Here is a 144,179-nt window from a genome sequence, read left to right as displayed (position 1 = left end):
TTCCCTGGTGGGGTGATCCTGAGATCTGCGACCTGGTATTAACACGCAACCCAATCCATCTCCACCATTAGGAGCTCTGGTGAATACCGGTTAATACTTAGACCCCGCACCTCAGGTGAGCCTGCGTCATTCCCAGGGGGATCCGCTGGTGTACCTATACTGCTGGTTTCAGGTAAGCCTTTTACTGCTATAGCAACTGGTCTCTGAACTTGACCTTATATCGTGACAGAATAATCTGGCCCAAACATGGAGGCCGCTGTAGCAAGTGTTGTGAATCCTCTTAGGCAGCAAATTGCTGAGCTGCAGGAATTTGGGGTTACCCATCAGGAAAAAGTTGCCAAACTGGAAAGCATTGTGGATAGGCAACAGGGAGAGATTCAGGCTCTGCAGAGGCAACTGCTGAACCGTGATGATCCTAGCTCACATATGCCCCAGCCCCAACCATCTAAGTTTAATGGAGACCGCTGCCAATACAGGGGTTTCCTTAATCAATGTCGCATATATTTTCAAATGTACCCTGCTGCGTTTCCTTCAGAGAAAAAGAAGGTAGTGTTTATTATTGGGCTTCTTACTGGGGAAGCTTTAGCTTGGGCCTCCCCTTATATAGAGCAAAACCATGGCATTCTAAATAATTTTGATACCTTTTTGACCGCGATGAATCAGGTTTTTGATGATCCCAACCGTTGTGCTTCTGCCGAAGCAAAATTACATAGTCTAAGGCAGGGTAGACGCTCGGTCGCTGAATACACAGCCGAGTTCAGAAGTTGGGTTGCAGATACCACTTGGAACCCTGCAGCACAAAAGAGCCAGTTCCGCCAAGAGCTTTCTGAACAGGTAAAGGATGAGCTTGCCAGAGTAGATATTCCTAATGATCTTGAGGAATTCATCCAATTGTGTATCCGAATCGATCAAAGACTTACAGAAAGGAGAAGCTGGGAATACTTGGAAGTAATAGAGGCATGCATCTCTCTGCTAGTCCGTTTGTTCAGCAGGATTCAAGAGTCTCTCTGGGTTCTAACACTCCTGAGCCTATACAGGTTGATGCAATCAAGAGATCCATCTCCATTCAGGAGAAAGAGAGAAGACGTTCAGAGAATTTATGTCTATATTGTAGGGATTCTGGTCATTATGCAATTAATTGTCCTAACAAGGTTAAAAGAACTATTGCTGTGACTGATATGATTGAGCCTGAACACATAAACTCCATAAGCCAGTCGATCTCCCCGCTGGTTCCTGAAGAGAATAAGGTGAGCTCCCTGCTTTCTCATTTTGTTATCCCCATTAAATTGGTATCTGAGGGCCGTGAAATTTCCTGCTCTGCTATGCTGGATTCCGGGCTGGGGGGAACTTTATGGATATGGAGTTTGCTCACAACCATGGTATTCAAGCCAGAAACACATTTACCCCTATTGATATGGAGACAGTAGATGGGTCACCTTTATCTTCAGGACCTGTTACCCATAAAACGGTTCCCCTGGTACTGCTGTTTGAGGCTGACCATAGTGAGACTATCAGCTTGCAGCTGATTACGTCACCCAAGTTTCCCATCATCCTAGGCATTCCTTGGTTCTCCACTCACAATCCTTCCATCAATTGGGGAGCTCGGACTATAGATTTTACATCCCCCCACTGTGAAAAACATTGCAAAGAACCTTGCCTACCAAGTTCATCACCAACCAAGGAAGCGCAAGGTGACATAGTGGCTACCCAGTCATATGACAACTTGCCCACACATTACCATGAGTTCCGGGATGTCTGTGACAAGAAGAATGCAGATCAATTACCCCCTCATCGCCCATATGATTGCCCCATTGAGCTGATCCCAGGGGCAGAAATACCTTTCGGTCGCCTTTTCAATCTGTCGGAACCCGAATTAAAAGTACTCAGGGTGTGGATTAATGAGAACTTGGAGAAGGGCTTTATTAGACACTCAACTTCTCCTGCGGGGGCAGCCCTGTTCTTCGTTGAAAAGAAGGACTCCACCTTGCGTCCATGCATTGACTACAGAGACATGAATAAGATCACTATTAAAAACCGCTATCCATTACCCTTGATCTCTGAAATGTTGGAAATACTTTGTTCTGCCAAGATCTTTACCAAGCTTGACCTACGAGGGGCATATAACCTGCTCCGCATTCGTCAAGGAGACGAATGGAAGACTGCCTTCAGAACCAGGTATGGGCATTTCGAATCCTTGGTGATGCCGTTTGGACTTTGCAACGCCCCTGCAACGTTTCAGCATTTTATCAACGATGTTTTTCATGATCTGTTGGACCAATTTGTAATTGCCTATCTGGATGACATTCTTATTTTTTCTGATAATTGGGAGGAGCACCGCAAACATGTTTGCATGGTCTTTGAAAGATTTAAGGCAAAATAGACTTTACATCAAATTGGAGAAATGTGAGTTTGAACAAACCCAGATCCAGTTCTTAGGCTATATCATTTCTCCAGAAGGAGTGAGCATGGATCCCGAGAAAATCAAAGGAGTGGTAGATTGGTCAGCACCAGGAAATGTTAAGGAGATTCAACGTTTCGTCGGGTTTGCCAACTTCTACAGAAAATTCATAAGAAACTTTTCTAAAGTGATAGCTCCAATCACACAGCTGACAAAAAAAGGGGTACCCTTTGTATGGACTTCTGAGGAACAGGCTGCGTTTGAAAAGCTGAAGACTCTGTTCACTTCTGCACCAATTTTGGTACATCCCAACCCTGAACTACCCTTTATAGTGGAAGTGGATGCTTCCAATTCTGCCGTGGGATTCGATCCTGTCTCAGCGAAGTGGCGAAAAGATGCAGCTTCATCCTTGTGCCTACTTTTCCCGTCTGATGTCCTCAGCCGAAAGAAATTATGACATTGGGAATAAAGAGTTACTGACAATTAAGGAAGCCTTTTCTGAATGGAGGCATCTGCTAGAAGGGGCCAATCATCCTGTAACTGTTCTCACTGACCATAGAATTCTGGAATTCATTCGCTCGGCCAAGAGATTGTCTTCCAGACAAGCACGCTGGTCTTTATTCTTCTCAAGATTCAATTTTGTTATATCATATCGACCTGGATCGAGGAATGGTAAGGCCGATGCCTTATCAAGGATGCTGTCTGAGCCTCCCCAGGAGGGCGATTCCGAATGTTCAATCCTAACGCAAAAGAACTTCCTGGGGGCCACAAGTGCAAAGACATTCTTGAGCCTCCTCAAAGAGGGGTATGAGAATGATCCACTTCTCAGGGATCCTCCTAGGGACATAAACCTTGAGTACAAGAACGGCTTTTGGACTCTAGCACATCGTCTCTATGTACCTGAGTCTGCTCGGGTGGAAGTCCTCAAATTAGTTCATGACTCCAAACTGGCAGGACACTTTGGGATTTCAAAGACTGATGACCTTCTGTCACGTTCCTTCTGGTGGCCCAGTTACAAGAAGGATATCAAACGCTACATTGCCTCTTGTCTGACGTGCGCACGTCATAAGACACCCCGAGCTTCTCCTTTGGGGTTACTCCAGCCACTTCCTGTTCCATCGAGACCTTGGGGGTCAATTTCTATGGACTTTGTGGTCGAATTGCCTCCCTCAAAGGAAATGACTACTATCTTGGTAGTCGTCGACCGCCTTACCAAAATGGCTCATTTTATACCTGTCAAGGGGGTACCTTCTGCCGAACAAACTGCAGAGTTGATTATTCTAGATGTTTTTAAATTACATGGAATTCCTGATGATGTGGTATCTGATAGAGGAGTACAGTTTACATCAAACTTTTGGAAAAGCTTTTGTTCAGCCTTAAGGGTAACTGTTAACCTATCCTCTGCTTTAGATCCACAGTCTAATGGTCAGACAGAGAGGACCAATCAAACTTTGGAACAGTACCTTCGGTGTTTTGTCAGCTATCTTCAGGATGACTGGGTGGACTATTTACCTACGGCAGAGTTTGCCTATAACAATGCTAAACATAGCTCCACCTCCCAAAGCCCTTTTTTCCTCAATATGGGGTATCATCCAGTTTTTATTCCGGAGCTCCCTATCACAATTCAAATTCCTGCTGTTGCCAACAGATTAACTACCTCGCAGGAGACTCAAGCGAAGTTGATCGAGACCTTGGGGGAGGCTCAGGAATGTTATAAAAGGGCTGCCGACAGTCATCGCAGATCACTTCCTACCTTTCATGTGGGTGACAAGGTTTGGCTATTTACTAAAAATCTGAAGGTTCATGTTCCATCTGCAAAGTTGGGCCAAAAGTTTGTGGGACCTTTCCAGATTTCTGCTCAGATTAACCCAGTCGCCTTTCACTTAAAACTTCCTGACAGTATGAGGATTCACCCTGTGTTTCATGTATCACTTTTCAAACCATTTCATGAAAATCCTTTCTCTGGAAGAATTCTTCCTCCTCCTCCTCCTGTTGAGGTACAGGGTGAAGAAGAATATGTGGTAGAGAATATTCTTGACTCTAGGATGTTTAGAGGAAAATTGCAGTATCTTGTCCAATGGGAAGGATATGGGCAAGAGGAAAATTCTTGGGAGCCTGAGGAAAATGTCCATGCTCCTAGATTGACAAGAGAATTTCACCAGAGGTTTCCTCACAAGCCTGGTCCTAAGATGTCCAGGGGACGTCCTGTGAGGAGGGGAGTACTGTCAGAGCCTGGAAACGAACCTGGTCCTTCTGCAGTGAGAGGCAATGTCTCTTCTCACTGAGCTATCTGGAATGCTGGACAGCTCTCTTGACAATTCTTGGATAATCCTGCCTTGTGCCTTGATTACTCTTGAACCTTGAACTCCTTGCTCCTCCCATGAACTTCCTTATAAAAGCCATGTCCATGCACTTCCTCCTTGCCAGATTATTGTGCCTTTCCAGCCAATAGCCCGCTACTGTTCCTGCTGCTGTCTACACCTCCGCTACTGACCTTTGGCTTGTTCCTGACCACGATTTCGTCTCATCCTAACGTACTACGATTGATCTGCTACCATTTGTGACCGACCCTTGGCTTGTGACTGACTCTGCTTTCATCTGATCCCTAACCTGTTGATCCGCTATTGGTTCCCAGTCTGCTCATTCCCTGGTGGGGTGATCCTGAGATCTGCGACCTGGTATTAACACGCAGCCCAATCCATCTCCACCATTAGGAGCTCTGGTGAATACCGGTTAATACTTAGACCCCGCACCTCAGGTGAGCCTGCGTCATTCCCAGGGGGATCCGCTGGTGTACCTATACTGCTGGTTTCAGGTAAGCCTTTTACTGCTATAGCAACTGGTCTCTGAACCTGACCTTATATCGTGACACCCCTGCTCTAGAGCTTTGGAGGAAGGCCTAGAGTCAGTGGGTGGATCTGTGGATTGGCTGTTTTGCACTCTTGAGGAATCCTAACCAATCCCCAACAGAAGACATGGCAAGGGGCTGGGACACCCTTAAAGTGTTGGAGCCTGCTCTGTTGCAGGAGAGTTCACCCAAAATCAGAAATCAGTCCTTGAGCTTTGGTTTTGTTTTAATTGAGGGGATTTGAACTGGGATAGGGCTAAGGGTGTACAGGATGCCCAAGGGTACTGATGGACTGAGGACAACTTCCGGGAACTATTTACAAGCCTTCAATGCAGCACAGTCTCTGTTGGAGCGCTAGCCAGCGTCTTCTTAATGTACCATCCCAGACCCTACTTCTGCTCTTCACCCAGCAATCTGGAGGTGTCCCTGAACAGGGGATCCAGTTTCTGTCACTTTAAGAGATGAACAGTCACTGGTAGGTGGCTAATCTGGTTTCCCAAGACAGTGGTCCTTCTCCTATCCACCAGGGGGTGCAGGGGTACTCAGATCCTCTCCTGTACCACTGGTGGGATGGTGGCTGCTACTAGGCCTATCAGCTGGGCTGCCCCTTCCCTGCCATAAAGATGGGCTTCGCTCTGGGGGGGCCAGTGAGCTCTGAGCTTTCCTCCTTTCCAGCTCCAGGCCTGTAGGTAGGCACTGGGCCTCCTCGCAGCCTCCTGCCTTCAGCCTCAAATCTTCCTCACTATCTTTCACAGGTGCCAACACTTTGAGGGTGTCCCAGCCCCTTGCCATGCCTTCTGTTGGGGATTGGTTAGGATCCCTCAAGCATGAAAGACAGCCACTCCACATATCCACCCACTGACTCTAGGCCTTTCTCCAAAGCTCTAGAGCAGGGGGAAATTCCAGAGGGACTGGCCTGCAGAGCCTCTCAGCTCCTGACCACAATTTGACCCTGTGACTATTATACCCTGTCTGTTACTCAGCCCTATTATTGAACACTAGCTTCCCCTAGCTAACTAGGAGGGCCTTTCAGATACATACCTTTTATCAGTTGTCTTCAGGCCAGTCACATGACATGCCGGTCCTCTTCATTTTCTCTGAAGCAGGGTGGTCCTCAGTGATGCAGAGTGTTGCTGACATGATGACGTCAGTGCTGTCCTCCTATTTATTGTACTGTGAGTTCAGGGTGCTGAGGTGGCCCCAGGGGTGTATTTACCATAAGGCAATCAAGGCATTTGCCTAGGGTGGCATTTTTCAGGGGGGCAGCACTGCTCCTCGGAAGAAGGGAGATCCAAGAGAGGCTGCAGGCTTTTTGATGGTGTAAGCAGAGCCCGACTCTTGCTCCCAGGGATGTCCGAAGTTGTGAAAGTGATTGTCTCTCTTTCTCGCTGGGGGGGAGATGTGTATTAATGGAAGACCCTTTTGAGGGGAGGGCAGGGGTGTTGTTGGTCAATGTCAGGCTTTCTCCGTAGGGGAGGGGGGCGTCCAATTTTTGTGTTGCCTAGGGCAGCACCAAACCTAAATACACCATTGGGTGGCCCCCCAGGGGGCAGGCTCATGACACCCTTTACACATAGGAGTTATGCTGGGTATCATCAAATCAGGAAGACCTCTAAGGGTAGATCACAGAGCAGTGAGTCTGAGGAGATGAGAGAAGAGATGAGAATTGCAGACAAGAGGAAACTTATGTCTTCCCTTCCTGTTTAGTGCTAGTTAGTTCAGTCCTACCAAGACCTTCCCTGTTGCTTCCATATTCCTGTTGTCCTTGTTAGTTCTTTGCACAGACAGGGCTTAGAGAAGTCAGTGTCCTCTTGGAAAAAATTCTCTGTACTGCACTTGCAAGAAATATAACTGTGTCTGTGTTTCGTATTGCGGAGTTAAAGTGGAGCTCCACCCAAAAGGGGAAGTTCCGCTTTAAGGACTGCTCCCCCACTCCCCATTAAGGATTGGCACCTTTGGAGAGCGGGTACCCGAAATTGACAGGTACCCGCTCCCACTTCCGGTCCGGAAACAGAAGGTGTCCTCCCTCCCTGTAGTCTTTTGGGACACGTGACAGGTCCCAGAAGACTACAGGACCATTCATGAAGCGCAGTGCTACCCGTGCATGTGCAGTGGGTACCCGGCTGTGAAGCCGCAAGCTGTCACAGCCCGGTGCCCGCACTGAAGATGCCGGCCTCCTGGAATCCAGGACGGCCGGTGAAACGAGCTGCACGGGACACACTGCAGAACCGAGGGACAGGGAAGTGGCTGTTTTTTAAAAGTCAGCAGCTACAGTTTTTGTAGCTGCTGACTTTTTTTTTTTTTTTTTTATAGGTCGAGTGGAACTTCGCTTTAAGCTGCTTGTGGATGATGCAAAGTCAGCAGATGTTACTGTCCAGACAGTCTAGGTCTGTGGAGGTACAGTTGTGTTCAAAATAATAGCAGTGTGTTGAAGAAAAGTGAATAAAGCTGAAAATCCTTCTAATACTTTTATTTCCATCCACACAAATGCATTGGGAACACGACACATTCTATTCCAAATCAAACATGAAGAAAAATACATCAAATTTGTGTTGTTCCTCTAAAAAAATTGAAGAAAAGTGAATATTAGACGGTTCAAAAAAAATCTCAGTGTTTATATTCTTCTTTACAAACTCAAACATTCACTATATAAACTGAGAAATGTTTGAAGATTTTGCTTTCCTTTGAATGACTTCATGAATATTTGGTTGTAGTCGCACTGTTTCTGAGAACTGCTGTACATCTGTGTTGCATGGAGTCCCCCAACTTCTGGCCCCTGTGATCAGGTATTCCAGCCCAGGATGATTGGACCACATTCCACAGTTCTTCTCTATTTCTTGGTTTTGCCTCAGAAACGGCATTTTTGATGTCACCCCACAAGTTTTCTATTGGATGAAGATCCGGGGATTGGGCTGGCCACTCCATAACGTCAATCTTGTTGGTCTGGAACCAAGATGTTGCACGTTTACTGGTGTGTTTGGGGTGGTTGTCTTGTTGGAACACCCATTTCAAGGGCATTTCCTCTTCAGCATAAGGCAGCATGACCTCTTCAAGTATTCTGATGTATTCAAACTGATCCATGATCCCTGGTATGCGATAAATAGGCCCAACACCATAGTATGAGAAACATCCCCATATCATGATGCTTGCACCACCATGCTTCACTGTCTTCACAGTGTACTGTGGCTTGAATTCAGTGTTTGGGGTCATCTGACAAACTGTCTCCGCCCACTAGACCCAAAAAGAACAATCTTACTTTCATCAGTCCACAAAATGTTGCGCCATTTCCCTTTAGGCCAGTCAATGTGCTCTTTGGCAGATTGTAACCTCTTCAGCACGTCTTTTTTCCAACAGTGGGACTTTGCGGGGACTTCTTGCAGATAGCTTGGCTTCACATAGGCGTCTTCTAATTGTAACAGTCCTCACAGGGAACGTCACACCTTCTTTCATCTTCCCGGAGCTGATTGTTGGCTGAGTCCGCGCCATTTTGGCTATTCTTCTATCCATTCCAATGGTAGTTTTTCGCTTTCTTCCACGTCGTTCAGGTTTTGGTTGCCATTTTAAAGCATTTGCCATCATTTTAGCTGAGCAGCCGATCATTTTCTGCACTTCTTTATATGTTTTCCCCTCCAATCAACTTTTTAATCAAGGTACGCTATTCTTCTGAACAATGTCTGGAACGACCCATTTTCCTCAGAATTTCAGAGAGAAATGCACTGTAACCAGCATGTCCAACATTTGCTGCCTTCCTTCCTTAAATAAGGGCAATAATTGCCACCTGTTTTTTAAAGAATGAATGACCTCACTAATAGAACTCCACACTGCTATTATTTTGAACACGCCCCTTTCAATGAGTGATTCAATGACACAGAATCAGCAGCATGCATGTCATGACTGTTGGGTCTGTTGGATTTCTATTACTCTACTACACCTGCTAGGAAATTATTTGCCATGTAGAAATATCATTTCTACCAAAAACAGTGATTGATCCGGTTAGTGATGTCTGACTGCTATTATTTTGAACACAACTGTATACCAAGGCATAAAGAGGCATTTAAAAACAGAATTTTCACTTCTTTGGCTTAATGTGTATCTAAACCAAAACCTTTTAATTCATTTTTACTAGAAAAAAAAAAAGGTTATGGGAAAATTAAAATATTTGAGTTGTCACCAGAACAGGAATAGAGGGGACATCTTCTTATGGGGACACTTGTTCCAGTGACAGCTGATTAAAAGGGAAGTTCCCTCACTTTGGTGACAATTTCACCCACTTGCTGTTGTCTGCTAGACATGGAAATCTCCCCAATGGAACAAGACGGCAAAACAAAAAGCGAGGTTTTAAAACACTGCCTACTCTACACAAAACTTGAAGAAAAGGCAAAAAAAAACACTTTGTTGTTTAGATATTGCAAGCTGGCGGGCGATCCTACGTTCTTCCTACGCGAGGGTTCGGTTATTTCTTGACATGTGTCATCTCGGTAGTGTAGCCTATCACGTTCGACATCTGGGGGTTTGTGGCTTCTGTAGGTTATCTGCAAGTTTCTCACGCAAGGGCTTTGACAGGACATGCTTCTTTTTTTTTTTTTTTTTTTTTAACAATGGAACCACAAAGAGCAACCGCTGAACGTTCTTTATGACACGGTGGAGCTTTATGTCTTAAAATGTTTCCTTGCAGAATTATACCGTATTAACCACTTGAGCTCCAGAGGATTTACCCCCCTTAATGACCAGGCCTCTTTTTGCTACTCGGCGCTGCACTAATTCAACAATTGCGCGGTCATGCAACGCTGCACCCAAACGAAATTTCCGTCCTTTTTTTCACACAAATAGAGATTTCTTTCGGTGGTATTTGATCACCTGTGCACTTTTTATTTTTCACGCTATAAACAAAAAAAGGCCAAAAATTTTGAAGAAAAACAATATTTTTTACTTTCAGCTATAAAAAATATATAGTAAACTCAAAGTTGGTTATACATTTAGGCCAAAATGTATTCTGCTCCATGTTTTTGGTAAAAAAAAATCCCAATAAGTGTATATTGATTGCTTTGTGTGAAGTTATAGCGTCTACAAACTATGGTATAGATACTGCAATTTATGCCATTTTTCTGCTATACAGCGCTGCGCTAGTTTAATGGACAATTGCGCGGTCATGCAATATGGTACATAAATGAAATTTACATCCTTTTTATCCCCACAAATTGAGCTTTCTTTCGGGGGTATTTGATCACCTGTGCGGTTTTTATTTTTTGCGCTATAAAAAAAAAGGCTGACAATTTTGAGGAAAAAAAAACAATATTTTGGACTTTTTGCTATAAAACATGTCCAGTAAAAAAAAATGCAAAAATCAAATTTAGTCATAAATTTCTGCCAAAATGCATTCTGCGACATGTCTTTGCTAAAAAAAAATCCCAATACGTGTAAATTAATTGGTTTACGTGAAAGTTATAGCGTTTACAAATAGCGGGAAAGATACTGGAATTTTTAGTTTTTTTTTTATACTAATAATGGCGGCGATCAGCGAATTATGGTGGCGATCAGTGACTTATGGCAGGACTGCGGGACAGCGGCGGACATTCTGACACTGGGGGGTACTGACTTGAGGTCACTGACATCCCCAAAAACACTAATACAGTGATCAGTGCAAAAAAAAAAACCACTGACACTGTACTAATGGCACTGGGGAGGAAGGGGTTAACTTTATTTTACAGGGGAAGGGTTAACTGTGTGAGGGGGAGTGTTTTACTAGGGGGCGGGGGTGTGTACTGCACGGGACACCGCTGATTGAGAGAGAGAAACTCTTCTTTCTCGATCAGCTCGTCCTCGAGCAGTCAGGGAAGTGACAGACAGCACAGCTACTGCAGCAGTGCTGTCTGTCACTGTTTGCCGCCGATCGCCGGGAAACAGCCGCTAAGGACCGGCTGTGACCCGGCGACTGACATCCGCGGCGGTGATCGGCGGGACAGATAGGGCGGCGGCGCGCCTCGCGCGTGCCCCCTATCTGTTTACAAAACACACGTTTTAAAACGTGGTTTTGCCTGCCCATGCCGCCCTGCTGCCGTATTTCTACAGTGGCAGGGCAAGCCCAAAAAAGTTTTCAGTTTTGGCTAGATGGGGGGGATGGTTGAAGCTGAACTCCAGGCACATATCCTTCTTATTCAAATATATTCCTCAGCAATGACTGGTCTTTACGACACAAGCTCCTGCACTGAGACAAAGCACAAGAGTTTGTAGGCAGGTGCAGTCTCTACTCCCCCACTGCAGGTGGCGCTCAACTGAAGTGGCAATGCAGAAGGGGAAGGAAGTTGTGAGGAACTCTAGAGCTTCCTGTGGTCACATGCCACTCCAATGGCCATCTTGGATCAGGCAGAGTCTATTTAAAAAGAATAAAGCAACCAAATTATTATTATTATACAGGATTTATATAGTGCCAACAGTTTGCTCAGCGCTGTACATTATAATGGGAGACAGTACACGAGACAGTACAGTAACAACAAAATTCAATACACGAGGGGTTCGAGGGCCCTGCTCCTTGGAGCTTACAATCTAGGAGGGAGGGGATAGTGGTACAGGAGGAAAAGGCTGTGAGGGAAGAAGTGGTAGGAAGAGTGGAGGAGATCGGTAATTAGCTGAGGGTGGGGTAGGCTTCCCTGAAGAGATGGGTTTTCAGAGTGCGCCTAAAGCTGAGGAGAGTAGGTGATAGTCTGATGGATTGGGGTAGGGAGTTCCAGAGGATGGGGGAAGCCCTGGAGAAGTCCTGGAGATGGGCATGGGAGGAGGAGAACAGGGAACTAGAGAGTAGGAGGTCTTGTGAGGAGCGGAGAGTACGTTTTGGGTGGTATTTGGATACCAGATCAGTGATGTAGTTTGGGGCAGTATTATGAACAGCTTTGTACGTCAATGTTAGCATTTTGAATTTTATCCGTTGGGAAATCGGAAGCCAGTAGAGGGAGAATAAAGAATAAAGCAACAGAATGCATGTACTCCTGCGCTGGACAGTGGACTCCACAATGTCGATATCCCCACATGAGTAAGAAAGGAATGCAAACCTTGCTGCCGTCAATGGACCAGGGAAATCCAAAGAGAACTGTATATAAGAAGCAAAGAGAGGGCGCACGAGTCTACTTATAAAGAATAAAGCAACCGAATGCATGTACTCCTGCGCTGGACAGTGGACTCCACAATGTCAATATCCCCACATGAGTAAGAAAGGAATGCAAGCCTTGCTGCCCTCAACAGACCAGGGAAATCCAAAGAGAACTGTATATAAGAAGCATACAGGACAGACGAGTCTATTTCAAAAGAATAAAGCAACAGAATGCATGTACTCCTGCGCTGGACAGTGGACTCCACAATGTCAATATCCCCACATCAGTAAAAAAGGAATGCAAGCCTTGCTGCCCTCAATGGACCAGGGAAATCCAAAGAGAACTGTATGTAAGAAGCAAAGAGAGGGCGCACGAGTCCTTTTAAAAAGAATAAAGCAACCGAATGCATGTACTCCTGCGCTAGAGAGTGGACTCCACAATGTCAATATCCCCACATCAGTAAAAAAGGAATGCAAACCTTGCTGCCCTCAACGGACCAGGGAAATCCAAAGAGAACTGTATATAAGAAGCAAAGAGAGGGCGCACGAGTCTATTTATAAAGAATAAAGCAACCAATTGCATGTACTCCTGCGCTGGACAGTGGACTCCACAAATGTCAATATCCCCACATGAGTAAGAAAGGAATGCAAGCCTTGCTGCCCTCAACGGACCAGGGAAATCCAAAGAGAACTGTATATAAGAAGCAAAGAGAGGGCGCACGAGTCTATTTATAAAGAATAAAGCAACCAATTGCATGTACTCCTGCGCTGGACAGTGGACTCCACAAATGTCAATATCCCCACATGAGTAAGAAAGGAATGCAGGCCTTGCTGCCCTCAACGGACCAGGGAAATCCAAAGAGAACTGTATATAAGAAGCAAAGAGAGGGCGCACGAGTCTATTTATAAAGAATAAAGCAACCAATTGCATGTACTCCTGCGCTGGACAGTGGACTCCACAAATGTCAATATCCCCACATGAGTATGAAAGGAATGCAAGCCTTGCTGCCCTCAATGGACCAGGGAAATCCAAAGAGAACTGTATATAAGAAGCAAACAGAAAAAAAAGCATGTCACAAAGGATGCAATGTGGTCCTAAACCCCTGAAGGTGGTCTGGTGGGGGACTGTAGACCTCTGGATAGCTGGTGGCTGATGCGTTTCGAGGTTGTACCTATTCCTCAGAGCACCAGCTATCCAGAGGTCTACAGTCCCCCACCAGACCACCTTCAGGGGTTTTTGGACCACATTGCATCCTTTGTGACATGCTTTCCATTCGATTTTATTTCTCTTGTGAGTATTTTACTATTGATAATAAATTTCATTCTTAAAGGTATTGCACTAGGCCCGTGCGCTCTCTCTTTGCTTCTTATATACAGAGTCGATCTAAGACGCTGGCTCCCAGGTTTGGTGCACTTTATGTGACTGGCTAGCATATGGACAAGATCTCCGTCTGGCAGGGACAGTGCTTAGTGGTAGGAAAAGGTTCCAGAGGAGTAGGGATAGTGCAGGAGCTATGTCTACCTCTCTTTTCAGGGAGCCTCTCGTTTGGGTGTGGACCGGCCTTGCTGCATTACACTCCTCGTCACAGACACTGTCGGCATCTTCAAGTCTTAAGACCGATGTCACAGTTCTGGCTCCGGATGGGTGTGGCTGCCTGCCAGGCCTGAAATAGTTGTGTTGAACCTTTGTACAATATAACTTGGTTGACTGACTTGGACTCTGTAGGTTTACTGTGAGCACCTTTCTCACAAGTTGTTTCATGGTGGATGTCAGGGTTGGGTCTTTTCCCAGGGCAGAATCAACTTAGAACAATTTTATTTTGTAGACTGCATAGAGGAAAGGAAGGATGGTAGAGGAATGAAAAGTCACTTGGAGGTTTCTTGCCAGAATACATGCTCTGGTCTTCTGCATGTCTTTCTAGACTCATGGCCATTGTACCCTCTTTGACTACGCTGGCTGAAATATACACAGGAAGGACTTGGTTCCTTGGAGATTAGGGTTCTAGTGGTATCTTCTTCTCAGTGTGTTCTAAGGTAGGAGAGCAAAGAAGGTTCATATGGGGACTTTCTAAGCAGCCAGTTCCTTACCATGTTTCTTGTGGTGGACAGCTGCATTTTCTTGATCCCAGGAGGCCTTGGGAACTTCCAACTCTGTAGGCAAGACTTTCTCCTCGTTCCAGACACTGTCGGCATCTTCAAGTCTTCAGACCGATGTCACGATTCGTAAGTGGCTCCGGATGGGGGTGCCTGCCTGTCAGGCCTGAAATAGTTGTGTTGAACCTTTGTACAATATAACTTGGTTGCCTGACTTGGACTCTGTAGGTATACTGGCTACCACACCATACAGCACCTTGCTCACAAGTTGTTTCATGCTGGATCTCAGGGTTGGGTCTTTTCCCAGGGCAGAATAAACAATGGGCACCAGCTGAACTTAGAACAATTTTATTTTGTAGACTGCATAGAGGAAAGGAAGGATGGTAGAGGAATGCAAATACACTTGGAGGTTTCTTGCCAAAACACAGGCTCTGGTCTTCTGCATGTCTTTCTAGACTCATGGCCATTGTACCCTCTTGGACTACGTTAGCTGAAATATACACAGGAAGGACTTGGTTCTTTGGAGATTAGGGTTCTAGTGGTATCTTCTTCTCAGTGTGTTCCAAGGTAGGAGAGCAAAGAAAGTTCATATGTGGACTTCCTAAGCAGCCAGTTCCTTACCATATTTCTTGTGGTGGACAGCTGCATTTTCTTCCTCTCAGGAGGCCTTGGGAACTTCCAACTCTGTAGGCAAGTCTTTCTCAGCTAGGGTTTCTCCAGAGGTTCCTTGAGAAATGGGGTTCCACGAACAATTAACAATTTATACCTGTCAGCTAAGGAACCACTGACACCAATTAAAATTTGTATCTATTTGCAAGGGGCATATCCACCATTGTAATGGAGCTTTTCTCTCAGAGAACCACCAAATTACCATCAATGTAAGACAGTCCTTTTCTCCCTGATCACCTATCTTAGAGGGTCATTCCCTACAACATATTTATGGGAGCATATTACTGATCAGCCAAGGAAGGTTATGGTTTACTGACAACTAACATGTGGGGCCATTTCATTGATTACCAGTAGGGACTCCCACCAAATGACCACCAATGTAATGCAATGGTCTTACCACTTATCACCAACATAAGAAATTCCTTTTCCACTGACAATCAATGTCCAGGAGTATTTCACTGACCATAAAAAGAAGGTTACAGTTTACTAATGTAAGGGGCCACTTCACTAATAGCCAGTGGGGACTTTTTCCCAGTGGGGACTTTGGCCATAATAGCAAGAGGGTATTTATCCACTGACCACCAATGTAAGGAGATGTTATTCACCTGACCACGAGTGTGATGGGGACTTATGAAATGACCACCCAGGTAAGGGAATTTTCCATTTACTGTTCACCATTCTAAGAGGGTTTTTTTTCCCACTGACAACCAATGTAAGAGAGCATTTCATTGACCACCAAAGGAGGTTACATTTTACTGAACACTAACGCAAAACTGTCATTTCACTGATCGCTAGTGGGGGCTTTTTCCCCTTCACCAACATAGGAAGAGGGCACCAATGTAGGGAGAAATCATTCAACTGACAACCAGTACAATGGAACCTTTCTCTCAGAGATTCACCAAATGAGCACCAATGTAAGGTGGTCCTTTTCCTACTGGTCACCAATCTAAGATGGTCCTTTTCTACTTACAATCAATGTAAGGGAGCATTTCACTGACCACCAAGGGAAGGTGAAGTTTTACTGAACACTACTGTAAGGGGTCACTTTACTGATAACTAGTTGGGGCTTTTCCCCTTTGACTATCATAGGAAGATTCCCTTTGACTATCATAGGAAGAGGTTCACTGACCATCATAGGAGGTTCACTGACCATCATAGGAGGTTCACTGACCATAGGAAGAGGTTCACTGACCATCAAAAGAAGGTTACAGTTTACTGAGCAGTAACATAAGAAAGAAATCATTCAACTGACCACCAGGGTAATGGGGCCTTTCTCTCAGTGGCTCACCAAATGTCCGCCAGTGTAATGCAATCCTTCTACCACTGATAACAAATATAAGTGAGAACTTTTCTACTGACAGTCAACGTCAAGGAGTACTTCACTGACCATCAAAAGAAGGTTACAGTTTACTGAGCAGTAACATAAGAAAGAAATCATTCAACTGACCACCAGTGTAACGGGGCCTTTCTCTCAGTGGCTCACCGAATGACCGCCAATGTAATGTAATCCTCCTACTACTGATAACAAATATAAGTGAGAACTTTTCTAATGACAATCAACGTCAAGGAGTACTTCACTGACCATCAAAAGAAGGTTACAGTTTACTGAGCAGCAGGGGCGGACTGACAACTCATGGGGCCCCCGGGCAATAGGGGATCATGGGGCCCCTGTGTCCTTGCCCAAACTCAAAAAAGCTTATGAAAAAGGTACCAGGGGCATCTCATGGGGCCCCCTACTGACAGTGCCCGAGTTTCCAAATGGTCAGTCCGCCCCTGCTGAGCAGTAACATAAGAAAGAAATCATTCAATTGACCACCAATATAATGGGGTCTTTCTCTCAATAATCTACCAAATGACCACCAATGTAGGCCCTAAGGCATAGGGAAAGGGACAGCTCACAGAACCATCCCCTCAGAACCTTAGCTCAGGAGAACTGAACCAAAAGGCATGGAGAGGTCTAAATATTTAAAACCTCCGAGCCTCCTAATCCCAGAAAGTTGTTAACACCAGGCCTCCTAATCCCGGAGAGTTGTTAATTATTCATAACACTGACTATTTATTTCCTATGATCGTTAGTTCCATCTAGTGGCCATAATTCAGCTTTCTTGAAATACCTCAATTAGGAAAATACTGCATTATGGCCACTAGATGGAGCAGACTAAAATACCTCAATCTGGAAAATGCCACATTATGACCACTAGATGGAGCTGACAATCAGACGAATAAACATGTTAGGCACATAATGGTGATTGTTTGTTAAGGCTGTGCGGACGCTTCCATATTCCTTATAAATAAACCCCTAATTATTCATTTTTAATGTCCACTCATTGCGATGACAAAGAGGGCCAATCAGAGACTGGTGGTCTAAAGTAGAAGTACCCTCATGGGGGTTCCAGAGTGCCAGCAGCCACTGTATGCTCAGCACCCAGCCAGCCTGGAGTGCCTCTCAGGGAATTTGTGGCCTGAGATGATTTATTTTCAACAATCTTTATTAGTCCCATATTTCTTACAAGGTCTACTTCATACCAGCGGATGTGCTGGGTTCAAGCTCACTTCGGAACTGTCAGTTCATAAACCACAGCCGACTTTGAGAAAAAAAGAGTTAAAGCGACTCACATTTATTCTTAGACATGTCAGCCATCGCACAGGAAGCATGACAAGCCTTTGAAGGTGTTGCTGTACGTGTGATGAGCTGCAAACAGAAGAGCAGAAAGTACAATTTTGCACTAAACAGCTCGTCATGGGTAACATTTACCTTTGGGGAGTGTACAGTGGTTTTGTATATATTTATTATACTATTTTATTAAATATTTTTTAAAAAGCCAATCTTTCTACATCCAATAGGTGGAGCTCTTGGCTCCTTTTCACATGTATTACAAGCTCTCCTCTGTTGAAAAAAGTTGTATATAAACCTCAATAGCTCAAACTGAGAGTTATATAAAAGTGACTTACTTGCCTTCAGATGGTTCAGCTCAAAGGTTTCAATCGTATGCAGTGTTTGTCTTCTCTTATTAGTATACCCATAGGGCTCTGGGAATCCTTTGTCATGTTGTTTATTTGCAGCTGTTTATTAGCAAGAGAATTTATATATAAAAATCTATCTTTTCATCTCTCTGTACTAATGTGCAGTATAAAGTTTTATAAATAAATATATATATATATATATACTGTATATGCACTCTATATTGTATATAAACAGATAAATGAGTATATATATATATATATATATATATATATATACTGTATATATAAATAAATATAAATATATATATATATATATATATATATATATATATATATATATACTCTATATTGTATATATAAATAGATAAATGTGTGTGTGTGTGTGTGTGTGTGTGTGTGTATATATATATATATATACACAGAATATATATATATATATATATATATATATACACACAGAATATATATATACACAGAATATATATATATATATATATATATATATATATATATATATATATATATATATATATACAGTTGTGTTCAAAATACTAGCAGTCAGACATCACTAACCGGATCAATCATTGTTTTTGGTGGAAATTATATTTCTACATGGCAAATAATTTCCTAGCAGGTGTAGTAGAGTAATAGAAATCCAACAGACCCAACAGTCATGACATGCATGCTGCTGATTCTGTGTCATTGAATCACTCATTGAAAGGGGCGTGTTCAAAATAATAGCAGCGTGGAGTTCTATTAGTGAGGTCATTCATTCTTTGAAAAACAGGTGGCAATTATTGCCCTTATTTAAGGAAGGAAGGCAGCAAATGTTGGACAAGCTGGTTACAGTGCATTTCTCTCTGAAATTCTGAGGAAAATGGGTCGTTCCAGACATTGTTCAGAAGAATAGCGTACCTTGATTAAAAAGTTGATTGGAGAGGGGAAAACATATAAAGAAGTGCAGAAAATGATCGGCTGCTCAGCTAAAATGATCGCAAATGCTTTAAAATGGCAACCAAAACCTGAAAGACGTGGAAGAAAGCGAAAAACTACCATTGGAATGGATAGAAGAATAGCCAAAATGGGGCGGACTCAGCCAACAATCAGCTCCAGGAAGATGAAAGAAGGTGTGACGTTCCCTGTGAGGACTGTTACAATTAGAAGACGCCTATGTGAAGCCAAGCTATCTGCAAGAAGTCCCCGCAAAGTCCCACTGTTGGAGAAAAAGACATGTGCTGAAGAGGTTACAATCTGCCAAAGAGCACATTGACCGGCCTAAAGAGAAATGGCGCAACATTTTGTGGACTGATGGAAGTAAGATTGTTCTTTTTGGGTCTAGTGGGTGGAGACAGTTTGTCAGACGACCCCCAAACACTGAATTCAAGCCACAGTACACTGTGAAGACAGTGAAGCATGGCGGTGCAAGCATCGTGATATGGGGATGTTTCTCATACTACGGTGTTGGGCCTATTTATCGCATACCAGGGATCATGGATCAGTTTGAATCCATCAGAATACTTGAAGAGGTCATGCTGCCTTATGCTGAAGAGGAAATGCCCTTGAAATGGGTGTTCCAACAAGACAACCACCCCAAACACACCAGTAAACGTGCAACATCTTGGTTCCAGACCAACAAGATGGACGTTATGGAGTGGCCAGCCCAATCCCCGGATCTTAATCCAATAGAAAACCTGTGGGGTGACATCAAAAATGCCGTTTCTGAGGCAAAACCAAGAAATAGAGAAGAACTGTGGAATGCGGTCCAATCATCCTGGGCTGGAATACCTGATCACAGGGGCCAGAAGTTGGGTGACTCCATGCAACACAGATGTACAGCAGTTCTCAGAAACAGTGCGACTACAACCAAATATTCATGAAGTCATTCAAAGGAAAGCAAAATCTTCAAACATTTCTCAGTTTATATAGTGAATGTTTGAGTTTGTAAAGAAGAATACAAACACGGCCATTTTTTTGAACCGTCTAATATTCACTTTTCTTCCATTTTTTTTAGAGGAACAACACAAATTTGATGTATTTTTCTTCATGTTGTGATTTGGAATAGAATGTGTCGTGTTCCCAATGCATTTGTGTGGATGGAAATAAAAGCTATTAGAAGGATTTTCAGCTTTATTCACTTTTTTCAACACACTGCTATTATTTTGAACATAACTGTATATGTCTATATATATATATATATATATATATACTGTATATACTGTATATTGTATATATAAATAGATAAATGTGTGTGTGTGTGTATATATACAGTGGGGATCGAAAGTTTGGGCACCGCAGCTAAAAATTTGTATTAATGTGCATAAAGAAGCCAAGGAAAGATGGAAAAATCTCCAAAAGGCATCAAATTACAGATTAGACATTCCTATAATATGTCAACAAAAGTTAGATTTTATTTCCATCATTTACACTTTCAAAATAACAGAAAACAAAAAAATGGCGTCTGCAAAAGTTTGGGCACCCTGCAGAATGTATAGCATGCACTGCCCCCTTTGCAAAGCTGAGACCTGCCAGTGTCATGGATTGTTCTCAATCATCGTCTGGGAAGACCAGGTGATGTCAATCTCAAAGGTTTTAAATGCCCAGACTCATCTGACCTTGCCCCAACAATCAGCACCATGGGTTCTTCTAAGCAGTTGTCTAGAAAACTGAAACTGAAAATAGTTGACGCTCACAAAGCTGGAGAAGGCTATAAGAAGATAGCAAAGCATTTTCAGATGTCAATATCCTCTGTTCGGAATGTAATTAAGAAATGGCAGTCATCAGGAACAGTGGAAGTTAAAGCAAGATCTGGAAGACCAAGAAAAATATCAGACAGAACAGCTCGCAGGATTGTGAGAAAAACAATTCAAAACCCACGTTTGACTGCACGATCCCTCCACAAAGATCTGGCAGACACTGGAGTTGTGGTACACTATTCCACTATAAAGAGATACTTGTACAAATATGGTCTTCATGGAGGAGTCATCAGAAGAAAACCTCTTCTATGTCCTCACCACAAAAATCATCGTTTGAACTTTGCAAATGAACATATAGACAAGCCTGATGCATTTTGGAAACAAGTTCTGTGGACCGATGAGGTTAAAATTGAACTTTTTGTCTGGAATGAGCAAAGGTACGTTTGGAGAAGAAGGGGCACAGAATTTAATGAAAAGAACCTCTGTCCAACTGTTAAGCATGGGGTTGGATCAATCATGCTTTGGGGTTGTGTTGCAGCCAGTGGCACAGGGAACATCTCACGAGTAGAAGGAAAAATGGATTCAATAAAATTTCAGCAAATTTTGGATGGTAACTTGATGCCATCTGTGAAAAAGCTGAAGTTAAAGAGAGGATGGCTTCTACAAATGGATAATGATCCTAAACACACCTCAAAATCCACGGGGGATTACATCAAGAGGCGTAAACTGAAGGTTTTGCCATGGCCTTCACAATCTCCTGACCTCAACATAATTGAAAATCTATGGATAGACCTTAAAAGAGCCGTGCGTGACAGACAGCCCAGAAATCTCAAAGAACTGGAAGACTTTTGTAAGGAAGAATGGGCAAAGATACCTCAAACAAGAATTGAAAGACTCTTGGCTGGCTACAAAAAGCGTTTACAAGCTGTGATACTTGCCAAAGGGGGCAGTACAAGATATTAACTCTGCAGGGGGCCCAAACTTTTGCAGACGCCATTTTTTTGTTTTCTGTTATTTTGAAAGTGTAAATGATGGAAATCAAATCTAACTTTTGTTGACATATTATAAGAATGTCTAATCTGTAATTTGATGCCTTTTGGAGATTTTTCCATCTTTCCTTGGCTTCTTTATACACATTAATACACATTTTTAGCTGGGGTGCCCAAACTTTCGATCCCCACTGTATATATATATATACACACACACTGCTCAAGACAATTAAAGGGAGACTTTGAAAACCCATCAGAGACCTCAGTGGGGAAGAATCTAAGTCCCCGGTCGCACTGGGTGTGACTTGGCGTGCGATTTGCATGCCACACGACTTGCAAATTGCATGCCAAGTCGCACTCTATTATTCGCCAATAGAGCGGTCCCATTTCTAAAGCGCTACTTTTATTGCGATTTGCAAAGCGCACCTCAAATTGCAATGACATCCCCACTTTGAAATCGTGCGACTTACAGTGAAGTCGCACGATTGCAAAGTCAGGATCGATATGACCGGGGTGTAAATATTACATGTGATGCAGCAAGAGGAGTGAGACTTCCGTGGCCGAAATTGTAACGGCAGGACGGTAACTCTGTAAGCTGTATTTTCATCGGTTTTACAGCTCAGTACGCCATAAAGTTACTCACCAAACCCCCCCCCCCCCCACACTCTCCAAACCACAGGAAACACACGACCACGATGGCAGAAAGAGGAGTCATACATGTGGGGGCCACTCAACAAAAGTGAAAAGTCCTAACAGAACTTTCTATAGAATATAGGAACAAAAAACATTTTGGATGGAAAGTGTTGAGTATTTCCTACACTCAGCTGACTGCAGTAACCTCAGAGAAGTGTCACTATTAGCAGAGGAGAATACTAGGAAATTATTAGTGACCAATGACTACACAGAGCAGACGACTCCTGGGAGGGGGGGGGGTGTCACCCATAATCCCGTAATTTGTATAATAGGTTTAATTCTTATAATCGTCAGCACCACCTAGTGGCCACAATGCCGTATTTTCCTGATTGGTGCATTTTAGGAAAGTACCACCTTATGGTCACTAGATGGCACTAACAATCGAAGGAAGTAAATATATTATTCAGGAATGTTTGAGACATTCGCTCAGCGAATCTTTTATCAATAGATCCTTTAATGGCTTGAGGAATGCAGGCGATCAGATGCATTTAAAGCTGAAGTTTAGGTAAAAAAAATGACCATTACACTCCATCTACGGCCTTCTGGGTCACAATAGACCTCATCCTTTAGGAACGCCCACTGGTCGCCATGCCACGGTGCCCACCCATCCATGGCCCACCATCGTGGCACTCTGTGGCTGCTGCAATTTCTTTCTTTTACAAAATTTTGTTCCAGTAGGCGGATCCACAATGCTGACATGCTGCCACAGCTCAATTCACAAAGCCAACACAGGGGGCGATAAGGAGCCTCATCTTCAGAAAAAAAAGTGGCAGTTATTTTTAGTGGAGTCCAGCGCCTTAGGATGCAGGTAAAGCTTTGTGAACTGAGCCCATAGACTTCCATTTTATTTCCCTGTAAGCATTTATGTGGACAGGTCCTCTTTTCCTGGTACATCAGTACACCTTCCAGCAGCTGCTAGCTGACAGTTAAAATGTTCTTGGATCAGTTTCAGACATTTGGCCTGTTTCTGTCCGGATCCGGTCCCGTAATAGACAGCAAAAGACGAAGAAGTCCCAACTGGATATTGGATATGGACTGCTTACGTGTTTCGGGGGACACACCCCCTTCCTCAGAGCTCACTCAATAGGCATGCTTACGTGTTTCGGGGGACGCACCCTCTTCCTCAGAGCTCACTCAATAGGCATGCTTACGTGTTGCGGGGGACACCCCCCCTTCCTCAGAGCTCACTCAGTAGGCATGCTGATGTGTTTCGGGGGACGCACCCTCTTCCTCAGAGCTCACTATTTAGGCATGCTTACGTGTTTTTGGGGATGCACCCCCTTCCTCAGCGCTCACTCAATAGGCATGCTGATGTGTTTCGGGGGATGCACCCCCTTCCTCAGAGCTCACTCAATAGGCATGCTTACGTGTTTCAGGGGATGCACCCCCTTCCTCAGAGCTACTTAATAGGCATGCTTACGTGTTTCAGGGGAAACACCCCCTTCCTCAGAGCTCACTCAATAGGCATGCTTACGTGTTTCAGGGGATGCACCCCCTTCCTCAGAGCTACTTAATAGGCATGCTTACGTGTTTCAGGGGATGCACCCCCTTTCTCAGCGCTCACTCAATAGGCATGCTGACGTGTTTCGGGGGACGCACCCCCTTCCTCAGAGCTACTTAATAGGCATGCTTACGTGTTTCAGGGGATGCACCCCCTTTCTCAGCGCTCATTCAATAGGCATGCTGACGTGTTTCGGGGGACGCACCCCCTTCCTCAGCACTCACTCAATAGGCATGCTTACGTGTTTCAGGGGATGCACCCCCTTCCTCAGAGCTCACTCAATAGGCATGCTTACGTGTTTCAGGGGATGCACCCTCTTCCTCAGAGCTACTTAATAGGCATGCTTACGTGTTTCAGGGGATGCACCCCCTTCCTCAGAGCTACTTAATAGGCATGCTTATGCATTTCGAGCAATGCACACCCTTCCTCAGAGCTCACTCAATAGGCATGCTTACGTATTTGGAGGGACGCACCCCGTTCTTCAGAGCTACTCAGTAGGCATGCTTACACATTTCAGGGGACACACCTCCTTAGAGCTCACTCAATAGGCATGCTTATGTGTTTTGGGGGACGCACCCCCTTCCTCAAAGCTCACTCAATAGGCATGCTTACTTGTTTTGGAAGATGCACCCCCTTCTTCAGAGCTACTTAATAGGCATGCTTATGCATTTCGAGCGATGGACACCCTTCCTCAGAGCTCACTCAATAGGCATGCTTACGTGTTTCAGGGGAAACACCCCCTTCCTCAGAGCTCACTCAATAGGCATGCTTACGTGTTTCAGGGGATGCACCCCCTTCCTTAGAGCTCACTCAATAGGCATGCTTAGGTGTTTTGGGGACGCACCCCTTCCTTAGACTTCACTTGGCATGCCTACGTGTTTGGGTGGTTGCACCCCATTCCTCAAGGCTACTCAATAGGAATTCTTATGGATTTCGGGGGACACACCCCCTTCCTCAGAGCTACTCAATAGGCATGCCTATACATTTTTTGGGGGTTCACACCTCTCTTCAAGGCTACTCAATAGTCATGCTTACAGATTTCAGGGGACGCACCCCCTTTCTCAGAGCTACTCAATAGGTATGCTTCCAGATTTCAGGGGACGCACCCCCTTCCTCAGAGCTACTCAATAGGCATGCCTATGCATTTGTTTGGGGGTGCACCCCTTTCTTCAAGGCTACTAAATAGTCATGCTTACAGATTTCAGGGGACGCACCCCCTTCCTCGGAGCTACTCGATAGTCATGCTTACAGATTTCAGGGGACGCACCCCCTTCCTCAGAGCTACTCGATAGTCATGCTTACAGATTTCAGGGGACGCACCCCCTTCCTCAGAGCTACTCGATAGTCATGCTTACAGATTTCAGGGGACGCACCCCCTTCCTCAGAGCTACTTGATAGTCATGCTTACGCGTTTCGGGTGAAGCACCCACTTCCTTGTTCTTTCTTTAAAATAGATGGATGGATGGATGGATGGATGGATGGATGGATAGATAGATAGATGGACAGATAGACAGATGATAGAAAGATAAATAAAAATACTTTAAAATTGACAACTAATATAACAGCGAGTATAGAACGTTCCGGAAGTATGAGATATTTCTTTCTCAGTAGTTTTTCACCGACACACATGAATGTGAATTTTCTTCATAGCATTTTTTTTCCTTTTGGTGTTAGTTCAATGTGTGCGATTGGTTTACTAACCATCTGACGTCTGACACAGTCTGTACACATCTCACATCAACAAAATGACAGGATTTCTCAAGCCACAAAGTTTCACATTGTATAGTCACAATGTAGTTCCCCGATCGCTGAGGCTGTACATGATATATATTTACTCTCCCCCAGGGATTGCTGAGACTGTACATTGTAACTTTGTAGCATGTTTCCTCAGTCTTCTCTCCCCCAGGGATCGCTGATAATGTACATTGTACCTTTGTTGCATATTTCCTCTTTCACAGGGATCACTGAGACTGTACATTGTACCTTTGTAGCCTGCTTCCTCAGTCTCCTCTTTCACGGGGATCGCTGAGACTGTACATTGTAACTTTGTTGCATGTTTCCTCGGTCTCCCCTTTCATGGGGATCGCTGAGACTGTACATTGTACCTTTGTTGCATGTTTCCTCGGTCTCCCCTTTCATGGGGATCGCTGAGACTGTACATTGTACCTTTGTTGCATGTTTCCTCGGTCTCCTCTTTCACGGGGATCGCTGAGACTGTACATTGTACCTTTGTTGCATGTTTCCTCTTTCACAGGGATCACTGAGACTGTACATTGTACCTTTGTTGCATGTTTCCTCGGTCTCCTCTTTCACAGGGATCACTGAGACTGTACATTGTACCTTTGTTGCATGTTTCCTTGGTCTCCCCTTTCACGGGGATCGCTGAGACTGTACATTGTACCTTTGTTGCATGTTTCCTTGGTCTCCTCTTTCATGGAGATTGCTGAGACTGTACATTGTACCTTTGTTGCATGTTTCCTTGATCTCCCCTTTTACGGGGATCGCTGAGACTGTACATTGTACCTTTGTTGCATGTTTCCTTAGTCTCCTCTTTCACGGGGATCGCTGAGACTGTACATTGTACCTTTGTTGCATGTTTCCTCTTTCACAGGGATCACTGAGACTGTACATTGTACCTTTTTTGCATGTTTCCTTGGTCTCCCCTTTCACGGGGATCGCTGAGACTGTACATTGTACCTTTGTTGCATGTTTCCTCTTTCACAGGGATCACTGAGACTGTATATTGTACCTTTGTTGCATATATCTTTATTTGGTTCTCTCCTAATATCTGTTCTGAATATTTGTATCTCCTCCAACCACCCAGCAGGAGGCTTATTACCACTGGTGCATGCTGGGAGAAGGTATATATATATATATTATACATAATTGAGCCAACCATGTGCGCTCACTCTTCCCTCTGGGCTGTGGCCTGGGGAGGTGCTGCTGGAGTGATCTGGTCTGCTAGGCCCGTAACCTGTGTGGGGGTCTATCCCGGCACCCCATGTTTTCTCAGTTCCTCATTTTACCCACATAGAAGAAAAATATATTTGAAATCTATTTTAAAAATATTCTTCCCAAATATATTGACATATGTTTGAAATGCTACAATTTTGGCCGTATTCAGTATATTTCAATAAATATATATATATATTATTATTATACAGGATTTATGGCGCCAACAGTTTACTCAGCTCTTCCCAATATAACGGGAGACAATACAGCAACAATACAGTTCAATGGGCCTGATCCTGGGAGCTTACAATCTAAGATATATATATATATATATATATATATAGTAATCATTTTTCTTTCAGTTCTCCTTTAAGCCTGGATGACAAATAGATTTGTGCACCAGATAACAATTTGCCTTGGGGGGGGTGAATTTAAAAATAAAAGTTTGGTGATCTCCACCCAACGTGTCATCAGCTCATCGCTATGTCAAGTATCGACTCTGCCCATCTTTGTTACAGAGCGGAGAATATTTTGTAATAAAAACGCATTTCAACATTCAATACATATATATATATATATATATATATATATATATATGTATATAAAATCTGAAGAATATATTTGAAAAAAGTATATTTTTAAAAATATTTTTTTTTGTTAAATGTATTCTTCAGATTTTTTTTAACATATAAAAAAGTCATTTTTACATATATTTGTAAATGCAATCCAGAAATGTAGATTTGTATTTTTAAAGACAAACAGTATATTTGAAATGTTTTTTAAAGAATATTATTTATATGTTTTGTAACAAAAACGCATTTCAACATGCAATAATATATATATATATACATACACTGTATATATATATATATTTTTATTTAAAAGAATCTGAATAATATATTTTAAAAATATATATTTTTTAAATATATTCTTCAGATTTTTTTTTAACATATAAAAAAGTAATTGTAACATATATTTTTACATATATTTGAATTGTAGATTTGTATTTTTAACCACCTCCAGTCTGGCCTTTGTATATAAACAGCCGGACGGTGGCAGTGCAGGGTCGGGTGGCTGTTTATAAACGGCCTCCCGCACCCTGCTTGCGCACGCTCCCTGGGAGCGCGCAGCACCGCGATCCGGTGCCCGCTGTGTCTTCCGGACACAGTGAAACACCGATCGTCGGATGGGACCTCTGTACGAGGTCCCGATCATGTGATCACTGATTGGCCAATCAGTGATCACATGCAAAGTAGTAAGCAAGATGTCACTTGTGACATCATTGCTTATTACGTGTGAAATCTGTGAATGATCACAGAGGTCACATGGTACAAGGCTATTCACAACAGCCTTGTACCATGTGACAAGCTGAGACCAATCACAGCTCACACAGTAATTCTCAATGACTGCAAGAATGCAGACAGAGAGAAGGAGAAATGATTGCTTTTACATCCTATATGGATGTAAAAGCAATCAGTGTAAAAAAAAAAATAAAAAATCTTCATCACCCCCCACAAGTAGTACAGTGTCACCATGGTGACACTGTACTGACAGGGTGACAGTATGTAAAAAAATAAAATAAAAAATAATATAAACAAAATAACATAAAAATGTAAACAAAATGTTTAAAAATTATAATTTTTAGTTATAAACTAATTTGGATTTTTTTTTTTTACTAAAAAGATAACGGAATACATTTTGGCCAAGATTTATGATGAAATATTATTTATTTGCAAAATTTAAAAAAAAAAAAAATCACTTTTTTTACATAGCAAAAAAAATAAAAATCCCAGCGGTGAATAAATACCACCAAAATAAAGCTTTATCTGTCTCAAAAAAATGGTAAAAAATTAATTTGGGTACAGTGTTGCATGACCGCGCAATTGTCATTCAAAGTGTGATAGCGCTGAAAGCTGAAAATTGCCCTGGACTGGAAGGGGGGGAAAGTGTCCGGTCTTGAAGGGGGTGAAAGTGTCCGGTCTGGAAGGGGGTGAAAGTGTCTGGACTGGAAGGGGGTGAAAGTGTCCGGTCTGGAAGGGGGTGAAAGTGTCCGGACTGGAAGGGGGTGAAAGTGTCCGGTCTGGAAGGGGGGGAAAGTGTCCGGACTGGAAGGGGGTGAAAGTGTCCGGACTGGAAGGGGGGGAAAGTGTCCGGTCTGGAAGGGGGGAAAGTGTCCGGTCTGGAAGGGGGGAAAGTGTCCGGTCTGGAAGGGGGTGAAAGTGTCCGGACTGGAAGGGGGTGAAAGTGTCCGGACTGGAAGGGGGTGAAAGTGTCCGGACATGAAGTGGTTAAAGAAGTGATTGTAGCCGTATTAGTGCATTTGCGACAGAAACAATTGAGAACTGACATGATACTGATTTAATTCGCACTAACATACAATGTTGAGGACAAGCTTTTGGGGAGTGTCCCCTTCTTCAAGGTCTAAGCAGTACTACACAAAGTTTTAGCAGAATGTTAGAAGAGATGTGGGGGATGAAGAAAAAAAAAAAACCCAGAAAGAAACACACAAACAGATGTACACAGCAATGGTTAAAAGACTAGGATTCGACTAGAGATAAGACACAGCAAAAGCAAAGACTGGGGGGGGACAACACTCACAGAGGGAGTCATAAAACTGTTGGATAATGATTGAGGAATCCCATGTCCAAATTCAGGCCGTTATCTCTTGTGTCAAATACAATTATCATTCTTAGTTCAAAAGTTTTTCTTTCCTGAATGTTTTTGAAATTTCCTTTACTTGAGGGGATTGTAGCCATTTTAGTGCATTTGCAACAGAAACAATTGATACTTTTTTTATTTGCACTAACATGCAATTTTGAGGACAAGCTTTCGAGGAATGTCCCCTTCTTGAAGGTCCAGGCAGTACTACTCACAAAGTTTTAGCAGAATGTTAGAAGAGATATGGGGGCTGAAAAAAAAAAAAAAGAGACTAGAGATAAGACACAGCAAAAGCAAAGACAGGGGGGGACAACACTCACAGAGGGGGTCATAAAACTGTTGGATAATGATTGAGGAATCCCATGTCCAAATTCAGGCCGTTATCTCTTGTGTCAAATACAATTATCATTCTTAGTTCAAAAGTTTTTCTTTCCTGAATGTTTTTGAAATTTCCTTTACTTGAGGTGATTGTAGCCGTATCAGTGCACTTGCGACAGAAACAACTGAGAACTGTCCGTGATACTTTTTTTATTCGCACTAACATACAATTTTGAGGACAGGCTTTCGGGGAGTGTCCCCTTCTTCAAGGTCCAGGCAGTACTACTCACAAAGCTTTAGGAGAATGTTAGAAGAGATATGGGGGATGAAAAAGAAAAAAAAAAAAAAAGAGACTAGAGATAAGACACAGCAAAAGCAAAGACTGGGGGGGGAACAACACTCACAGAGGGGGTCATAAAACTGTTGGATAATGAGTGAGGAATCCCATGTCCAAATTCAGGCCCTTATCTCTTGTGTCAAATAGAGATTCTATTTACAAGCATGAAGGCAGAGGCATGATGGGACTTGTAGTTTCGCCACCCTGCTGTAGGGTGTCTCTGCTTTCGGAAAATATATCATTTTTTTTTTGGGGGGGGGGTTATGAAATCTCCAGGCCTAAAATGATTCGTATAAATGTGTGCAAACGCCATCCTCACCCCCCGGGTAAAAAACAGCTTTTTTAGGGCTTCTCAGCCCACCCATGTTAGCCATGAATACAGCCCTGTGGTGAAATGCTGCCCCCTCCCTGTCTCTGGAGGTACTCCACCTGCCTCCAGTGGCTGAGGAAGGGGAAGGGTGGAGGGCGGGGTGCTACAACCAGAAGTTCAGGGAAGCATTGCTGAGGGAGCAGGAGAGAACCATAGTGGCCTTCATCGGATGGACCTCGGTCTTCTTTTTTTACGGTTCATTTAGTAAATCTCATGGCATGGCTGAGGTCAGAGTTACAATGAGGAAACAGAAGAGACGTTTTCTTTCAGAGTCATTTTCTTTTTTATTAAAACAGAAAACATACAAAAGCTGAAGCCCCGCCCACAATGTAAACAATTGTAACTTATAGAATAAAATACAATGTTTTCTTTTAAAAAAAAAATAAAAAAATACAATTGCTAAAAAAATATATTATTATTATTATTTGAATTTTTTGGGGGGGATGAAAAGTGCAACTGTCCATATCATCCTATAACCTGCACAGCCTCTGTCCTTGTTAGAGTCATCATTAGAGTCCCTCCTTACATCAGGGCCCCCATCAGAGTCCCCCTTTCATCACAGTCACCATTAGAGTCTCTCCTTAAATCAAAGTTCCCTCTTAAATCAAAGTCACAATCAGAACCAATTTCAAACCTCCCCTCCCCCCCATCAAATTTCCCAACAGACTCCCTCCTTGCATCATAGTTCCCCCATTGCATTAGAGTCTCCCGTTACATTAAGGTCCCCACCAGAGTCTTCTCTAACATCAGAGTCCTCCCTTTTGTCAGAGTCCCCGATTACATTGGAATCTCCATCAGAGCCCCCCCCTTACTTCCATTAGATCACAGTCACAATTGGAGTCTCCCCTTACATCAGAACCCCCATTACATAAGAGTCACTGTCAGTTCCCCTTTACGTCAGAGTCCCCACTTATGTCAGAGTCCCTCTTACATCAGAGTTCCCTCTTAAATCAAAGTCACAATCGGAGCCCATTTCAACCGTCCCCACATCAAATATCCCAACAGAGTCTCTCCTTGCATCAGATTCTCCCCCTTACATCAGAGTCCCCTTCAAGGAATCCACCCTCGCATCAGAATACCCTCTTACATCAGATTCCTCCAGTACATCAGGTTCCCCATCAAAGTCCCCCTTTACATCAGAGTCCCCCCTCACTTCAGAATCTCCTCTTACATCAGGGTCCCCATCAGAGTTCCCCCTTACACCAGAATCATCATCAGAGTCCCTGCTTACATCAGAATCCCCCTTACCGCTGTAAGATGGACACCATAGGCTGCCTCAGTTGCCATTGACAGAACATCTTGTAATTTTTCAAAATGAAAACAAGGTATTCGCTGATTGGACAAGGTGGAGATTGTGACATCATTGCCCTGCCTCTAAACCTCATCCAATCGGTGAACTCCTTGCATTCTGTGAAAGGCAGCAGTGCTGAGTGAGCACAGGGGATTTTAGGAAGCTGAAATAAAAATAAGACTCAGGTATCTATACAAGCTGTCACTGTCCCCGTCCCTTTCATTCATTGGACTTCAGTTCTTTCAATCAGGGAGGCTCAGCATCGCATGTGGGCGTTGCCTGGGGTGGTCTGTATGCAAATGCACCTGCCTTCGAATGCCCAGGCTTTCAAGGTAATTAGGAATTTGCATAACTCCTCCCACATCTTGTATCAGGGCTCTGGAGAGGAACACTGAGGCACCCTGATGGACCCTCCCACTAGCTATACCATACATAGAGAAGCACTGAGACCCAGTGGTGATGTTTCTGGATCCAAAATGAGATATGAAACAGAAAGGTTTTATTTAAAAAAATGATGAGGAGGAGGAGGAGAGGAGGAGCCAGGGAACAGGGCCGGGGCAAGGGGTGGGCAAGAGGAGCAGTTGCCCTGGGCACTGTAGTATCATATGGGGTTGAAGGGCCCCACAAGGAGACTGGGGGGGACTTTTTTTAGGGGGTGGGATTTGTGCTAGTAGGGCTGATTGGGGCATATTTGTGCTAGAGGGGAAATGTTTTTTTCTGGGGGGTGGGATTTGTACTAGGATGGGGGATTTGTGCTGGGAGGAAGGGGTGGGGTGGGGTTTGAAGTGGGGGGAGGGGAACTTGTGCTGGGAGGAGGAGGGGGGAGGATTTATGCTGGGAGGAGAAATTTGAGGGGTAGAGGATTTGTGCTAGGAGAAGAGTATTTTTTTGGGTGGAAATATTTGGACTGGGAGGGGGGATTTGTTTGGGTGGGTGGGATTTGTGCTAGGATGGAGAATTGGGGGAGGGGGATTTGTGCTAGGAGGAAGGGGCGGGGTGTGGTTTAAAGTGGGGGGAGGATTTATGCTGGGAGGAGAAATTTGAGGGGTAGAGGATTTGTGCTAGGAGAAGAGTATTTTTTTGGGTGGAGATATTTGGACTGGGAGGGGGGATTTGTTTGGGTGGGTGCAGGGGCGGACTGACAACTCATGGGGCCCCCGGGCAATAGGGGATCATGGGGCCCCTGTGTCCTTGACCAAACTCAAAAAAGCCTATGAAAAAAGTACCAGGGGCATCTCATGGGGCCCCTACTGACCCCAGGCACTCAGGAAGTGCCCGAGTTTCCAAATGGTCAGTCTGCCCCTGGGTGGGTGGGATTTGTGCTAGGATGTGCTGGGATGGGGGATTTGTGCTGGGAGAAATGGGAGGGGTGTGGTTTGAAGTGGGGGGAGGGGGAGGATTTATGCTGGGAGGAAAATTTTGAGGAATTGAGGATTTGTGCTTAGGGGGTAAGCGTGCAGATTAGTGCTCAATTCTTTTGGGGGAGGGGATTTTTGGTGACACATAATGCTCATACATCATGGGGGGGGGGGATTTGGCATGTTTGCCCTGGGCTCTAGATGACCTTGTCCTGGCACTGCCAGGGAAGGCAAGCATGCAGAATAAACCTGACCTTGAATTTGTGGAACTGCTGAACCTGAATCTGTTGAAGATGTTGATGTATATCATAGTGTGCGGCAGCCATGATCTGCCCACACTTCAGAGAGAAGCACAGATACCCAGTGATGACATCACTGGGTCTAAAATAAGGTGCGTAATGAAAACATCCAGCCACCCGGTATCCTGGATAATCAAAAGTGTTCCCTATTTCTACATGAGCCATTTTTCAGTGAAGGGTCTACAGCAAACCTTCATCAGAATCAGAACTTCATATCTTTATATTCAGATTTGTGAAAATAAAATGATTTCTTTGTATTTATTCCATTTCAGGGATCTTCCATTCAGAGCATTTTCCTGGTCTGTACTTCAGGCCGTCGGCTCAATGAATCCTCGACTTGGCCCTCCCGTACCTTAAACGTAGCTGTACTGATTATCGCAATTCTTCGCTGGTTCCTGGGGCTACAATATCAAAAGATACATTGTAAGATATCCAAAGCAGAATTCAAATCATACGAGATTTATCGGTTCTGGCGCCATTCATTTCACAAAGTAAAAATCCAAGCATACCGGGTAAGTATAGACAAAAATGTATTTTTTTTTGGGGGGGATTTGCCTTAATTTCCTGTCCAGGTGATACAACAGGAAGTGGTAGGAAATGTCTACAAGGTAAGGGAAAGTCCCTTCTCTGGCAGTTGTCTTCAGAACAGGCGACTCCAATGGAAGATTTTCCCTCACTTCTTGTTCTGGGGATAACTATGTAATGTTGGATTTCCCTTTACTTTCTGCTCAGGTGACAATGATTATTAGGTCACATGGAAAAGGTAAAGTGTTGGGGTTACAGGGAGGGTTAGTGTCGGGGTTACAGGGAAGGTTAGTGTTGGGGTTACAGGGAGGGTTAGTGTTGGGGTTACAGGGAGGGTTAGTGATGTTGTGACAGGGTGGGTAAGTGTTGGGGTTACAGGGAGGGTTAGTGTTGGGGGTTACAGGGAGGGTTAGTGTTGGGGTTACAGGGAGGGTTAGTGATGTTGTGACAGGGTGGGTAAGTGTTGGGGTTACAGGGAGGGTTAATGCTGGGGGTTACAGGGAGGGTTAGTGTTGGGGTTACAGGGAGGGTCAGTGTTGGGGTTACAGGGAGGGTTAGTGTTGGGGTTACAGGGAGGGTTAGTGTTGGGGTTACAGGGAGGGTGAGTTTTTGGGTTACAGGGAGGGTTAGTGTTGGGGTTAAAGGGAGGGTTAGTGTTGGGGTTACAGGGAGGGTTAGAGTTGGGGTTACAGGGAGGGTTAATGCTGGGGGTTACAGGGAGGGTGAGTTTTTGGGTTACAGGGAGGGTTAGTGTTAGGGTTACAGGGAGGGTCAGTGTTGGGGTTACAGGGAGGGTCAGTGTTGGGGTTACAGGGAGGGTCAGTGTTGGGGTTACAGGGAAGGTTAGTGTTGGGGTTACAGGGAGGGTTAGTGTTGGGGTTACAGGGAGGGTTAGTGATGTTGTGACAGGGTGGGTAAGTGTTGGGGTTACAGGGAAAGTTAGTGTTGGGGTTACAGGGAGGGTTAGTGTCGGGGTTACAGGGAAGGTTAGTGTTGGGGTTACAGGGAGGGTTAGTGTTGGGGTTACAGGGAAGGTTAGTGTTGGGGTTACAGGGAGGGTTAGTGATGTTGTGACAGGGTGGGTAAGTGTTGGGGTTACAGGGAGGGTTAATGCTGGGGGTTACAGGGAGGGTTAGTGTTGGGGTTACAGGGAGGGTTAGTGTTGGGGTTACAGGGAGGGTGAGTTTTTGGGTTACAGGGAGGGTTAGTGTTGGGGTTAAAGGGAGGGTTAGTGTTGGGGTTACAGGGAGGGTTAGAGTTGGGGTTACAGGGAGGGTTAATGCTGGGGGTTACAGGGAGGGTGAGTTTTTGGGTTACAGGGAGGGTTAGTGTTAGGGTTACAGGGAGGGTCAGTGTTGGGGTTACAGGGAGGGTTAGTGTTGGGGTTACAGGGAGGGTTAGTGTTGGGGTTACAGGGAAGGTTAGTGTTGGGGTTACAGGGAGGGTTAGTGTTGGGGTTACAGGGAGGGTTAGTGATGTTGTGACAGGGTGGGTAAGTGTTGGGGTTACAGGGAAAGTTAGTGTTGGGGTTACAGGGAGGGTTAGTGTTGGGGTTACAGGGAAGGTTAGTGTTGGGGTTACAGGGAGGGTTAGTGATGCTGTGACAGGGTGGGTAAGTGTTGGGGTTACAGGGAGGGTTAATGCTGGGGGTTACAGGGAGGGTTAGTGTTGGGGTTACAGGGAGGGTCAGTGTTGGGGTTACAGGGAGGGTTAGTGTTGGGGTTACAGGGAGGGTGAGTTTTTGGGTTACAGGGAGGGTTAGTGTTGGGGTTAAAGGGAGGGTTAGTGTTGGGGTTACAGGGAGGGTTAGAGTTGGGGTTACAGGGAGGGTTAATGCTGGGGGTTACAGGGAGGGTGAGTTTTAGGGTTACAGGGAGGGTTAGTGTTAGGGTTACAGGGAGGGTTAGTGTTGGGGTTACAGGGAAGGTTAGTGTTGAGGTTAAAGGGAGGGTTAGTGTTGGGGTTACAGGGAGGGTTAGAGTTGGGGTTACAGGGAGGGTTAATGCTGGGGGTTACAGGGAGGGTGAGTTTTTGGGTTACAGGGAGGGTTAGTGTTAGGGTTACAGGGAGGGTCAGTGTTGGGGTTACAGGGAGGGTTAGTGTTGGGGTTACAGGGAGGGTTAGTGTTGGGGTTACAGGGAAGGTTAGTGTTGGGGTTACAGGGAGGGTGAGTTTTTGGGTTACAGGGAGGGTTAGTGTTGGGGTTACAGGGAGGATTAATGCTGGGGGTTACAGGGAGGGTGAGTTTTTGGGTTACAGGGAGGGGTGTTACAGGGAGGGTTAGTGTTGGGATTACAGGGAGGGTTAGTGTTGGGGTTACAGGGAGGGTCAGTGTTGGGGTTACAGGGAAGGTTAATGTTGGTGTTACATGGAGGTTTAGTGTTGACATTATGGGGCAGGTTAGTGTTGGGGTTACAGGGAGGGCTAGTGATGTTGTGACAGGGAGGGTTAATGCTGAGGGTTACAGGGAGGGTGAGTTTTTGATGTTGCAGGGAGGGTTAGTGTTGGGGTTGCAGGAAAGGTTAGTGTTGGGGTTACAGGGAGGGCTAGTGATGTTTTGACACGGAGGGCTAGTGTTGGGGTTACAGGGAGGGTTAGTGTTAGGGTTACAGAGTGGGTTAGCGTTAGGGTTACAGAGAGGGTTCATGTTGGTGTTACATGGAGGTTTAGTGTTGACGTTATGGGGCAGGTTAGTGTTGGGGTTACAGGGTGGGTTAGTGATGTTGTGACAGAGAGGGTAAGTGTTGGGGTTACAGTGTGTTAGTGTTGGTGTTATAGGGTGGGTTAGTGATAGGGTGACATAGAAGGTTATAGGTAGGGTTACGGGGGGGTTAGTGTTGGGGTTACATGGAAGTTTAATGTTGGGGTTACAGGAAGGGTTAAGATTAGGGCCAGGCGTTAGGGAATCCATGCACCTTAATCTTCCCTTCTGATTTTGTTTTTGCTCAATGACCACCTACCTTTAAAATGTTCGTTCACGCCGTATGTTATTCTCATAACTATACATATATGGCTGTGTCAACTCTTACCTTTGGTGGTTGAACCTTTTCATAAAGCGATTCCGCCGGAGACGTTGAACAATCCCCTTTGGGTCCTCCAGATGGAGACTTTTGGTCATTTTTGCCCTGCAATACACAAAGAAATACTTAAATGAGACTATAGTTTCATATTTGAAGTACCATAGGCCTTGTGTGGTTTTCTTGGTAGCAGGGAGTCTGGGTGCCCCAGTTTAGTTCCATGATCACCTACCCGTGAAATATTACATCATGCAGTATATAAATCTCATATCAATATGTATAGGCTGCGTTGACTCTTACCGTCGGATGTCGAACCTCTTCATAAAACGTTTCCATTGGAGAATTTGAACAATTCCCTTTGGGTCCTCCCGTTGGGGACTTTTGATCTTTTTTGTCCTGCAAAGCACAAAGAATTTTTTAAGTGTGACTACAGTGTCATGTATGTTATTGGCTTTATCAAGCTCTCATGACCATGCATACTATATATGCTACATAGCTTCTTACCTTGGATGGCTCCGACACTTTGCGAGGTGATTTTCGTGCAGCTTTTGATGGATTCCCATTGGCTGGGATAGGTGGGATCTTTTGGTCCTTTTCATCCTGCAATGAACAGAAAATTTCAGAGGTCTTATAGGTTCGTCAGCCTCCTACTGTTAACTGTTGAGGTTCAGGGGCAGCATGGAGGCAGGTTGCCTACATTAGTTAGTTAGGTAATGGCTGGCCCAGGTAGTGGAAGAGGTTAATCATTTTGTGCCGTTTTCCCAGGCGTTTTGGACCCAGCCTACCTGCCCTGTGATGCATATATAAAGAGGGAAGGCTGGGTACTGGGGCTCTCTGGGACATCGCTCCTGTTCTTCTTGGAGAGGGACTGCTGCGCTCTGCAGTCTGCCCAAAGATACCAATCTCTAGAGAACCACCACCCAGGGGCGGACTGAAAACTCATGGGGCTCCCGGGCAATAGGGTATCATGGGACCCCTGTGTCCTTGCCCACACTCAAAGCACACCCAAAAAAAGCCTATAAAAGGTACCAGGGGCATTTCATGGGGCCTCCTACTGACCCCGGGCTCTCAGGCATTGCCCGAGTGCTCGAATGGTCAGTCCGCCCCTGCCACCACCTGATGGACTCTTTTCCAGTTATGGACTTACAGCTTCGTAATGTATGCCTGGGCAGCCACAAGAGTAGTTAGCTAGGCATGTAATGCACAGTGCACTGGACTTGTACTTATGTTGTTGAAAGTTTTCCATTGAAGTTCGTTGAACTGTTTCCAGAACCTGGTTTGAAGTTACTTTACAGGGGTGCATGAAGGTTCCTAGAGTATGAAAGGACTCGGGCCAGTAAAAGCACATATGGGGTATGAAGCAGGTCCATTACAAAGAGTGAACTCAAGGGAGTAGCAGTTGCTACCAGTAACCAAGGACTGGTGTAAAGTGAATAGCAGCCTGTCGTGAAGTGTGGTACCTGGGTAGGTTGAGGTGTTCTCTGAAAACTAGGGGGTCGGTGCTTTTATTGCCTCCCCAGAGGTCAGTTTCCTGTAGCCACCTGAACCATACTGAGACATCAACCTCACCATCTGATACGGGAGAAGGAGTTAACTAAGTACACGTATGAGGTCCACGCAGGTGCACAACAGGACCCCCTCACTTCTGTCATTGGGAGTGAGGTGACAGAGGTACGCTGGAATGGGTGGAGAGGGCATAGGCTCAGCAGTGTCCCTTCTAAATGCAGTAGTTCACAGTCAAGGTGTGTGGTGACATGGGACAGCATGTTCTACGGGAACTCAGCAGATAATCATGCACAATGCATAACTCATCTCTATGCTAGGGTGCTGCCTTAACGTTGATTTCATCTGAATGCTGCTTCCATCTGGTCCCAGGCATGGATAAGCTCATGCATGGAAAAGGTACACCATGTGCAGGGTGTGTGACTCTGCCCATGACCTGGTGTAGTCCAGGCCCCCTTGAACTTACAACTTGGCATAGTCAACAAGGATATGTGGCCCCATCCCACAATCATGGCAAGCAACAAAAGGCCACAACTTGGGCCTCAATAGAGCCCAAATGTACTGGCTAGGTAGCAAGGTTTGGCCACAACTTGGGCCTCAATAGAGCCCAAATGTACTGGCTAGGTAGCAAGGTTTGGCCACAACTTGGGCCTCAATAGAGCCCAAATGTACTGGCTAGGTAGCAAGGTTTGGCCACAACTTGGGCCTCAGTAGAGCCCAAATGTACTGGCTAGGTAGCAAGGAGACTGGGTGCCCTACTTTTCCCATGAAAAGATGTTCGGCCACAACTGTAATAATAGGCTGTGTTGATTCCTCCTGTGCATTGTTGCAGTGTTCTCCAACACTGTTGAGATGAAGAAGATACATCCTGGTCAGGCAGTAGGGAATCTGTGCACCCTAACTGTCCCCTCTGTAGGTTTTTTGTTAGTCCAACAGCCATCCACCTTTAAAATGCTGGATATAATTCCAATCACTGTAAGAATAGGCTGTTCCTACCTTGGGTGGTTGAACCTGTGCATAAAACGATTCCACTGGAGACTTCGAACAAATCTCATTGGGTCCTTCCGATGGAGACGTTTGGTGATTTTTGTCCTGCAGTACACAAAGATAATTAAATGACCGCAGTGTAATATTTGAAGCATTGTAACCCATGTGTTGTTCTCTTGTCCTGGCCAGACAGCAGGGAGTTTGGGTGCCCTAATTTGCCCTTGAAAACTCTTTTGAGTTTGATGGCCATTTATGCGTCAGTTCCTACCATGTTTGGTTGCACCTGTGCATAACACGATTCCACTGGATGACTTGGAAGATCCCCATTGGCTCCTTGAGACGAAGTCCTTTGGTCATTTCTGCCCTGAAATACACATACTGTACATTTTCAAGTGTGTCATATTTTAAAGAGTTGTAGGCTTTATGAAGCTTTTATGACCATGCAAATGGTACAGTATATGCTACGTAGCTTCCTACTTTGGATTGCTCCAACATTTTGTGAGATGGTTTCTGTGTAGCTTTTAATGGCTTCCCATTGGCTGGGATAGGTGGGATCTTTTGGCTGTTCTCATCCTGCAATGCACAGAAAATTTCAGAGGTCTTATGGGTACATCAGCCTCCCACTGTTAACTGCTGAGGTTCAGGGGCAGCATGAAGAGCACCAAAAGGTCACAGGTTTGGCACCAGGGGCCTCAATAAGGCACAAATGTACTGGCTAGGTAGCAAGTAGGCTGGGTGCTCTACTCTTCCTTTGAAAACTCATTTGAGGGTGATGGCCATTGTAAAATGTTCAGCCACAACAGTGTTGATTCCTACCATGCATGGTTGCACTTGTCCATAGCACATTTCCACTGAAGCTCATTGGCTTTACAAAACGCTTAAAACCATGCATATGTGTTGAATAGCTTCCTACCTTGGATGGCTCCAACACTTTTTGAGAGGGTTTTGGTGAAACTTTTGAAGGTTTTACATTGGCTAGATGAAGTGGTATCTAGGTTGTAATGGAACCAGACCCCGACTGCACTAGGGTATTTCCGTTAGACTCCCGCTTCCCTGTCCGAACACAGATCCATGGATACCACCGCTGACCATACAAGACGAAACAGCACCAGACTTGTATTACAACAGGAAATAGACTGCTTTATTTTAACACAGACACAAGATATAAACATTCAAGGGAACAACCCACCTCCCTGCATAAGGAAACAGGGTGGGGCAAACCAAATCTAGTAACAAGAGACACACAGCAGACACCCCCCACCAAGCCAATACACAAACACATATAGTTTGCTCCCAAGCAAGACACACAATAGAACAATAGGACAACAACATGGCATTAAACAATGAACAACCCCCCACCTATACATGTCTACACAATATCAAGACATTTCAACCTGTACCCCTAACAGGCACAGGGTGACTTACACATAATAGGGATATGGGGAGCTGAGAAAGGGGTCTCCCCGCCTCTCCAAATGGGGCTTTGTTCCATTGGCCCCCCACCCAAAGTCACTTTCGTCACATAGGTGGTATCCTGCCACTGTGGACTGCTGGGGCTCAGTGGCATCAAAAGGTAGCATGTTAGGCACCACGATCCTAGTTAAGCATTCTGGCCAGGCAGCAAGGAGGCTGAGTGCCCTAATTATCTCTTGAAAACTCATTTGAGTTTGATAGCCATTTACTTGCAATATGCTTGACCATATGTATCCCTCTTAAATATAATAGGCTGTGTTGATTCCTACTGTTTGTAGCTGTCACTGCACACGATGGGATTCTACTAAATGTTTTGAAAGATCTCCATTGACTTTATGAAACTTTCATGACCATGCATAATTACTATGTAGTGCCCTACCTTAGGTGGCTCCGACACTTTGTGGGGGGGTTTCGGTGAAGCTTTCAAAGGATTTCCATTGCCTCGACTAGGTTGTATCACTTGGTTGTTCTTTTGCTGCAATACACAGAAATTGCCACAGGTATTAGAGGGTCATCAGCACTGCAAAATGCTGGGGTACAAGACCAGTGTCAGGGCTCTGTCCTCGGCAGAGGTGTTAGGAGACCTGGCATCCCTGCCAGTACCTTGCATGGCCGCAGAAGTTCACATCAGCTCAAATTTGGCTCCAAACAGCCTTTATAAGGAAGCCCTGCCCTACTCTCAGGTGCTGGTTGATCTCTGGCTTCCCAGTACCTTGTTCCTGTGCTATTGTGATCTGTGATTTCCTGATACCGACTCGGCTTGCTCTTGAGACCTGTCTTCTCTGCTTAACCCCTGATATGACCTCAGCTTGGCTAACGGATATTCCCTCTTGCTCCTCTGTGTATGCGTCGGCTTGGCTAACGGATATTCCCTCTTGCTTCTCTGTGTATGACTTTGGCTTGGCTAACGGATATTCCCTCTTGCTCCTCTGTGTATGACTTTGGCTTGGCTAACGGATATTCCCTCTTGCTCCTCTGTGTATGACTTTGGCTTGGCTAACGGATATTCCCTCTTGCTCCTCTGTGTATGACTTTGGCTTGGCTAATGGATATTCCCTCTTGCTCCTCTGTGTATGACCTCGGCTTGGCCAACAGATGTTCCCTCTTGCTCCTCTGTGTATGACTTTGGCTTGCCTAACGGATATTCCCTTTTGCTCCTCTGTGTATGACTTTGGCTTGGCTAACGGATATTCCCTCTTGCTCCTCTGTGTATGACTTTGGCTTGGCTAACAGATATTCCCTCTCGTTCCTCTGTGTATGACCTTGGCTATCCCATCTGACTACGCCTGTTCTGATTTCCACCTGGTACCTGACCTCGGCTTGAACTGGCTATCCTGTGATCCTCTGTTTCCCGGAAGGCTTGCATACCTCGCACAGGCACCACCTGTCTGCAGATTCCATCTCAATGCATCAGCTGTGCTCCTGGGTGGACCACCAACGAGCACTCCTACAGGTGACCTGTGCCACTTTGGGCCTGACTCCTGCTGTCCCACTCTCAGGGGAGTCTGGAAGTTAGCCGCAAGGGAAGCCCTCTCTCCATTGGCCTCTAACACCAGGTACGTGATAACCAGCAAGGCAAGCACCAGATGGCAGCAGGTTGGGCACCATGGGCCTAAATAAAGCACGAACTTCCTGGCCAGGTAGCAAGAAGGCCGGGTGCTCCAATTTTCCTGGTAAAAACTCCTTTGAGTTTGATGGCCATTCACTTGAAAAATGTTCAGTCATATGAATCCCTTTTAACTGTAATAATAGGCTGTGACAATTCCTATCATGTGTGGTTGTACCTGTGCAGGACACAATTCTACTGAAAGTCTTGAAAGATCTCCATTGGCTTTACAAACCTCTGATGATCATGTATATTTGCTAGGTAGCTTCCTACCTTGGATGGATCCAACACTTTAAGGGGGGGTTTCGGTGAAGCTTTTGAAGGATTCCCATTGCCTCGAGTATCTTGTAGCGTTTGGCTGTTCTTATGCTGCAATACACAGAAAATTTCAAGTTCAAGGGCAGCATGTGAAGCACCAAATGGCAGCAGATTGGGCACCATGGGCCAAGATAAAGCAAAAAATGTACTATTCAGGTAGCAGGGAGCCTGGTGCTCCATTTTGAATTTGATGGCCATTTATATGTAGAATGATCAGCCGCATGTAACCCTCCTAACTGTAATGTTGGGTTGTATTGATTCCTACGTGCAATGGAAAAACAGAATGGTTGGCCGCACAAACAGCAATGTGGTGGATGAAATCCTTTACATGCAATATGATAAGAACATGACAACTCCAAGACAGGACAGGAGAAGTATTGATTCCTACCACATGTGGTCGCACTTGTCTGCAGATTTTTGAAACTACCTTACAGGGGTGGACTGACATCTCATGGGGCCGCCGGGATATAGGGGATCATGGGGCCCCTGTGTCCTTGCCCAAACTCAAAAAAGCCCATGAAAAAGGTACCAAGGGCATCTCATGGGGCCCCCTACTGACCCCAGGCCCTCGGGCAGTGCCCGAGTTTCCAAATGTTCAGTCCACCCCTGCTACCTTATTGGCTCCATGAGGCTCTCATGACCATGCATATACAGCATGCTCCCAACTTTCCACTTTGTGAGGGGGATTCTATGTAACGTTTAAAGGTTACCCATTGGCTAGGATAGGTAGGATCTTTTGGTTGTTATCCTGCAACGTACAGAATATTTCAGAGGCATTGGTATAATCACTAATGGGAAGATGTTACATTTTTTGCCAATTGAACATTCAAGGGAACACCCTCAGCCGGAGTTGATGGAGATGATGACCAACCTTTAAACCTCCAAGCAATGCATTGTGAGGAAGCAGATGTAGCGTCATGGACTTCCCTTTTTTTTTTTTTAAAGAGCACCTGTCATTTGCATGCAGAAAGATGTCATGCCTTGGCAGCAATCCCAACAATTTCCCAACATTGTTTTTGGGTCATAGAACTGCTGTGTAGGGGTTTGGTAGCAGGGGCTAACTATGAAGACTTCGAATCCACTTTAAGTGACATATGCAGTTCAGTTTTGGGCACCAATTCACAAAAAGAACATTGGGGAACTGGAGAAAGTACAGAGAAGGGCAACCAAACTGATAAGAGGCATGGAGGAGATCAGCTATGAGGAAAGATTAGAGGAACTGAATGTATTCTCTACTGAGAAGAGGAGATAAAAGGGGGATATGATCTCCATGTATAATACATAAGGGGGGATATGATCCCCATGTATAATACATAAGGGGGATATGATCTCCATGTATAATACATAAGGGGGGATATGATCCCCATGTATAATACATAAGGGGGATATGATCTCCATGTATAATACATAAGGGGGGATATGATCTCCATGTATAATACATAAGGGGGGGATATGATCTCCATGTATAATACATAAGGGGGATATGATCTCCATGTATAATACATAAGAGGGGATATGATCTCCATGTATAATACATAAGGGGGGATATGATCTCCATGTATAATACATAAGGGGGGATATGATCTCCATGTATAATACATAAGGGGGGGATATGATCTCCATGTATAATACATAAGGGGGGGATATGATCTCCATGTATAATACATAAGAGGGGATATGATCTCCATGTATAATACATAAGGGGGGATATGATCACCATGTATAATACATAAGGGGGGGGGTATGATCTCCATGTATAATACATAAGGGGGGGGGTATGATCTCCATGTATAATACATAAGGGGGGATATGATCACTATGTATAATACATAAGGGGGGATATGATCTCCATGTATAATACATAAGGGGGGATATGATCTCCATGTATAATACATAAGGGGGGATATGATCTCCATGTATAATACATAAGGGGGGATATGATCTCCATGTATAATACATAAGGGGGGATATGATCTCCATGTGTAATACATAAGGGGGGATATGATCTCCATGTGTAATACATAAGGGGGGATATGATCACCATGTGTAATACATAAGGGGGGATATGATCACCATGTATAATACATAAGGGGGATATGATCTCCATGTATAATACATAAGGGGGATATGATCTCCATGTATAATACATAAGGGGGGATATGATCTCCATGTATAATACATAAGGGGGATATGATCTCCATGTATAATACATAAGGGGGGGATATGATCACCATGTATAATACATAAGGGGGGATATGATCTCCATGTATAATACATAAGGGGGATATGATCTCCATGTATAATACATAAGGGGGGGATATGATCTCCATGTATAATACATAAGGGGGATATGATCACCATGTATAATACATAAGGGGGGATATGATCTCCATGTATAATACATAAGGGGGGATATGATCTCCATGTATAATACATAAGGGGGGATATGATCTCCATGTATAATACATAAGGGGGGATATGATCTTCATGTATAATACATAAGGGGGGATATGATCTCCATGTATAATACATAAGGGGGAATATGATCTCCATGTATAATACATAAGGGGGGATATGATCTCCATGTATAATACATAAGGGGGGATATGATCTCCATGTATAATACATAAGGGGGGATATGATCACCATGTATAATACATAAGGGGGGATATGATCTCCATGTATAATACATAAGGGGGGATATGATCTCCATGTATAATACATAAGGGGGGATATGATCTCCATGTATAATACATAAGGGGGGGATATGATCTCCATGTATAATACATAAGGGGGGATATGATCTCCATGTATAATACATAAGGGGGGATATGATCACCATGTATAATACATAAGGGGGATATGATCTCCATGTATAATACATAAGGGGGATATGATCTCCATGTATAATACATAAGGGGGGATATGATCTCCATGTATAAATACATCAGTGGTTCATATAGTGAACTCGGTGTAGAGTTATTCACCCTGAGATCATCACAGAGGACAAGGAGGAGCTCTTTACGTCTGGAGGAAAAGAAATGTAATCTCCAAACACGGAAAGGTTTCTTCACAGTGAGAGCTGTGAAAATGTGGAAAAGACTCCCTCAAGAGTTGGTTCTGGCCAGCTCAGTGGATTGCTGTAGGAAAGTCCTGGATTCTTTCTTGGATACACAGAATATAACTGGATATAACATTTATAGGTAAAGTTGATCCAGGGAATATCCGATTGCCTGTCGAGGGATCAGGAAGGATTTTTTTCCCCTGCAGGAGCAAATTGGATCATGCTTTGCTGTTTTTTTTTGCCTTCCTCTGGATCAACTGTGGGCAAGGGTGGACTGACAACTCATGGGGCCCCCGGGCAATAGGGGATCATGGGGCCCCTGTGTCCTTGCCCAAACTCCAAAAAGCCTATGAAAAAGGTACCAGGGGCATCTCATCTGGTCCCCTACTGGCCCCGGGCCCTCGGGCAGTGCCTGAGTTTCCAAATGATCAGTCCGCCCCTGACTGAGGGTGTAGGATTATAACTTTTTTTTTTTTTTAATGGTTGAACTGGATGGACTTTTGTCCTTTTTCAGCCAGACTAACTATGTAACTATGACTGTGCTTACTAAAGTCACAAGATGCTGAGGGTTTGGTTTTAGATACAGAAACTATTTATTTCTGGCAGCAACAGTTTGCGCAACAAAGGAACTTATGCAAATAGAGTGTAAAAGTTAAATTCATCAAAACTGTACACAATGTGACATGGGGGATGTTCAGCTCCATGGTAGATGCATTTTCAAGTGAGTTCATGCTAGTCAGGAACTATATTTTCAGGGCTTGGTAGCCGACATTTATTAAAAGGAGAGGCAAAAACAAAAGTCCAACATAAAGTTTCCCACGCAGGGGTTCTTCTCCAGTAACATATACACAATTCAAATGAAAATGCTAGTCCACCTGGCTACTCTCCAGCAGCACTGCTGCTATAGATACTGGTCCTTCCGACCACCAACTCTTCCAGGCACACAGCTTAGAGGTTCTTAGACACGCACAGCTCCTCTGGCCAAGTCCTCAGGCCGATAACTCGGACACACAAAGCTCCTCTGGCCAAGTCCTCAGGCCATTAACTCGGACGCACAAAGCTCCTCTGGCCAAGTCCTCAGGCCGTTAACTCGGACGCACAAAGCTCCATTGGCCAAGTCCTCAGGCCGTTAACTCGGACGCACAAAGCTCCTCTGGCCTAGTCATCAGGCCGTTAACTCGGACGCACAAAGCTCCTCTGGCCAAGTCCTCAGGCCGTTAACTCGGACGCACAAAGCTCCTCTGACCAAGTCCTCAGGTCGTTAACTCGGACGCACAAAGCTCCTCTGGCCAAGTCCCCAGGCCATTAACTGGGACGCACAAAGCTCCTCTGGCCAAGTCCTCAGGCCGTTAACTCGGACGCACAAAGCTCCTCTGGCCAAGTCCTCAGGCCGTTAACTCGGACGCACAAAGCTCCTCTGGCCAAGTCCTCAGGCCGTTATCTCGGACGCACAAAGCTCCTCTGGCCAAGTCCTCAGGCCGTTAGCTGGGACGCACAAAGCTCCTCTGGCCAAGTCCTCAGGCCGTTAACTGGGACGCACAAAGCTCCTCTGGCCAAGTCCTCAGGCCGTTAACTGGGACGCACAAAGCTCCTCTGGCCAAGTCCTCAGGCCATTAACTGGGACGCACAAAGCTCCTCTGGCCAAGTCCTCAGGCCGTTAACTCGGACGCACAAAGCTCCTCTGGCCAAATCCTCAGGCCAGTAACTCGGACGCACAAAGCTCCTCTGGCCAAGTCCCCAGGCCGTTATCTCAGACGCACAAAGCTCCTCTGGCCAAGTCCTCAGGCCGTTAACTGGGACGCACAAAGCTCCTCTGGCCAAGTCCTCAGGCCGTTATCTCGGACGCACAAAGCTCCTCTGGCCAAGTCCTCAGGCCGTTAGCTGGGACGCACAAAGCTCCTCTGGCCAAGTCCTCAGGCCATTAACTGGGACGCACAAAGCTCCTCTGGCCAAGTCCTCAGGCCGTTAACTCGGACGCACAAAGCTCCTCTGGCCAAGTCCTCAGGCCATTAACTGGGACGCACAAAGCTCCTCTGGCCAAGTCCTCAGGCCGTTAACTCGGACGCACAAAGCTCCTCTGGCCAAATCCTCAGGCCAGTAACTCGGACGCACAAAGCTCCTCTGGCCAAGTCCTCAGGCCGTTATCTCGGACGCACAAAGCTCCTCTGGCCAAGTCCTCAGGCCGTTAACTGGGACGCACAAAGCTCCTCTGGCCAAGTCCTCAGGCCGTTAACTTGGACGCACAAAGCTCCTCTGGCCAAGTCCTCAGGCCGTTAACTCAGACGCACAAAGCTCCTCTGGCCAAGTCCTCAGGCCGTTAGTTGGGACGCACAAAGCTCCTCTGGCCAAGTCCTCAGGCCATTAACTGGGACGCACAAAGCTCCTCTGGCCAAGTCCTCAGGCCGTTAACTCGGACGCACAAAGCTCCTCTGGCCAAGTCCTCAGGCCATTAACTGGGACGCACAAAGCTCCTCTGGCCAAGTCCTCAGGCCGTTAACTCGGATGCACAAAGCTCCTCTGGCCAAATCCTCAGGCCAGTAACTCGGACGCACAAAGCTCCTCTGGCCAAGTCCTCAGGCAGTTATCTCGGACGCACAAAGCTCCTCTGGCCAAGTCCTCAGGCCGTTAACTGGGACGCACAAAGCTCCTCTGGCCAAGTCCTCAGGCCGTTAACTCGGACGCACAAAGCTCCTCTGGCCAAGTCCTCAGGCCGTTATCTCGGACGCACAAAGCTCCTCTGGCCAAGTCCTCAGGCCGTTAGCTGGGACGCACAAAGCTCCTCTGGCCAAGTCCTCAGGCCATTAACTGGGACGCACAAAGCTCCTCTGGCCAAGTCCTCAGGCCGTTAACTCGGACGCACAAAGCTCCTCTGGCCAAGTCCTCAGGCCATTAACTGGGACACACAAAGCTCCTCTGGCCAAGTCCTCAGGCCGTTAACTCGGACGCACAAAGCTCCTCTGGCCAAATCCTCAGGCCAGTAACTCGGACGCACAAAGCTCCTCTGGCCAAGTCCTGAGGCCGTTATCTCAGACGCACAAAGCTCCTCTGGCCAAGTCCTCAGGCCGTTAACTGGGACGCACAAAGCTCCTCTGGCCAAGTCCTCAGGCCGTTAACTTGGACGCACAAAGCTCCTCTGGCCAAGTCCTCAGGCCGTTAACTCGGACGCACAAAGCTCCTCTGGCCAAGTCCTCAGGCCGTTAACTCGGACGCACAAAGCTCCTCTGGCCAAATCCTCAGGCCAGTAACTCGGACGCACAAAGCTCCTCTGGCCAAGTCCTCAGGCCGTTATCTCGGACGCACAAAGCTCCTCTGGCCAAGTCCTCAGGCCGTTAACTGGGACGCACAAAGCTCTTCTGGCCAAGTCCTCAGGCCATTAACTCGGACGCACAAAGCTCCTCTGGCCAAGTCCTCAGGCCGTTAACTCGGACGCACAAAGCTCCTCTGGCCAAATCCTCAGGCCAGTAACTCGGACGCACAAAGCTCCTCTGGCCAAGTCCTCAGGCCATTAACTGGGACGCACAAAGCTCCTCTGGCCAAGTCCTCAGGCCGTTAACTCGGACGCACAAAGCTCCTCTGGCCAAGTCCTCAGGCCATTAACTGGGACGCACAAAGCTCCTCTGGCCAAGTCCTCAGGCCGTTAACTCGGACGCACAAAGCTCCTCTGGCCAAATCCTCAGGCCAGTAACTCGGACGCACAAAGCTCCTCTGGCCAAGTCCTCAGGCCGTTAACTGGGACGCACAAAGCTCTTCTGGCCAAGTCCTCAGGCCATTAACTCGGACGCACAAAGCTCCTCTGGCCAAGTCCTCAGGCCGTTAACTCGGACGCACAAAGCTCCTCTGGCCAAATCCTCAGGCCAGTAACTCGGACGCACAAAGCTCCTCTGGCCAAGTCCTCGGGCCGTTAACTCGGATGCACAAAGCTCCTCTGGCCAAGTCCTCAGGCCGTTATCTCGGACGCACAAAGCTCCTCTGGCCAAGTCCTCAGGCCGTTAACTCGGACGCACAAAAATCCTCTGGCCAAATCCTCAGGCCAGTAACTCGGACGCACAAAGCTCCTCTGGCCAAATCCTCAGGCCAGTAACTCGGACGCACAAAGCTCCTCTGGCCAAGTCCTCAGGCCATTAACTCGGACGCACAAAGCTCCTCTGGCCAAGTCCTCGGGCTGTTAACTCGGACGCACAAAGCTCCTCTGGCCTAGTCATCAGGCCGTTAACTGTCTCCCGCAGACATTCATACTCCGGCTGCCACCTGCAGCCTCTCTGACTCCTGTAGGAGACCTTCTGTCTCTCTTGGGTAAAGCCCTGAGGTATTCCTAAACCACCTTTATAAGGGCTGTGTCTAGCTGGGCACATACCCTGCTGTTCCTCCACAAATCCTGGACACTGGGTTGGAGATTCCATCCCGCCCAAGACACTATGAAATCTCCCAACTACGGAGCCCCTTCCAAGGACGCCAATATCTAGAAAATGTTGCAAAAGCAGTTATCTCCACTGAACAGCTTTACTCCATATTCCTGCACTCAGCCTATGTGCACACCCTGTGTCCTTCAACTGACACATTTCACAATGACGAGTTTTGTCCTGTCACAACATGCATTTCATGAAACATTCCACTGAACTTTTTAGCTAAAGAATTACAGCACAACATATTTCTTCAATGGACGCATGACATAAACCACCAACATTTTAGACGTTTACCCCATTATAATAGCAAAAATAAGTGTGATGTCCCAATGTCTCCAAACGCCGGCTACATAGGAAGAGATAAGGATGTTAGCTGCTGTGTGGGTGGCTTATCATCCATAGAACATCATAGCTGAATAGTTTTAAACCAGTTTCAGCAATAGGAACTGTCTGCTCTGCTCGCAACTAATGTGTTTATAATGACCATGATGTTCCAGAAGGAGAAAACACAGGCACAATACCCTATGGTAGTAAAACATATGTCTTGTTGTATTTGGGTCCTGCTGATGGGTAAACATTTTTTTATAAGCATAGGTATTAAAAGGGTGTTGAGTAAGCTTGCTATCATGTACATTGGCTGGGACCCCTTGGTGAAGATTGCTATAGCTTGGCCCCATCCCTGTGTCTCCTTGACTGCCTTCATTATCTCCTAAAAAAACCCTCAAAAATACTCTACACCTACTCTTACAATCCCTTTACACAATATGTGCCCCCCTTAGCGTCAACTTAACGTCCCCAAGGTGATGGTAATGGAGACACCATTGAATATGGCATGGTCCCCCACCCCCCACCCAGGAGCATGGCCTCATCCCTGTGCCACCTTGACCCACTTCATTATCTCCTACCAAAAAGTCTTCTTAAACACTCTACACCTAACTCCTGAAATCTCATTACACAGTATGCCCCCCCTTTTACAGGAGAAAAAAATTTAGCTTGCCCAAGGTGATTGCATTGGAGACCCCATTAGATATGGCATGCCTGAGCCCCCCAGGAGTTTGGCCCTATACCTGTTCCCCCTTGACCTCCTTCATTATCTCGTACAAAAAATACCTCAAAAACACTTTACACCTAACTCTTAGAATCCCTTTATACATCCTCCCTTTATATGTCCTCCCTCCTACAAGAGAAACAATTTAGCTTCTCCAAGGTGATGGTAATGGAGACACCATTGGATATGGCATGGCAGGGCTCCCCAGGAGCGTGGTCTTATCCCCGTATCCCTTTGACCCACTTCATTATCTCCTACCAAAAATACCTCATAAATACTCTACACCTACTCTTACAATCCTCTTACACAGTATGTCCCCTATCCTACAGGAGAAACAATTTAGCTTCCCCAAGGTGAGGGCAATGGAGAAGCCATTGGATATGGCATGCTAGGGCCCCCCATGAGTTTGGCCTCATCCCTGTGCCCCTTTGACCTTTTTCATTATCTCCTACAAAAAAGACCTCAAAAACACTCAACACCTAACTCTTACAATCCCTTTCACACAGTATGTCCCCCCTCCTGCAGAAGAAACAGTTTATCTTTCCCAAGGTGATGGCAATAGAGATGCCAGTGGATATGGCATGGCAGGGTCCCCCCAGCCCCAGTATGTCCCCCCTCCTGCAGTAGAACAATTTAGCTTTTCCAAGGTGATGGTAATGGAGACACCATTGAAAATGGCATGTTAGGGCTCCCTAGGAGCGTGGCCTCATCCCTGTGTCCCCTTTACCCCCCTCTTTATCTCCTACCATCCTACCATAAAGACCTCATAAACAGTCTACACCTACTCTTACAATTCCCGTACACAGTATGTCCCATATCCTACAGGAGAAACAATTTAGCTCCCCCAAGGTGATGGAAATGGAGACGCCATTGGATATGGCATGGCAGGGTCCCCCCAGCCCCAGTATGTTCCCCCTCCTGCAGAAGAACAATTTAACTTTCCCAAGGTGATAGTAATTGAGACACCATTGGATATGGCATGTTAGGGCTCCCCAGGAGCGTGGCCTCATCCCTGTGTCACCTTGACCCCCTTCATTATCTCCTACCATCCTACCATACAGACCTCATAAACTGTCTACACCTACTCTTACAATCCCCTTACACAGTATGTCCCATATCCTACAGGAGAAACCATTTAGCTTCCCCAAGGTGATGGCAATGGAGACACCATTGGATATGGCATGGCAGGGTCCCCCCAGCCCCATTATGTCCCCCCTCCTGCAGAAGAACAATTTAGCTTTCCCAAGGTGATAGTAATGGAGACACCCATTGGATATGGCATGTTAGGGCTCCCCCAGGAGCATGGCCTCATCCCTGTGTCCCCTTGACCCCCCTCATTATCTACTACCATAAAGACCTCATAAACAGTGTACACCTATTCTTACAATCCCCTTACACAGTATGTCCCATATCCTACAGGAGAAACAATTTAGCTTCCCCAAGGTGATGGCAATGGAGACACCATTGGATATGGCATGGCACGGTCCCCCCAGCCCCAGTATGTCCCCCCTCCTGCAGAAGAACAATTTAGCTTTCCCAAGGTGATGGTAATGGAGACACCATTGGATATGGCATGTTAGGGCTCCTCAGGAGCGTTGCCTCATCCCTGTGTCCCCTTGACCCCCCCTCATTATCTCCTACCATCCTACCATAAAGACCTCATAAACAGTGTACACCTACTCTTACAATCCCCTTACACAGTATGTCCCATATCCTACAGGAGAAACAATTTAGCTTCCCCAAGGTGATGGCAATGGAGACACCATTGGATATGGCATGGCACGGTCCCCCCAGCCCCAGTATGTCCCCCCTCCTGCAGAAGAACAATTTAGCTTTCCCAAGGTGATGGTAATGGAGACACCATTGGATATGGCATGTTAGGGCTCCCCAGGAGCGTGGCCTCATCCCTGTGTCCCCTTGACCCCCCTCATTATCTCCTACCATAAAGACCTCATAAACAGTGTACACCTACTCTTACAATCCCTTACACAGTATGTCCCATATCCTACAGGAGAAACAATTTAGCTTCCCCAAGGTGATGGCAATGGAGACACCATTGGATATGGCGTGGCAGGGTCCCCCCAGCCCCAGTATGTCCCCCCTCCTGCAGAAGAACAATTTAGCTTTCCCAAGGTGATGGTAATGGAGACACCATTGGATATGGCATGTTAGGGCTCTCCAGGAGCATGGCCTCATCCCTGTGTCCCCTTGACCCCCCTCATTATCTCCTACCATCCTACCGCAAAGACCTCATAAACAGTGTACACCTACTCTTACAATCCCCTTACACAGTATGTCCCATATCCTACAGGAGAAACAATTTAGCTTTCCCGAGGTGATGGCAATGGAGACACCATTGGATATGGCATGGCAGGACCCCCCAGCCCCAGTACAGGAGCCCTTCTTATAACCTTTGCTGTTCTTCCTCCACTACACTCAAAAGCTTGTTAGACATGTAAAAAATATGGGGATTAACACTTTTTTTACTCAGAGACTGCAAAAAAAAAATGTTTTGGATGAAGTTTCTTGTCTCTACTCAATACATTTGGTTTAGGATAGAGTAGAGAATCTTTAAAATCCCTATCAGTTTTCTTTTCCAATCCCTCTCAGGGAGATTTCCTTTCACTTCCAATCCCAGGGATGCAACCGAAAGTATAGAGGAAATCTCTCTAACGTGAGACAGGTGTCCCCATTGGAAGATTTCCCCTCTACTTGCATTCTGGTGGTACCTCGAAAATGTTGACTTCGCCATCAGTTTCTATGCTTATGATAATGGTCACCAGCAGGGGTGGACTGACAACTCATGGGGCCCCCGGGCAATAGGGGATCATGGGGCCCCTGTGTCCTTGCCCAAACTCAAAAAAGCCTATGAAAAAGGTACCAGGAGCATCTCATGGGGCCCCCTACTGACTCCAGGCACTCGGGCAGTGCCCGAGTTTCCAAATGATCAGTCCGCCCCTGGTCACCAGGACAAGTAAAGATATTGAATCTCCCCATTGGCAACACCGAGAGCTGAAAAACAAAAAACAAAAAACATATAAGTCATGAATTGGGGCATGTGATTCTCTATTTCCTCTTCCATGGTGAATCACTGGGGTGCCTCAGAAGCAAATCGCCAGGCTCGAGCATTGTCATATGAATACATGGGAGAGCCCCTAGCCCTGGTGGGGAAAATGAGGGGGGGTAACAAAGAATTTATATGAGCAATGGTCGGTTAAGGGAACCTTCTTCTTTGAGCACTGGCTTATTAGATATTTAATTAATGGAGAAGTAACTGATCAACAAGCCTCTTGGCAACCTGCCATACATTCTACAACAATCTGGTATGGTTTGATGACTGAGAAGTTGGAAAAAAAAAAGAAATGTAATTTTCATACTAGTGAGAAAAAAGGATGTGAAAGGGGAAATTTCTGCATTCTTCTATGTAAATGTAATGTGAAAGAAGGGGTGGGGAACTCTAGGGAGCTGTTATGGCATCCATCGTGGCAAACTAAATTTTATGTGCTGCTTGTGGTTTGCAGCCTATATCACCTAAAATGGATGGAAACCCTAACAATGAACTTCTCTTATTTGCTCCTTTTTGTGGTGCCATTGAAAGCGTTTCCTTAAATCTGTTTAAAAAAATACCTGTTGATCCTGCCATAAATCCTAGTTACATTGTTCCTCGCTGTCTCTGTGGACCACGGAATGTCTCCCCTCTATGGTATGGACACGAGGAGACAAGGTGACAACACTTCTCCTCCATAGATACAATGCAGTAGTTGAGCGTTGTCACCCTAGGATAGGAAGTGTGTTACTGGCAGAATCGTCAGGTGAGAAAAAAACAAAAAAAACGAATGCAGCCACCACAGCTTAGGACTGATACGCTGCACTTCATTAAATTTGTGTTCTTGGGTTTAATTTTTCTGCACTCCATAGCATTTTATTTTTATCTTTTTTTTTTTTTTTTTTTATTTCAACTTGCCTTCACATGCTGAACTGTGCTGTATAAAGTATTGCTGAGGGTTTCATTGGATTGGGACTCTTGAGGTTCTGTTGCCTGAAACAGAAAAACATTTTTTTCTCAGTTTTTTTTTTTTGGTTGCATTTATTTTCTTTAGGGAGAAGAGATGAGATGGTTAGGCCACCATGAAAGCTGTCACACTGTTGATGTTTCTTCCCTTGTTGGCCAAACCAGCGAAGTGTTGGCCCACCACTGTTCCTTCGCTGGTGAGCCAGATTCTACGGCATATCAACTAGCGAGGGAGGGGCACTGAAGGAGCAACTGAGTGTTCTCTTTTACAATCCTGTTGATACCAGCAACAGAATAGCCATACCTTCCAACCAGGGGCGGACTGACCATTTGGAAAGTCGGGCACTGCCCGAGGGCCCGGGGTCAGTAGGGGGTATCATGAGATGCCCCTGGTACCTTTTTCATAGGCTTTTTTGAGTTTGGGCAAAGACACAGGGGCCCCACGTCTGTGCTGGGTTTTCTGGGGTTCCTTAGTTTGTATCACCATGTTGGGTCATCACTAAAGCGGGCTCTGCAAATGATGGCGCGCTCACAAGGAGAGCCCGAACATAGGTAAACCCGCACCCTATGACTAAGTGCTTTGCACGAAACGCGTCAGGGGGGCTACAGCATCCCAGACGTCACACCACCGCTGGTGGCCATCCTGATTACTATTGGTCAGTGTTTTTTACTATAACTTGCTTTCTGTGAAAATAAATATTACCCCTTTATACAGTATCACACTATGTGGTGTCCTTCATTGGGCTCTCCTTGTGAGCGCCGTCATTTGCAGAGCCCACTTTAGTGACGACCCAACGTGGTGATACAAACTAAGGGACCCCAGAAAACCCAGCATAGACGTGACCAGACGCTGTGATACTTGCCTAAGGACCCTAAGGGTGTTTTGGAGCCTGACCAAATCCAGGAGCAGTTGACCTGATTACACCTGATGAGACAAGATAATATCTCAAATGTGTGTTTTAGCGTACTTCTGGTGAGTGCGCATTTTACTTATTCAATCACCTCATCTAGCACCCTTGGATCAGTCACCCATACACGTGGATTGTGATCATGAAAGGATCCTCACGCATTTTTCCTTTGGGACAATTTATCACCATATATTATCACCTGACGGTGATATACCCCACACAGTTTTATTATTTTAAGATGAAGCCAACATGTTTTGGGGAAAAAGTCTCCCCCTTCTTCAGGGCTTGTACAATGGTTTGTGAAAGGAGTTTCTTTTCCTACAATGGGGCTAAGAACCTTCCAACTTCCTGAGATGATCGTTGCTTGGGTGTGTGATTGGGAGCACTAAAGTACAAATGTTCACTGGGAATTTGTTTAAAACGTTTATTGATCAAGAACATCAGATGTAGCCAACACGTTTCGGGATAAGGACTCCCCCTTCTCCACGGCTTGAACAATGGTTTGTGAAAGAATCAAGGAGTCTCCTAAAAAGCCTGGATTAGGGCTCAAGTGGGGCAAAGAATGTTGGAAGTAGCCAACACTTTTCGGGAAAATGTCCCCCTCTTCTTCAGGGCTTGAGCAATAAAACGTAAACCTTGAATAAAAAACAGTAGGTCTATGTGTGTATATATATACAGGGGCGGACTGACAACTCATGGGGCCCCCGGGCAATAGGGGATCATGGGGCCCCTGTGTCCTTGCTTAAACTCAAAAAAGCCTATGAAAAAGGTACCAGGGGCATCTCATGGGGCCCCCTACTGACCCCAGGCCCTCGGGCAGTGCCCGAGTTTCCAAATGGTCAGTCCACCCCTGTATATATATACACACACAGTATATAGTCATATTTTTATCAGTTGACTTACTTGAGGATCCTTGCTCATTCCTGTAGTCCCTTTCTTTCTCCTTGGTGTAGGCTGCTTAACATTTGGAATTTCCGATCCAGCATTTAAAAAAAAAAACAAAAAAAAACTTTGTTATAATGTATCTAAACCCAATAATATCATATACCGTTTTTTTCGCTCCATAAGGCGCAATTTTTTTCCTCCCCAAAAAAGGAGGGAAAATGTCAGTGCGTCTTATGGAGCGAATATAAAGCGGCCGGTCCGGTATTTCCACCACCACCATGTCAGAATATCGAGCCGGCCGCTCAGCTGTTCTCTGATGCAGGACCTTACCTGTTCCTCGGTCCAGCGCTGTGCAGTCTTTCCGCGCCGGCATCTGTGACAGACGGGGGCCCACTGCGCATGCGCGAGAAGCACTGCGCTTTGTGAATGGCCCGGCGTCTTCTGGGACCTGTCGTGTGTACTGTGTCCGCAGTCTCTGGTCATCCCCTGTACTGTGTCCGCAGTCTCTGGTCATCTCCTGTACTGTGTCTGCAGTCTCTGGTCATCTCCTGTACTATGTCCGCAGTCTCTGGTCATCCCCTGTACTATGTCCGCAGTCTCTGGTCATCTCCTGTACTGTGTCCGCAGTCTCTGGTCATCCCCTGTACTATGTCCGCAGTCTCTGGTCATCTCCTGTACTATGTCCGCAGTCTCTGGTCATCTCCTGTACTGTGTCCGCAGTCTCTGGTCATCCCCTGTACTATGTCCGCAGTCTCTGGTCATCTCCTGTACTGTGTCCGCAGTCTCTGGTCATCCCCTGTACTATGTCCGCAGTCTCTGGTCAACTCTGTACTATGTCTGCAGTCTCTGATCATCTCTTGTACTATGTCCGCAGTCTCTGGTCATCCCCTGTACTATGTCCGCAGTCTCTGGTCATCTCATGTACCGTGTCCGCAGTCTCTGGTCATCCCCATGTACTGTCCACAGTTTCTGGTCATCTCCTGTACCGTGTCCGCAGTCTCTGGTCATCTCCTGTACCGTGTCCGCAGTCTCTGGTCATCTCCTGTACTATGTCCGCAGTCTCTGGTCATCTCCTGTACCGTGTCCGCAGTCTCTGGTCATCCCCATGTACTGTCCGCAGTCTCTGGTCATCTCCTGTACCGTGTCCGCAGTCTCTGGTCATCCCCATGTACTGTCCACAGTTTCTGGTCATCTCCAGTAGTGTGTCTGCAGTCTCTGGTCATCTCCTGTACTGTGTCTGCAGTCTCTGGTCATCTCCTGTACTGTGTCTGCAGTCTCTGGTCATCTCCTGTACTGTGTCCGCAGTCTCTGGTCATCTCCTGTACTGTGTCCGCAGTCTCTGGTCATCTCCTGTACTATGTCCACAGTCTCTGGTCATCTCCTGTACTGTGTCCGCAGTCTCTGGTCATCTCCTGTACTATGTCTGCAGTCTCTGGTCATCTCCTGTACTATGTCCGCAGTCTCTGGTCATCTCCTGTACCGTGTCCGCAGTCTCTGGTCATCTCCTGTACTATGTCCGCAGTCTCTGGTCATCTCCTGTACTATGTCCGCAGTCTCTGGTCATCTCCTGTACTGTTTCAGCAGTCTCTGGTCATCTCCTGTACCGTGTCCGCAGTCTCTGGTCATCTCCTGTACCATGTCCGCAGTCTCTGGTCATCTCCTGTACCGTGTCCACAGTCTCTGGTCATCTCCTGTACTGGCCGCAGTCTCTGGTCATCTCCTGTACTATGTCTGCAGTCTCTGGTCATCTCCTGTACTGTGTCTGCAGTCTCTGGTCATCCCCATGTACTGTCCGCAGTCTCTGGTCATCTCCAGTACTATGTCCGCAGTCTCTGGTCATCTCCTGTACTATGTCCGCAGTCTCTGGTCATCTCCTGTACTGTGACCGCAGTCTCTGGTCATCTCCTGTGCTATGTCCGCAGTCTCTGGTCATCTCCTGTACTATGTCTGCAATCCATTGGTTCATAATATTTTTTTTCTTGTTTTTCTCCTCTAAAACCTAGGTGTGTCTTATGGAGTGAAAAATACAGTATTTAACTTTACCATTCCTAAACTATGGTGGCTGCATTACTTTGATCCTAAAATTGGGCTTTAAAAGGAAGAAACTATAATGGATTTTGGGTTCATTTTATTTATTTTTGCATGTATCAATATTTAAACTGATTTCTATCTGCTTTTTTAAAAGGATTCACAGAGCACTGTGGGTTACAGCAGAGGTTGTTTCCTTTTAGACACCCTGTCTCTGATTGAAGATGCTGCTGTGTGCAGGGAGGTGGGGGGAGTCACTGCTCTGACTCATTTATTTGTGTGTATATTTTGGCTTTAGCTATTGAGCTTTGCATTTATCTTTATTTTTCAGCTCTGATAAAAGCAGTATATACAAAACTGCTACACACTTCTTTCATTTTTACATTTGAAACGGACTGAATGTTAAGAGGGTAGCAACTCATTCAGTTTGAATGTGTAAATTTCAGCTTGAGCTATTGAGCTCTGAAAATATTCTCTTTTGTCTGTCCTGACTAACAAAAATGGACACTATATGCTGCAAAAACAGAAGAGAAAAGTGTTGTTGGAGGGGAAGTTCTGAATTGTTGCTGGCTGCTGGGAGATCTGTTGTTGCTGCTCGGTGTCTACAGTTGCTGGGATGGTGTTTTGTTGTGGGGGTCCATAGTTGCTGGGGGGTCTATTGTTGCTGATGGATGCAGGGGCCCTATTTTACTGTATTTCTTGTTATCAATATAAAATTTCATACAAATTACTTAGTGCCACAAAATAATAATTATTTTACAGGATTTATAGAACGCCAACAGTTTGCACAGCGCTTTACAACATAAAGGGGGAAGGGGGGCAGTACAATTACAATACAGTTTAATATAGAAGGAATAGGGCCCTGCTCATGGAGCTTACAAACTAAAAAAAACGAGTGGAGTAGGGGGTGGAACCAAAAGATGGTGCTTAGAGGTGGGTAGGGGGTGGAACCAAGAGACTATGCTTGGAGATGGGTAGGGGGTGGAACTAAGAGACGGTGCTTAGAGGTGGGTAGGGGGTGGAACCAAGAGACGGTGCTTGGAGGTAGGTAGTGGGTGCAACCAAAAGACAGTGCTTGGAGGTGGGTAGGGGGTGGAACTAAGAGACGGTGCTTGGAGGTGGGTAGGGGGGGGAACTAAGAGACGGTGCTTGGAGGTGGGTAGGGGGTGGAACTAAGAGACGGTGCTTGGAGGTGGGTAGGGGTGGAACCAAGAGACGGTTCTTGGAGGTGGCTAGTGGGTGGAACCAAGAGATGGTGCTTGGAGGTGGGTAGGATGTGGATCCAAAAGATGGTGCTTGGAGGTGGGTAGGGGGTGGAACCAAGAGACGGTGCTTGGAGGTGGTTAGGGGGTAGAACTAAGAGACGGTGCTTAGAGGTAGGTAGTGGGTGCAACCAAACGACAGTGCTTGGAGGTGGGTAGGGGGTGGAACTAAGAGACGGTGCTTGGAGGTGGGTAGGGGGTGGAACTAAGAGATGGTGCTTGGAGGTAGGTAGTGGGTGGAACCAAAAGACAGTGCTTGGAGGTGGGTAGGGGGTGGAACTAAGAGACAGTACTTAGAGGTGGGTAGGGGTGGAACCAAGAGACGGTTCTTGGAGGTGGCTAGTGGGTGGAACCAAGAGATGGTGCTTGGAGGTGGGTAGGGTGTGGATCCAAAAGATGGTGCTTGGAGGTGGGTAGGGGGTGGAACCAAGAGACGGTGCTTGGAGGATGGTAGGGGGTGGAACTAAGAGACGGTGCTTGGAGGTAGGTAGTGGGTGGATCCAAAAGATGGTGCTTGGAGGTGGGTAGGGGGTGGAACCTAGAGACGGTGCTTGGAGGTGGGTAGTGGGTGGAACCAAGAGATGGTGCTTGGAGGTGGGTAGGGGGGTGGAACTAAGAGACGGTGCTTGGAGGTGGGTAGGGGGTAGAACCAAGAGACGGTGCTTGGAGGTGGGTAGGGGGTGGAACCAAGAGACGGTGCTTGGAGGTAGGTAGTGGGTGGAACCAAAAGACAGTGCTTTTAGGTGGGTAGGGGGTGGAACTAAGAGACAGTGCTTGGAGGTGGGTAGGGGTGGAACCAAGAGATGGTTCTTGGAGGTGGGTAGTGGGTGGAACCAAGAGACGGTGTTTGGAGGTGGGTAAGGTGTGGATCCAAAAGATGGTGCTTGGAGGTGGGTAGGGGTTGGAACCAAGAGACGGTGCTTGGAGGTGGGTAGTGGGTGGAACCAAGAGATGGTGCTTGGAGGTGGGTAGTGGGTGGAACTAAGAGACGGTGCTTGGAGGTGGGTAGGGGGTAGAACCCAGAGACAGTGCTTAGATAGAAACCAATCAACTTCTAACTTCAGTTTGTTCAATGAAGCTTTGGCAATAAAACCTGGAAGCTGACTGGTTTCTATGCAGACATGAGCCTAATGTTTGCACTCCCCAGTTTTAGTAATTACACCCCTATGAGACTATGATCAAATCTATGATGGGTAATAAACTGTCCCCAGTATGTGTATGTATGAATGTAAGTTAGGGACCTTAGATTGTACACCCCTTGAGGATTAGGGACTGATGTGAATGTACAATATATATGTAAAGTGCTGCGTAAATTGATGGCGCTTTATAAGTACCTGAAATAAATCAATAAATAAAGGACACATCAGATACCCACATGGAAGAGAAATATATTTTAAAAATATTCTTCCCAAATAAATTGACATATATTTGAAATACTACAATTCTGGTCGTAGTTTTATATATATATACACACACACACAATGTTGAAATGCGTTTTTTATATATTACAAAAGATATAATTTAAAAAAAAATTCAGATATTTTTAAAATGTATTCTTCAGATTTTTTTTAACATATAAAAAATTAATTTTAACATATATTTGTAAATGCATTCCAAAAATGTAGATTAAATGTATTTTTAAAGACAAACAGTATATTTGAAAATGTATTTTTACAAAATGTTTTGTAATATATAAAAAACGCATTTCAACATACAAATATATATATATATATTGAATATGGCCAAAATTGTAGTATTTCAAATATATGTCAATATATTTCGGATGAATATTTAAAAAATATATTTAAAATATATTTTTCTTCCACCATGTGGGTACCTCTTATATAGATTGCAGTGCTTTAACTTTTGGATATATCTACACACCTGAGGATGTTGAACTTGACTGTAGACCGTGGGAGACAAACACATTGGATCAAATTCCTCTTTGCCTTTCACATTGTTCTTTTTTCTTCCTTTTTCCAGATTCTGCACCTGCAGGATTTTGATACATGTTTTTCCGTTTTTTTTGTTTTTTTTAAGTTTGCCCCATTCTCTGCCCATCTGTCTTGTTGATAAGGGCAAGGGTTCTACTGAGACAACCGGCAAGGGTTTCCAGCTAGGCCCAAGGTGTGGGATTTGTTAAGTTTGTGAACTGCAATTATTTGGTTGAAAAAAAATCCCCCCCCCCAAAAAAAGGAGCTACCTACAGTGAAGGAAATGTGTATTTGCTCCCCGGCTGATGTTGAATGTTCGCCCCTCACAAAGAAAAGATCGGTCTAACAATCGAATGTTCGGTGTAACACTGAGAGACAGAATACAACAACAAATTCAGCAGAAATGCGTCTAACAAATGATGACGGATCTGCATGTTCAGGAGGGAAAGAAGGATTTGATCCCCTATCATTCAGCAAGATTTCTGGCTCCCAGGTGTCTTTCATACAGGTAACAAGCTGAGATTAGAAGCAGTCTCTTAAAGGGAGTGCTGCTAATCTCATTGTGTTACCTGTATAAAAGACACCTGTCCACAGGAGCAATCAAACCATCAGATTCCAAACTCTCCACCATGGCAAAGACCAAAGAGCTGTCCAAGGATGTCAGGGACAAGACTGTAGACCTACACAAGGCTGGACTGGGCTACCAAACTATGGCCAAGCAGCTTGGTGAGAAGGTGACAACAGTTGGTGCAATCATTCGCAAATGGAAGAAACACAAAACAAGTGTCAGTCTCCCTAGGTCTGGTGCACCATGCAAGATCTCACCTCGTGGAGTGTCAGTGATCATGAGAACAGTGAGGAATCATCCCAGAACTACACGTGAGGATCTTGTCAATGATCTCCAGGCAGCTGGGACCACAGTCACCAAGAAAACAATTGGTAACACACTACGCCGACAAGGACTGAAATCCTGCAGTGCCCGCAAGGTCCCTCTGCTCAAGAAAGCACATGTCCAGGCCCATCTGAAGTCTGCCACTGAACATCTGAATGATGCAGAGGAGGACTGGTGGGAAGTGTTGTGGTCAGAGGAGACCAAAATCCAGCTCTTTGGCATCAACTCAACTTGCCATGTTTGGTGGACGAGGAATGCTGCCTATGACCCCAAGAACACCATCCCAACTGTGAAACATGGTGGTGGAAACATTCTGCTTTGGGGGTGTTTTTCTGCTAAGGGGACAGGACATCTGCATCGCATCAAAGGGACGATGGATGGGGCAATGTACCATCAAATCTTGGGTGAGAACCTTCTTCCCTCAGCCAGGGCAATGAAAATGGGTGGTGGATGGGTGTTCCAGCATGACAATGACCCAAAACACACGGCCAAGGCAACAAAGGAATGGCTCAAGAAGAAGCACATTAAGGTCCTGGAGTGGCCTAGCCAGTCACCAGACCTTAATCTGATTGAAAATCTGTGGAGGGAGCTGAAAGTTCGAGTTGCCAAATGTCAGCCACCAAACCTTAATGACTTGGAGAGGATCTGCCAAGAGGAGTGGCCAAAATCCCTCCTGAGATGTGTGCGAACCTGGGGGCCAACTCCAGGAAACATCTGACCTCTGTGATGGCCAACAAGGGATTTGCCACCAAGTACTAAGTCATGTTTTGTGAAGGGGATCAAATACTTATTTCCCTCATGAACATGCAGATCAGTCATCATTTGTTAGACACCTTTCTGCTGAATTTGTTGCTATCCTGTCCCTCAGTGGTACAATACACCGAACATTCCATTGTTAGACCGATCATTTCTTTGTGAGCGGGCAAACACTCAAAATCAGCCGGGGAGCAAATACACATTTCCTTTACTGTATAATGGAGTGCATAGCCTTTGTCCCTGGTTAGCTGAATCCTAAGAGCCAAAAATTGGAAGGAATCCAATGGGTGTGTGTGACAGTCCTGGACTAATGTGCAGCGGCATATTTACAGAGAGGCAAACAAGGTGTTTGCCTAGGGCAGCAGTTTTCAGGGAGCCGGCGTCACCCACCGAAACAAGAGAAACACGTGGCAGGGATGAGGACCTGGTGAGGTTCCACTATGGAATCAGAGGAGGCTGCACGCTGCTGAGGTTAAAGTGTTACTAAACCCAGGACCCTGCATTCACTATATCCGGTCTCCCCGGACCCCGCATTCACTATATCCGGTCTCCCCGGACCCTGCATTCACTATATCCGGTCTCCCCGGACCCCGCATTCACTATATCCGCTCTCCCCGGACCCCGCATTCACTATATCTGGTCTCCCCGGACCCCGCATTCACTATATCTGGTCTCCCCGGACCCCGCATTCACTATATCTGGTCTCCCCAGACCCCGCATTCACTATATCCGCTCTCCCTGGACCCCGCATTCACTATATCCGCTCTCCCTGGACCCCGCATTCACTATATCCGCTCTCCCTGGACCCCGCATTCACTATATCGGCTCTCCCCGGACCCTGCATTCACTATATCCGCTCTCCCCGGACCCCGCATTCACTATATCTGGTCTCCCCCGGACCCTGCATTCACTATATCCGCTCTCCCCGGACCCCGCATTCACTATATCTGGTCTCCCCCGGACCCCGCATTCACTATATCTGGTCTCCCACAGTACACACAACATGGAAATGCAATTATTTTAGTAAATATAAACTGCTAAATACTTTTTCTCATCAGCAGTATATAGCAGTCTTGTGACTTCTAATAAGCTTTCATTTTTCAATTTGCTCTAGGAGGATGCAAAACCCCTGACCTCTGTCTGGACAGTGCTGATTGACCCTGTGCTGATCACGTGCACTCTCCCAAGAAAGAAAAAAAAAACCTCTAGCAATACACACCAAACTTAGCATGTGCAGTGTCTCCACTCGATATGTCTTATCAGAAAATAAGAGAGGGACACTGGAGGAAGGGGAGGATCAGAGAAGACAGGGCCAAATATAATTTTTACACAATGCAGAGGATTAACCCCTTAGGTTCCACAGTGAGTATAACAAGCATGCTTTACTGCATCTACAGACTGATTGTACTGTTGTGGGCTTAGTAGTGCTTGGTGACCGCAAGGAGGCGGGGAGAGGTGGTTAGTAGAGAGTGGCAGTGGCAGGACCAAGGGGGGCAGGGTTGGTTGTCGTAGAGTGGTGGAGGTGGGCCCGGGAGGCAGGGGTGGTTGGAGTAGAGTAGTGGAGGCAGGCCCAAGGGGGCAGGGGTGGTTGGTGTAGAGCGGCAGAGGCGGATCCAGACGGGCAGAGGTGGTTGGCATAGAGTGGTGGAGGCAGGCCCAGGGGGGCAGGGGTGGTTGGCATAGAGTGGTGGAGGCGTGCCTGGGGTGGTTGGAGTAAAGTGGCGAAGGTGGGCCTGGGGGGTCAGGTGTGGTTGGTGTAGAGTGGCAGAGGCAGGCCCAGAGGGGCAGGGGTGGTTGGCATAGACTGGCGGAGGGGGGGGGTAGTTGGTGTACAGTGGCAGAGGCGGCCCTGGGGGGTTGCAGTGGTGGTTGGCGCAGAGTGGCTGAGGCTGGCCCGGGGGGCATTGGTGGTTGGCATAGAGTGGCAGCGGTGGGACCCAGGGGGGCAGGGGTGGTTGGCGTAGAGTGGCAGAGGCAAGGCCCAGGTGGGTATGGTTGGCGGAGAGTGGTAGAGCCGGATGGGGGTGCTGGTGGGAAGAGGGCGCCCAATTTTAGTGTTGCCTAGAACTAAATACACCACTGCTAGTGTGCAGTCTGGTATCCCTGGAGGTGATTTGGGATGTGTAATCCTTCATGAAGGTATGTGGCCGATGAAGGCAAATCGTGGGTGAGCCTTGTCAAGGTCTTGGATGCTGCCCCTCTGGGAGAGATGAAAAAGTGTCTGCAGTCCCTGACCATCTCCTGTATCATATCTGCAGTCCCTGACCATCTACTGTATCATGTCTGCAGTCTCTGACCATCTACTGTATCAGGTCTGCAGTCTCTGACCATCTACTGTATCAGGTCTGCAGTCTATGACCATCTACTGTATCATGTCTGCAGTGTCTGACCATCTCCTGTATCATGTCTGCAGTCTCTGACCATCACCTGTATCAAGTCTGCAGTCTCTGACCATCTCCTGTATCATGACAGCAGTCTCTGACCATCTACTGTATCATGTCTGCAGTCTCTGACCATCTACTGTATCATGTCTGCAGTGTCTGACCATCTCCTGTATCATGTCTGCAGTCTCTGACCATCTCCTGTATCAAGTCTGCAGTCTCTGACCATCTCTTGTATCATGACTGCAGTCTCTGACCATCTCCTGTATCATGTCTGCAGTCTCTGACCATCTCTTGTATCATGACTACAGTCTCTGACCATCTCCTGTATCATGTCTGCAGTCTCGGGCCATCTCCTGTATCATGTCTGCAGTCTCTGGCCATCTCCTGTATCATGTCTGCAGTCTCTGACCATCTCCTGTATCAGGTCTGCAGTCTCTGACCATTCCCTGTATCAGGTCTGCAGTCCCTGACCATCTCCTGTAGTAGGCATGCAGTCTCTGACCATCCCCTGTATCAGTTATGCAGTCTCTGGCCATCTCCTGTAATATGTCTGCAGTCTCTGACCATCCCCTGTATCAGTTCTGCAGTCTCTGACCATCTCCTGTATCATATCTGCAGTCCCTGACCATCTACTGTATCATGTCTGCAGTCTCTGACCATCTACTGTATCAGGTCTGCAGTCTCTGACCATCTACTGTATCAGGTCTGCAGTCTATGACCATCTACTGTATCAGGTCTGCAGTCTATGACCATCTACTGTATCATGTCTGCAGTGTCTGACCATCTACTGTATCATGTCTGCAGTGTCTAACCATCTCCTGTATCATGTCTGCAGTCTCTGACCATCACCTGTATCAAGTCTGCAGTCTCTGACCATCTCCTGTATCATGACTGCAGTCTCTGACCATCTCCTGTATCATGTCTGCAGTCTCTGACCATCTCCTGTATCATGACTGCAGTCTCTGACCATCTCCTGTATCATGTCTGCAGTCTCTGACCATCTCCTGTATCATGTCTGCAGTCTCTGACCATCACCTGTATCAAGTCTGCAGTCTCTGACCATCTCCTGTATCATGACTGCAGTCTCTGACCATCTACTGTATCATGTCTGCAGTCTCTGACCATCTACTGTATCATGTCTGCAGTGTCTGACCATCTCCTGTATCATGTCTGCAGTCTCTGACCATCTCCTGTATCAAGTCTGCAGTCTCTGACCATCTCTTGTATCATGACTGCAGTCTCTGACCATCTCCTGTATCATGTCTGCAGTCTCTGACCATCTCTTGTATCATGACTGCAGTCTCTGACCATCTCCTGTATCATGTCTGCAGTCTCTGACCATCTCCTGTATCAGGTCTGCAGTCTCTGACCATCTCCTGTATCAGGTCTGCAGTCTCTGACCATCCCCTGTATCAGGTCTGCAGTCTCTGACCATTCCCTGTATCAGGTCTGCAGTCCCTTACCATCTCCTGTAGTAGGCATGCAGTCTCTGGCCATCTCCTGTAGTATGTCTGCAGTCTCTGACCATCCCCTGTATCAGTTATGCAGTCTCTGGCCATCTCCTGTAATATGTCTGCAGTCTCTGACCATCCCCTGTATCAGTTCTGCAGTCTCTGACCATCTCCTGTATCATATCTGCAGTCCCTGACCATCTACTGTATCATGTCTGCAGTCTCTGACCATCTACTGTATCAGGTCTGCAGTCTCTGACCATCTACTGTATCAGGTCTGCAGTCTATGACCATCTACTGTATCAGGTCTGCAGTCTATGACCATCTACTGTATCATGTCTGCAGTGTCTGACCATCTCCTGTATCATGTCTGCAGTCTCTGACCATCACCTGTATCAAGTCTGCAGTCTCTGACCATCTCCTGTATCATGACTGCAGTCTCTGACCATCTACTGTATCAGGTCTGCAGTCTCTGACCATCTACTGTATCAGGTCTGCAGTCTATGACCATCTACTGTATCAGGTCTGCAGTCTATGACCATCTACTGTATCATGTCTGCAGTGTCTGACCATCTACTGTATCATGTCTGCAGTGTCTAACCATCTCCTGTATCATGTCTGCAGTCTCTGACCATCACCTGTATCAAGTCTGCAGTCTCTGACCATCTCCTGTATCATGTCTGCAGTCTCTGACCATCACCTGTATCAAGTCTGCAGTCTCTGACCATCTCCTGTATCATGACTGCAGTCTCTGACCATCTCCTGTATCATGTCTGCAGTCTCTGACCATCTCCTGTATCATGACTGCAGTCTCTGACCATCTCCTGTATCATGTCTGCAGTCTCTGACCATCTCCTGTATCATGTCTGCAGTCTCTGACCATCACCTGTATCAAGTCTGCAGTCTCTGACCATCTCCTGTATCATGACTGCAGTCTCTGACCATCTACTGTATCATGTCTGCAGTCTCTGACCATCTACTGTATCATGTCTGCAGTGTCTGACCATCTCCTGTATCATGTCTGCAGTCTCTGACCATCTCCTGTATCAAGTCTGCAGTCTCTGACCATCTCTTGTATCATGACTGCAGTCTCTGACCATCTCCTGTATCATGTCTGCAGTCTCTGACCATCTCTTGTATCATGACTGCAGTCTCTGACCATCTCCTGTATCATGTCTGCAGTCTCTGACCATCTCCTGTATCAGGTCTGCAGTCTCTGACCATCTCCTGTATCAGGTCTGCAGTCTCTGACCATCCCCTGTATCAGGTCTGCAGTCTCTGACCATTCCCTGTATCAGGTCTGCAGTCCCTTACCATCTCCTGTAGTAGGCATGCAGTCTCTGGCCATCTCCTGTAGTATGTCTGCAGTCTCTGACCATCCCCTGTATCAGTTATGCAGTCTCTGGCCATCTCCTGTAATATGTCTGCAGTCTCTGACCATCCCCTGTATCAGTTCTGCAGTCTCTGACCATCTCCTGTATCATATCTGCAGTCCCTGACCATCTACTGTATCATGTCTGCAGTCTCTGACCATCTACTGTATCAGGTCTGCAGTCTCTGACCATCTACTGTATCAGGTCTGCAGTCTATGACCATCTACTGTATCAGGTCTGCAGTCTATGACCATCTACTGTATCATGTCTGCAGTGTCTGACCATCTACTGTATCATGTCTGCAGTGTCTAACCATCTCCTGTATCATGTCTGCAGTCTCTGACCATCACCTGTATCAAGTCTGCAGTCTCTGACCATCTCCTGTATCATGACTGCAGTCTCTGACCATCTCCTGTATCATGTCTGCAGTCTCTGACCATCTCCTGTATCATGACTGCAGTCTCTGACCATCTCCTGTATCATGTCTGCAGTCTCTGACCATCTCCTGTATCATGTCTGCAGTCTCTGACCATCACCTGTATCAAGTCTGCAGTCTCTGACCATCTCCTGTATCATGACTGCAGTCTCTGACCATCTACTGTATCATGTCTGCAGTCTCTGACCATCTACTGTATCATGTCTGCAGTGTCTGACCATCTCCTGTATCATGTCTGCAGTCTCTGACCATCTCCTGTATCAAGTCTGCAGTCTCTGACCATCTCTTGTATCATGACTGCAGTCTCTGACCATCTCCTGTATCATGTCTGCAGTCTCTGACCATCTCTTGTATCATGACTGCAGTCTCTGACCATCTCCTGTATCATGTCTGCAGTCTCTGACCATCTCCTGTATCAGGTCTGCAGTCTCTGACCATCTCCTGTATCAGGTCTGCAGTCTCTGACCATCCCCTGTATCAGGTCTGCAGTCTCTGACCATTCCCTGTATCAGGTCTGCAGTCCCTTACCATCTCCTGTAGTAGGCATGCAGTCTCTGGCCATCTCCTGTAGTATGTCTGCAGTCTCTGACCATCCCCTGTATCAGTTCTGCAGTCTCTGACCATCCCCTGTATCAGTTATGCAGTCTCTGGCCATCTCCTGTAATATGTCTGCAGTCTCTGACCATCCCCTGTATCAGTTCTGCAGTCTCTGACCATCCCTTGTATCAGGTCTACAGTCTCTGACCATCTCCTGTATCATGTCTGCAGTCTCTGGCCATCTCCTGTATCATGTCTGCAGTCTCTGACCATCCCCTGTATCATGTCTGCAGTCTCTGACCATCCCCTGTATTAGTTCTGCAGTCTCTGGCCATCTCCTGTATCATGTCTGCAGTCTCTGACCATCTCCTGTAATAGGTCTGCAGTCTCTGACAGCTTTCTGTAATTAAAAAATTTACTGAATACTATGTGTGTCCATTTAGTGATATCAGGGGCCACACTTGAGGACCCGATTCCAGGTAAGTTGACTACTGCTTTGTGAAAAGAGATTCACAGGGAAAGCGGCTACATTATGAACAGAATGCGATACTCAGAAAAATTTCCAAAAATTATGCTTTATTACACATGAATGATTGACACTCGGGCAATCGCCCTGGTTTACCGTCACCCCAGTATGAGACAATACACACAGACCTAAAACCATTAAAATCACACCAAGACCGGTCTGGATATATGTGCTGCAAAGGCTATGACCACCATAGTCTAAAGCATTTGCAGCACTGGCACATTGGTTACACTCCCTGTAGGAGGTGTATTCAAAAAATTATACCAAAGGTATATAATATCACATGCTATATATATATAAACATATATTATTACCACATATGTAGCACTCCCAAAAGGAGATTTTCCAAAAATTATACCATGGGTATATGTTCACATGCAGGCAAAAAAGACAGATACAGTTACCATCTGGAGAGAAGCATAACCCTAAGCCTATAAAAGGCAATGTGGGTATACCCTATAGAGGCATAAGTGGTTGGGACCCATTTATCTGAAATATACATGAATAGTTGTAAGGATTCTTATAGATGCAAAAATTCTTATAGATGAAAGAGTCTCTATAATTGTGTTGATGGAGGAATTATTATCATTATTATTATTATACAGTATTTATAAAGCGCCAATAGTTCGCTCAGCGCTGTACATTAAAAAGGGGGACAGAACATGTGACAGAACAATACCAATACAATGCAAAAACATGAGGGGATTGAGGGCCCTGCTCTTTGGAGCTTACAATCTAGGAGGGAGGGGATGGTAGCACAGGAGGAGATAGCTGTGGGGGATGGAGTGGTAGGAAGAGTGGAGGAGGTCGGCAGGTTAGCAGGGGGTGGGGTAGGCTTCCCTGAAGAGGTGGGTTTTCAGGGTGCGCCTAAAGGAGAGGAGAGTAGGTGATAATCTGATGGGTTGGGGCAGGGAGTTCCAGAGGATGGGTGACACCCTGGAGAAGTCCTGGAGGCGGGCATGGGAGGAGGAGACCAGGGAACTAGAGAGAAGGAGGTCTTGTGAGGAGCGCAGTGTGCGTGTTGGGCGGTACTTGGATATTAGGTCAGTGATGTAGTTCGGGGCAGTATGGTGGACGGCTTTGTACGTCAGTGTTAGGATTTTGAATTTGATCCGTTGTGCAATCGGAAGCCAGTGGAGGGATTGGCAGAGGGGGGTGGAGGACACTGAATGGAGGCCAGTGGAGGGATTGGCAGAGGGGGGTGGAGGACACTGAGTGGAGGCCAGTGGCGGGATTGGCAGAGGGGGGTGGCGGAGATGGAGCGGTTGGAAAGGTGAATGAGTCTGGCAGCCGTATTCAGGATGGACTGAAGCGGGGATAGCCAGCGGCGAGGCAGGCCAGTGAGGAGGGAGTTGCAGTAGTCGAGTCGTGATACGATGAGGGAGTGGATGAGCTGTTTAGTGGTTTCTGGGGTAAGGAACGTGCGGATTTTGGCGATGTTGCGGAGGTGGAGTCTGCACGAGTTTGTTAAAGATTGGACTTGGGGCTGGAAGGATCGGTTGGAGTCCAGAATGACACCCAGTACTCTGGCCTGCTGGGCGGGTTTGATGGTGGCGTTGTTGGATGTGAGGAATAGATGCAAATAGCAGAGGCCTGCTTTATATGGTTTCTTCACCACAACATGTGGACTGCAAACCACTTTGATATTTGAGACAAGATAAGGCCCAGTAGATCTTCCGCCTGTTGCAATATATGTAGTATGCCTTGTTTCTATATAAAACACCATAATGTCCCCATCCTGTAATAAGACAAACGATATAAGAATAGTCACTCTCAGAGCTCTCACTCTATTGTATATATAATATAAATCGCAAGGAGCCTTTTTTCCGTTAGTCCTGTAACAGTCCACTCACCACCTGTGCAATGGGTAGTAGAAGAAGGAGATATCCTTCATAAATACTGCCGTGTTGATCCAGGGAACTACCGCTTACATCAACCGACATTTCGCGGGTTCCGACCTCTCCATGGCGCCTGTACAGCTTTTGCATGACTCATAGCTCGTGAAAATGACTGCCTCCTTGTAGGTCGGCGTGCATATCGCCAATGCGCATGACCGGAAGTGACGTATCTGACGTATGACGCAGATTGATGAAACGCATTGACGTCATACGTCAGATACGTCACTTCCGGTCATGCGCATTGGCGATATGCACGCCGACCTACAAGGAGGCAGTCATTTTCACGAGCTATGAGTCATGCAAAAGCTGTACAGGCGCCATGGAGAGGTCGGAACCCGCGAAATGTCGGTTGATGTAAGCGGTAGTTCCCTGGATCAACACGGCAGTATTTATGAAGGATATCTCCTTTTTCTACTACCCATTGCACAGGTGGTGAGTGGACTTTTACAGGACTAACGGAAAAAAGGCTCCTTGCGATTTATATTATATATACAATAGAGTGAGAGCTCTGAGAGTGACTATTCTTATATCGTTTGTCTTATTACAGGATGGGGACATTATGGTGCTTTATATAGAAACAAGGCATACTACATATATTGCAACAGGTGGAAGACCTACTGGGCCTTATCTTGTCTCAAATATCAAAGTGGTTTGCAGTCCACATGTTGTGGTGAAGAAACCATATAAAGCAGGCCTCTGCTATTTGCATCTATTCCTCCATCAACACAATTATAGAGACTCTCATCTATAAGAATTTTTGCATCTATAAGAATCCTTGCAACTATTCATGTATATTTCAGATAAATGGGTCCCAACCACTTATGCCTCTATAGGGTATACCCACATTGCCTTTTATAGGCTTAGGGTTATGCTTCTCTCCAGATGGTAACTGTATCTGTCTTTTTTGCCTGCATGTGAACATATACCCATGGTATAATTTTTGAAAAATCTCCTTTTGGGAGTGCTACATATGTGGTAATAATATATGCTTATATATATATATAGCATGTGATATTATATACCTTTGGTATAATTTTTTGAATACACCTCCTACAGGGAGTGTAACCAATGTGCCAGTGCTGCAAATGCTTTAGACTATGGTGGTCATAGCCTTTGCAGCACATATATCCAGACCGGTCTTGGTGTGATTTTAATGGTTTTAGGTCTGTGTGTATTGTCTCATACTGGGGTGATGGTAAACCAGGGCGATTGCCCGAGTGTCAATCATTCATGTGTAATAAAGCATAATTTTTGGAAATTTTTCTGAGTATCGCATTCTGTTCATAATGTAGCCGCTTTCCCTGTGAATCTCTTTTCACAAATCTCTTTTTGGTCTGCATGTTTTTTGGCTACTGGATGGAAGCCATATATTGGGCGATACAGTAATCTATATTTGAACCTCTAAAAATGTATCTTTTACTAAGTTGACTACTGCTGCCTTACAGTGTTCTTTTCTGTTTGCTTTATTAATCATCATCACAAATCTTTTCTTCATTATAATACACGGGCAGCAAACTGACAAAATGCTGCAAGGCGCAGTGCCACGTATCGTCCCCTCCATTCCCCTGGAACTTGTACATGAGGGGAGTCAGGTAATGTCCTCTGTCTTTGAAGTGGCACTCCTCATCAAGATCAATGCCTTTTAATTTGATCTTGGCCTATATTAAGAGGGTGGTATAAATGACGTGCCTCATTGCCCACAGCCTCACTGCTCCCCGCGGGGTCTTCATCCCTCATTTCATAAGTATCTTCATTCAAAGCTGCCATCTCCTGAAAGAGAAATAATGCCGAATTTTCCAATCCAGCCACGCACCCATCAGCTTACAAACCGGCTGAATCGGTGAACCAGCACGCTGGGAATCTTCCCTTCAAGTGATTGTAAACCTCAGACCTGAAATATGAACAAAGCACATCCCTCTATAGTGTGGGCTTGTCTCAGTCCATTGCTAGGCATGTGAGGTTCGGTTCCTTTTGAATTGAAATTCCAAACAAAATTTTTGTTATTAGGATGTATCCGAATTTTCAAATTACGAATTTAAACGAATCCAAAATAACGGAACAGAATTTAGTCCGGAATAATGCGAAACAAATTCTAACCGAATTCGAAAACAAATTTGAACTGTAATCATACTGCTGACTATTGCTGATTTCCATCCATGCGTGTATTAGTGTTAGAATATTGACATCTTCCAAAATTTACATTTTGAAAAGAATAGAATAAAATTTAAAAGGATAGAATAGAAAATAAAAAAAAGAGAATAGAAAATAAAAAAAAGAGAATAGAAAATAAAAAGAATAGAATCGAATTGTATAAAAAAAAAATAGAATAGATTTCAATAGAATAGAAGGATAATGTCTGTCTTCCGAAATTCAAAAATAGAATAAAATAAAACAGAATAGAAAAGAGTAAAACAGTACAGAATAGTATAGAATAGAAAGGAAAGGAATAGGATAGAGTACAACAGAACAAAAAAAAGTAGAATATAAAACAAGAATAGAATAGAAAGTAAAGTAATAGAAAATAATAGAATAGATTAGAAAACAATAGAGTAAAACAGCACAAAATACAATAAAACCGAATAGAAAAGAATAGAATGGATTAGAAAAGAACAGTAAAGCAGTGCAGAAGAGAATAAAACCGAAAAGAATAGAATAGATTAGAAAAGAATGGAGTAAAACAGTACAGAATAGAATAAAACCGAATAGAAAAGAATAGAATGGATTAGAAAAGAAGCGCAAAACAGTGCAGAAGAGAATAAAACCGAAAAGAATAGAATAGAATAGATTAGAAAAGAATGGAGTAAAACAGTACAGAACAGAATAAAACCGAATAGAAAAGAATAGAATGGATTAGAAAAGAAGAGTAAAGCAGTGCAGAAGAGACTAAAACCAAAAAGAAAGGAATAGATTTGAATAGAATAGAGTACAACAGAACAGAATAGACTAGAAAAGAAAAGACTGGAATTTATTAGACTAGTATAAAATATAGTCATCTTCTGAAATTCAAATTTCGAAAAGAATAGAATAGAGTAAAACAAACAGAATACGATAGAAAATAAAAGAATAAAATACAAAAGAAAATAGAATAGAAAATAAAGGAATATAATAGAACAGATTAGACCAAAACAGAACAGAAAATAAAATTGAATAGAATAGAAAATAAAAGAATAGGATGCAAAAGAATAGAATAGAAAATAATTGACTAGAAAAAAAAAAGAGAGAGAACATAGCAATCTTTTGAGATTGAAATAGAACAGAACCAGCTATTCTTCACAATGAATTCGGATCGATTCAATATTTTCGATTCAAATCCATTGTTAAAAAATTTGAATCCAGTTGAAAATGAATAAACGAAACATAAATGCATTTCGATTGCAACAAAACAAAATTACCAACTTAACTAATCAATCCGAAAAAAATATATAATTTTTTGTGTTCTCCAAATATGGATCCATTGCTGTCTGCTGCCTCCTTCCTCTGCTATCACTTCTGACAAGTTTTCCTGACACCAAGAGAAGAATGGTGACAGGTGAGGGAGCTTCAGCCTCAGCTCTGTTCCTGTGTGCAGTGTGAAGGGAGACAAGCGGGGAGGGGGCATAACCTCCAATCAGCTCTCACTGAGTGTAACTTCAGCTCCCCACCCGCTTTTATCTGGAAGCTCACACAAGCTGTATAAATTCTGCACTTTGAATGGATGTAGAGAAGAGACGCTAAAGATAAACAGGTACAACTTAAGTAGGAGGATTTGTTTCATCTCTCTGTAGGTCAGTCATACTGTTGAAGCTTTTCTGTTCTTTGTAGGGGATTGTCACATTTCTTATAAATTGTTTTGTTCTTTAAAGCAGAACTCCGGGCAAAACTTATTTCTCCTGCCATGCAGTGTGGCTGTGCCGGCAGTGCAGGGGTTACACAGGGGTGCATTTTGCTTTTGTGCTGCCCTAGGCAAGACTAAAATTGGGTGGCCCCCCATCTAAATTTTCCCATGCCTTCCTATTTAAGATCCATTCTTTCGGGAGAAGACTGGGGGGGGGAGCTGGACAGGAGGAGGGCAGTGGGAAAGGAGGCGGTAGCGGGAGATGCGGGGGGGGGCAGAATGACGGGGGGGCAGCAGGACAGGAGGAGGGCAATGGGACAGGCGGGGGGCAGAGGAAAAGGGAGGAAAAGGGAGGCAATGGGAGAGGAGGGGGGCAGCAGGAAAGGAGGAGGGTAGCAGGACAGGTGGGGGGCAGAATGGCAAGGAGGGGGGCAGTGGGACAGGAGGAGGGCAGAGGGAAAGGAGGAGGGGCAGAATGACAAGGGGGGCAGCGGGATAGGTGGAGGACAATGAAAAAGGGCGGAAATGAAAAAGAAGGGTGGCAGCGGGAAAGGAGGAGGGCAGTGGGACAAGCGGGGGGCACAGGAAAAGAAGGGAGGCAGTGGGAGAGGAGGAGGGTAGCAGGACAGTTGGGGGGCAGAATGGCAAGGAGGGGTCAGTGGGACAGGAGGGGGGTGGTGGGAAAGGAGGAGGGCAGAGGGAAAGGAGGAGGGCAGAATGACAAGGGGTGGGGGGGCAGCGGGAAAGGAGGAGGGCAGTGGGACAGGTGGGGGGCAGAGGAAAAGAAGGGAGGCAGTGGGAGAGGAGGGGGGCAGCGGGATAGGTGGAGGGCAATGAAAAAGGGGGGCAATGAAAAAGAAGGGGGGCAGCAGAACAGGTGTAGGGCAATGTAGAAAAAGGGGGGCAGCGGAAAAAGTGGAGGAGCAGAATGACAAGGGGGGTCAGCGGGATAGGTGGAGGGCAATGAAAAAGAAGGGAAGCAGAGGGACAGAAGAGGGGCAGAGGGAAAGGAGGGGGCAATGAAAAAGAAGGGGGCAGAGGGAAGGGCAGAGAAGCAGAATAACAAGGGGGGGGGGGCAGGGGCGGACTGACCATTTGGAAACTCGGGCACTTCCCGAGGCCCCGGGGTCAGTAGGGGGCCCCATGAGATGCCCCTGGTACCTTTTTCATAGACTTTTTTGAGTTTGGACAAGGACACAGGGGCCCCATAATCCCCTATTGCCCGGGGGGCCCCATGAGTTGTCACTCCGCCCCTGGGGGGGGCAGCGGGACAGGAAGGGGGCAATGAAAAAGAAGGGAAGCAGAGGGAAAGGAGCAGGGGCAGAATGACAAGAGTGCAGCAGGACAGATGGGGGGCAGTGGGAGATGAGGGGGGGCAGCAGAGGAAAAGGCGGGGGGGGGGGACAGCAGGACAGGAGGAGGGCAACATGACAAGGGAGGGGGGGGGCAGTGGGAAAGGAGGGGGCAGCGGGACAAGGGGGGGGGGGCAGTGGGAAAGGAGGGGGGCAGAGGGTCAGGTGGTAATCGCTTCTTAAACTCTTACAGCATTTTTTCTACATGAACTGTAAAGACTCCCACACTCCTGAACACGACCAGCATTTTACGTAAAAAAACCAATCCTAGTGCGCATGGAACTCTCATCGAGACTCTCAGCGTGCATGGAGGTGGTGGTGGGGGGGGGGGGGGTTTCGGGGGAGGGGGGGGGTTCAGACGGGGTGTCTATCGCAGTTTTTCTTGTAATCATTTTTTTGTAAGTTTCCGGGTGATTTTCCTTACCACATTGAAATCCAAAGGGTCTGAAATGACAATAAATAGATAAAATCAATCAATAACTGATCTGCTGAGTAGTTTATTGATCTCTGAGGTCACACTGATGCGTTTTTAGTGCTTTTTGCAGAAACGCTCTACAGTCCATATAACATGGTGTCCTATGGGGCATGTTCACATCTCAACTTTTTTGAGCCGCTGCGGTTTTGGAAAGGGTTCAGGGACCCTTTGTGTCTTTGCTACAATAGAGTTCAGGAATGGTGGGAACCAGGGGCGGACTGACAACTCAAAACACACCCAAAAAAGCCTATAAAAGGTACCAGGGGCATTGCATGGGGCCCCCTACTGACCCCAGGTCCTCGGGCAGTGCCAGAGTGCTCGAATGGTCAGTCCGCCCCTGGGGGGAACCCCTAATAATGGGCATGACGGGTGTACAGACCGTTGGAACTCAGCACAGGGATGGTGGGAACCCCTCATAATGGGCACAGCGGGTGTACAGATCCAGGAACTCAGCACAGGGATGGTGGGAACTCCTCATAATGGGCACGACAGGTGTACAGACCCAGGAACTCAGCACAGGGAGGGTGGGAACCCCTCATAATGGGCACGACGGGTGTACAGACCCAGGAACTCAGCTCAGGGATGGTGGGAACCCCTCATAATGGGCACGACGGGCGTACAGACCCGGAAACTCGGCACAGGGATGGTGGGAACCCCTCATAATAGGCACAGCCAGGGGCGTATTTACCACAAGGCAAACAAGGCACTTGCCTAGGGCGGCATTTTTCAGGGGGGCAGCACCTCCCCCCAGAAGAAGGGATGAAAGAAGTCACAAGCACGCCTTGGGAACCAGATGGGATCTGAAAGAGGCTGCGGGCTGCTTGAAGGTGTATGTAGAGCCTGACTTACACTCTCGGAGATGTCCGGAGCTGTGAAGATGAATGTCTTTCTCTCTGTCACTGGAGGGGGGGTTAGTGCAAGGCTCTTCTAGGTGGGGGGCAGGGGTGTTGGTCAATGACTGGCTCTCTTCCATGGGAGGGGGAAGGGGGGTGGTGTTGGTTCGTGTCTGAGGGGGCACACAATTTTTGTGTTTTTGGCAGCACAAAACCTAAATACACCACTGGGCACAGCGGGCGTACAGATCCAGGAACTCAGCACAGGGATGGTGGGAACCCCTCATAATGGGCACAGCGGGTGTACAGACCCGGGAACTCAGCACAGGGATGGTGGGAACCCCTCATAATGGGCACAGCGGGTGTACAGACCCGGAAACTCAGCACAGGGATGGTGGGAACCCCTCATAATGGCCACAGCGGGTGTACAGACCCGGGAACTCAGCACAGGGATGGTGGGAACCCCTCATAATGGGCACAGCAGGTGTACAGACCCGGGAACTCTGCACAGGGACGGTGGAAACCCCTCATAATGGGCACAGCGGGTGTAAAGACTTGGGAACTCAGCACAGGGATGGTGGGAACCCCTCATAATGGGCACAGTGGGTGTCCAGACCTGGGAACTCAGCACAGGGATAGTGGGAACCCCTCATAATGGGCACAGCGGGCGTACAGACCCGGGAGCTCAGCACAGGGATGGTGGGAACCCCTTATAGTGGGCACAGCTGATGTACAGACCCGGGAACTCAGCAAAGGGATGGTGGGAACCCCTCATAATGGGCACAGCGGGTGTACAGACCCGGGAATTTAATAGAGATCTTACCAACAGAGTTGTCGGGAGTTAAAGAAGTATGGAGGAAAGTTTGAGTTTCCAGGAAACCCGGAAATCAGGGGCGGACTGAAATCAGGGCCCCCCGGGCAATAGGGGATCATGGGGCCCCTGTGTCCTTGCCCACACTCAAAGCACACAAACAAAAGCCTATAAAAGGTACCAGGGGCATCTCATGGGGCCCCCTACTGACCCCGGGCCCTCAGGCAGTGCTGACTGTTCGAATGGTCAGTCCGCCCCCTGTCCTGAAATATAACTTCTGTACCAACCTCATCAGTTATAAATGAGTGATATATAGAATGACTCACTGAGCCCCCCCTCATTGCTGGATCCCGGCCCCCGCTGCCGCATTGATGGAGATATACTGTACATAAAGGAATGCTAATAGTAACAATTGCTACAATTACCTTCTTCTTTGCTTCTTCGGCAAATCACAACAACAACAATTATAAGAAAGATAAAAGAAAAGATCCCAATCGAAACATAGAGGCCGATCATGTCTCGCTGCGGAGATACATTCACTTTAGCTGGAAGAAAACAAAAACGTATTATCCGGGAAACAAGTATTGTGCCGAAAAACACACATTGCTACATTGTCAACTATTCATCATTTCTGCGACTATCAGAAGTTCGTAGCCTCCCTAGCAGTCTGATTATGTCCATATTTCTGTGCTCAAAGTGGTACATTTTTTTGCATGGAAATATGTATTTTTTTTTTATTGTAGGCCTGTAATTTTTAGGAATAATGCAGGCCATAGACGGGTTGAAAACCGTCCATTTAAAAAAAAAAAAAAACAAAACGAAAAATCGATCGTTCGATCGGCCAACGTTACCACCAACGCTAAAAAAAAATCAGCCAATTTTTGTCCCGTCTGCGGCCGGCATTTAATTACTTCTGTCCCTGCAGAGAGCTCCACTATTATATTTGACATGAAAAAGTCTTGTGGTTGCAACAATGTATCCATTTGTATCTATTTATATCCATTTGTATCCATTTTGGATACAGATGTTTTTATTCGGATACAAATAGTTACATTGTTGCAACCGCAAGATTTTTTCATGTCAAATATAATAGTGGACTGGAATTCTTTTTCTTCTTTTTTTCTATTTTTGTTCTTCTTTTTTCTTCTCCTTCTTTATCTTTTTCTTCTTCTTTTTCTTTTTTCTTCTACTTTTTTACTTCTTTTTCTTCTACTTCTTCTTTTTCTTCTTTTTCTTCTTTTCTTCTTCTTTTCTTTTTTTTCCTCTTCTTTTTTTCTTCTTCTTTTACTTCTTCTTGCAGGTCACAGCTCATGCGCAGATTTTTTTATCAGTAAAACGATCAGCCGATTTTGCCCATCATTGCTGGGAAAATCGGCCGACTTTTTCCAACTTTACCGATAAAAAAAAATGTGCCAAAACCCCAAAAAACAGCCGACCAATTAACCCACTAACGGTGCGAAAATTGGCCGATTTTTTTTTTTTCGGACGGTTTTCGACCCGTCTGTGGCCTGTATAACTCACTGAAATCTGTCCGAACAAGAGTCTAGTAAACATCCCGGGGAGGATAAAACTTGAAACACGAAATCATAAATTATAATTTAATAAATAATCATAAAAAATAATAATACATTTAATTCAATAATATAATCAAACCAAAAACACTGAATTATGAAATATGGCGCCAAGTTCGCACATCGCTGGGCAAAGTCGCAGAATCGTTTTCAGTGTCTGATGATGAATTTCCCCCACGAATCATTATCACTCAATTCTGCAAGTGGTTCTGATTTACTATCGCTGTTCTCTAGCCGGTCTAAAACCGCTTTTGACCTAAAGGGACGCTTTTTGGACGCCATGGACGTTTCTCAGTTTCCAGGCAGAAAGGGCGGTAAAAATGCAAGCAGGGCACAGGACAAAGCACTCGGGACAAAATGTATGTGAAATGGTTTGATACAGGAATGTTATACTATGTGATTTTAGTGTATTTAGTGAATGTCACTTTTACAACTTTCAAATTTCCCGCCAGTTCTGTCCCCCGTACATCCCGACGTCGCAGGGAACGGAACCCAGAAGCCAGATGCCGGCATCTGCTGGAGGACATTGCCGGGGACACTGCAGGTGGGACATCGCGGGAGCGCAGGACAAGATAAGTGAAGAAGAGATCCCAGAGCAACGCTGCAGTGTATTCCCGAGTGTAGCTCAGGGTTACTGCTTCTGGTACTGAAACTTTACCCCGAGCTACACTCGGGAATACCTCCAGGGGGGTTAAAGGAACACTCCAGTTTTTCCATGTTCCCTTTTTTTAAAAAAAAAACTAAAGGCATAGCCAGAGGTGGACTGACGACTCATGGGGCCCCATGGACAATAGGAAATCATGGGGCCCCTGTGTCTTCACCCACACTCAAACCACACCCATAAAAGCCTATGAAAGGTACCAGGAGCATCTCATGGGGCCCCCTACTGACCCCGGGCCCTCGGGCAGTGCCCGAGTGCCTAAATGGTCAGTCCGCCCCTGGTCATAGCTCATCTTTACTAAAACTGAGAAAATCAGAGCGCTCATGGTGGAAGCTGGGATAATTAGGCAATGACGTACACAGCTATCAGTCAATATGTCTGATTTCAAAAGTTTAATAGAAACCATAATCACCATATTCCCAAAAAATCCATGTGGTAGTATGGCGCAAAAGGACTGGCACATGCGGAAAGGAATGATGGAAGCGGCTTACTTGAATGTAGACATGGCTATGGGAAGCCTAGATGGTAAACTCCACAGATGGAAAGGTTGTAAAATGGCAGCAATTGGTGGGGAATGTGTCCACAAACCTAGTGAGATGCCACTTGAGAGATCAGAAGGCCTCTTCGGTGTCACCAAGGATCGCGCACCCGTAGTGACGTCACGGCGCACTGAAAGTGACCTCAGTGGAGCACAGGGAAGCCATCGTGAGCCCTTAGCAGGAAGGAGACTGGCCAAAACAAATCCCGGTGACCGTGACAAGTGCTTTGTCACAGTTACAGCACACTCCTAATGGTCATCGGAGCAGTTGTGGGACTGGCCTTGGTTTTCCCTATGTTGGTTGTGGGATTTAGTGCCTGGAGGTTTGTCTATTATAGTTCATCTCTACTACCCATGTATATAAGGGGTGTCTGTAGGCAGGGCTTTGTTTCTCAGAGAATAGGTGCAGGAACTCCCTCCTTTCTGAGTCACTTCTTGTCTCCGCCCCCTACCCACCTCCAAGCACCGTATCTTGGTTCCACCTCTTACCTACCTCTAAGCACAGTCTTCTGCCCGCACCCCCCTTACCCACCTCCAAACACCGTCTCTTGGTTCCACCTACTACCCAACTCCTCTTTTGGTTCTACCCCCTACCCACCTCCAAACACTGTCTCTTGGTTTCACCCCATACCCACCTCCAAACACCGTCTCTTGGTTTCACCCAGTACTCAACTCCAAGCACCATCTTTTGGTTCCACCTCTTACCCGCCTCCAAGCACTGTCTTTTGGTTCTACTCCCTACCCACCTCCAAACAGTGTCTCTTTGTTTCACCTCCTACCCACCTTCAAGCACCGTCTCTTGGTTCCACACCCTACCCATCTCCAAGCACAATTTCTTGGTTCCACCCACTACCCACCTCCAAACACTGTCTCTTGGTTTCACCCCATACCCACCTCCAAGCACCGTCTCTTGGTTCCACCTACTACCCACCTCCAAACACCGTCTCTTGGTTCCACCCACTACTCAACTCCAAGTACCATCTTTTGGTTCCACCTCTTACCCACCTCCAAACACTGTCTCTTGGTTTCACCCCATACCCACCTCCAAGCACCGTCTCTTGGTTCCACCTACTACCCACCTTCAAGCACCGTCTCTTGGTTCCACCCCCTACCCAGCTCCAAGCACCATTTCCTGGTTCCAACCTTCATCCACCTCCAAGCACCGCCTCTTGGTTCCACGCACTACCCACCTCCAAGCACAATCTTTTGGTTCCACCCCCCTACCCACCTTCAATCACCGTCTCTTGGTTCCACCCGCTACCCACCTCCAAGCACCGTCTTTTGGTTCCATCCCCCCTACCCATCTCCAAGCACCATCTCTTGGTTCCACCCCTGACCTACCTCCAAGCACCATCTTTTGGTTCCACCCTCTACCCTCCTCCAAGCACCATCTCTTGGTTCCACCCACTACCCACCTCCAAGCAACGTCTTTTGGTTTCACCCCCTAACCACCTCCACACACTGTCTCTTGGTTCCACCCCATACCCATTTCCAAGCACCATCTCTTGGTTCCACCTCCTACCCACCTCAAAGCGCCATCTCTTGGTTCCATCACCTGCCCACCTCCAAGCACCCTCTCTTGGTTCCACCCCCTACCCATCTCCAAGCACCATCTTTTTGGTTCCACCCACTACCCATCTCCAAGCACTGTCTCTTGGTTCCACCCCACACCCACCTCCAAGCACTGTCTCTTGGTTCCACCCCATACCCACCTCCAAGCACCATCTTTTGATTCCACCTCCTACACACCTGAGAGCGCCATCTCTTGGTTCCATCACCTACCCACCTCCAAGCACCTTCTCTTGGTTCCACCCCCTACCCATTTCCAAGCACCATCTTTTTGGTTCCACCCACTACCCATCTCCAGGTGTAAGGAGGTGACTCTGTGCCCGGTGATCTTTGAATTCTTTCATGTTGTTCAGGTAGATCTCCACCACTTTAAGGCTGCCTACCCCTGATATACTATTTTAATTTTGAACTGGATGGACTTTGTGCTAGGAGAGGGGATTGGTTGGTGGATTGGGGGGAGGTTGTGCTAGGGGGGGGGATTTGTGCTGGGAGATGGGATTGGGGGGAATGTGTTAGGAGGGTAAATTGGGGGGGGGGGGAGGGATTGTGGCAGGAGGGGGATTTGTGCTGGAGGGGGGGATTGTTATGAGTTGTGCTAGGAGGGGGGATGGGGGGGATTTGTGCTAGGAGAAAGGAGTGGAGGGGGAGTGTTGTGTTAGGAGGGAGGATTGGTTGGGGGATTGGGGGGAGGTTGTGCTAGGAGGGGGGATTGTTATGAGTTGTGCTAGGAGGGGGGACCGGGGGGGGATTTGTGCTAGGAGAGAGGAGTGGAGGGGGAGTGTTGTGTTAGGAGGAAGGAATTGTTGGGGGATTGGGGGGGAGGTTGTGCTAGGAGCGGGGGATTGTTATGAGTTGTGCTAGGAGGGGGGACTGGGGGGGGGGATTTGTGCTAGGAGAGAGGAGTGGAGGGGGAGTGTTGTGCTAGGAGGGAGGATTGGTTGGGGGATTGGGGGGAGGTTGTGCTAGGAGGGGGGATTTGGAGGGGATTTGTGCTGGGAGATGGGATTGGGAGGGAATGTGTGCTAGGAGAAGGGGATTGAGGGGATTTGTGTTAGGAGGGAAAATTGGGGGGTTGTGCCAGGAGGAGGGATTTGTGCTGGGGGGGGATTGTTATGAGTTGTGCTAGGTGGGGGGATTTGGGCGGAGAGGAAAGATTTGTGCTGGGAAGGGTCATTTGGAGGGGGTTGTGCTAGGAGGAGGGATTGGGGGGCTTTATGATAGGAGGGGGGATTTGTGCTGGGAGATGGGATTATGGGGAAATGTGTGCTAGGAGAGGGGGATTGGGGGGGGGGTTTGTGCTAGAAGGGGAAATGGGGGGGGGGGGGTTGTACCAGGAGGGGGGATTTGTGCTAGGAGGGTGGATTTGGGTGGGGAGGAAAGATTTATGTTGGAAAGGGTAATTTGGAGGGGGTTGTGCTAGGAGGTGGGATTGGGGGGCTTTATTATTTTTTTATTATTTTTTTTATTTATTTTTAATTTGTGCTAGGAGGGAGGATTGGTTGGGGGATTGGGGGGAGGTTGTGCTAGGAGGGGAGACTTGGAGGGGATTTGTGCTGGAAGATGGGATTGGGGGAGAATGTGTGCTAGGAGAGGGGGATTGGGGGGATTTGTGTTATAAGGGGAAATTGTGGGGGGGGGGGTGCCAGGAAGGGGGATTTTTGCTAGGAGGGTGGATTTGGGTGGGGAGGAAAGATTTGCGCTGTGAAGGGTAATTTGGAGGGAGTTGTGCTGGGAGATGGGATTGTGGGGGAATTATGTGCTAGGAGAGGGGGATTTGGGGGGGATTTGTGTTAGGAGGGGAAACTGGGGGGTTGTGCCAGGATGGGGGATTTGTGCTGGAGGGGGGGGGGGAGAGATTGTTATGCGTTGTGCTAGGAGGGTGGATTTGGGTGGGGAGGAAATATTTGTGCTGGGAAAGGTCATTTGGAGGGGGTTGTGCTAGGAGGTGGGATTGGGGGGGAGAGGATTTTTGCTAGGGTGGAATATTTGAGGGGAAAGAGGATGTGTGCTAGGAGGGGTGAAGTAGAATTACAGGTGAAGTTTGAATTTTCTCTTTTTTTGGGGGGGGTGCTAGTACCCGGCCCTGTCCATTCCCAGAAATAGCAGGCAAAGCACAGGTTCACAATAAAGTGTGAAGTTTAACTCTAGGTCAGGGGCGGACTGACCATTTGGAAACTTGGGCACTGCCCGAGGGCCCGGGGTCAGTATGGGACCCCATGAGATACCCCTGGTACCTTTTTCATAGGCTTTTTTGAGATTGGGCAAGGACACAGGGCCCCATGATCCACTATTGCCCGGGGGCCCCATGAGTTGTCAGTCCGCCCCTGCTCTAGGTGCAAGTATAAGCCGTGTTGTACCTACCTTCTCCGCAGTACTTCCAGGGGAGGACATCTTTCGAGACGTTACTGATGGGATTTTCTGCTGTACATACATAGGTGAAGTTGACATGACTTGGCGGTACAACCACAACGCCCTGCGTATCATTAATGTCAGTGCTGTTTAAACACGTCCAGGCGACGGTCACATTGCTGCTATTTACTGAACACGTCAAGATGACCTCACACGTCTTATTATCGGTGACATTGGATGTGATGACGACATCCTCAGCCGTTAAGTTTCCTAAAGGAAAAAAAAAACATGGAGCGTCAGACATCCCTCCAGAGAAGTATTGTCGCTCCCGCTCCCCACCGTGATGCTGAGTTTCTCATACACCTACCTGAAGCATCCAACCATCATATCCATCCATGAAAAACACCTACGAATAGGCATCATGATTTACTCCCATGGACGTCCTCCTAGAACATGCCCCCAGCGACGCGCACCCGGCGATCTTCATGATCGTTGTGTCCACAGCGGCCTTTTACCACGTGATCAGTTGTGTCCAATGACATGGCAGATCACAATGGAAATACAGTTGCCGGTTGTCTGTTGTACAAAGTACTGCCGATAACTGGCAAATGTGACGGGAGGTCTGCACTAATAATCAGGGCACTGATCAGTGCCGCCCATCAGTGCTGCCTCAGTGCCAGCTCATTAGTGCCCATCAATGCTGCCTAGCAGTTTCACCCGTCAGTGCCCAGAAGTGCCGCCCGTCAGTGCCGTCTGTCAGTTCCTCCAGTCGGTGCTATCAATTAGTTTTGCCAGTCAGTGCCAGCTATCAGTGCCCATCATTGCTGCGTATCAGTGCATCATCACCAGTGCCTCCTCATCATTGCCCACCAGTGCCGTCTCCTCAGTGCCCATCAATGCTGCCTCAGTGCCAGCTCATTAGTGTCCATCAATGCTGCCTAGCAGTTCCACCCGTCAGTGCCCAGAAGTGCCGCCCGTCAGTGCCATCTGTCAGTTCCTCCAGTCGGTGCTATCAATTAGTTTTGCCAGTCAGTGCCAGCTATCAGTGCTCATCATTGCTGCATATCAGTGCATCATCACCAGTGCCTCCTTATCATTACCCACCAGTGCTGTCTCACCAGTGCCCATCAGTGCTGCCTATCAGTGCCACCTCATTAGTGCCCATCAGTGCTGCCTAGCAGTGCCGCCCATCAGTGCTCAGCAGTGCTGCCTGTCAGTGCCGTCTGTCAGTTCTTCCAGTCGGTGCTATCAATCAGTTTTGTCAGTCAGTGCCACCTATCAGCGCCCATCATTGCTGCATATCAGTGCAGCATCATCAATGCCTCCTCATCAATGCCCACCAGTGCCGTATCATCAGTGCCCATCAGTGCTGTCTATCAGTGCCACCTCATTGGTGCCCATCAGTGCTGCCTAGCAGTGCCACCCATCAGTGCCGCCCGTCAGTGCCATCTGTCAGTTCCTCCAGTCAGTGCTATCAATCAGTTTTGCCAGTCAGTGCCACCTATCAATGTCCATCTTGCTGCATATCAGTGCAACATCATCAGTGCCTCCTCATCAATGCCCATCATTGCTGCCTATCAGTGCCACCTCATTAGTACTCAGCAGGGCTGCTGATCAGTGCAGCCTCATCAATGCACATCAGTGAAGGAGAAAAATTACCTGTTTGCAAAATTTTGTAATAGAAACAAAGAAAAACTTTTTTGTAATCTAACTTTTTGCTCTTTTTTTGTTTATAGTGCAAAAAATAAAACCCCCAGCGGCTAGTAAATACCACCAAAAGAAAGCTCTTTGTGTGTGAAAAAATGCTAAAAAGGTCATATGGGTACAGTGTTGCATGACCGCGCAATTGTCATTCAAAGTGCGACAGCGCTGAAAGCTGAAAATTGGCCTGGGCTGGAAGGGAGTAAAAGTGTGCGGTAGGCGAGGGGTTAAGGGGCAACTGTACATTTTGGTTTCAAAATATGTCCTTGTCAGGTTCTCTTTAGGCTGTGCATATGTGCCACGGTCCAATTCATTGCTGGGGTAGCCATTATCATGGTAGCCTCCAGCGGTCCTACAGAGTACAGTTCCCGGCACAGGAATGAATGGGGCCATGACACCCATAAGCAGGTTGAAGAGGACCCTGCAAGGATGTTTCCAGAAGCACGGCTGTTTGACCCCCCCCCCCCCCGCCTCAATCAGCTGCACAGGATTGGGTTAGCAGTCCCGCTTTGCAGTACTCAGGTCATTGGCTTGAATCCCAACAATGGCACCACCTGCCTTGAGTTTGCATGTTCTCCCTGCGCCTGTGTGGGTTTCCTCTGGGTACTCTGGTTTCCTCCCACACTCCAAAGACATGCTGGTAGGTTAATTGGCTCCTGTCTAAATTGGCCCTAGTATGTGTATGTATGAATGTGAGTTAGGGACCTTAGATTGCACGCCCCTTGAGGGTTAGGGACCTTAGATTGTACGCCCCTTGAGGGTTAGGGATCTTATATTGTACACCCCTTGAGGGTTAGGGACCTTAGATTGTATGCCCCTTGAGGGTCGGGGACCTTAGACTGTACGCTCCTTGAGGGTCGGGGACCTTAGACTGTACGCCCCTTGAAGGTCAAGGACCTTAGATTGTACGCCCCTTGAGGGTCAGGAACCTTAGATTGTACGCCCCTTGAAGGTCAAGGACCTTAGATTGTATGCCCCTTGAGGGTCAGGAACCTTAGATTGTACGCCCCTTGAAGGTCAAGGACCTTAGATTGCATGCCCCTTGAGGGTCAGGGACCTTAGATTGTATGCCCCTTGAGGGTAAAGGACCTTAGATTGTACGCCCCTTGAGGGTTAGGGACCTTAGATTGTACACCCCTTGAGGGTTAGGGACCTTAGATTGTACGCCCCTTGAGGGTTAGGGACCTTAGATTGTACACCCCTTGAGGGTTAGGGACCTTAGATTGTACACCCCTTGAGGGTTAGGGACCTTAGATTGTACGCCCCTTGAGGGTTAGGGACCTTAGATTGTACGCCCCTTGAGGGTCAGGGACCTTAGATTGTACGCTCCATGAGGGGTAGGGACCTTAGATTGTATGCCCCTTGAGGGTTGGGGACCTTAGATTGTACGCCCCTTGAGGGTTAGGGACCTTAGATTGTACGTCCCCTTGAGGGTCAGGGACCTTAGATTGTACACCCCTTGAGGGTCGGTGACCTTAGATTGTACGCCCCTTGAGGGTCAGGGACCTTAGATTGTACGCTCCATGAGGGGTAGGGACCTTAGATTGTATGCCCCTTGAGGGTTGGGGACCTTAGATTGTACGCCCCTTGAGGGTTAGGGACCTTAGATTGTACACCCCTTGAGGGTCAGGGACCTTAGATTGTACGTCCCCTTGAGGGTCAGGGACCTTAGATTGTACGCCCCTTGAGGGTCGGTGACCTTAGATTGTACGCCCCTTGAGGGTCGGTGACCTTAGATTGTAAGACCCTTGAGGGTTAGGGACCTTAGATTGTACGCGCCTTGAGGATTAGGAACCTTAGATTGTACGCCCCTTGAGGGTTAGGGACCTTAGATTGTACGCCCCTTGAGGGTTAGGGACCTTAGATTGTATGCCCCTTGAGGGTTAGGGACCTTAGATTGTACGCTCCTTGAGGGTTAGGGACTTTAGATTGTACGCCCCTTGAGGGTTAGGGACCTTAGATTGTACGCCCCTTGAGGGTTAGGGACCTTAGATTGTACGCCCCTTGAGGGTTAGGGACTGATGTGAATGTACAATATATATGTGTAAAGTGCTGCGTAAATGGACGGCGCTATATAAGTACCTGAAATAAATAAAATAAAGGTGAGTATCAGTCCAGGTGAGGCATGGTGGTGGTTGGGGGGGTTTGCATTCATTAATGACAACTTGTACCAAAGGTCTCGGTTCACACTACTGCGGCCTGAAAGTCGCACCACTTACAATGTGACTTTGCCAGGCAACTTGAGTACCACTTTGAAGCAACTCTGAAGCGAATTTCAGGGAATGAAAAATATAAAAAAAATCAGCGCAAACACGATATATAAAACCTACCAATTTGCAAGCTGAACATCATGAATGGACATTTATACGGTAGGACAGCACAGTGGCTAAATGGTTAGCACTTCCGCCTGGCAGTACTCGGGTCGTTGGTTTGAATCCCAACCACGGCACCACCTGCCTGGAGTTTGCATGTTCAATAATAAATATATTTATAAAAAGTCCATATAGTCTTAAAATAGGTGGAAACACCAGTGATGTCAGTCCGAAGTTATGGAGCACCCATTTAAAGTATGGAATATACAAGATCATATATCATCCAATGGACCCGTCCTTGTGGAAAGAATGGTAGATCCCATCACCCAGAGGAACACACAAGGCCTCTCACCTTACTCATGTGACCCCTGAGCTAACAGACAGGTCATGCAGGACTTTCCCAAATGGGTAACGGACTTCCACTAACGCCAATTGCGGTCCAAACAAGCGGATCCTCTGACAGGTAGTGTAATACCGAATGAGAGCAAAAATAAGAGAAAAAGTGCTCTTCATTAATCACACACTGTGATTGGTCAAAGCACTGCACCTGACCTGTGGTCAGGTTCATTGCTTTGACCAATCATAATGCACTGTCGGGGCGCAGTGCATTGTGGGGTGCACCTGTACTGTTCGTGTGTTCGCCGAACACAGGAACAGGCCATGTTTAGGTCAAACTCAGGCTCAACTCAAAAATGGAGTCCATCCCTAGTCTTAGTATGCTGTCACCTTAAGAGTTCCCTTCACTGGAACTAGGGGGCCAAGCCCAACCCCTGAAAAACAACCCCACACCATAATCCCCCCTCCACCAAACATTACACTTGGCACAATGCAGTCAGGCAAATACCGTTCTCCTGGAAACCGCCAAACCCAGACACGTCCATCGGATCGCCAGACAGAGACGTGTGATTGGTCACTCCAGAGAACACATCTCCCCTGCTCTAGAGTCCAGTGGCGGCATGCTTTACACCACGGCATCCGACGCTTTGCATTGCACTTGGTGATGGAAGGCTTGGATGCAGCTGCTCGGCCATGGAAACCCATTCCATGAAGATCTCTACGCACTGTTGTTGGGCTCATCTGAAGGCCACACCAAGTTTGGAGGTCTTTAGCTATTGACTCTGCAGACAGTTAGTGACTTCTGTGCACTGTGCGCTTCAGCATGCGCTGACCCCGCTCTGTCATGTGACGTGGCCTACCACTTGGTGGCTGAGTGGCTGTTGTTCCCAGTTGCTTCCACTTTGTTATAATCCCACTAACAGTTGAGCGTGGAATATTTAGTAGCCAGGAAATGTCACAACCTATCACGGGACCACGCTTGGAGTCACTGAGCTCCTGAGAGCGACCCATTCTTTCACCAATGTTTGTAGAAGCCGTCTGCATGCCTAGGGGATGATTGTATACACCTGTGTCCATGGAGGGGATTGGAACACCTGAATCACATGATTGGGAAGGCGGGGCCAATACTTTTGGCCATTTAGTGGACCTAACCTGCCAGAGAGTGATTGGTTGTACAGTCATGTTCTTTTTACAGAGATTCTGGACCATGTCACTTCCTAATAGTATTAGTAGAGTGTGCATGTCCTCCCCCATCCTAGTATTGAATGACAACCAGTATCGTGTTCCACATCAATGAATGTGTGCAGCAGCTACAAACTTGTGGATCTCTTGGAGCTTGGTTAGTATGGGCAAGAGAAGACAGTGGTTGGAAAAATGTCCTCTCCTGAAGGTTTTGCAATGGAAGAGAAGATATAACTGCATGCACCTTAACACAGACCAGGTGCCTAGGAGCTGTCTGAGATATTTCATGTGGCAGTTCAATACGGCACAATTGGCAGTAGCTGACCAGACGCTCTGGTTGACCACGCGAACTTGAAGACGTTACTAATGGGCATTTCTGACAACAAAATGTTGCTGGCCTGGGAACAATCATCCTTAGACATGGAACACTCTGTCTGGTGTCAAATCGGCATTGCTAAAGATTGTACTTACTGAACACTGTGAGATGGTATCTGCAGGTCGGTATCTCTTCACCAGTGTTGATTTGTCCCCGGTAGGTCCCCCGATCTTCCAGTCTCGGCTCAGTTATGATTAAGGATCCATTAGATGTGCTGCTCAGTCTTCCTTTATACTCTCTATGGTCAATCTCAATTGGTTCTCCTGGTTTTGTTGTGGCGATAGCAGCACTGATTTTTTCAAAAGTCCAAACAATTTTTCTGACCCCAGTGTAGTTGACTTGTAGAGTGACAGCTCCTCCCACAGCGCCAATTACATTTCTCTCACAGGGGTCCTCACTCATCACATCTGATAAAGAAGAACAATACTTGGTGTCAGCGGTCACCAGACATTACATTACAAATATTATATTTATGCTGAAGGACTGAATCGCTTTATAAAGAGGAGTTATACCCCCCCCCTCTCCCCCAAAAAAAGTAAAAGTCTGACTGTTAATATTAGGGCACTCACCTGTCCATGAGTACAGCGGTGTCCTCACCCCAAGCTGATTCTTCAATTGGCTATCGGGTGCTGGCACCGCCATCTTGACTAAGGAAAACCGGCAGTGAAGATTTTGAACTTGTCAAAGCCAGGTACCTACTCCCCCCCCCCCCAAAAAAAAAGGTGCCAAATGTGGCAGCGGGGAGTATATTAGCGGAGCTTCCATTTTTGGATGGAGCTCCGCTTTAACTTCTAAATATAAATAGAATAAACCAGAATGCAGATTTCTAGACTGACATGTTGTGGGGCTTGCTGAAGGATAGACTAAGTGAATCAGACTATCACCCTCCCCTCTTCTCTTCTCCTCCCCTCTTCTCTTCCCCTCCCCTGTTCTCCCCTTTCCTCCTCTTTCCTTTCCTCTCCTCTCCACTCTCCTCCCCTCCCTTCCTTTCTCTCCTCTTCTCTTTTCTCTCCTCTTTCCTCTCATCTTCTCTCCTCTTTCCTCTCCTCTCCTTTCCCCTCTTCTCTCCTTTCCTCTCCCCTCCCCTCTTCTCTTCTCTTCTCTTCTCTCCTCTCCATCCCTTCTCTCCTCTCCTCTCCATCCCCTCTCTCCTCTTCTCCTCTCCATCCCCCCCTCTTCTCTCTTCTTCTCTCCTCTCTCCTCTCCTCTCCACTCCTCTTCCCCCCTCTCCGCTCCTCTCCCCCCTCCCCTCTCCTCTCTGCTCCTCCCCTCCCCTTACTTGTCCTCTCCTCTCCCTTCCCCTCTCCGCTACTTTCCCCTCCCCTCTCCTCTCCCCTTTTCAATTCCAATAAAGTGTTGATGGTAATGCAATAGGCCTGTGTGCCTAAAAATAGAATAGGATAGAGTAGAGTAGATGAGAGAAGATTTGAGTAGAGTAGGATAGGATGGAATAGGATAGAATAGAAGTGAACAGAGTGGAAAGAAATGAAACTGGAGGGACCTGTATTGTCCTTATATGATATAGTACAATGACATTTACACACCACTTCTAGAAAGCAACGCCCTATAACCCAGCATCACTCCCACTCCATAACAGCACTCTTTATCAACTCCTCGCCCTCCAGAGGATTCCCCCCCCCCTTCCTGACCCAACCATTTTTTGCGATACGGCGCAGCGTTATTATAACTGACAATTGCGCGGTCATGCAACGCTGCACCCAAATGAAATTTATGTCCTTTTTTCCCCACAAATGGAGCTTTCTTTCAGTGGTATTTGATCACCTGTGTGTTTTTGTTTTTGTTTTTTTGCACTATAAACATAGACCGACTATTTTTGAGAAAAAAAACTAAATGTTTTACTTTTTGCTATTAAACATGTCCAGTAAAACTGGAAAAAAAGGAAAACATTTAAAAAAATCTAATTTTGTCACAAATGTAGACCAAAATGTATTCTGATCCATGTCTTTGCTAAAAAAAATCCCAATAATTGTATATCAAACCCTCGCCATCCAGAGGATCCCCCCCCTTTCCTGACCAGGCCATTTTTTGCGCTGTGTGCAGTGTTATTTTAACTGACAATTGCGCGGTCATGCAAAGCTGCACCCAAATTAAATTTATGTCCTTTTTCCACACAAATAGAGCTTTCTTTTGGACGTATTTGATTGCCTGTGCGTTTTTCATTTTTTGCACTATACACAAAAAAAGATTGCCAATTTTGAGAAAAAAACAATATTTTTGACTTTTGCCATTAAACATGTCCAGTAAAAAAATCAAATTCCGTCATAAATTTAGGCCAAAATGTATTCTGCTAAAAAAAAAATCCCAATACATGTAAATTAATTGGTTTACGTGAAAGTTATAGCGTCTACAAATGGCGGTATATATACTGGAATTTTTTTTTCAACTAGTAATGGCAGCGATCAGCGACTTATAGCGGGACTGCGGCTGGCATTCTGATACTGGGGGGGAACTGACTTGGTGTCACTGACACCCTTAGTGACACCAATACAGTGATCAGTGCTAATAAAAAGCACTGACACTGTACTAATGGCACTGGGCAGGAAGGGGTTAACATCTGGGGCGATCAAAGGGTTAACTGTGTGCTGAGTGTATGTTTTACTAGATGGCGGGGTCTGTGTACTTCACTGTAAGGACACTGCTATGCAGAGCTATACAAAGCAGTGTGCTGCAGCTGATAGGGGAAGAGGTCTGTGTTGTTTACATACAGACCTCTCTTCCCCTGTCTGTAATACTCGGCTATCAATGGGTGACGGCGAGTAATCACCAGGCACGACCCGGTGATTGACAGCCAAGGCCGCGAATAGCGGCGTGGTTCGTGCGCGCCCCCCTACCCAGAAATGCAAAATCACATATGTCTACATGATTTTGCACACCCCTGCCACCCTGTAGCAGTATTTCTGCTATAGGGCGGCGGAAAAGCGGCTAATTGGTTTACATGAAATTTATAGCATCTACAAATATACTGTATATACTGAATTTTTTTTTCCTAGTAATGCGATCAGCTACTTATAGTGGGACTGTGGCGGGCATTCTGACACTGGGGGGGGGGGGACTGACTTGGTGTCACTGACATCCCCAGTGACACCAATACAGTGATCAGTGCTAAAAAAAAAAGCACTGACACTGTACTAATGGCACTAGGCAGGAAGGGGTTAACATCTGGGGCGATCAAAGGGTTAACTGTGTGCTGTTTTACTAGGGGGTGGGGTCTGTGTGCTTCACTGTACTCACACTGCTGTGGATGGCTGTGCTGTGCAGTGTGCCTGAGCCAACAGAGAGGAGGACTGCTAGTAAACAAAACAGTCCTCCTCCACGTCGGAGATGCTCGATAATCACTGGGCCGAGACAGGAGCTGACAGGGGAGAGATAGAGATCAGTACTGTTTACATACAGACCTCTCCCCTGTCAGTGATACTCAGTGATCACTGAGTGCCGGTGAGGAATCACCGGCTGGGACCTGGTGATGGACAGCTGAAGCCGCCAATGTCGGCGCGGGTAGGGCGTTGCCTCCTGCCCGAAAATGCAAAGTCACGTATATATACGTGATTTTGTGCAGCCGTGCCACCCTGTAGCAGTAAAAACAAGTCTAAATTCCAACATAATATATTATTAAAATGACAGTAGGTCTTTAACCGCCTCCCGCCCGCCATATAAGGAAATTAGAAGTACCCTGATGATCAGTGTAGCCCCATCAGTGCCACCTGTCAGTGTCCATCAATGCCAGCTGTCAGTGCACATCAATGCCACATATCAATGCCCATCTGAGCTGCCTTTTAGTGTCACCTTTCAGTGCCAGTCAGTGCTACCTATCAATGCCAGTCAGTGCCACCTATCAGTGCTGCCAATCAGTGCCAGGCAGTTCCGCCTATCAGTGCCAGTCAGTGCCACCTATCAGTACACAGCAGTTCCGCCTATCAGTGCCCATCAGTGCTGACTATCAGTGCCGCCTATCAGTGCCATATATGAGTGCTGCCTTTCAGTGCCCATCAGTGATGCCTTTCAATGCCCATCAGTGTCACCTACCAGTGCCTCCTCATCAATGCCCATCAGTGCAGCCTACCGGTGCCCATAAGTGCAGCCTATCAGCGCCCATCAGTGCAGCCTCATTAGCACACCTCAGTGAAGGAGAAAAATCACTTATTTACAAAATGTTAAAACAAAAACTAAGAAAAAACTTTTTTTTTCAACATTTTCAGTTGTTTTTGGTTTAGCAAAAAATTTAAAACCCCGAGGTGATTAAATACCAAAAGAAAGTTCTATCTGTCTCAAACAAAATATAAAAATTCATATGGGTACAGTGTTGCATGACTGCGCAGTTGTCATTCAAAGTGCGACAGCAATGAAAGCTGAAAACTAGCCTGGGCAGGAACGGGGTATAAGTGCCCGGTAGACGAGGGGTTAAAATGTTGCCTGGGCTTTGATGCCACTCACCATCCTAGCCACCTATTAATTGCACAAGATTGACAAAAATCAAGCAGGTATGATGTCCCCTATCTATGTGAATTTATTGCATTAATGTCTATAGGAGAGACGCCATCCTGATATCTGTTTGGCAGAAACGTCATCTGATCATACGGCACATCCAGTCCTACACTGGAAACTGAAATTATCGACTCCATTTAAAACGGAACTAAGAGCCTCCACACTGCGACCACATCCTGTGCTACAGCTGTGCGGTTAGAAGTTGCTGTCATTTAGCTCTTTCCTATGAACTGTCAGTTCACACTTCATCCCCGCCCAGCCCAGCATGGTTAGAAACCATGGGGCCCCATACAGCCAAGCTGGCAGGGCCCCCCCACCCCCCTTTCAAGAAAAACATAGTTTACTAGGCTTCAGTTATGAATGTATACAGTGAGTGATTGGTACCGATCGCTCATTGTGTTCATTTGGGAAACGACAGAGCTGGTAAATGTGACGTATTTGCCAGATTCTTCCCCCACTCTCCATCCTGAAAGATCTTACTGTGTGCTTGCAACTGCTGAAAATAAAGGAGGGAAGCCGGCAGCACCGTGCGGATGAGGGCACACGGGTAGGGGGGCTGGGCAGCAGGGGAAAATGTATGGTGCACAGGGAGGGTGATGGGTGTGGCGGGGGCCAATTTCTGGAACTGATCCCCTGTATGACTCTCTCTGCAGCAGCTGAAAGACAATAGGACGGAGAGAAGAATCCAGCTTTCAGCTGCTGCAGGTAATTTCTGGAACTGATCCCCTGTATGGCTTTCTCTGCAGCAGCTGAAAGACAGTAGGAGGGAGAGGAGAAGAAGCCAGCTTTCAGCTGCTGCAGGTAATTACTGGAACCGATCCCCTGTAAGGCTCTGCAGCAGCTGAAAGACAGTAGGAGGGAGAGGAGAAGAAGCCGGATTTCAGTTGCTGCAGGTAATTACTGGAACCGATCCCCTGTAAGGCTCTGCAGCAGCTGAAAGACAATAGGAGGGAGAGGAGAAGAAGCCAGCTTTCAGCTGCTGCAGGTAATTACTGGAACCAATCCCCTGTATGGCTCTCTTTGCAGCAGCTGAAATACAGTAGGAGGGAGAGGAGAAGAAGCCAGCTTTTAGCTGCTGCAGGTAATTACTGGAACCGATCCCCTGTAAGGCTCTGCAGCACCTGAAAGACAGTAGGAGGGAGAGGAGAAGAAGCCAGCTTTCAGTTGCTGCAGGTAATTACTGGAACCGATCCCCTGCATGGTTCTGTCTGCCGCAGCTGAAAGATAGTAGGAGGGAGAGGAGAAGAAGCCGACTTTCAGCTGCTTCAGGTAATAACTGGAACCGATCCCCTGTAAGTCTCTCTCTGCAGCAGCTGAAAGATAGGAGCAAGAGGAGAAGAAGCAAACTTTCAACTGCTGCAGGTAATTACTGGAACCAATCCCCTGTAAGGCTCTCTCTGCAGCAGCTGAAAGATAGGAGCAAGAGGAGAAGAAGCAAACTTTCAACTGCTGCAGGTAATAACTGGAACCAATCCCCTGTAAGGCTCTCTCTGCAGCAGCTGAAACCCGGTAGGAGGGAGAGGAGAAGAAGCCAGCTTTCAGCTGCTGCAGAGAGAGCCATACAGGGTTCCAGTAATTACCCCCCTCCCACCATACCGATCACCCTCCCTGCCCACATCCAATTCACCCAGTTGCCTGGGCCCCCCTGCTGTCCTGGGCCTAGGGTTGCTAGGCCCAGGACAGCAGGGGGGCCCAGGCAACTGTATGGCTCTCTGAACACATATTAATGACACAGGTTCTGGGGCTGATTAATGCCTTATCTGCATTAAATTAGCCTCAGAACCCGTGTTATTAACTACTTGCCAACCGCAGATAGCCAAATGATAGCAGCACTGCGGCCGGCCAGTTCTGGGAGGGCGTCATATGACGTCCTCCCAGAATGCGCCCTCCAGCGCACCCCAGGGAGCACGCGCACCCGGCAATCTCTGTGATCGCTGTGTCCTAAGGACACAGCTGATCATGTGATGTGGTAAAAGGCCAATCACAGTGGCCTTTTACCATGTGATCAGCCGTGTCCAATGACACAGCAGATCGCCGGGTAAATGCAGTTGCCGGTTATTGGCTGCACTTTCCTCAAGTGTCACAGCATGAGGAAAGTACTGCCGATAACCGGCAATTGTCAGAGTACAGATCGGCACCAATCATCAGGGCACTGCTGATCAGTGCCCAGCAGTGCCACCCACCTGTGCCCATTAGTGCCTAGTAATGCCACCCACCAGTGGCCATCAGTGCCACCCATCAGTGCTGCCCAGCAGTACCACCCATCAGTGCCTAGTAGTGCGCCAGTCAGTGCCCATCAGTGCCACCCATCAGTGCTGCCCAGCAGTACCAACCATCTGTGCCCAGTAGTGCGCCAGTCAGTGCCCAGCAGTGCCACCAGCCAATGCTGTCAGTCAGTGCCCATCAGTGCTGCCCATCATTGTTGCATATCAGTGCAGAATCATCAGTGCCAGCTCATCAGTGCCACCTATCAGTGCTGCCTATTAGTGCCTATCAGTGCCACCTATCAGTGCCCATCATTGTTGCATATCAGTGCAGCATCATCAGTGCCAGCTCATCAGTGCTTCTATCAGTGCCGCCTATCAATGCCACCTCATAAGTGCCGCCTATCAGTGCCCATCAATGCCACATCATCAGTGCCACCTATCAGTGCCCATCATTGTTGCATATCAGTGCAGCATCATCAGTGCCAGCTCATCAGTGCTGCCTATCAGTGCCACCTCATAAGTGCCGCCTATCAGTGCCCATCAATGCCACATCATCAGTGCCACCTATCAGTGCCCATCATTGTTGCATATCAGTGCAGCATCATCAGTGCCAGCTCATCAGTGTTGCCTATCAGTACCACCTCATAAGTGCCACCTATCAGTGCCCATCAATGCCACATCATCAGTGCCACCTATCAGTGTCCATCATTGTTGCATATCAGTGCAGCATCATCAGTGCCAGCTCATCAGTGCTGCCTATCAGTGCCCCCTATCAGTGCCACCTCATAAGTGCCGCCTAACAGTGCCCATCAATGCCACATAATCAGTGCCACCTATCAGCGCCCATCATTGTTGCATATCAGTGCAGCAGCATCAGTGCCAGCTCATCAGTGCTGCCTATCAGTGCCACCTCATAAGTGCCGCCTATCAGTGCCCATCAATGCCACATCATCAGTGCCACCTATCAGCGCCCATCATTGTTGCAAATCAGTGCAGCATCATCAGTGCCACATCATCAGTGCCCATCATTGTTGCATATCAGTGCAGCATCATCAGTGCCAGCTCATCAGTGCCCCCTATCAGTGCCACCTCATAAGTGCCGCCTAACAGTGCCCATCAATGCCACATCATCAGTGCCACCTATCAGTGCCCATCATTGTTGCATATCAGTGCAGCATCATCAGTGCCAGCTCATCAGTGCTTCCTATCAGTGCAGCCTCATCAATGCACATCAGTGAAGAAGAAAAATTACCTGTTTGCAACATTTTATAATAGAAACAAAGAAAAACTTTTTTTTTTCAAATTTTTTGCTTAATTTTGTTTTGTTTATAGCGCAAAAAATAAACCCCCCAGCGGAGATTACATACCACCAAAAGAAAGCTCTATTCGTGTGAAAAAAATGATAAAAATGTCATATGGGTACAGTGTTGCATGACCGCACAATTGTCATTCAAAGTGCAACAGCGCTGAAAGCTGAACATTGGCCTGGGCAGGAAGGGGGTAGAAGTGCGCAGTAGGCGAGGGGTTAATATGTGTTCGGGTTTAAAGGGAGGAGGTGGCCCCCCTATTTGGGCCCCGTACATGAGGACTGGTGGTACCCCCTAATCCGTGGCCCTGCAGCCAAGCATGCAAGTTTGCGCACCAGCCAGTCGAGAGACAATGTAATGACCCTCTAATATCCTTGACCAGCCCCCCAGTACACATTTCTGTAACTTTAGAGGCGCAATATACAAATATTGTTGTGTTTTCCCTTTAAATACTTTATAATCATTGCGCACATCAACATTTACAGAGCCTTGAATAAGTATTCATACCCCTTGTTGGAAATCGTCCACATTTTGTCATGTTACCACCAAAAATGTACATGTATTTTATCGGGATTTGATGTGATAGACCAGTGGTCTTCAAACTGCGGCCCGGGGGGCCAGATGCGGCCCTTTGCTTACTTTTATCTGGCCCTTCAGGCACCACTGATATGAGTCACTATTCCTCCAACTGACACCAAAAGCAGAGCAATACGTCCTGCACTGACACCAATGATAGGGCACTATTACTTCACTGATACCAATGATGGGAAACTATTCCTCCCACTGACACCAATGATGGGGCACTATTCCTCCCACTGACACCAATGATGGGGCACTATTCCTCCCACTGACACCAATGATGGGGCACTATTCCTCCCACTGACACCAATGATGGGGTACTATTCCTCCCACTGACACCAATGATGGGGCACTATTCCTCCCACTGACACCAATGACGGGGCACTATTCCTCCCACTGACACCAATGATGGGGCACTATTCCTCCCACTGACACCAATGACGGGGCACTATTCCTTCCACTGATACCAATGATGGGGCACTATTCCTCCCACTGACACCAATGATGGGGCACTATTCCTCCCACTGATACCAATGATGGGGCAATATTCCTCCCACTGATACCAATGATGGGGTACTATTCCTCCCACTGACACCAACGATGGGGCACTATTCCTCCCACTGACACCAATGATGGGGCACTATTCCTCCCACTGATACCAACGATGGGGCACTATTCCTCCCACTGACACCAATGATGGGGCACTATTCCTCCCACTGACACCAATGATGGGGCACTATTCCTCCCACTGACACCAATGATGGGGCACTATTCCTCCCACTGATACCAAAGATGGGGCACTATTCCTCCCACTGATACCAATGATGGGGCACTATTCCTCCCACTGATACCAATGATGGGGCACTATTCCTCCCACTGACACCAATGATGGGGCACTATTCCTCCCACTAATACCAATGATGAGGCACTATTCCTCCCACTGATACCAATGATGGGGCACTATTCCTCCCACTGACACCAATGATGGGGCACAATATCCTCCCACTGACACCAATGATGGGGCACTATTCCTCCCACTGATACCAATGATGAGGCACTATTCCTCCCACTGACACCAATGATGGGGCACTATTCCTCCCACTGACACCAATAATGGGGCGCTATTCCTCCCACTGATACCAATGATGGGACACTATTCCTCCCACTGATACCAATGATGGGGCACTATTCCTCCCTCTGACACCAATGATGGGACACTATTCCTCCCACTGATACCAATGATGGGGCACTATTCCTCCCACTGACACCAATGATGGGGCACTATTCCTTCACTGACCCCAATGATGGGGCACTATTCCTCCCACTGACACCAATGATGGTACTCTATTCCTCCCACTGACACCAATGATGGGGCACTATTCCTTCACTGACCTCAATGATGGAGCACTATTCCTTCACTGACCCCAATGACGGGGCACTATTCCTTCAGTGACACCAATAATGGGGCATTATTCCTTCACTGACCCCAATAATGGGGCACTATTCCTCCCACTGACACCAATATTGGGACACTATTCCTCCCACTGACACCAATGATGGGGCACTATTCCTCCCACTGACACCAATGATGGAGCACTATTCCTCCCACTGATACCAATGATGGGGCACTATTCCTCCCACTGACACCAATGATGGGGCACTATTCCTCCCACTGATACCAATGATGAGGCACTATTCCTCCCACTGATACCAATGATGGGGCACTATTCCTCCCACTGACACCAATGATGGGGCACTATTCCTCCCACTGATACCAATGATGGGGCACTATTCCTCCCACTGATACCAATGATGGGGCAATATTCCTCCCACTGATACCAAAGATGGGGCACTATTCCTCCCACTGACACCAATGATGGGGCACTAGTCCTCCCAATGACACCAATGATGGGACACTATTCCTCCCACTGATACCAATTATGGGGCACTATTCCTCCCACTGATACCAAAGATGGGGCAATATTCCTCCCACTGACACCAATGATGGGGCACTATTTCTTCACTGACCCCAATGATGGGGCACTATTCCTCCCACTGACACCAATGATGGTACTCTATTCCTCCCACTGACACCAATGATGGGGCACTATTCCTTCACTGACCCCAATGATGGGGAACTATTCCTTCACAGACCCCAATGATGGAGCACTATTCCTTCACTGACCCCAATGACGGGGCACTATTCCTTCAGTGACACCAATAATGGGGCATTATTCCTTCACTGACCCCAATAATGGGGCACTATTCCTCCCACTGACACCAATATTGGGACACTATTCCTCCCACTGACACCAATGATGGGGCACTATTCCTCCCACTGCCACCAATGATGGAGCACTATTCCTCCCACTGACACCAATGATGGAGCACTATTCCTCCCACTGACACTAATGATGGGGCACTATTCCTCCCACTGATACCAATGATGGGGCACTATTCCTCCCACTGATACCAATGATGGGGCACTATTCCTCCCACTGATACCAAAGATGGGGCACTATTCCTCCCACTGACACCAATGATGGGGCACTATTCCACCCACTGACACCAATGATGGAGCACTATTCCTCCCACTGATACCAATGATGGGGCACTATTCCTCCCACTGACACCAATGATGGGGCACTATTCTTCCCACTGAAACCAAAGATGGGGCACTATTCCTCCCACTGACACCAATGATGGGGCATTATTCCTCCCACTGACACCAATGATGGGGCGCTATTCCTCCCACTGATACCAATGATGGGACACTATTCCTCCCACTGACACCAATGATTGGGCGCTATTCCTCCCACTGATACAAATGATGGGGCACTATTCCTCCCACTGATACCAATGATGGGGCACTATTCATCCCACTGATACCAATGATGGGGCACTAGTCCTCCCACTGACACCAATGATGGGGCACTATTCCTCCCACTGACACCAATGATGGGGTACTATTCCTCCCACTGACACCAATGATGGGGCACTATTCCTCCCACTGACACCAATGATGGGGCACTATTCCTCCCACTGACACCAATGATGGGGCACTATTCCTCCCACTGATACCAAAGATGGGGCACTATTCCTCCCACTGATACCAATGATGGGGCACTATTCCTCCCACTGATACCAATGATGGGGAACTATTCCTCCCACTGACACCAATGATGGGGCACTATTCCTCCCACTGACACCAATGATGGGGCACTATTCCTCCCACTGACACCAATGATGGGGCACTATTCCTCCCACTGATACCAATGACTGGGCACTATTCCTCCCACTGATACCTATGATGAGGCACTATTCCTCCCACTGACACCAATGATGGGGCACTATTCCTCCCACTGATACCAATGACTGGGCACTATTCCTCCCACTGATACCAATGATGGGGCACTATTCCTCCCACTGATACCAATGATGGGGCACTATTCCTCCCACTGATACCTATGATGAGGCACTATTCCTCCCACTGATACCAATGATGGGGCACTATTCCTCCCACTGATACCTATGATGAGGCACTATTCCTCCCACTGACACCAATGATGGGGCACTATTCCTCCCACTGATACCAATGACTGGGCACTATTCCTCCCACTGATACCAATGATGAGGCACTATTCCTCCCACTGACACCAATGATGGGGCACTATTCCTCCCACTGACACCAATGATGGGGCACTATTCCTCCCACTGACACCAATAATGGGGCGCTATTCCTCCCACTGATACCAATGATGGGACACTATTCCTCCCACTGATACCAATGATGGGGCACTATTCCTCCCTCTGACACCAATGATGGGACACTATTCCTCCCACTGATACCAATGATGGGGCACTATTCCTCCCACTGACACCAATGATGGGGCACTATTCCTTCCACTGATACCAATGATGGGGCACTATTCCTCCCACTGACACCAATAATGGGGCGCTATTCCTCCCACTGATACCAATGATGGGACACTATTCCTCCCACTGATACCAATGATGGGGCACTATTCCTCCCACTGACACCAATGATGGGACACTATTCCTCCCACTGATACCAATGATGGGGCACTATTCCTCCCACTGACACCAATAATGGGGCGCTATTCCTCCCACTGATACCAATGATGGGACACTATTCCTCCCACTGATACCAATGATGGGGCACTATTCCTCCCTCTGACACCAATGATGGGACACTATTCCTCCCACTGATACCAATGATGGGGCACTATTCCTCCCACTGACACCAATGATGGGGCACTATTCCTTCACTGACCCCAATGATGGGGCACTATTCCTCCCACTGACACCAATGATGGTACTCTATTCCTCCCACTGACACCAATGATGGGGCACTATTCCTTCACTGACCTCAATGATGGAGCACTATTCCTTCACTGACCCCAATGACGGGGCACTATTCCTTCAGTGACACCAATAATGGGGCATTATTCCTTCACTGACCCCAATAATGGGGCACTATTCCTCCCACTGACACCAATATTGGGACACTATTCCTCCCACTGACACCAATGATGGGGCACTATTCCTCCCACTGACACCAATGATGGAGCACTATTCCTCCCACTGATACCAATGATGGGGCACTATTCCTCCCACTGACACCAATGATGGGGCACTATTCCTCCCACTGATACCAATGATGAGGCACTATTCCTCCCACTGATACCAATGATGGGGCACTATTCCTCCCACTGATACCAATAACTGGGCACTATTCCTCCCACTGACACCAATGATGGGGCACTATTCCTCCCACTGATACCAATGATGGGGCAATATTCCTCCCACTGATACCAAAGATGGGGCAATATTCCTCCCACTGACACCAATGATGGGGCACTAGTCCTCCCAATGACACCAATGATGGGACACTATTCCTCCCACTGATACCAATTATGGGGCACTATTCCTCCCACTGATACCAAAGATGGGGCAATATTCCTCCCACTGACACCAATGATGGGGCACTATTTCTTCACTGACCCCAATGATGGGGCACTATTCCTCCCACTGACACCAATGATGGTAATCTATTCCTCCCACTGACACCAATGATGGGGCACTATTCCTTCACTGACCCCAATGATGGGGAACTATTCCTTCACAGACCCCAATGATGGAGCACTATTCCTTCACTGACCCCAATGACGGGGCACTATTCCTTCAGTGACACCAATAATGGGGCATTATTCCTTCACTGACCCCAATAATGGGGCACTATTCCTCCCACTGACACCAATATTGGGACACTATTCCTCCCACTGACACCAATGATGGGGCACTATTCCTCCCACTGACACCCATGACTGGGCACTATTCCTCCCACTGATACCTATGATGAAGCACTATTCCTCCCACTGACACCAATGATGGGGCACTATTCCTCCCACTGATACCAATGATGGGGCACTATTCCTCCCACTGATACCAATGATGGGGCACTATTCCTCCCACTGATACCAATGATGGGGCACTAGTCCTCCCAATGACACCAATGATGGGACACTATTCCTCCCACTGATACCAATGATGGGGCACTATTCCTCCCACTGACACCAATGATGGGGCACTATTCCTTCACTGACCCCAATGATGGGGCACTATTCCTCCCACTGACACCAATGATGGTACTCTATTCCTCCCACTGACACCAATGATGGGGCACTATTCCTTCACTGACCTCAATGATGGGGAACTAATCCTTCACAGACCCCAATGATGGAGCACTATTCCTTCACTGACCCCAATAATGGAGCACTATTCCTCCCACTGACACCAATATTGGGACACTATTCCTCCCACTGACACCAATGATGGGGCACTATTCCTCCCACTGACACCAATGATGGAGCACTATTCCTCCCACTGATACCAATGATGGGGCACTATTCCTCCCATTGACACCAATGATGGGGCACTATTCCTCCCACTGATACCAATGATGGGGCACTATTCCTCCCACTGACACCAATGATGGGGCACTATTCCTCCCACTGATACCAATGATGGGACACTATTCCTCCCACTGATACCAATGACTGGGCACTATTCCTCCCACTGACACCAATGACTGGGCACTATTCCTCCCACTGACACCAATGATGAGGCACTATTCCTCCCACTGATACCAATGATGGGGCACTAGTCCTCCCACTGACACCAATGATGGGACACTATTCCTCCCACTGATACCAATGATGGGGCACTATTCCTCCCACTGATACCTATGATGAGGCACTATTCCTCCCACTGACACCAATGATGGGGCACTATTCCTCCCACTGATACCAATGACTGGGCACTATTCCTCCCACTGATACCAATGATGGGGCACTATTCCTCCCACTGATACCAATGATGAGGCACTATTCCTCCCACTGAAACCAAAGATGGGGCACTATTCCTCCCACTGACACCAATGATGGGGCACTATTCCTCCCACTGACACCAATAATGGGGCGCTATTCCTCCCACTGATACCAATGATGGGACACTATTCCTCCCACTGATACCAATGATGGGGCACTATTCCTCCCACTGATACCAATGATGGGGCACTATTCCTCCCACTGATACCAATGATGGGGCACTAGTCCTCCCAATGACACCAATGATGGGACACTATTCCTCCCACTGATACCAATGATGGGGCACTATTCCTCCCACTGACACCAATGATGGGGCACTATTCCTTCACTGACCCCAATGATGGGGCACTATTCCTTCACTGACCTCAATGATGGGGAACTATTCCTTCACAGACCCCAATGATGGAGCACTATTCCTCCCACTGACACCAATGACGGGGCATTATTCCTTCACTGACCCCAATAATGGGGCACTATTCCTCCCACTGACACCAATATTGGGACACTATTCCTCCCACTGACACCAATGATGGGGCACTATTCCTCCCACTGACACCAATGATGGAGCACTATTCCTCCCACTGATACCAATGATGGGGCACTATTCCTCCCACTGACACCAATGATGGGGCACTATTCCTCCCACTGATACCAATGATGAGGCACTATTCCTCCCACTGATACCAATGATGGGGCACTATTCCTCCCACTGATACCAATGACTGGGCACTATTCCTCCCACTGACACCAATGACTGGGCACTATTCCTCCCACTGACACCAATGATGAGGCACTATTCCTCCCACTGATACCAATGATGGGGCACTAGTCCTCCCACTGACACCAATGATGGGACACTATTCCTCCCACTGATACCAATGATGGGGCACTATTCCTCCCACTGAAACCAAAGATGGGCCACTATTCCTCCCACTGACACCAATGATGGGGCACTATTCCTCCCACTGACACCAATGATGGGGCGCTATTCCTCCCACTGATACCAATGATGGGACACTATTCCTCCCACTGATACCAATGATGGGGCACTATTCCTCCCACTGATACCAATGATGGGGCACTAGTCCTCCCAATGACACCAGTGATGGTACTCTATTCCTCCCACTGACACCAATGATGGGGCACTATTCCTTCACTGACCCCAATGATGGGGAACTATTCCTTCACAGACCCCAATGACGGGGCACTATTCCTTCAGTGACACCAATAATGGGGCATTATTCCTTCACTGACCCCAATAATGGGGCACTATTCCTCCCACTGACACCAATATTGGGACACTATTCCTCCCACTGACACCAATGATGGGGCACTATTCCTCCCACTGACACCAATGATGGAGCACTATTCCTCCCACTGACTGCAATGATGGAGCACTATTCCTCCCACTGACACCAATGATGGAGCACTATTCCTCCCACTGACTGCAATGATGGAGCACTATTCCTCCCACTGATACCAATGATGGAGCACTATTCCTCCCACTGACTGCAATGATGGAGCACTATTCCTCCCACTGACACTAATGATGGGGCACTATTCCTCCCACTGATACCAATGATGGGGCACTATTCCTCCCACTGATACCAATGATGGGGCACTATTCCTCCCACTGACACCAATGATGGGGCACTATTCCTCCCACTGACACCAATGATGGGGCACTATTCCACCCACTGACACCAATGATGGAGCACTATTCCTCCCACTGATACCAATGATGGGGCACTATTCCTCCCACTGACACCAATGATGGGGCACTATTCCTCCCACTGAAACCAAAGATGGGGCACTATTCCTCCCACTGACACCAATGATGGGGCATTATTCCTCCCACTGACACCAATGATGGGGCGCTATTCCTCCCACTGATACCAATGATGGGACACTATTCCTCTCACTGACACCAATGATGGGGCGCTATTCCTCCCACTGATACCAATGATGGGGCACTATTCCTCCCACTGATACCAATGATGGGGCACTATTCATCCCACTGATACCAATGATGGGGCACTAGTCCTCCCACTGACACCAATGATGGGGCACTATTCCTCCCACTGATACCAAAGATGGGGCAATATTCCTCCCACTGATACTAATGATGGGGCACTATTCCTCCCACTGATAACAATGATGGGGCACTATTCATCCCACTGATACCAATGATGGGGCACTAGTCCTCCCACTGACACCAATGATGGGGCACTATTCCTCCCACTGATACCAATGATGGGGCACTATTCCTCCCACTGATACCAAAGATGGGGCACTATTCCTTCCACTGACACCAATGATGGGGCACTATTCCTCCCACTGATACCAATGATGGGGCACTATTCCTCCCACTGATACCAATGATGGGGCACTATTCCTCCCACTGATACTAATGATGGGGCACTATTCCTCCCACTGACACCAATGATGGGGCACTATTCCTCCCACTGACACCAATGATGGGGCACTATTCCTCTCACTGACACCAATGATGGGGCACTATTCCTCCCACTGATACCAGTGATGGGGCACTATTCCTCCCACTGATACCAATGATGGGGTACTATTCCTCCCACTGATACCAATGATGGGGCACTATTCCTCCCACTGACACCAAGGATGGGGCACTATTCCTCCCACTGATACCAATGATGGGGCACTATTCCTTCCACTGACACCAATGATGGGGCACTATTCCTCCCACTGATACCAATGATGGGGCACTATTCCTCCCACTGACACCAATGATGGGGCACTATTCCTCCCACTGACACCAATGATGGGGCACTATTCCTCCCACTGACACCAATGATGGGGCACTATTCCTCCCACTGACACCAATGATGGGGCACTATTCCTCCCACTGATACTAAAAATGGAACACCATTTACTCCCACTAATGCCAGTACAAATTTCTACACCCCCTGGTCACAGTCCGGCCCCCCAAAAGTCTGAACAACTGTAAATTGGCCCTTTGTTTAGAAAGTTTGGAGACCCCTGTGATAGACCAACACAACGTAGCACATAATTGTGAGGTGGAAACAAAATGAGAAATGGTTTTCAGCATTTTTTTTACAAATAAATATGTGAAAAGTGTGACGTGCATTTGTATTCAGCCCCCTTTACTCTGATACCCCTAACTAAAATCTAGTGGAACCAACTGCCTTCAGAAATCACCTAATTAGTGAACAGAGTCCACCTGTGTGTAATGTGAAGTGTTACTGAACCCCCAACAGTACAATCAGTCTGTAGATGCAGTAAAGCATGCTTGTTATACTCACTGTGGAACCTAAGGGGTTAATCCTCTGCGTTGTGTAAAAAGGCTGTTTGATCCTGACTTTTCTGATCCTCCCCTTCTTCCAGTGTCCCCCTCTTATCTCCTGATAAGAAATATCATGTGGAGACACTCTGCACATGCTCAGTTTGGTGTTTATTGCTAGAGAGGGTTTTTTTTTTTTTTTTAGGAGGGTGCATGTGATCAGCACAGGGCCGATCAGCACTGTCCAGACAAAGCTCAGGGGTTCTGCATCCTCCTACAGCAGAAGGAAAACTCCTCCTACAAGCTTTAACCAGTGCTGAGCTGGACACTGATAGAAGTCACAAGACTGCTATATACTGCTGATGAGAAAAGGGATTTAGTAGTTTATATTTTCTAACATAATAAAAATTGCATTTGCATGTTCTTTGTACTGTGGGAGACCAGATATAGTGAATGCGGGGTCCGGGCAGAGCGGATATAGTGAATTCAGGGTCCGGGGAGAGCGGATATAGTGAATGCAGGATCCGGGGAGAGCGGATATAGTGAATGCAGGGTCCGGGGAGAGCGGATATAGTGAATGCAGGATCCGAGGAGAACGGATATAGTGAATGCGGGGTCCGGGGAGAGTGGATATAGTGAATGCGGGGTCTGGGGAGAGCGGATATAGTGAATGCAGGGTCCGGGGAGAGCGGATATAGTGAATGCAGGGTCCGGGGAGAGTGGATATAGTGAATGCGGGGTCTGGGGAGAGCGGATATAGTGAATTCGGGGTCCGAGGAGAGCGGATATAGTGAATGCAGGGTCCTGGGAAAGGGGATGTAGTGAATGCAGGGAGAGCGGATATAGTGAATGCAGGGTCCGGGGAGAGCGGATATAGTTAATGCGGGGTCCGGGGAGAGCGGATATAGTGAATGCAGGGTCCGGGGAGACCGGATATAGTGAATGCGGGGTCCGGGGAGAGCGGATATAGTGAATGCAGGGTCTGGGGAGAGCGGATATAGTGAATGCAGGGTACGGGGAGAGCGGATATAGTGAATGCAGGGTCCGGGGAGAGCGGATATAGTAAATGCAGGGTCCGGGGAGACCAGATATAGTGAATGCAGGGTCCGGGGAGAGCGATATAGTGAATGCAGGGTCCGGGGAGACCAGATATAGTGAATGCAGGGTCCAGGGAGAGCGGATATAGTGAATGCAGGGTCTGGGGAGAGCGGATATAGTGAACACAGGGTCTGGGGAGAGCGGATATAGTAAATACAGGGTCCGGGGAGAGCGGATATAGTGAATGCAGGGTCCGGGGAGAGCGGATATAGTAAATGCAGGGTCCGGAGAGACCGGATATAGTGAATACTAGGTCCAGGGAGAGCAGATATAGTGAATGCAGGGTCCGGGGAGAGCGGATATAGTGAATGCAGGGTCCGGGGAGAGCAGATATAGTGAATGCAGGGTCCGGGGAGAGCGGATATATTGAATGCAGGGTCCGGGGAGAGCAGATATAGTGAATGCAGGGTCCTGGGAGAGCAGATATAGTGAATGCAGGGTCCGGGGAGAGCAGATATAGTGAATGCGGGGTCCGGGGAGACCAGATATAGTGAATGCAGGGTCCTGGGAGAGCGGATATAGTGAATGCAGGGTCCGGGGAGAGCAGATATAGTGAATGCGGGGTCCGGGGAGACCAGATATAGTGAATGCAGGGTCCGGGGAGAGCGGATATAGTGAATGCGGGGTCAAATACAGGGCAATCTTAGAAGAAAACCTGTTACAGTCTGCAAAAGACTTCAGACCAGGGTGGAGGTTCCCCTTCCAGCAGGACAACGACCTGAAACATCCAGCCAGAGCTACAATGGAAGGGTTCAGATCGCAGGGGCGGACTGATCATTTGGAAACTCGGGCACTGCCCGAGGGCCCAGGGTCAGTAGGGGACCCCATGAGATGCCCCTGGTACCTTTTTCATAGGCTTTTTTGAGTTTGGGCAAGGACACAGGGGCCCCATGATCCCCTATTGCCAGGGGGCCCCATGAGTTGTCAGTCCGCCCCTGGATCAAAGCGTCTGCATGTGTTAGAATGGTCCAGTCACAGTCCAGAGCTAAATCCAATGGAGAATCTGTGGCAAGACTTAAATTGCTGTTCACAGACGCTCTCCATCCAATCTGACAGAGCTTGAGCGATTCTGCAAAGAAGAATGGGCAGAAATGTCCCTCTCTAGATGTGCAAAGAGACATCCCCAAAAAGACTTGCAGCTGAAATTGCAGAGAAAGGGGGTCCTACAAAGACTTTGGGGGGCTGAATACAAATGCCGCCACACTTTTCACAGATTTATTGGTCACAAATTTTGAAAAGCATTTCTCATTTTCCTTCCACTTCACAATGATGTGCCACTTTGTGTCGGTCTATCACATCCAATCCCAATAAATACAGTGACGGCTTTGGTTGTCACATGACATAATGTGGAAAATTTCAAAGGGTATGAATACTTTTTCAAGGCATTGTAATAATATGAATATTTTAGTATATAAAGTAAAGTGCTTTTTAATGTTAATGTAAAAAAAATATATAAAAAAACAAAAAAAATCATAAAGCTAATTGGAAAGAATCAATAAAATTGGTTTAAAAAAGCAGGGAAAGAAAAGCATTAATTATTTCTAATTAGTAGTAACAAGGGGTTAGTCATGGTTAAATAACGTTTTATTCTAAAAAAAAAAAAATCAAAAAGACAAAAAAAAAACTAAAGAAAAAAAAAACAAAAAAACCCCAAAATAATAATAATAATAAAAAAAATTTTATTTTTGCATTAGCTACTTAAATGTAGTTAAATTTTATAAAACGGCTCCTGACAGATGAAGTTACCTACAATTTAGTTTTTTTATTCACATTTTATCAAAATCTAGAATTTTCTAGATTCAGTGCATTAAGAGCAGCTCTGTTACTATGACTGGGACTTCTCATGGTCGCCCATCAAGCTGACAGAGTCTAGGTAGATGTAAGTTCAGCCAGAAATGACTATAGGATATATTGAATACGCACTAATTTTTTTAACTACGTTTTTTTTTTTTACAAACTTTTTTTTTTACAGTGTTTTTAATTAAAAAAATAATTTAAAGAAATCTAATTTAAAAAAATCAAATAAAAAGATATAAAAGACCAAACTAATGCAGGCCATAGACTTGGAGAAAACCGGTCTTTTTTTTTAGAAAATCGTAAATCGGTCGTTCAGTCGGCCGACGTTAGTACCGATTTAGAAAAAGTCGGCTGGTTTTCGTCCCGTCTATGGCCGTCAATTAATATAATAGCGGTGTCCCTGCATAGAGCCCGTTATTATATTTGACAGAAGAAATAGATTATACATAAGAAGAAGAAACAACATTGTATCTATTGGTACTGGAATAGAAACATCTGTATCCGAAATGGATACAAATAGATACAATGTTGCAACTTTTTCTTCTTCGTCTTCTTCCTCTTCTTCCTCTTCTTCTTCTGCTTCTGCAAAATTTATTTCTTCTGCAAAATCTATTTTTTCTCCTGCAAAATCTATTTCTTCTCCTGCAAAATCTATTTCTTCTTCTGCAAAATCTATTTCTTCTCCTGCAAAATCTATTTTTTCTCCTGCAAAATCTATTTCTTCTCCTGCAAAATCTATTTCTTCTTTTTCTTTATATTCAATTTATTTGAAAATCGGCAAAAAGAACGGCCGATTTGACCATAATTACTGCGAAAATCGGTCAAATGACCAAATCGTCCGACGATTTTCCAGCATTGCCGGTTTTCTAAATGTCTTAAAATGACAAAAAACAGCCGACAGATTTCCCCACTAACGATCCGAATATCGGCCGATTTTTTTATCGGCCGATAATTCGGCAACTCTATTGCCTGCTTTAGAACAACGTGTCTTTTTTTTTTTTTGCAATATTCCACAGATGGCCGTTTTCTTCAAAGCAAAACGTATGCCCTTGTTCAGAGGTGCCACCCTTTTTTTTTTTTGGAACACGCACCAATAAAATGATATGAAGCAAGACGTAACTTACATTTTTGGAGGAGAAGAATCATCAGGGGATATATTAGAAGGTATTTCATTTTTCATCATCTAACATGTTTGGAGAGAATTTTGAGAGCGAGACAACTCTTCCGAACTAAACGCAAATGCGGGAAAAGAAGAAGTTACATCTGCTTCCTGTTAGATCTAGTAGTAGGCGGTCGTATTTAGCCGGACTTGTTCTGTAATGTTGAAGACATTACATAACTTCTCAAACCACTGCTTAACTTCTAATGTGTCTCAACATAGATAGTCTCTTCACACCTCTTGAGAACTAGTTGACCAAAATGTGCACTTTTGCTTACGGTAGGGGGGGCTTTGTGGTTGGCTTGTTTTGGCGCCAAGAGCACAAGTCCCTGCACCCACCCAACCCTCCTACCAATCTTGCCAGAACACTGTTCCTCCTGTTGAGGCCGAACCGTTCACCATCTTGTGTCCTGCTCCTTGCCATTGGCCTCCACAGAATGTTCCCAGCCATAGACCTTGGGGGGGCTTTGTGGTTGGCTTGTTTTGGCGCCAAGAGCACAAGTCCCTGCACCTTCCCAACCCCCCTAACAATCTTGCCAGAACACTGTTCCTCCTGTTGAGGCTGAACCATTCACCATCTTGTGTCCTGCTCCTTGCCATTTGCCTCCACAGGATGTTCCCAGCCATAGACCTTAGGGGGGGCTTTGTGGTTGGCTTGTTTTGGCGCCAAGAGCACAAGTCCCTGCACCCACCCAACCCCCCTACCAATCTTGCCAGAACACTGTTCCTCCTGTTGAGGCCGAACCGTTCACCATCTTGTGTCCTGCTCCTTGCCATTGGCCTCCACAGAATGTTCCCAGCCATAGACCTTGGGGGGGCTTTGTGGTTGGCTTGTTTTAGCGCCAAGAGCACAAGTCCCTGCACCCTCCCAACCCCCCTAACAATCTTGCCAGAACACTGTCCCTCCTATTGAGGCTGAACCGTCCACCATCTTGTGTCCTGCTCCTTGCCATTGGCCTCCACAGGATGTTCCCAACCATAGACCTTAGAGGGGGCTTTGTGGTTGGCTTGTTTTGGCGCCAAGAGCACAAGTCCCTGCACCTTCCCAACCCACCTAGCAATCTTGCCAGAACACTGTCCCTCCTGTTGAGGCCGAACCGTCCACCATCTTGTGTCCTGCTCCTTGCCATTGGCCTCCACAGGATGTTCCCAGCCATAGACCTTTGAATCCCCAAGGAAGGAATGTCCACCCAAGAAGTATTTTTGCTGCACCTTACTGATGGTATTCAGGAAACGGCATTACAATGACATCACAAGGACATACATTACGGAGTCACTTGACATGACACAGTCAATCACATTTAGTGGATGGCCCGCAGTAGTCACAAGTGAAAGCACATGTAGCACCTCAGTAGCCATCTCATTTACAGTCTCTCCTCTGCCCAGGGTCATTGGTACTCACAAGACTCTCTGGAGTCACCTACATGTTTCCTGGTGATCCTCCAGGAAAGTAGCTTCACGCAAGGATCTCTGACCCGGCCTAAAAGGCCTTTTGCAATCTGCTCTAGCCCCCGCTTCCAAAAGGGAAAAACTGCTGGCTCCTCCTGCGTACAGGTCCATTCCACCCGGTCTCCTGCTCTATCCAGGGCCTAAGTGTGCAGGTTATAGGGTTGCCAACTCATCATCAGGCTAATTTAATGCAGATAAGGCGCCAAGTGAGTTCAATTACCACCGTATCAGCCCCAGAACCTGTGTAATTAATATGTGTTCGGGTTTAAAGGGATGAGGTGGCAAACCTAGGTGGTTGCATCCTCAAGAGAGTGGGTGCTCGTCCCTACCTGACTTATATATGGGTGCTGTCTCACCCCTGACACCACTGCAGGAGGGCTCTACCTAAAAGAGGCCTAGAACCTGCTGACACCGTGTGCTGTAACCAGAAGTTATTCCTGTACAGAGCCACCTAGTGGCTAACTGCACCTACCTACACTTAGGCAAACTGCTGAGTCTTGACCTGTAGAATTTGCCCTAATGCTCCTCACACTCATTGGAACTGAAGAAGTGGCTTGGATAAGCTACAAAAGGTCTTTCACATTAAAGAACAAGTCCAGTTGAAAGAGCCCTCAAAAGAGCTGATGGATATTAATGGACTCTTCAGCTTTTCCCACTGGTGACTTGCCCTTTTATTGCACCCAGACGTTCACCAGCCATCCAGTACAATCAGATAAACATCAAAGCTTCCAGTCTACTTTTTGCAAAAAGTTGTCTTCCAATGTCAATGGGAGAAATTGTATCCCATCACTGGTATCAGTGGGAGGAGTAGTTCCCCATCATTGGTATCAGTGAGAGGAATAGTGTCTCATCATTGGTGTTAGTGGGAGGAATAGAGTCCCATTATTGGTGTCAGTGGGAGGAATAGTGCCCCATCATTGGTATCAGGGGTGGAATAGTGTCCCATCATTGGTATCAGTGGGAGGAATAGTGTCCCATCATTGTTATCAGTGGGAGGAATAGTGCCTCATCATTGGTGTCAGTGGGAGGAATAGTGCCCCATCATTGGTATCAGTGGGAGGAATAGTGCCCCATCATTGGTGTCAGTGGGAGGAATAGTGCCCCATCATTGGTGTCAGTGGGAGGAATACTGTCCCATCATTGGGATCAGTGGGAGGAATAGTGCCCCATCATTGGTATCAGTGGGAGGAATAGTGCCCCATCATTGGGATCAGTGGGAGGAATAGTGCCCCATCATTGGTGTCAGTGGGAGGAATAGTGCCCCATCATTGGTGTCAGTGGGAGGAATAGTGTCCCATCATTGGTATCAGTGGGAGGAATATTGCCCCATCATTGGTATCAGTAGGAGGAATAGTGTCCTATCATTGGTATCAGTGGGAGGAAAAGTGCACCCTCATTGGTATCAGTGGGAGGAATACTGTCCTATCATTGGTGTCAGTGGGAGGAATAGTGCCCCATCATTGGTATCAGTGGGAGGAATAGTGTCCTATCATAGGTGTCAGTGGGGGGAATAGTGCCCCATCATTGGTGTCAGTGGGAGGAATAGTGCCCCTTCAGTGGTGTCAGTGGAAGGAATAGTGCCCCATCATTGGTGTAAGTGGGAGGAATAGTGCCCCATCATTGGTGTCAGTAGGAGGAATAGTGCCCCATCATTGGTGTAAGTGGGAGGAATAGTGCCCCATCATTGGTGTCAGTGGGAGGAATAGTGCCCCATCATTGGTGTCAGTGGGAGGAATAGTGCCCCATCATTGGTATCAGTGGGGGGAATTGTGTCCCATCATTGGTATCAGTGGGAGGAATTTTGTTCCATCATTGGTGTCAGTGGGAAGAATTGTGTCTCATCATTGGTATCAGTGGGAGGAATAGTGCCCCATCATTGGTATCAATGGGAGGAATATTGTCCCATCATTGGTATCAGTGGGAGGAATAGTGCCCCATCATTGATGTCAGTGGGGGGAATAGTGTCCCATCATTGGTATCAGTGGGAGGTATAGTGCCCCATCATTGGTATCAGTGGGAGGAATAGTGCCCCATCATTGGTATCAGTGGGAGGAATAGTGTCCCATCATTGGTATCAGTGGGAGGAATAGTGCCCCGTCATTGGTGTCAGTGGGAGGAATAGTGCCCCATCATTGGTATCAGTGGGAGGAATAGTGCCCCATCATTGGTATCAGTGGGAGGAATAGTGTCCCATCATTGGTATCAGTAGGAGGAATAGTGTCCCATCATTGGTGTCAGTGGGAGGAATAGTGTCCAATCATTGGTGTCAGTGGGAGGAATAGTGCCCCATCATTGGTATCAGTGGGAGGAATAGTGTCCCATCATTGGTATCAGTGGGAGGAATAGTGTCCAATCATTGGTGTCAGTGGGAGGAATAGTGCCCCGTCATTGGTGTCAGTGGGAGGAATAGTGCCCCGTCATTGGTGTCAGTGGGAGGAATAGTGCCCCATCATTGGTGTCAGTGGGAGGAATAGTGCCCCATCATTGGTGTAAGTGGGAGGAATAGTGCCCCATCATTGGTGTCAGTGGGAGGAATAGTGTTCCATCATTGGTGTCAGTGGAAGGAATAGTGCCCCATCATTGGTATCAGTGGGGGGAATTGTGTCCCATCATTGGTATCAGTGGGAGGAATTTTGTTCCATCATTGGTGTCAGTGGGAAGAATTGTGTCTCATCATTGGTATCAGTGGGAGGAATAGTGCCCCATCATTGGTATCAATGGGAGGAATATTGCCCCATCATTGGTATCAGTGGGAGGAATAGTGCCCCATCATTGGTATCAGTGGGAGGAATAGTGCCCCATCATTGATGTCAGTGGGGGGAATAGTGTCCCATCATTGGTATCAGTGGGAGGTATAGTGCCCCATCATTGGTATCAGTGGGAGGAATAGTGCCCCATCATTGGTATCAGTGGGAGGAATAGTGTCCCATCATTGGTATCAGTGGGAGGAATAGTGCCCCGTCATTGGTGTCAGTGGGAGGAATAGTGCCCCATCATTGGTATCAGTGGGAGGAATAGTGCCCCATCATTGGTATCAGTGGGAGGAATAGTGTCCCATCATTGGTATCAGTAGGAGGAATAGTGTCCCATCATTGGTGTCAGTGGGAGGAATAGTGTCCAATCATTGGTGTCAGTGGGAGGAATAGTGCCCCATCATTGGTATCAGTGGGAGGAATAGTGTCCCATCATTGGTATCAGTGGGAGGAATAGTGTCCAATCATTGGTGTCAGTGGGTGGAATAGTGCCCCGTCATTGGTGTCAGTGGGAGGAATAGTGCCCCGTCATTGGTGTCAGTGGGAGGAATAGTGCCCCATCATTGGTGTCAGTGGGAGGAATAGTGCCCCATCATTGGTGTAAGTGGGAGGAATAGTGCCCCATCATTGGTGTCAGTGGGAGGAATAGTGTTCCATCATTGGTGTCAGTGGAAGGAATAGTGCCCCATCATTGGTATCAGTGGGTTGAATTGTGTCCCATCATTGGTATCAGTGGGAGGAATTTTGTTCCATCATTGGTGTCAGTGGGAAGAATTGTGTCTCATCATTGGTATCAGTGGGAGGAATAGTGCCCCATCATTGGTATCAATGGGAGGAATATTGCCCCATCATTGGTATCAGTGGGAGGAATAGTGCCCCATCATTGGTATCAGTGGGAGGAATAGTGCCCCATCATTGATGTCAGTGGGGGGAATAGTGTCCCATCATTGGTATCAGTGGGAGGAATAGTGCCCCATCATTGGTATCAGTGGGAGGAATAGTGTCCCATCATTGGTGTCAGTAGGAGGAATAGTGCCCCATCATTGGTATCAGTGGGAGGAATAGTGCCCCATCATTGGTATCAGTGGGAGGAATAGTGTCCCATCATTGGTATCAGTAGGAGGAATAGTGTCCCATCATTGGTGTCAGTGGGAGGAATAGTGCCCCGTCATTGGTGTCAGTGGGAGGAATAGTGCCCCGTCATTGGTGTCAGTGGGAGGAATAGTGTCCCATCATTGGTATCAGTGGGAGGAATAGTGCCCCATCATTGGTATCAGTAGGAGGAATAGTGCCCCATCATTGGTATCAGTGGGATGAATAGTGCCCCATCATTGCTATCAGTGGGAGGAATAGTGCCCCATCATTGGTATCAGTGGGAGGAATAGTGCCCCATCATTGCTATCAGTGGGAGGAATAGTGCCCCATCATTGGTGTCAGTGGGAGGAATAGTGCCTCATTGTTGGTATCAGTGGGAGAAATAGTGCCCCATCATTGGTGTCAGTGGGAGGAATAGTGTCCCATCATTGGTATCAGTGGGAGGAATAGTGCCCCATCATTGGTATCAGTGGGAGGAATAGTGCCTCATTCTTGGTATCAGTGGGAGGAATAGTGCCCCATCATTGGTGTCAGTGGGAGGAATAGTGCCCCATCATTGGTATCAGTGGGAGGAATAGTGTCTCATTCTTGGTATCAGTAGGAGGAATAGTGTCCCATCATTGGTATCAGTGGGAGGAATAGTGTCCCATCATTGGTATCAGTGGGAGGAATAGTGTCCCATCACAATAAAATAAATATTCCCCAGTAAACTGTTGAAAATTTCTACCCCAGCATCTCAACTTTCATTGCTGTAGGATCCTGCTCTGTCTGCACTGCTTCCCTGAACTACAAAGGAAAGGGTTAGTGCAGTCTCCAACCAGTCTGTTAGTTTTGGAGAAGGGAGGAGCAGGGAAGTATCTTACCATTCTAAGCTATGGGGCTGTGTGTTTCTATTGATGCACACAATGAAGGGAGACACAGCTCTAGTCCCTGCATACAAGGGTGGAAGGGTGAAGCCACCTTGAAACAGAAATCCTGGAACATCAGTTATGGCACTAGATTAAATCGGAACATAGGCAAGGATTAAAAGATAAGTAAAGCAACTGCTGAAATTAATTGAAAATCATGCATATACTTTATGTGGCACAAGTTTTTTTTATATATTTTTATATTTTTTTTATATATTTTATGTTGGATTTATTTTTTAAAATCTTTTTTTCTCTATTGTTTAGGGCCAGTTTGAGAAGCCCTCCTGTGGTGGAATGGTGACTGTACAGCTGGGTTCACCTAACTCTTGTTAGCAATACGACTACAGAGGAGAATACGGTATGTACAATATCTGGTGTTGAGTTGATGGTTTTGTGGCACTGTGGAGACATCTAGCCGTGAAAAAGCAGAACACAGATCAGATCTCAAGTCCTGGTTTTCCGAGCTGTCCTCCAGGATAACACCCACCAAATCAGACTTTGTTTTTATTGATAATGTTTCGCTCATGGCATGAACAAATTCTACGTGTTTTGGAGGCCAAACAGACGTCCCCTGCATCAGCCTCCAGAATTTTGATCGTGCTCAAATGGACTCGGATAAACCAATGCCAGGCAAATCTGTGGTTTTCTGCTTGTTTCAGTTTGTAGGCTATGCCAGTGTTAATAAGTGCAGTGAACGGGTTCCTTTTTGTCCGGTATCTTCTTCTATGAAGATTCACCCATCTATTGGTGCTAGTGATTAAAAAGAAAGTGAAAGGAAATCCAAAATGTTAAAGTTGTCCCTAGAATAAATGCTTAACGGAAATATTCAAATGGGGCACCTGCTCTAGGATCAATGACTCTCATGACTCGAGTCCCTGTTGGGTAGGAACATGTCAAAAGAGTAGGAGAGGGTCTGGCAGTAACCAATGTGCTACATTTTGGATTTTTCTTTCATTTTCTAGTTGTCCTTAGAGTAAAGGGTTAAGGGAAATATTCAAATGGCGCACCTGTTCTAGGATCAATGACTTTCATGACTCGAGTCCCTGTAGGGTAGGAACACATCAAAAGAGTAGGAGAGGGTCTGACAGTAACCAATGTGCTACATTTTGGATTTTTCTTTCATTTTCTAGTTGTCCCTAGAGTAAAGGGTTAAGGGAAATATTCAAATGGCGCACCTGTTCTAGGATCAATGACTTTCATGACTCGAGTCCCTGTAGGGTAGGAACACATCAAAAGAGTAGGAGAGGGTCTGGCAGTAACCAATGTGCTACATTTTGGATTTTTCTTTCATTTTCTAGTTGTCCCTAGAATAAAGGGTTAAGGGAAATATTCAAATGGCGCACCTGTTCTAGGATCAATGACTTTCATGACTCGAGTCCCTGTAGGGTAGGAACACATCAAAAGAGTAGGAGAGGGTCTGGCAGTAACCAATGTGCTACATTTTAGATTTTCCTTTCATTTTCTATTTGTCCCTAGGATAAGGGGTTAAGGGAAATATTAAAATGTGGCACCTGTTCTAGGATCAATGATTTTCATGACTCGAGTCCCTGTTGGGTAGGAACACGTCCACAGAGTAGAAGAGGATCTGGTGGTAACCAATGTGCTACATTTTGGATTTTCCTTTCACTTTCTAGTTGTCCCTAGAATAAAAGGTTAAGGAAAATATTCAAATGGGGCACCTGTTCTAGGATCAATGACTTTCATGACTCGAGTCCCTGTTGGGTAGGAACACGTCAAAAGAGTAGGAGAGGGTCTGGTGGTAACCAATGTGCTACATTTTGGATTTTCCTTTCACTTTCTAGTTGTTCCTAGAATAAAAAGTTAAGGGAAATATTCAAATGGGGCACATGTTCTAGGATCAATGACTCTCATGACTCGAGTCCATGTTGGGTAGGAACACGTCAAAAGAGTAGAAGGTCTGGCGGTAACCAATGTGCTACATTTTGGATTTTCCTTTCATTTTCTAGTTGTTCCGAGAATAAAAGATTAAGGGAAATTTTCAAATGATGCACCTGTTCTAGGATCAATGACTTTCATGACTCGAGTCTCTGTTGGGTAGGAACACGTCAAAAGAGTAGGAGAGGGTCTGGCGGTAACCAATGTGCTATGTTTTGAATTTTCCTTTCACTTTCTAGTTGTCCCTAGAATAGAAGGTAAAGGGAAATATGCAAATAGGGCACCTGCTCTAGGATCAATGACTTTCATGACTCGAGTTTCTGTTGGGTAGGAACACGTCAAAAAGAGTAGGAGAGGGTCTGGCAGTAACCGATGTGCTACGTTCTAGCTTTGCGAGCAGTGAGGCCAGTATTTTGTTTGCATCTGGACACTGCATGGAGGATGTTCTCATGCATGTGTACTGTCTAAGAGCGTAATTCTTCTCAGTTTGAGATTTTTTTGTCTCTGGGACAAGAAGTTAAGGGAAATTTCCCTAATGCTAAAGAAAGTAAACCGAAACGAGCAAATAGTAGTCACCACGCCCCACCACACTTCTGATCTTTCAAAAATGTCTATGATGATCAACCCAAACAGGAATGTAACAGAGTTCTTAAATGCAATAGCCCTCACAGAGGCAAGGATCTTTAATTTATATTTTAGAACATTCTGACATTAAACTTAACAATATGAAATAATGTGTTAATGAAAAGATAATGGTGCAAAAAAAATATTTACAGAAAAGATATTCCAAGAAGGACCATTTGCAAAAGTAAAACTAAAGGGATTTAAAGTGAAGAGTACCTGGTCTTTGGTTCCGTGCAGAATAAGTCCACTCTGGTATCAGAGTCACTGGCTCTCACAAAGAATTCTTTGCATTCCTTCTTAGTTTGTATTGTATGGAGAGTTCTGAAGCTGCAAAAGCAGCCTATACTTCAGGTTCTAACAAGGGTGTTCACAGTATTGCCATGGGTCTGAGGGGCATTAAAGTGTTTTATGGTGCTCTAGAGAATACTGCCTTAATGGCAATTATTCTAGCTGTATTTATATTTCCAGATGCCACAGTTTCACAATCCACCATATTTTTAAACAGAAATTATAATTTGATACACACCAAATATGATATGAATGCAAACAGATATTATGATAGGATAGACACCAAATATCTTATGAATCCAAACAGAAAGAAATTATGATTTGATAGATGCCAAATATGATATGAATCCAAAAAGGAATAAATTATGATTTGATAGATGCCAAATATGATATGAATCCAAAGAGAAATACATTCTGATTTGATAGATACCAGCTATGATATGAATCCAAAAAGGAATAAATTATGATTTGACAGAAAACAAATGTGATATGAATACAAACAGATATTATGATTTGATAGACACCAAATATAACATGAATCCAAACGGAAAGAAATTTTGATTTGATAGACGCCAAATATGATATGAATCCAAAAATAAAGAAATTTTGATTTGATAAATACCAAATATGATATGAATCCAAACAGAAAAAAGTTGTAATCTGATAGATACCAGATATGGTATGAATCCAAACAGAAAGAAATTATGATTTGATAGACACCAAATATGATATGAATCCAAACAGAAAGAAATTATGATTTGATAGACATCAAATATGACATGAATCCAAACAGAAAGAAATTATAATATGATAAACACCAAATGTGATATGAATCATTGCTTTGGCTTGGCAGTTTAATAAAACAGACTCAGAATGTACATTTGTCCAGACCATTCAAAATACCTTTTTTTATGGCAGGTCTATGATAGGGATCCACTGTGTGCAACACGAGTACCCTATTCTCTCCACACAGCTTGATATCTCCAGAACATAATGCCATTGCACAGTACAATCTACACTATTTGAAGAGAAAATGAAGACCTGTTTTTACATAGGGCCTGGTTGTTTTAGTCTCAAGAGCTGACTACCTATATTACACCGCTAGTGCACTGGACGCTGCTATTATTTGAGAAAAAGGCTTCTGGACAGAAATAACTGTCTTCTTTGGTTAAATAGAAAACCTTTTTCATATAATCTGTACCAAAAGCTGCATTTTTAGAAGAATGCATTAAAAAAAAGGTAGCATAATTGGTTACTTAGTTACTTAAGCTAGCAACATGTTTCCTCTTTCAGACTGTTAACACTCATTAGTGGAAAAAATGAGACCTTGTTTGCTCAAGATCATGCTTAGATCAGTATTACTCATTATACCTTTGAAACTAGGAATTTTGGACATGGGTGTGGCAGAGACAATGCTAATGTCCCTTAAGGCTATGTTCACATCTTTGCAAGTGGTGCCACTGAGGATCTGCATGAAAATCCGCACAGAGGAATGCGGACTCGCGGGCGGGTGCCATTACCTCTAATGGCATGCCGCCCGCACTGGAAAACGTAATATGTTAAAAAAATCTGAACACTATATTTAAAAAAAATATATTTTTAAAAATATTTTTCATATATTGTATATTTTTCAGATTTTATTTTAACATATAAATAAGTCATTTTAACATATATTTTTACGTATATTTGTAAATGCATTTCAAAAATGTAGATTTGTATTTTTAAAGACATACAGTACATTTCAAATGTAATTTTGAAAATATTTTTCAGATATTTTATAATAAAAATGTCAACATGCAGCATATATATATATATATATATATATATATATATATATACATTGAAATATATTTTTAAATATATTGAATATGGCCAAATTGTAGCATTTCATATATATGCCAATATATTTGGGAAGAATATTTTTAAAATATATTTCAAATATATTTTTCTTCCTTATGGGTTATGGCCACTAGATGACACTGGCTATCATGGGAAAGAAGGAAGCTCATCAGCCCTATCTAGCAGCCAAATTGTGATATTTTCTGCATTCAAATAATTGGAATTGGAAAGAATAAAGCTGGAGAACATTTAACTTTTGCACAGAACAATGAGCCTTTGGTGGCTACCAGCCCAGTCTGGTACCTGACCAGACTTAGGAACAGAATCTCCTGCTGGAAGCTTGTTGATCCGGCATTGAAAGCTGCCAGTTGAACCCAAGCTCATACCTAGTGTTGAATAAATAATGCGTTTTCACTTCAATATTGTCGCACCCTCCAACATAGGCGCTAGGTTAGGTAAATTTGATTACTAGCTCCACTGTAATCAGTTGGGCTGCTTGTGATTGTTTTGGGCTGTTCTGTGTTTCACCGGTTTCAGGATTGACTGCTCCCTCCACCATCTGAAGGATTCCAGAATATAGTGAGTTGGGAGAGTGAAATCAGCAGCTGAATATTTATGTGGTCCCAAATGGTGGCTAGAAGGGAACATAAATAATTTGAGGGCCTGGAATTGAGGGAATCTGGTCCAGAAGGTAGGAGATCCCAGCCTGAAGGGTTGCTGCCCTTCTGGTCAGTCCATCTGTGTTTTTACTGCTCATTGAGGTCCCAGCTGTGCTTGCTGGTGGGCCTATTGTGCTGAACTTTACTGGAGTTGACTGAAGGACTTTCTTTTCAAGGATCTTGTCTGATGTCTTCACAGGAGAGGTGTCTAGAAGATATTTGAAGGAGGCAAGGAGATTAGTGAGTACAGACCAGTGTGAGAGGTCCCTGAGACCTTGGGCTGCTGCTATCCCTTTTGGGTCAGCATTACTCAAAAGAGTGCAATAAATCTAGGATCAGTGAGTGCTCGATATTATAGCAGCTATTGCACGTAAAGGTAACCAAATAAAACCTCATGAAAACTCAAATACATAAAAATGCAGCTCTTAAAAATATTCATAAGTCTAATAATATAAAATTATATTTAAAATTAGTGACAGCTGCTGATAAAGTGCTTGATACAGGAGTTGATGGTGACTTCAAATTCCGGGGACGTGCCAATAAATAGTAAAAATACGCACTCACCAGATGCGTATCTTTAAATACGCATATAATCAGTATGACCAGAGGTCCCCCTCTCAGGATGGGATGGATGAGTTGGGCCTTTTTAATGGACTCTCCTCCCTCTGGATGGTAAGCAGATATAGAGACGTCTCCTTTGGTGTGTGTGGATGGAATCCAGGCAGATGCCTCCTTAATGGATGGGTGGATGCTTGTCAGCTAACACTGGAACAGCTCCCTCCTCTGGGTCTGTGCCACATGTGTTTTGACTCCTGTATCCTCTAAAGTATGTTCTGGAAGTGAACGTTAGCTCGCTGGCGAGCCAATCCAAAAATGGCCGTTCACAATTTAAAAGAATGCCGCTGGACCTATGTTAGGTGCCGGCGGCAAGACGTCACGGCTTACCATCCAGGTAAAATGGCCCAACTCATCCATCCCATCCTGAGAGGGGAACCTCTGGTCATACCAGATGCGTATCTTTAAATACGCATATAATCAGTACGACCAGAGGTCCCCCTCTCAGGATGGGATGGATGAGTTGGGCCGTTTTACCTGGATGGTAAGCCGTGACGTCTTGCCGCCGGCACCTAACATAGGTCCAGCGGCATTATTTTAAATTGTGAACGGCCGTATTTTGATTGGCTCCCCGGTGACCTAATGTTCACTTCCAGAGCCCACATTAGAGGATACAGGAGCCAAAACACATGTGGCACCAACCCAGAGGAGGGAGCTGTTCCAGTGTTAGCTGACAAGCATCCACCCATCCATTAAGGAGGCCTCTGCCTGGATTCCATCCACACACACCAAAGGAGACGTCTCTATAGCTGCTTACCATCCAGAGGGAGGAGAGTCCATTAAAACGGCCCAACTCATCCATCCCATCCTGAGAGGGAGACCTCTGGTCATACTGATTATATGCGTATTTAAAGATACACATCTGGTGAGTGCGCATTTTTACTATTTATTGGCACGTCACTGGAATTTGAAGTCACCATCAACTCCTGTATCAAGCACTTTATCACAAACTGTCACTAATTTTAAATATAATTTTATAATTTTATATTATTAGACTTGGTAATATTTTTAAGCGCTGCACTTTTATGTATTTGAAATTACTCAAAAGAGACATTGTCAAGGTGTCCCTGTGTAGCTCAGCCCATTATTTGCTGCAGCAAGGAGAAAGATAAAGGTCCTCAAGTTACCACTTAAAGTTTTTGGAGTATTCCGCAGTTACCCTGCACCCACCCAAGTTCAAGCCAGGAACGAAGCATGAAAACGTATACTTCTGGACGTATCATTGTGCCGGAAGAGTGACTGTGACTGTGTGTCAGGCTGCTAGAGCTCCTACTTGGGAAAGGACCTTGGCACCTAAACAGCGGATCCTTTAGCGGGTGAGTGCTACAACAGCAGGAAATTGGGAGCTATAACTCTAAAATAACACATTGTACATCTTAGGACATGGCTTTATTAGCTTAGCTGGTGGAATATGCAACGGTAACAGCAGGACGGACATAACACAGATAAGTCCTTTATGGTCTTTGGTGCAAGTCTATGTAAACAGACGTATGAAGAAGCATTAGGTACAAAGGGATTAGCGAGGACCAGTGAGGGATCTGAAGGGAGTAAACCAGCAGGCCCTGTGGTTCTTCCATGTTACATAAGTCATGAAAGATGTAGTAATTTCTTAAAATGTATTGGATGATCTTTTTTAGGCACCAAAACCAACAAATTGATTAAAAAATTATTTCATTTTATTGATAAAAAAATATGTCAAACAATACAATATGTCAAATCAATGGTGGAGAAGGATCTGGGGGGTCAATGGTGGAGAAGGATCTAGAGTGGTCAATGGTGGAGAAGGATCTGGGGGGGGTCAATGGTGGAGAAGGATCTGGGAGGGTCAATGGTGGAGAAGGATCTGGGAGGGTCAATGGTGGAGAAGGATCTGGGAGGGTCAATGGTGGAGAAGGATCTGGGGGGGTCAATGGTGGAGAAGGATCTGGGGGGGTCAATGGTGGAGAAGGATCTGGGGGTTCTGGTAGATCACAAGCTTAATAATGGCATGCAATGCCAAGCTGTGGTTTCTAAAGCGAGCAAAACCCTCTCTTGAATTAAAAGAGGTATAGACTCCAGAGAAAGTGCTATATATAATCCCCCCCCCCCCCTCCCGGTACAAATCATTTGTAACGTCTCATCTGGAATATGCAGTTCAATTTTGGGCAACAATTCACAAAAAGAACATTGGGGAACTGGAGAAAGTACAGAGAAGGGCAACCAAGAGGCATGGAGGAGCTCAGCTATGAGGAAAGATTAGAGGACCTGAAATTATTTTCTACTGAGAAGAGGAGATTAAGGGGGGATATGATGAACATGTATAATACATAAGGGGGGATATGATGAACATATATAATACATAAGGGGGGATATGATCTCCATGTATAATACATAAGGGGGGATATGATCTCCATGTATAATACATAAGGGGGGATATGATCTCCATGTATAATATATAAGGGGGAATATGATCTCCATGTATAATACATAAGGGGGGGATATGATCTCCATGTATAATACATAAGGGGGGGATATGATCTCCATGTATAATACATAAGGGGGGGATATGATCTCCATGTATAATACATAAGGGGCGATATGATCTCCATGTATAATACATAAGGGGGGGATATGATCTCCATGTATAATACATAAGGGGGGGATATGATCTCCATGTATAATACATAAGGGGGATATGATCTCCATGTATAATATATAAGGGGGGGATATGATCTCTTGCAGGAAAGACAGTTTAGATTCAGAGAGATTCAGATTCTAGTGAGTATCATATATAGACAAATCATTCCTTAGCATCCCAATGTCCTTCAATGGTAGTCAATCTCCTCTTCAGCCACAGGTAAAGCACAACTAGACAAACAGATATTCCTTGCAGTGAGCATTGAGCCCGATGTATGGTCTTCAGATGACGTCACTCCTTGGACGTTCTCCTTGTGCGATCACCTCAGTCTTTATGTGATGGATGAATATACAGCAGGAGAACAGCACAACGAAGACAGATATTGCCAGACGTATGAGATTCCTCATGGTGTAATCTGCCATTGGTGGGTACTTTGAGCTTTTATCTGAAATGAAGGTAGAAGAAAGAGTTATATTGCCAACCATGTTAGGCAAACCAAAACAAAGTAGATAAATATGAGGCTTGGACGACTGGAGAGGGGATCACAAATTAGATAAATATGAGGCTTGGATGACTGGTGAGGGGGTCACAGGAAAACTTTCCTGACAAAAACATGGATGCCATTGCTGACGTCCTTCTGAAGTTGCCAATTTCCTGTCTGCTCATTGCTTAGGTTTTGTTTTTTGTATAGGTGTGTAGCACTACCCCCTCAGGGGCCGCTGGTTCTTAATTGGGTCCCCCCTTAAGCTCTGCACAGCCAGGTAACATGTACTTCCCACACCTGTACACTTGAAGTCAGTAAACAGTCCTTGAGCTTGGTTTTGTTGTTTTTTTATTGGGGGTTAACAATTTGGATGGGGTCTAGGGGTATATGGGATGCACAAGCAATTGAAGAACTTCAGAACAACTTCTGAGCAACTATCTACAGAAAATGCAGACAGCAACAGTCTCATCTTAAGAGCACTAAAGGCTCTGTGGTGTACCTCCTTAGACCCCTGATGATTCCTTCTCTTGACCCAGCTGCCTGAGGATATCCCTGAGCAAGGGAGCCCAGGAGCTACCAATCGAACAGTCCCAGATGAGAAGCTAGTTGGGTATTACACCTGACCGCCTGTCAGGGCAGGGCTGTGGAACGGACAGGTAGGCCTAGTGGCAGGGTAACGCACTGGCTGACGACAACCACCACCAACAGACTGAAGTCCCTCAGGGCGCGGAGTCTAAGTCCCAGGCTGCCCTTCACCAGGGCCCCTGATGGTGGGGATGGACTTGACGCAACTAGGGACCAGGTCGCGGCCCCGAGACACCCCAGCTGCGGTAATGGCCGCCGCCAATGGCGTGTAGCTGGTGAGAATGACAATAGCGTAATCAGACAAGCCGGGTCAATAACAACGGGACAAAACAGTACAGAACAGTAGACAGAGAATCACAGGTCACGGGCCGGGTTCAGCAACGGAAGGTCAGATCAAAGGGAAACACAGAGAATGGTCTTAGTCACAAGCCGAGTCAGAATACCAGAAGAGTCACGAGCGTATACACAGAGCTGTAGCAAGACAAAGACACAAGACACAAGTGCAAAGAGCATGTGCAGATCCCAGGCTTATATGTACTCAGCCACACCCCTCTGGGGGATGGACCTCAGAGACCTGAAGGCATAAAAGATTCCCATCATGCTCAGCAGAAATCCAAGATGGATGCTAGCACATGGAGTAACATAACCTCTGGGAAAAGGTAGGACCTTGACACCGCCCTCTCCCAAGGGGTGTAGGAGTAATGACACTGTTCTCTCCTGCTAGTTTAGTGGGTTGGTTGCTGCCTTCAGGTCTCATGCTGGGCTGGCTCCTTCCCTGTTGCTCAGGCTGGACATTGAAGCAGAGGAGATCCTCCTCTCCAGCATCCTGCCTGCAGGTAGGCTCCCCTCCCTGGGGCCCCCTCTCAGGCTACACACTCAAGCCTTCCCCACTCCACCTTCCACCCTGCACTGCCCACTACTCCCCAGGCTCTGTCATATTTAAGGGTTGCCCTGGACACCTCGTCCAGCCTCCTGCCAGGGGATTGGCCAGGGTCCCTCAAACATGCATATCTGAGCTTCCTCCCCTCCACCACCCCTCTTCCAGAAAGTTCTCTAGTTTCTTGGAAGGTGAGAGGGCTCCAGAAGCCCTGACCTGCAGAACCTCCCTAACCTGTCCTGAGGTGAACTTCTGCCTCACTCCTAGGCTGACCCATCCCAGGCTGCTACTCAGCCTCTATCTAAAAAAAAAATGAAATAACAAAACTCCCTAGTTAAGCCTGGGGGGTGTTACATGTGCAAATAATATTTTGTTTATTAGGTGAAAATGTACTCCTGAAAATGTACTGAAATTTGAATTAAGTTCTGAACTTTCCAAAATGAAGAGACTTGTAAATGTACTTACCGGTCCAGCAGTATGACCAGGGGAGGACAGATTTCGAGGCTTTACTGACTGGATTTTCTGCTGTACATATATACTGTAGGTAAAGTTGATATTACTGGGAGGTACAAACACAACATTCTGTGTCATGGTAATGTCACAGCTGTTTACACTCCTCCAGGCGACGGTCACATTGCTTCCATTTACTGAACATCCTAAGATGACCTCACACGTCCTATTATCCATCACATTAGAGATGATGGCGATATCCTCAACTGTTAAGTTACCTGGAGGATGGGAGCAATAAACATTGTAAACGTCTCTCCGGAAAATTATTACAACTCCTAAACCCTGGCGCTACAAATGTCATTATTAATTATGTAAAATCCATGAATATTACAATTTTGTTTTGGAAGCTAAATGCTAAATGGGAAAATTAAAGGACCACTAGGGCCCTGTGGCTTTTGTATTTTAAATGATAGAGACAGAATATCAACCAAAAATCCAGAAAAAACACACATGATACAAATGTTATAAATTGAGTTGCAGTTCAGTGAGCAAAATAAGTATTTGATCCCCAAGCAAAACAACTTCATACTTGGTGGAGGAACCCTTGATGGCACGTACAGAAGTAAGACGTTTCTTGTAGTTGGTTACCAGGTTTGTACACATCTCAGGAGGGATTTTGGTCCACTCTTCTTTATGAATCTCTAAATTCTTATGGTTTCTTGACCGTCACTTGACAACTCAAAGTTTCAGCTCCCTCCATATATTTTCTATAGGATTAAGGTCTGGAAGCTCCATGACCTTAATGTGCTTCTTCTTGAGACACTTCTTTGCTGCCTTGACTGTATGTTTCGGGTCATTGTCATGCTGGAAGACCCATCCACGACCCATCTTCAGTGTTCTGGCTGAGGGGAAAAGGTTCTCATCCAAGATTTTACAATAAATCTTGGATTTATTGGACAATAAATGGCCCTGTTCATTGGCCCCTCAATGCGGCAAAGTCGGTCTTTATCTTTAGCAGAGAAGCAGCCCCAAAACATAATGTTTCCACCTCCGTGCTTGACTGTAGGGATGGTGTTACTAGGGTCATAGTCAGCATTTTTCTTCCTCCAAACACGGTGAGTTGAGTTAATACCAAAGAGCTCAATTTTGGTCTCATCTGACCACAGCACTTTCTCCCAATCCTTCTCTGAACCATTTAGATGTTCATTGGCAAACTTCAGATGGGCCTGTACATGTGCCTTCTTGAGGAGGGGGACCTTGCAGGCACTGCAGGATTTTAATCCATGGCGGTGTATTGTGTTACCAACAGGGGCGGACTGACCATTTGGAAACTTGGGCACTGCCCGAGGGCCCGGAGTCAGTAGGGGGCCCCATGAGATGCCCCTGGTACCTTTTTCATAGGCTTTTTTGAGTTTGGGCAAGGACACAGGAGCCCCATGAGTTGTCAGTCCGCCCCTGGTTACCAATGGTTTGTTTGATGACTGTGGTCCCAACTGCCTTGAGATGCTTCACAAGCTCCTCCTGTGTAGTTTTGGACTGATCTCTCACTTTTCTTATGATCATCCTTACCCCATGAGGCAAAATCTTGCATTGAGCTACAGACCGAGGGTGACTGATGGTTATTTTTGTATTTCCTCCATTTGCGAATAACCACTCTAACAGTTCTCTCCTTCTCACTAAGCTTCTTGCTGATGGTCCTGTAGCCCATTCTAGCCTTGTGCATGTCTACAATATTGGCGTCCTTTGACAGCTCTTTGGCCTTGCCCATGGTGGTCAGTAGGGATGGTCTATATGTTGGTTCCCAGGTTGAGGAAAGGAGTGACGTGAGCCTAGAGAGAGGAGGTGCCAGTGAGGGAAAAGAAATCGACAGTCATGTTCCCCCAGCCATAGGACAAATGCCAAGTTGGCTCCAGAGAAGAGGAGGTAGAGGATGATGAGGTCACTGACTGTACTTGGGTGCCTGAGAGAGCAGAGGAGGAAAGTGAGGAGGAGGCACAACTCCAATAAAGAAGGATGTCCTCCAGGGGCAGCCAACTGATGGCATCACATGACAGAGCTCCACAGGGGCAGGGTGCTGCTGACTACAGGCAGACTCCCAAAAGTTCTCTGGTGTGGGCTTTTTTCAACGCATGTGCAGCAGACCACATTGTTGCTGTTTGCAGTCTCTGTCTGAAGCGGATAAAGCGTGACCAAAACACCAGCCACTTGGGCACCACATGATTGACAAGACATGAGGAGCTGCCATGCAGCCCATTGACAACACCACCTGAAAGACCCACATCCTAAAAAGGTGCAGACTTCTCTTTGCTCCTCATCTGGGATCTCTACCCCTTCTATAAAATGTCAAGTCTTCTCAACAGGCTCCACTGAGAGGAGTGATGGTACAGCCATGGGTGCCACAGGTCCTTGCACCCAATCTGCTAGCAGTACACCACCTGCTGAGCTCATTACTAGTAGTAAAAAAAAAAATGACAGTATATATACCGCCATTTGTAGACGCAATAACTTTTGCGCAAACCAATCAATATACGCTTATTGGGATTATGTAGCAGAATACATATTGGCCTAAATTTCTGAAGAAATCAGATTTTTAATTTTTTTTCTATTGGATATGTTTTATAGCAGTAAATAAAAAATATTGTTTTTTTTTAATTGTCAATTACCCCCTCCAATTACCCCAGTCCATATCCAAATTCCTAGTTTCTCTCCTTTCCTGTGATGATCCATCTATATCTGTACCCCTTCCCTTCTATCTCCTTCTCTCTGTCGGAAACTCTATTAGAACTCCTCAAATACTCTTCTACCTACCGTATTTTTCGCTCCATAAGACGCACCTAGGTTTTAGAGGAGGAAAACAAGAAAAAATTTTTTTGAACTATTGGACTGCAGATATAGTACAGGAGATGACCAGAGACTGTGGACACAGTACAGGGGATGACCAGAGACTGCGGACACAGTACAGGAGATGACCAGAGACTGCGGACATAGTACAGGAGATGACCAGAGACTGCAAACATAGTACAGGAGATGACCAGAGACTGCGGACACAGTACAGGGATGACCAGAGACTGCAAACATAGTACAGGAGATGACCAGAGACTGCGGACACAGTACAGGAGATGACCAGAGACTGCGGACACAGTACAGGAGATGACCAGAGACTGCAGACACAGTACAGGAGATGACCAGAGACTGCAGACATAGTACAGGAGATGACCAGAGACTGTGGACACAGTACAGGAGATGACCAGAGACTGCGGACATAGTACAGGAGATGACCAGAGACTGCAGACACAGTACAGGAGATGACCAGAGACTGCGGACACAGTACAGGAGATGACCAGAGACTGCGGACATAGTACAGGAGATGACCAGAGACTGCGGACACAGTACAGGAGATGACCGGAGACTGCGGACATAGTACAGGAGATGACCAGAGACTGCGGACATAGTACAGGGGATATAACACAAAAAACAGCGCAAAAATTAAATAAATAGAAATAATCACAAATAAATAAATGTCCGTGCAAAAATATATATATAATATTTCAAACATAAGTCCTTATTTTCCCAAAGGGATTTTCAAAACAATGTTCCAAAATGTGCTTCCACCTGATCACCACGTGAAAAATAATATGGACCGCACTCACCAGATGGAGGTGAGTAATAAGCCTCATAGGATATAAGGGATCCTATAGCCCCTCAGGAGGAACTCAAATCACCTTCTTCACCCTGCTTAGATACAGCAATCGACTCCACTCTACTTCTCCATGGAATCCTCAATAATGTGCAAGGAAAGAAAGGCTACATAGTGTAATCCTGCCACTCAATACCATATAAATCCATAGAATAAGGACACTCACATGTTTCAATAAAATAACAGGCCTTGTTTAATAGCCTCAAAGGCTTCAAAGAAACAAGTTTCCAAATTGTAAATATAGGGATCTCACGCTTTTAGGATCACTGTAGAGGATGACCAGCTTTCCACCTCAAAAATGGCTGCTTGAACCGCAAAAGTCGGCGTGCGTTCCAAATACCGGAAGTGACGTAGGCCACTTCCGGTCTGCCATCTTCTTGGCCTACGTCACTTCCGGTATTTGGAACGCACGCCGACTTTTGCGGTTCAAGCAGCCATTTTTGAGGTGGAAAGCTGGTCATCCTCTACAGTGATCCTAAAAGCGTGAGATCCCTATATTTACAATTTGGAAACTTGAAGGCTTTGAGGCTATTAAACAAGGCCTGTTATTTTATTGAAACATGTGAGTGTCCTTATTCTATGGATTTATATGGTATTGAGTGGCAGGATTACACTATGTAGCCTTTCTTTCCTTGCACATTATTGAGGATTCCATGGAGAAGTAGAGTGGAGTCGATTGCTGTATCTAAGCAGGGTGAAGAAGGTGATTTGAGTTCCTCCTGAGGGGCTATAGGATCCCTTATATCCTATGAGGCTTATTACTCACCTCCATCTGGTGAGTGCGGTCAATATTATTTTTCACGTGGTGATCAGGTGGAAGCACATTTTGGAACATTGCTTTGAAAATCCTTTTGGGAAAATAAGGACTTATGTTTGAAATATTATATATATATTTTTGCACGGACATTTATTTATTTGTGATTATTTTTATTTATTTAATTTTTGCGCTGTTTTTTGTGTTATTTATTATTGGTGGTTTTCACTGGTGCACAGCTGCATAATTGTATACTTTGATTGGCGCTGGGATTTTTTTAGTTTATAGTACAGGGGATGACCAGAGACTGCGGACAGTACAGGAGATGACCAGAGACTGCGGACACAGTACAGGAGATGACCAGAGACTGCAGACATAGTACAGGAGATGACCAGAGACTGCAGACATAGTACAGGATATGACCAGAGACTGCGGACATGGTACAGGAGATGACCAGAGACTGCGGACACAGTACAGGAGATGACCAGAGACTGCGGACACAGTACAGGAGATGACCAGAGACTGCGGACACAGTACAGGAGATGACCAGAGACTGCAGACACAGTACAGGAGATGACCAGAGACTGCAGACATAGTACAGGATATGACCAGAGACTGCGGACACAGTACAGGGGATGACCAGAGACTGCAGACACAGTACAGGAGATGACCAGAGACTGCAGACATAGTACAGGAGATGACCAGAGACTGCGGACATGGTACAGGAGATGACCAGAGACTGCGGACACAGTACAGGGGATGACCAGAGACTGCAGACACAGTACAGGAGATGACCAGAGACTGCGGACACGGTACAGGATATGACCAGAGACTGCGGACACAGTACAGGAGATGACCAGAGACTGCAGACACAGTACAGGATATGACCAGAGACTGCGGACATAGTACAGGGGATGACCAGAGACTGCGGACACAGTACAGGAGATGACCAGAGACTGCGGACATTCTACAGGAGATGACCAGAGACTGCGGACATAGTACAGGAGATGACCAGAGACTGCAGACACAGTACAGGAGATGACCAGAGACTGCGGACACAGTACAGGAGATGACCAGAGACTGCGGACATAGTACAGGGGATGACCAGAGACTGCGGACACAGTACAGGAGATGATCAGAGACTGCGGACATAGTACAGGGGATGACCAGAGACTGCGGACACAGTACAGGAGATGACCAGAGACTGCGGACATAGTACAGGCGATGATCGTGTGTCTGGTGTCAAATCGGCATTGCTAAAGATTGTACTTACTGAACACTGTGAGATGGTATCTGCAGATCAGTCTCTCTTCCCCAATGATGATATGTGCCTTGTAGGTCCCCCGATCTTCCAGTCTCGGCTCAGTTATGATTAAGGATCCATCAGATGTGCTGCTCAGTCTTCCTTTATACTCTCTATGGTCAATTTCAACAGGTTCTCCTGGTTTTGTTGTGGCGATAACAGCACCGATTTTTTTAAAAGTCCAAATAATCTTTCTGACCCCAGTGTAGTTGACTTGTAGAGTGACAGCTCCTCTCACAGCGCCAATTACATTTCTCTCACAGGGGTCCTCACTCATCACATCTGATAAAGAAGAACAATACTTGGTGTCAGCGGTCACCAGACATTACATCATATTACATTTCATTATATGCAGCTCTTCTATTGGATCGGACTACGCGGGCCAGCCTTCCATCCCCATGTGCACCAATGAGCCTTGGCCGGCCATGGCCCTGTCTCCCTTTCGCCGGTTTTTCTTCTTTGGTCTGTCCTGACCAATGCAGACCGGGAACATCCCTCAAGAGCTGCAGTTTTGACATTGGCCTAGCCATTGTCCTTCTCCCTGGGAAGCTCTAAAGCAAGGGTTGTCAACCTTACTGAGACCAGGGCCTGGTAAATTCCTACAAAACCCAACATGACCCAACAGTAAAAAAAAAAAAAGTCTATACTTACACAATATATTAAAATATGTATTGAAGGCTCTGGATGGGGCTGGGTGTCATTGTGGGGAGGATGAAGATTCTGGGGGAGGTTAGGGAACTCTGCAGCTTGGTGGTTCTGTAGGGGGTGAGGTTTCTAGAGAACAGGGAGGGAGGGCTATAGAGGGCTGGGGACTTTGCATGGGGCACTGTGGAAGACTAGAAGGCTGGGGGTACTGTGGACCACTGTTAGAGGTTTGGGGTACTATGAAGGTTCTGCAGCAAGCTAGAGGGCACTGTAGGGGGCAGGTCTATATGCGGTTAAGCAGCACTGTGGGAGCTGAGGTCTTTCAGGGGGCCTGGGGTCACTGTGGCCCATTGTGGGAAGTTGTGTGGTACTATGAGAAATAGAAGGCACTATGGCAGGGGACCTGCAGATGGCTGGGAGACCAAGAGGAGAAAGGCCATGGCCAGGCATTGAGAACCACTACTATAAAAGACACCCAAACGTGCCTTGCAACTCCACTTCACCTATATTCCAGCCAGTTCCAGATATCTTTTAGATGTTTTGAAAATTAACCAGCTGATCGACATTTTCCTAAATTTTCTATTCTATCTTCTTCAATTTGACACAACATCCTCCATCCTGACATGGCCAGGTATTGAGATCCACTGCTATGAAAGACATCCAAAAGTGCAACTCCATTTCATCCACCGCATGATGACCTAAACCAGGGGTCTCCAAACTTTCTAAACAAAGGGCAAGTTTACTGTCCTTCAGACTTTGAGGGGGCCAAACTGTGGCCAGTGAGAGTAGAAAATGCCCCAGAATCAATGGGAGTAAACAATACCATTCATTGTACATTCAGTAACCCTCAAAGGGTGTACAATCTAAGGTCCCTAACTCACATATATACAGATCATGGGTGGACTTACAACTCATGGGGCCCCCGGGAAATATGGGATCATGGGGCCCCTGTGTCCTTGCCCAAACTCAAAAAAGCCTATGAAAAAGGTACCAGGGGCATCTCATGGGGCCCCCTACTGACACTGGGTCCTCAGGCAGTGCCCAAGTTTCCAAATGGTCAGTGATACAGATATTAGGGTCAATTTACCTACCATCATGTGTTTGGAGTGTGGGAGGAAGCCCACACAGGCAGAACAAGCAAACTCCAGGCAGGTGGTGCCATGGTTAGGACTGGAACCAGCAACCCTAGTACTGCCAGGCAGAAGTGCTAACCATTTAGCCACTGTGGTGCTGGCTGCTGAAGAGTTCATTGATGCTGGCTGCTGGGGGATCTGTTGTTGCTGCTGGGGGTCTATGGTTGCTGGGGTAGTATTTTGTTGAGAGTCCATTGTTGCTGGGGAATCTATTGTTGCTGGGGGGTTCTCTATTGCTGCTGGCTGCATGGAATCTATTTTATTAGGGGAAGGTGGGGGGGGGGGGTAGTATGGAAGCAAGAAGTGACTCCGAATGGGGATGTTTCCAGACCTCTTCTCTGAGAAAAAAAATCCTTTATAAAAGTCTAAAAAAAGAACAATATGGTGATAATCCTCATCATGCAGAGACCTAGAGGTGACCACTCGAGGGAGACATGGACGGGAAATGATCAAACTGTGGATCAGCAGATGTAAGAGACAATACAAAGCAGACACAACACACCCCGTACGTATCCTGGTGTCAGTGAGTTTTGAATGCAGGGATCCCTATACATGGTATGAATTTCAGATGCAAGAAACCCCCCCAGTCATCTAGCCAATCTGTCTGCTCAGAAAGTAGAACTCTTCATCTACCATCAATATTCTGCTACTTTTGTTCATTACTCTATAAAAGTCAGTAAATACAATCTCCTGTGATGGTCAAAGTGATCGATAAATGACTAGAGAAACAAAATGAGGACATCCTTACAGTTCTGAAGAGTCAACAACACGACCATCCAGAGGTAGAATGGAGACATTGTGTCTGTCCGCGTGGAATGTGTAAGTCGATGGTCAGTGGACAGCTGAGACTGATCTGTATCATGCATGCGGTACAAGACAGGAAATCTGTGAGAGCTCAGCGTTAAAAGAAGGAAGTTTTTTTTTATATTAACCACTTCCCGTCCATCCTATAGCAGATATGCGGCACGGGTGCACAAAATCACGTATATATACATGTATAGGGGGCGCGCGCCCTACCTGCGCCATCATTAGTGGCCCCGTCTGTCAATCACTGGGCTCGGCCGGCGATTACCCGCCGGCGCCCGGTGATTAGTGAGCATCTCCGACTTGGAGGAAGACTGTTTTGTTTACTAACAGTCCTCCTCCCTCTCAGCTCAGGCACATTGCACAGCACAGCCATCCTGATCAGTGTGCTTACAGTGAAGCCCCAACACACCGCCTCCTAGTAAAACACTCCCAGCACAACCCTTTGATTGCCCCTCTTGTTAACTCCTTCCTGCCCAGTGCCATGAGTATAGTGTCAGTGCTTTTTATTAGCACTGATCACTGTATTAGTGTCATTGGGATGTCAGTGACACCAGGTCAGTCCCCCCCCCCCCCAGTGTTAGAATGCACAGCACAGCCATACTGATCAGTGTGCTTACAGTGAAGCACCAACACACCACCCCCTAGTAAAACACTCCCAGCACAACCCTTTGATCGCCCCACATGTTAACCCCTTCCTGCCCAGTGCCATTAGTACAGTGTCAGTGCTTTTTATTAGCACTGATCACAGTATAGGTGTCACTGGGGATGTGAGTGACACCAAGTCAGTTCCCCCCCAGTGTTAGAATGCACAGCACAGCCACCCTGATCAGTGTTCTTACAGTGAAGCACCAACACACCGCCCCCTAGCAAAACATTCCAAGCACAACCCTTTGATTGCCCCTCATGTTAACCCCTTCCTGCCCAGTGCCATTACTACAGTGTCAGTGCTTTTTATTAGCACTGATCACTGTATTGGTGTCACTGGGGATGTCAGTGACACCAAGTCAGTTCCCCCCCAGTGTCAGAATGCACAGTGCAGCCATCCTGATCAGTGTGCTTACAGTGAAGCACCAATACGCTGCCCCCTAGTAAAACACTCCCAGCACAACCCTTTGCTCGCCCCTCATGTTAACCCCTTCCTGCCCAGTGCCATTAGTACAGTGTCAGTGCTTTTTATTATTCCCCAGTGACACCAAGTCAGTTCCCCCCCCCCCCCCCCCCCCAGTGTCAGAATGTCTGCCACAGTCCCGTTATAAGTCGCTGGTCGCCACCATTACTAGAATAAAAAAAATTCCAGTATCTATACCGCCATTTGTAAACGCTATAACTTTCACATAAACCAATTAATTTCCACGTATTGGGATTTTTTTGTAGCAAAGACACGGAGCAGAAAACATTTTGGCCTAAATTTAGGACGAAATTTGATTTTTTACATTTTTTTACTGGACATGTTTAATAGCAAAAAGTCAAAAATATTGGTTTTTTTTTTCAAAATCGTCAGACCTTTTTTTATAGCGCAAAAAATTAAAAACGCACAGGTGGTCAAATACCACCTTAAGAAAGCTCAATTCGGGGTAAAAAAAGGACGTAAATTTCATTTGGGTGCAGCATTGCATGACCGCGCAATTGCCAGTTAAAGTAACACAGCGCCGTAATGCAGAAAATGGCCTGGTCAGGAAGGGGGGGATCCTCAGGAGGGCGAGGGGTTAATATCCGTCCAGCACTGAGCGCCGGGAGAGGACACCATAGGTCTGATTTACTAAAACATGATATGACGGTCATTTACCTACAATGCAGTTTTATTTCCTGAAGTTTTTGCAATGCAGACACAAAGTTGTAAAGCTCCTCTGGTTATCTCCCCAACAGCTCCCACCGACAGGGTGTCCATTGAGGGCAGGTCCATACCAGATGTAGCCTTCTAGGTTTTTTATTCTGCATCAATAATACATGGACAGTGGTTAACTGGAATGGATTCCAATGGCCTTGGTTTACACCAGTGCAGTGCATTGTAGGACATAGAACAAGTTGTGGTAGGGGGCCTACTCGCCCTGCACTTGGGGGTTCCCCTTGTGTTCTTGTGCTCTTCAATGCCTGGAACCAGGCAGGGCTGAGTTCATGTGAAAGCCAACATTATGGCGGTACCCCAGCTAGAGATGAGCAGTACACTGTGTGCAGGAGTTAAATGTACAGAGCCCCTCTGTGATACGTGTTGTCCGGGGCCATGGATACGGTGGTACCACAAGTCATCCTGTACGGGGCACAGGCAAGCAGGGGGTCCAGGCGGCTGGGTGAATCAGATGTGGGCAGGGAGGATGATCGGCACGGCGGGGGCAATTACTGGAACCGATCCCCTGAATGGCTTTCTCTGCAGCAGCTGAAAGATGGCTTCTTCTCCTCTCCCTCCCCCTGGCTTTCAGCTGCTGCAGGGAAAGCCATACAGAGGATCGGTTCCAATAATTGCCCCCCCCCCACCCATCACTCTCCCTTTGCACCATACATTTCCACCTGCTGTCCAGGCCCCCCTGTGTGTCCCCACCCCACAGTCCTGCTATCCTCTCCTTCCCACTGGCAACTGCAAGCACACAATAGGATTCCTCAGGATGGAGAGGGGGGGTAGTATTCGGTAAAAATGTTACATTTACCAGCCCCTTCCTTTCCTGAATGAACACAATGAGTGATCGGTACCGATTACTCACTGTGTTCATTCATACCTGAAGCGTAGTAAAATGTGTTTTTTGGGGGGTGGGACGGGGGCCTGTCAGGTTGGCTGTATAGGGCCCCATTGTTTCTAATAGCAGCCCTGCATGTTACTACACACCCTGGCCCAATGTGCGGTATGTTGCATTTAGGAGAGATACTGCTGCGCCCATGCCCCCTCCACCAGTCCAGTGTACCTCTGCCACCTTACTACCAGTGAAAGAATGGGGTCCCGTGGAGCACTGGTGCAGACCTCATGCGTGCACATTATTAACTTCTTCTATTCTCCCGTACCTCGCAGCTAGGTACAGGGGGTCTCTATACCGTGGGTTCAGTCCCAAATACCTTGGGGGAACCAACTGCTATGGAGGAAGCCAGAACACCGACCCTCTCGCCACTGGAGGACCTGTTCCCTAAGCCAGGTACCACGCTTACTGACCGGCTGCTATACATTCCCATCAGCTCTTGGTTGCCCATGGCAAGTGCTTTCATTCTCCAACTCTCCTGCCGAGTTAACTCTTCGTAATGGCCTTGTTTTCACACCCCGTGGTTGCTTTACATGCCCTGTTCTTCTGATACGCCATTTACCACCATGCACCCCTTGAATAACTTCAGACCGGGCTCAAGAATAGTCAGTGAAACTTTACTTAAGATGCTTCCGGAACATTACAACATAACATGCATCTCAGTTCATCTCCTAGCTAACAATTTGGTGGCTCTTTCTGTGCGAAAGCCGTTTTGGTACCCAGCGTGCACTAACTTTTTGAAAATGTTCGTGAATGATCGTGTTCTCCATTCCCACAGAAAGATTTGTCTCTTGTGCAACTTCATGATAAGATATGGGTTGAATATCCAGGATCAGGCACTCCACGTGCTGAATGTTCACAGGAAAGTACATGGCCTTGAACTGAGCAAAGCTAAGGAGAGGGCCAACATGACTGGGGCTTCCAGACAAGGTGGAGATTCTAATACGGTGGGTGTATATTCATTAGTAAGGGGTGATGGCTTACCTGATTGGAGGTGTGAGTGAAGAGGGAGGTTGTCC

The 144,179-nt window shown here is 46.4% G+C and overlaps 1 protein-coding gene across 5 annotated transcripts; it reads right to left on the bottom strand.

The window, feature by feature from the left end:
- Nucleotides 1-30,827: 30,827 nt before the first annotated feature.
- On the bottom strand, nt 30,828-115,056 carry LOC149439178 (SLAM family member 6-like). 5 transcript variants are annotated; one of them, XM_089659364.1, is made up of 16 exons: nt 114,925-115,056; nt 92,718-93,029; nt 86,728-86,985; nt 80,453-80,572; nt 78,333-78,352; nt 62,440-62,547; nt 57,284-57,337; nt 55,425-55,499; nt 42,901-42,996; nt 41,401-41,496; nt 39,817-39,912; nt 39,558-39,653; nt 37,563-37,658; nt 37,359-37,454; nt 37,071-37,166; nt 30,828-33,917 (listed from the first exon to the last, which is right to left on the bottom strand). In XM_089659364.1, the coding sequence occupies exons 1-16, from the start codon at nt 114,971-114,973 to the stop codon at nt 33,870-33,872; spliced, it is 1,716 nt and encodes a 571-aa protein (XP_089515490.1). In that variant the 5' UTR covers nt 114,974-115,056; the 3' UTR covers nt 30,828-33,869. The 5 variants fall into 5 exon arrangements, with proteins under 5 accessions (XP_089515490.1, XP_089515491.1, XP_089515494.1 ...); XM_089659365.1 differs by having other exon boundaries at nt 57,284-57,334; XM_089659368.1 differs by lacking the exon at nt 39,817-39,912.
- Nucleotides 115,057-144,179: the final 29,123 nt, after the last annotated feature.

The sequence above is a fragment of the Staurois parvus genome, unplaced genomic scaffold (assembly GCF_062004578.1).
Source record: "Staurois parvus isolate SC_StPar_1 unplaced genomic scaffold, SC_StPar_1.0 ptg001150l, whole genome shotgun sequence".
Lineage (NCBI taxonomy): Eukaryota > Metazoa > Chordata > Amphibia > Anura > Ranidae > Staurois > Staurois parvus.
Note: the sequence above shows the minus strand (reverse complement) of the source record. Positions and strands in the feature narration are given on the sequence as shown.

What these genes read in the sequence shown, in the direction of transcription:
- LOC149439178 (XM_089659364.1), bottom strand. Translation starts at nt 114,973, where the DNA reads ATGAAATACCTTCTAATATATCCCCTGATGATTCTTCTCCTCCAAAAA. An exon ending in ACCCTTTGGATTTCAATGTG is followed by an intron (nt 62,548 to 78,332) that starts GTAAGGAAAATC and finishes AAAATCCTGCAG; the next exon opens with GTGCAGAATCTGGAAAAAGG. An exon ending in AAAAGGTTCAACCACCAAAG is followed by an intron (nt 33,918 to 37,070) that starts GTAAGAGTTGAC and finishes TTGATATTGTAG; the next exon opens with CCCCAGGAACCAGCGAAGAA.